This window comes from Rana temporaria, chromosome 10, assembly GCF_905171775.1.
Source record: "Rana temporaria chromosome 10, aRanTem1.1, whole genome shotgun sequence".
In the NCBI taxonomy this organism is placed as follows: Eukaryota; Metazoa; Chordata; class Amphibia; order Anura; family Ranidae; genus Rana; species Rana temporaria.
The window spans coordinates 126,295,049-126,432,129 of NC_053498.1; the positions used below are offsets into that span (position 1 = coordinate 126,295,049).

Below are 137,081 nucleotides of genomic sequence, written 5' to 3' on the forward strand. Positions count from 1 at the left end.
CCTTAAAACACCTGTACGTTTTCCACCGGACAAGTTAAAGATTTGTTCACATAGGAGATGGCTGCGTCCACCGCCGGGGGCGCCCATCTCGTCAAGTCTATCCAATTCCCCTAGGGAAAGGATTTCTGTGTCTGAGGGTTCTTGCTCGGGTGACGGAGACCTAGTCCGCTTTCTACCCGATATAGCTTTAGCTATCCTTTTTGCCATTCTTTTCTCTAGTTCACCTAAAGAAACAGCAAGAACTCTCTCAGTGACAAAGCCGGGGTTGGACTGACCTGGATCAGCCCCAGCACCAGATCCCCCAGGTCCCATCAAGGCGTGCCCTGATATGTCCTGTGGGGAGAGCAGCGGCATAGCCGTGTCTGAGCCCTCGGATTTTGCGGGGGAATCCCCACCCCTTGTACCCTCTGACCCAGAAGGCATGGTACAATACTGAGGTACACCTGCTATCACCCAGCCACAGACGTAGCTAAGGGGATCTGTCGGTTTGGGAGCGATAGAGACTAACGCCCAAACTGAGAAGGGAGATCAGCAGTTCTTTCCCTTCTTCTTTTTCTTTTTTTTTTTTTTTGAAGAGGAAAAGAAACCACTCTGTCTCCCACTAAGTATTGCCAATAGCCATCTGCTGAAAAAAGGAAAAGAAAACCTATCTGTAGGTTTGACAGTCCTTAGAAAAAACTGCAATTCTTCCTTTCGCCACCGGGTGTCCTCGGCGTGCTCCGCTCTGTGTCCTCCTCTCCTCTAGCTCAGGATGACACTGAGCTCTTGGCAGCTAATGGAAGGACCTCCCCTTCCTTTATTTGTGATTCGCTGCCCACCGGGACGCGCCCCCACCACGGAAACGGCGCGAAAATCGTTTATATCTCGGGCACGCGCGCGCCCGTCGGCGGGGGGCCATCACACATGGAGGAGGACGGAGCAGCGCAGGCACCCAGGCAGGTAAGCCCTTTAGGTAGGTCACAGACCTCCTTTTAGCATGGGAAAAAGACTCCCCTCTTACAGAGATCCCACACCTAGCGCCAGCAGCCCAGCTAAACAACACTTACCAGGGAGGTCACATATTACTGGGGAAAAAAGATTGAATCATCCTGTCTCTGTCATAGACATAGTGATTCCTTGCCAATGCAGAGCATACCCAGGCCTGTCCCCCTGTGCACCCCCTGTAGGGAACCTGCTAAGAACCAAGTTCTGCAAGCTCCCCCAATACTTACCTGCTCCATGCCGCAGGACTTTTGCACAGCAAGAGGTCCAATCTTCCCCCATCTCCGTGGGTGGCGTCTAGACCTTCAGGCGTTGGGTTCCTATGAAGGAGCCACTGTCCTGGGCCCATATAGCACCCTGGCAACAGAAACATTAGGCCCCCAAAGGTTTCTAAGTTCTGGGCCCAGGGTCCAGCTCTCTGAACAGAAAGCATTATGGGCTACACCCCAATGGTTTGGGGTCCGGTTGCTGACCACTTTAGCACTGAGGCCTTTGGACAGAACCGGTTAGCCCACCTTAATCCCAAGGATGTGGAGGTAAGCTAAACCATGACCAACACCTAAGACACTGGCGAAAAAACTGAGGTACTCCTCCTATGGGAGGGGGTTATATAGGGAGGGGCACTTCCTGTTTGAGATTGCCAGTGTCCATCACCTGAAGGTACTCCATATAACCACATAGTAATGAATATGCCGCTCTGTGTCCCGTGATGTACGAGAAAGAAAAGCAGTCAATAAGTGGGGGAATTGCTTTTCAGACAAGCTAGCGCACACACAGAACACTACTTCAGTATGTTACATTTATTTGTAAAATATTGATTTTATAGCAATAATAATGTCAAATATTGTTTAATATAAAAAAATTTTTAAATAAATGTTTAAATAAAGTAGACCAAACCACTCTCTAGTTCAAATAGTTTTTTAATTATTTTTAATTTAAAAGAAAAATATTTTTGCCTCATTGTGTACTGTAATAGACCTGATGATCAAGCTTTCATCTTGTAGATAAATCACGAGTCATAGCCCTCCCTGCTGTACCAGCCATCTAAGAGTAACTCTGGTCCCATCACTGTGCAAGGATTTAAGAGACTTAAGAACTGCTTAATGCAGGATGCATTAGTTTCAATACTCGATTAAGTTTTCTTTTTCCACTGTAGCAAACATTGCTGACAGATCAAACGCGAATAACAAGGAAGTGGGACATTTACAACAAAAATGGTCTCTCTCTGGAAGGGGCAGCATTGATGGAGCTGTCACAGAAATGGGTTACACATATCAAGGATTTATAGGGAGGGTTTAACATTTATAGCCACCTCTCTTTTTCTTAGCAAATAAGTGATATTTTAAGTCATTTTACCCCTCTATTTGATATCTTTTGATTAGGTTTTCCAAAGTTGTTTGCTAATTCAATCTTTCACCAAGGATGTATTCCCTGCCTACAGCTGACCATGACCCAGCTGCTGTTATTCAAACATTATGTATTTAGTACTGGTACATCTAAAATAGTTTTTAGCACACAGATTGCATTTTCCAATACTAGGCAAAACACTAAAATGTGTAAAGCAATTGGTTAAGTAATTGGCACAACATATACTGGGCAAGAAAAATATCATCTTACTCTGTGGAGAAAAGCAACTATAATTAAGCAACCAGAGACTTGCCAACATACAGGAAAAACTCATAGGTTTACAATCACACCTGATGTTCACAACTGCTCATTATAGTTAACCTCTAAGTGATCTGACTGTTGCAAACTGAGTAAACCAAGCAAACATTTAAATAGGGTTAAAAACTGTACACTGCAGTAACTAGAACCCCCTTCAAAGCTCCAGCTTAGTCTCTGTGCCTTCCCCTTCAATTTGCTTTTCTAAATATACTCAAACCACACGCCTGACTTGTCCATTTACACCTTTGTGTTGTTCACTTTCCATTTGTCCTTTTCCCACTTAACAATTTAACACAGAGTGAGCGACAATATGAAAAGGCATTGCGTGCCCCTGGGCCGAGCATAGTTATGATGTACCCCCTCCGCACTTCATTCTTCTGCATCAGGAGTTCAACAGCTGTTTAGTAATTCTCCTGAGTCACACAAATTGTTCCTGAAACAATACGTCAAAACACCATTAGTGCATTCATCTCCACTCAGCCAACCTCATAAGACATCACCTTCCATCCATCCAAACTTTTCTCAACACAAATGAATACACTGAAGAAATACAGAGGACATCAAGTAATTTGAAGACCCACAAATTAAAACAAAATACTTCATATAACTGTATAAATTAACAGGATCTGCACAACTGTGGGTTAAAATTCTCTGCACTGAAAAGGACGTGTTCGAAATGTATGCACCAATGCGGTTTAGTCTACTGTTACATGCTAGGTCTACTTTGGGCTGAAGACAGATTGCAGTTAGTTATGGGTTTTCTGGACATGAAGCCAACTGCATAAAAAATCATTTGGCATAATACCACATTGATTTTAAATATCTAAAATTCTGACAAAATAGACACCTTGAGAAAGACCTGCACAATCCAAAGATTTTTTTAACCTTGGTCTCGCTACATTCACTCGGATTTGCTCACTGACCAACTTTGCGTAACAGTGACCAACTATAGGCATCCCACATGGTACAATACAGAAAAACTGGAGGGTACACTAGGACAAAAGCCCTCAAAAAGGTTGCTTATGCTTATGGTGATTGAAAAACTACTCAGCTCTCTGCCTGGCAAGATATTCAGCACTCCATCAGTTTATCTGTCCAACCCAATTCATTAGGGAGGAAATACACTGCAGAGTGGAAGTGGAATTCCAGGCTAGAACCCTCTACTCTTAAATTTAACACCACTCCCCTTCTAACACCTATTCTAACTACCCTGTAAAAGGAAGTTGCTTATACTTATCGATTCTCAGGACGCTCCAGTCTGGTCATGTGATCTCCCCAGTGGCCATCTTCAGGGGAGAGAAGAGAGCACAGACAATGGATGGAATGCATGGACGGTGATGTCACACATAGCCTTACTATGAGTCATATGGTGCCAGCTGTCCATCCCCTTCCCTGAAGCCACCACTGGGAGCTGATCACATGATGGGAATTCCCTGAGAATTAAGGGGTTTTAAAGTCATAAGGATAAAAAGCCTTCTGTGTGCAGCAGCCCCCTAATACTTTCCGGAGCCCCATCTCTGTCCACAAGTGTCTCAGCCGTCTGGGATACTCACAGCAGTGGCACCATTGGCTCCTGCTGCTTTCAAAGTCAGTTAGCTAATCAGGAGAGAAAGGGGGCGGGGCAGAACCACAGCTCCATGTCTGAATGGACACGCAGAGCTACAGCTCAGCTTGGGTGCCCCCATAGCAAGCTGCTTGCTGTGGGAGCGCTCAACAGGAGGGAGGGGCCAGAAGCACAGAAGAGGGACCCAAGAAGGAGGAGGACTTAGGCTGTTCTGTGCAAATACAGTGCAACAGGGCAGGTACTTATGACATGTTTGTCAGTTTTTATAGAAAAATAAAAATGGGACTTTACAATCACCACAAGTGTAAGCATATTCCTTCTACAGGGTAGTTAGTATAGGTGTTAGAAGGTTACTGTACTGTTGTAATCTTTTGAACTATGTATTTTTCCACTATGGCCGGGTACACACGGACAAACATGTATGGTGAAAGCGGTCCGTCGGACCGTTTCCACCATACATGTCTGCCAGAGGGCTTCTGTACGATGGTTGTACACACCATCGTACAGAAGTCCGCGCGTAAACAATACGCGGGGCGTGTCCGCGGTGTCGCCGCGTCGATGACGCGGTGTCGCCGCGACAATGACGCGGCGACGTGGGCGGCCCGCCTTTAAAATGCTTCCACGCATGCGTCGAAGTCATTCGACGCATGCGAGGGACGGCGGGCGCCTGGACATGTACGGTAGGTCTGTACTGACGACCGTACATGTCCGAGCGGGCTGAATTCCAGCGGACTGTTTTAAAACAAGTCCAGGAATATTTGTCTGCTGGGAAAAGGCCCGGCGGGCAAATGTTTGCTGGAATTCGGCCCGCTCGCGCCCACACACGACCAAACATGTCTGCTGAAACTGGCCTGCGGGCCAGTTTCAGCAGACATGTTTGCTCGTGAGTATGGGGCCTAAGACTCATCTGTCTTGGACTCTATCATTTCTATACTGCTCCTACTAAGATGGCTAGTATTGACAAACAGATGTACTGGGCATCCTAATAAGGTTATGGCATCCTCTTATTCTTTTCTGTCTCTGTATTTTTTAGTAAATACTGACATGTCCCCCTGCTATTTAGAACTATACTCTACACCAGTGGTCTCCAAACTGCGGTCCTATTCTTTCCTTTATGCGGCCTTCGGGGGGGGGGGGGCACTATTCCTTACACCGACGACAGCAACAAGGGGGTACCATTCCTTTTACCAACAGCAACTTTGGGAACCATTCTTCTCACGGACACCAACAATGGGGCATTTTTCCTTCCACTGACACCAGTGATGGGACATAATTCCTACCACTATAACCAATGACAGGGCAATATTCCTCCCACCAATGCTGGGGCATTTTCTACTTCCACTGGCCATTCTGGTCCCCCTAAAGTATGAAAGACAATAAACCGGCCTTTTGTTTAGAAAGTTTGGAGACTCCGGCTTTACACGATTTACTGGCTGTGCCTAATATCATGTATGCTTTCACACCTACAAGTACTGTTACAAAATGATAACTTATGTTAGATGAAAAACGTAATACAAAAAAAAAAATCTTCAAATTAAATAAACTTCTGCACAAATAATACATTAGCTCAATTTATACATAATAAAACATAACACACAACTATTGGAATATGCAAGAACAGTTTGGGGAAAAAAAAGACTTCCAGAATATAGACTCTGTGAAAAGATTTACCACAACTCTTCCTAAATCAGCGGGACAATAAACGTCAGGGTAGGATTTACTGCCATTTTCAATTCTCTTAAAGTGCAAATGTTAACTATCCACACCTTTTTTCATTTTTTTTTTCTTCAAATCTGAACTTTAGAAGCTGTGCCCAAAAAAAGGGACAAAGTACTAGTCACTAGTATTGTATGCACTGGTCTGCTTGTCGCTGATCCCTTCCACATTACTGACTTACCACGCCTTGTTCTGCTTTGTAAAAAACAGCATAGCACATGAGAACATTCTACTCCAATCTGGAGGGGTAGAGCCTTATACAGAAACAGACAAACTGCTGTTTTATTCAATTGTTGCCATCATAATCAACATGGTTTTGGGGTTTTAATTTATCCCCTTCATCAGGGCTGTGTAGTCCCATCACGATTCCTGTCCCAGGGTGATAACACTGTTCCTCCATAGATACAGTACAGTAAGGCCGCGTATCGGTCCATCCTATGAGAACGGTCTGATGGATTTTTCCATCGGTTAACTGATAAAGCTGACTGATGGTCAGTCGTGCCTACACACCATCGGTTAAAAAAACGATCGTGTCAGAACACGGACACGTAAACCACGTACGACGGCACTATAAAGGGGAAGTTCAAAACCAATGGCGCCACCCTTGGGGCTGCTTTAGCTGATTTCCTGTTAGTAAAAGACGTTTCACGCTTTTCTGTCTGTTACAGCGTGATGAATGTGCCATCTCCATAACGAACGCTAGTTTTACCAGAACGAGCGCTCCCGTCCCCTAATTTAGTCTGAGCGTGCATGGATTTTTAACCGATGGTAGTGCCTACTAACGATCGTTTTTTTCTATCGGTTAGGAATAACCGATGGCGCCCACACACGAACGGTTTGGACCGATGAAAACGGTCCATCAGACTGTTCTTATCGGTTTAACCGATCAAGTGTACGTGGCCTTAGTGATCGTTGCCATCCTACTAGGACAGGACGTGTGTTACTGACATGATCACCAGGTAAAAATGATGAGAAAAGAGCCTGAAAAAAGAAAACCAATACAGACACCACATCACCACATTGAGGGACCAGTAATGATCAATATACTGCATTTTTGTTCGTAGATGAAGATATGCTTTTCAAATTTTCAAATAACAAAATTTATTATGTTCTGTAAACAATTTGCTATTGCTTGATGTGACATAAAAGATAGAAAAGTGATGGCAGATAAAGACAGAGTACTCCACCGAGTCTGCCCATTATTTTTTTTGTTAACTTTATTGTCTGACTAAAGATCTATGTAGGAGTACCCCTTGAACCTGCTAGAAGTGCCCCCAGGGGTAACAATACCACATGTTGACAACCTCTGCTCTGCACCAGTAGTAAACTGAATAACACTAATTTCACGCATGACATTACTGATAAAACAAAAATGAAAAACAAAATAATGCCAAGTGGCACGACAGAGCAAACTTTTCATCAGGAAGGTTTCTGCTAATCTCTGTTATAAAAATAGAGGACTTAACAATGCTGACAACTGTGTCACGTATTTTAGAAACTGTTTTATAGACCTCAATGTAATCCAAGTTGCCCAGGACAAGACTGAGAAGCACTCTGAAACAGAAGCAGACAATGTGCTTTTGTTATTTCAGTTAATTAGTAAGACTTTATGGCCCACATAAGGTGTTCCCCAGAGAGGAGAAAAAGCCGTAACCACAGCCTAAACACTGTATTATGAGATGACTAACTAGAAATTGATACAATTATTTATTTCTCGCCATACTTCTAATTGTACTTTAGAATATTGATGCAATATTGATGTGATGTTGTTACACAAAGGGCTTGGAGCTTGTGAGTAAAATATATTGTATTATTTAGGAGTGAAGAAAAGGTTATCCTCATTAAAAGGAAAAAAACACAGGCATATTCACTGCAAATTTAAATATAAAACGGACTTGGTTGGTAGGCCTTCAGGTCTTCAGGACCCTCTCCTTGTAAAACAACCCATTGAGCTTAAAATAGAAAAGAAAGGCAAAACATTTGCGAATAGATATAATATATATGAGGGGTCTTCAAAAAGTTTCCACACTTATATACATACAGCTAGGTCCATAAACTGTATATTTAGACACAGGCAACATATTATTTTTTTTTGTTGGTATTTACTAAAACATATTCAAGCTATAGTTTTATAATGGATATGGGCTGAAAGTGCACACTCTCATGTTTGAGGGTATGTACATCCAAGTCGGGGGAAATGGTTTAGGAATTACAGCTCTTAAGAATAGCCACCCCCCCTTTTCAAGGAACCAAAAGTAATTGGACAATTGAATCAAAAGCGGTTTCATGGCCAGGTGTGGGCCACGCCTTCGTTATTTCTTTATTAATTAGGCAGGTAAAAGGTCTGGAGTTGATTCGAAGGTTCGTAAGCCTGAATAGAAAAGCCAGATTAGACTTTGCCAAAAAACATCTAAATAAGCCAGACTAGTTCTGAAAAAGCATTCTTTGACAGATGAAACTAAGATGAATCTGTATCAGAATGATGGGGAAAAAAAGTGTGAAGAAGGTTTGGAGGAGCTCATGATCCAAAGCACACAATGTCCCCTGTAAAACATGGAGACAGTGTGATGGCATGGGCATGCATGGCTTCCAGTGGCACTGGGTCATTGGTGTTTCTTGATGATGCGACAGAAGCAGCCGGATGAATTCTGAAGTGTTTAGAGATATACTGTCAGCCCAGATTCAACCAAATGCAGCCAAGTTGATTGGACAGTCGATTCACACTGCAGATGGACAATGATCCAAGAAACAAACAGCAAAAGCAACCCAGGATCTTTTGAAGGAAAAGAAGTGCAATATTCCATGGTCGAGTCAATCACCTGATCTCAACCCAATTAAGCATGCATTTCACTTCCTGAAGGCAAAACTAAAAAGGCAAAAAGTCCCACAAAGGGTCTGAAGACAGCTGCAGTTAGAGCCTGGCAAAGCATCAGAAAGGAGCAAACCCAGTGGTTGGTAATGTCCATGGGTTCCAGACTTCAGGCAGTCATTGCCAGTAAAGGATTATCAACAAAATATAAAAAAAATTACATTTTATTTATGCATTTGTTGCAGTTCCTAAAATTGGTACTTGATATTTATGTTTAAACCCTTGAATTAAAGCTGAAAGTCTGCACTTCAAATTCATTTGAATTGTTTAGTTTTAATTTTATATAGGGACCTAACTGTGTAATACATACCATATTTATCGGCGTATACCGCGCACTTTTTTGCCCTGAAAATCAGGGCAAAATCGTGGGTGCGCGATATACGTCGATACCCGCTTCCCGTGCCGTGTTAGAATGCCTGCGCCGACATATACCGAGCGCAGTACGCTCGGGTAAATTCGGCCAGGCTCGGCTTCGCTCGTAGTCACGCTCTGTGACGTTTATGCGTGAGAAGCCGAGCCCAATATACCCGAGTGTACTGCGCTCGGTATACTTCGTCGGAGGCTTCAAACTGAGCGCGGGAACCGGGGATTCGACATGAAGACAGCGCGGGAGAAGCCAGGAGGACACCACCGAGGCCGCAGACGGACGCCGGACCGGACGAGGCCGCCGGGCAAGACACCAAAACTGTAAGTAGTAAAAATGTAATAAAATGTTTTTTTTACAGGATTTTAGGGTCAAAAATAGGGGTGCGCGCTATACGCCGGAGCGCGCAATACCCCGATAAATACGGTATATATATATATATAAAAATACAGTATATATATATATATATATATATACACACACACAGTATATACACACACATACACATATACATATATATATATATATATATATATATATACATATACATATACATATACATATACATATATATACATATACACACACACACACACACATTATACAGTCAAAAGTTTAAGACCACTTGAAAAATGGCAAAAAATCATATTTTACATTGTTGGATCTTAACAAGGTTCCAAGTAGAGCTTCAACATGCAACAAGAAGAAATGAGAGTGAGACAAAACATTATTTGATCATTCAATTTAATGAAAACAAGGACCACACCTCCAAAAAAAACTAAACCCCCCCAAAACAGAAATCCAACTTCCAAACATGAACTCAGTAATGAGTAGCTCCGCCGTTATTGTTGATCACTTCAAACATTCGTTATGGCATGCTTGATGCAAGCGTTTCCATGAGGTGAGTGGGAACATTTCTCCAAGTGGTGAAGACAGACGCACAAAGGCCATCTACTGTCTGGAACTGTTGTCCATTTTTGTAAACTTCCATTTCTATCCATCCCCAAAGGTTCTCAATTGGATTTAGATCAGGGGAACACCCAGGATGGGCCAAAAGAGTGATGTTCTTCTCCTGGAAGGCATTGTGTACTGTAGCGTTATCCTGTTGAAAAACCCAGTCGTTACCACACAGACGAGGGCCCTCAGTCATGAGGAATGCTCTCTGCAACATCTGGACATAGCCAGCGGCTGTTTGACACCCCTGCACTTTCTGATATTATATAACCCTTTCCCGCCGAGCGTACGCATATATGCGTCCTCGGCTTTCGGGGGCTATACAGGGATGATGCCCGCAGCTGCAGGCATCATCCCGGTACCGTTGTTTAGAGCCGGTGATTGTCTATCCAGGCATAACAACTGATGCAGCTAAAAGCCGCTCGGTTGTTATGCCGGAGGAGCGGGAGGGGACATCGCCGCTCTGACCCGGCCTCCCGTCACACCGGGAGACCCGATCCTCGATCCGGCACCTCCAGTGTCCAGGCGCAGAATGAAACAAAGCCGTAGACGCCGGATTTAAAAAAATACACAGAATCGCCGTTTTCGGTGATCTGAATACTTTGAAGTGCAAAGGAGGGATCGGGGGTCTTTTAGACCCCCGATTCCTCCATAAAGAGTACCTGTCACCACCTATTACTGTCACAAGGGATGTTTACATTCCTTGTGACAGCAATAAAAGTGATCAAAAAAGTGATAAAAAAACACACAATTTTAATATTATAAAAATAAATAAAATAATTAAGATTTTTTTTTTTAAGCACTTACCTCCCCGTGAGCTCGCGCAACAAAGAAAACGCATACAGAAGTGGCGCCCGCATATGAAAACGGTGTTCAAATGACACATGCGAGGTATCACCGCGATCGTCAGAGCGAGAGCAATAATTCTAGCACTAGACCTCCTCTCTAACTCTAACCTGGTAACTGTAAAAAAAGTTTAAAGTGTCGTCTATGAAGATTTTTAGGTACCATAGTTTGTCTCCATTCCACAAGCGCGTGCAGTTATAAAGCGTGACATGTTTGGTATCTATTTACTCGGTGTAACATTATCTTTCACATTACATAAAAAAATTGGGCTAACTTTACTTTTTCATTTTTTTTTTTTTTAATTCATGAAAGTAAATTTTTCCCAAAAAGTTGCGTTTAAAACACCGCCGCACAAATACCGTCCGACATAAAATATTGCAACAATCGCCATTTTATTCTCTAGATTCTCTGCTAAAAATATATATATATATATAATGTTTGGGGTTCCAAGTAATTTTCTAGCAAAAAATATGTATTTTAACTTGTAAAACACCAAAATGTCAGAAATAGGCTTAAGCACCGTACACACGGCCGAGGAACTCGACGTGCCAAACACATCGAGTTCCTCGGCGTGTTCAGTCCTGGAGCCGGCGAGGAGCTCAGCGGGCCGAGTTCTCCCATAGAACAACGAGGAAATAGAGAACATGTTCTCTATTTCCTCGCCGAGGTCCTCGTCGGCTTCCTCGGCCGAAAGTGTACACACGGCCGGGTTTCTCGGCAGAATTCAGCTCTGAACCGAGTTTCTGGCTGAATTCTGCCGAGAAACTCGGTCGTGTGTACGGGGCCTCAGGCATGAAAGGGATAAATGTCGTTTGGGTAGTGTTGCATGATCTAGCAATTGCCAGTCAAAGTAGCACAGTGTGAATAGCAAAGAAGGTGGGCCATGAGGGTGGCCTTCCATAAGGTCAAGCAGTTACACAATTACTAAAATACATCAAGGACAAAGACATGATTTCAACTTATGTCTTTGTGTTCAATGTCTTTTAGCATACTTTATTTTTCGAAAAAACAACGCATTTATTCACACATTTGTGTTATCAAAACTGTTATATGAAAATGTTATGTATTACAGTATGTTATAGCCCTGATAATGAGGGATGCGACTCCTGATAGACCCTTTTATTGAGGATCTGAATCAATCCCCTAGGCCGGCCATACACTGAGCGAATTTCTTTTCTGCAACCCAAAGTAACTTGCTTGATTCCAATGTCAACACAGATAGTGTTGATGCAGAAATCCCTCCTGCCGAGCCATTGCTTTCTCCAGGAAGGGGGGTGGGGGGGGGGTAGAAGACAGTGATTATTGCTAGCGACTATAGCAGCCGCTAGCGATAATGGCAGATAAAATCCAGCATGATGGATGTACTAAAGTTGATCGATCAGTCAAATTGGTACATTCAGCCTGCCCATACACAGTTCAAATCTCAGCCGGTTCAGATTTGTAGGGCCTGCCTTAAGCTTGGCGTTCCCAAACTTTTATGCTATATAAGTTGTGTCAGGGTCTGTCATTCATGGGTCTGTCATTCGGTTTCCAAAAGCAAGCAAAGTTCTTTCTTGTATAAAGAGAGGTATGGACTCCAGAGAGAGAGAGAGAGAGAGAGAGAGAGAGAGAGAGAGAGAGAGAGAGAGAGAGAGAATTTTACCCCTCTACAAATCATTAGTAAGACCTCATCTGGAATATGCAGTTCAGTTTTGGGCTCCAGTTCTCAAAAAATATATCTTGGAACTGGAGGAAGTGCAGAGAAGGGCAACAAAACTGATAAAAGGCATGGAGGAGCTCAGCTAAGAGGAAAGATTAGAGGAACTGAGTTTATTCACTCTTGAGAAGAGATTAAGAGGGGATATGATCAACATGTACAAATATATAAGGGGTCCATATAGTGAACTTGGTGTTGAGTTATTCACTTTACGGTCAACACAGAGGACAATAGGGCACTCTTTACATCTAGAGGAAAAGAGATTTCATCTCCAAATATGGAAAGGTCTCTTCTCAGTAAGAGCTGTGAAAATGTGGAATAGACTCCCTCCAGAGGTGGTTCTTGCCAGCTCAGTAGATTGCTTTAAGAAAGGCCTGGATACTTTCCTAAATGTACATAACGTTTATACGTAAAGTTGATCCAGGGAAAATCTGATTGCCTCTCGGGGGATCAGGAGGGATTTTTTTCCCCTGCTGTAGCAAATTGGATCAGAGGGCTTTCACACTGGAGTGGTGATCTGGCAGGACATTAAAAAATGTCCTGCAAGCAGCATCTTTGGAACGGTGAAGGAGCGTTGTGTATATCGCTCCTCCACAGCTCCTGCCCATTGAAAAGAATGGGCACCACGGCCATACCGTCGGAAAAACACCACTGCAGTGGTGCTTTGCAGGTGGTTTTAACCTTTTTTTTTGGCCGCTAGCAGGGGTGAATAGCGCCCCGCTAGCAGCCGAATACCACGACGGTAAAGTGCCGCTAAAAATAGCAGCGCTTTACCACCACCGCCGCCCGCGCCCCAGTGTTAAAGGGGCCTTAATAGAACTCCCCCTTTAATCTAACGTTTTAAAGATTACTGTAACAGCAGAGCATAGTTAACTTTGATCAGGGTATACTGCATGAAACAGGATTTTGAATATGTAGAAGAGAGGGATATGAGTGTCCTTTTAAGCATAGCTCACTTTTTTTTATAAAAATGAACTACCTATAATCATTTTAGCCTTACCTTCTGCTTAACATGGAAGCTTACATTAACCCATTCCTTCCTACAGTCTGCAAATAAAAGTTCACATGCCCAATACCACTTGCTGAGTATACATTTATAAATGTCCAAGAAAATGTAAAAAAAAGTCCTCACTTATCAGCCTAAAGATGTTCTTAAAAATATATTAGAGATATTATGGTATGCAAATAATTCATATGTGATGCTCAAATTAACTAATGCATTTTGTTGCTAAATTTGGCTTGGGTATTTGTTCACGTAAGGTTGCTCTTTTGCAATTAAAGGGTCACTAAAGGATTTTTTTTTTTAGCTAAATAGCTTTCTTTACCTTACTGCAGTCCTGGTTTCATGTCCTCATTGTTTGCTTTTGCTCTAATCCTTCTCTGTTCTGAACACTTCCTGGTTGTCTGTTTCCTGATGAAAAAAGTCATGGGAGCTTTCTCTCTGTGGTCACTAATCAAGGAGGTGTGATTACTGTGCGTCTAAAACTCCTCAACACCAATCAGTTTCATTTTACAAACCATCACTGCCCTGTATTAGCTCTGTACAGCAGAGGCAGGAAACATGCAAAAACGAAACTGAAACGGTAGGTAGATTATATGATTGATTTTTATCTATTTTTAATAATTTTTAAAATAAAATCAGTTAACTATTATGTCTCTATGCCCTGTAAACAGTCATTTCAGCAAAAAAAAAAAGAATTCCTTTACAACTCCTTAAGGTTTGGTAGTTCTTTAAAAACAGTGGGGGGGGGGGGGGGGTTTACTTGAAACTGGAGCAACCTACCATTTCTAACTTTAGCTTTTTCAGTTAAACTTTGAAAATTAAACCTTGAAGTTCATTGGCTGCTATGCACAGCTGCTCCAGATTTTTACTGCTCCAGTAAATTCCCCTCACTGAGCAGTGATTTAAGGCAACCAATCTCATAACTATTCAGCAGTTTGTGTGTGCTTGACTAAGGGTCTCTAGAAGAGCGCACATTGCCATTCTTAAAATGAACAGTTCTCCATTTTGAAGTATGCATTTTGCAAGAATGCATTTAATTACATCACTCAGCTTCAATATTACCCTCAACAGTCCCAAATGTGAAATACAATGGCTGTAGCATTTACAGAAGTACACAGCTTGACAACTGGAATTGGCAGGTGGACTCAAATGCAACTTTCATAGTTCACTCAATAGCATAGAAGAGTTGTTAAGACAAATGAGCTTAGGTGGGATTATAAGGAGCACGGCCTTCGAGAAAATCAGTTTAAAGTGATGATCGGCCAAGCAGGACAGTCCTGCTGAGAAAAATTGTGACCACATTGCAGGTGAGAATAGACAAACAAGGCTTCTGTCATCACAACCACAGAAAAAGGTCACTGGACCATGGAGGTAAAACAGGAGAATGGCACATAGCACATCCACACATAGTCCTAATAGCAATCAGAAGATTATGTTCATCGTGTCTACTAAGTGTGGAAAATCAGAGGTCAAAGACAATGGAGCAAACAAGACAGCTGTGACAACCCTAGAATATGCGTTATACACTTTTGATATAGCTAGACTAAAGCCATAGTATGGATACTCTAGCCAATCCAACGACTTCTGCTGTTCTATTTCAGAGTCACATACTGGAAGATAAACAGCTGCTTATGAACAGAGCAGACATCATAATCTTACAGAAAGGTGATCAGGTCCCAAGGATGCGGTTTCATGTTTAGAAGCACCAAATTTACAAACAATGGAAAAATACATGTCTTATTGCCTACATAATCTGATCAGTTGAAAGGTAATATACTTCGAATGCCACTTCAGTTTTAACTACTCGACCTTGGAAGGTTTTACCAGAACATGTTTTACTATTCAGCACTGTGCTACTTAAAGCAGTAGTAAACTGCAGTTGATGAAAAATAAAATCCCCTGCAAGCCAATGTCACGATGTGCTAGTATGCATAGCATACTAGCACATGTTGAGAGACTTGCCTCAAAACAAAGCCCTCCAGTGCAGCCCTGTCACCACTGAGAGGGCTTCTATCCTCCCCTGGTATTCCCTCCAGGCTACACGAGTGGTCGAGGGCATGATGACATCACTCCTGTGCATGCACGTGGGAGCCGCTGTTTATGGCACAGACTCTGAAGGCTTGGCACTGTATGCCGGACCTTCAGAGCGCATGCACCGGTGACAAAACCGGCTTTGCGCACTCTGAATGTCTCCTAAACATTGAAAGTTTAGGAGATATTCACAGTACCTACAGGTAAGCCTTATTATAGGCTTACTTGTAGGTACAAGTTGTAAAACAGAGTTTACTACCACTTTAAACTAAGAACAATGCCGCTGCTCTCAGGCAAAGCGCTGGATCGAGATCGGGCTCAGGTAAGTATTTGGGTGGGGTTGGGGGTAGCAACAGTTGAAAGTTTTTTTGCCATACTGAAGAGAATCAATTAAGGTCAAATAAAAAAACTTTGGCCTTTAGAACCACTTTAAGATAAACTTGTCCCTGTGTATCACTTAAAAGGATGCTTTACAAGACAAAGCTGTTATCTTGGCTCACAGAGGTTATGGCAATAAGGAGTGCTAGGAGAATAGTAAAGGAAAATACTCAGGAAATTACCGGCAAACAGTCTTTTGGGGAAAAGAATCACGAGAGCCAAGATCTGACCTTTGATGGTAATCAAGGCCGATTGACCCCACACTACCTGGCACTGAAATTCATTGCATCACACCATGCAAAGTATGCCTTCAAGGTACAATGGTAGACCTTCCTGGGAGGTACATTTCCAAGCTTTTAGGAGCATAGGAAAAATTTAATCAGATAGGTTTCTCTCTTTGCCTATCCTAGCCACGCTATTAAATCCAGAAACTGTGAAGCAGGATGATTAACCGGTCCATCAGATAGAAGATCAGGGTGATGTGGGAAAGCCCACAGAGTGCGCCAGGAGTATAATGCAAGGTCCAAGCACCACATTTCCATTTGTAGTAGAGGTCTTGAAGTCTAGATGTTGATGACTAAGGAAGTCACTCTGGCAATTTTCCCCACCTGGAATTTGCACAGTGGACAAGGCCTGTTTGTGAAGCTCCACCCAAGCCAGAACCAGGTCAGTCTCTCTTTGAGTAACAAAACTTCTGGTTCCTTCCTGATGGTTGAAGTATGACACTACCGTAGCATTCTTAAAGGAACACTAAAGGTTCGTTTTTTATTAGATCAATTGATTGCTGTAAGCTAGAGCATTTAAATATCACTTACCTAGTTTTTCATTTTGACCTCCAAAATACAGTAATCCAGATTTGAAAATGCCATTTCCTGTCACTCCTCTTCTTGCTTTCCACCAGCATCTGAGCTGTTTTGCATGGTGGAAAGCAGAATGTGCTCACCCCCTCCCTATGACTACAGCCCTGTCTGAAGATTCTCTCTTATCCCTCACAGGCATGGAGGCTAAGCCTAATGGGAACTGTAGTTCCCATTAGGCCGAGATGTAGCAAGAATGAATGCGCATCGCAAACCAGGAAGTCAGTGAGAATAATGATTCAGGAGTGACGGAGGTGAATAAAACAGCTCGATTTCAACAGGTATCAAACCAGTTATAATGCAAAACATTACTTTTTACTTTATCAGCTACTGTCAGACTTTAATTTAAGAGGAAAATATTTTGGCATTACAACCCCTTTAAATAGGACCTGGATCAAATGACCTGAAAGTTGAGGGGTTCTGTGTAGGGATAACTGAATCCTCTTCCAGCATCTGCAACTCTGTTCCCTGCACTAAAAAGGTGTCCAGAGCTCTTCTCCAGTCTGTCAAGCTGGCATTCATGATGAAAATCCTCCAGGCCACGGAAGATAGATTATCCAACTCCAGCACTGGATTCTTGAGCCATTAGGCCAGAGTTAACAATTGTCCATTGACTAGGCCTTCTTGCATCCAGAATGTTGAACTGCAATGATCTGGAATTGTGTGTTTTATAATAGATTTTTTAAAGGTCCAGGACACAACTGAACCTCTACTGAATCTGAAAAATTTGGTGGACATTGGCAGACAAGGTCACTTAGATATCTCACTATGTGATTGCCCTGTAAAGGAACCAGAGCTAGTACAAGAGGTAGCACCTTGGTGAAGCCTTGATAGACTGAAGGGAAGGGCAATGATAGCGCTTGTTCCCTCCACAAAACACAGGGGTGAACAGCGGCGCTAGATTTGGTGATAACATAAAATTATATAGCAACTGGAATATAGGTATACATAAAATGTGTGTGTAATAATATTAAAACATTTGTTTAAAACATAATGTCCATAAATGATCCGAGATCTTGTATGATTAGCACCTGGAGGCAGCTCCCTTAGAGTGAAGCGATGGGCTCTGTGTAGAAATGGGAACAGAAGGGAACCAGACTGCACAATAAATCATATATTTAATAAAAACAAGTAACTCACAGGTTAAATTAGATGAGTTCAGTATGTGGTGTAAATCGCCAGTCCTGGAGTCTCATAAACGTCCTATATAGGGTCCTGTTTTCCCTTTGCAGGGTCATGGATATGCACTTTAGTTTCTGGCAGCTTACCTGATCTCCATGTGTTCATTAGAGGCCTGACCCTCCTTCTGACTGTCTTTTATCACCTTCCTCCCTGTGTTCCTCCACCCTAGGCCATCCCAGGAAGCCTATATTAACCACTGCACTGCTAGTATGCTTTGCTGTTTAACTGTGTTGTTAGCTTTAGTTCCTGTCTGCAGTGTGCTACGATTATCTTCCTGTGTACCGACCTTGGCTCGTCCCTGACTTCTCCTGTTTGCCTGTGATCCTAACCTTTTGCCTGTCCCTCGGTTACCCTTGTCTGCCTGTTGCCCTGACCTCAGCTTACCCATCACTACTGCTTGTCCTGCTTCCCCTCTCTCCCTGCGGAGCGTGACCTAGGGGATCCCAGGGGTCGCGACCTGGATCCAGCTGCGGCGAAGGCCATCCTCACCACTAGAGGCTCTGGTGAACACAAAGCTGGGTCTTAGACTCCGCTCCCTGGGCAATCTTGGGTTCACACTTCCTCTCTAATCGCAGCAGTCGGCCATAGGGTTCACTACCCTGTGGTGCATCCCTGACCCCAACGGGGTGCACTTGTCACCTGGCCACAGGTGACCTGACATGCAGCCTGGGGTACTGGTGTGATCTTACAGGGATCCAGAGAAGGCTGAAAACCAGGAAGCAGGAAACAAGAAGCAGCTGGTCGTGACTTTACAGGAACAGGAAATGTGATTGTTCACAGTGGCAAGGAATGGTAATGCATTTCGAAGCTACAGCATCTTCATCAGACCATCTCCACAAAACACAGGTAATGCTGTCTCAAAACATTGAGTCTTTATGTCCAGAATAGGGCGACTGCTCTCTTTGATTAGGAGCGGAGAACAGGTTTGAGTAGAAACCATAAAAACTTTCTTTAGTTGCATCAAAGAGTTCCACTTTAAAGCCCAGGTCTAGGAAACTTAAAAACGATCCCTTGCAGTGAATTTAAGTCTAGGGCACTTGTTAAAGTAGATTTACTTAATTCATCTTCCGCTCTGCTAGACCGGTCCCTATAACATCTGTTCCCTTATGCAGTCTAAGTTCCAGAGATCATTTAGACCAGGGGTGTCAAACTCAAATTCATCGGGGGCCGCATCAGCAGTTTGGTTGCCCTCAAAGGGCCGGTTGTATCTGCGCTCACACCAGTGGCGTAGCGTGGGTTGTCAGCGCTCGGGGTAATTTGCTCCCCCGACTCGCAGACTTACCTATTTTTAGCTAGCTCCAGTCTGGTTACATGATCCCCTGTGTGAGCCAGCGGTGGCTGCAGGGGAGAGGAGAGCGTGCTCGTCAATAACTGGTAAAGCCTGGAGTGGTGACATCAAATACAGATTCCTATGTCCCATCTGTTGTTGGTGCTCCCTCCTCTCCCCTGCATACACCACTGGCTTTCACAGGGAATAACATGACATGGACAGCCTGAAAATAGGTGTTTACATCTTTTCTACACAGGTTAGCCATCATAGATAGGCATTGGGAGTGGGATTTTATAATATGTAAGTTAATGGAAGCTACACATGTCATGTTCACACTATAATACTTGTTGCAGCACCGTGCAATTGGGAGCAATACCCAGTAGGGTTTTGTATTTAACCTTTTTGAAAATGATTATATATATATATATATATATATATATATATATATATATATATTGGTATATCTATATATAAACCAAAATATATATAGAAAAAAATCAAAAAGGTTAAAAAAATAAACCCTAATGGGTATTGATCCCAAGTGCACAGTGCTGCAACAAGTATTATAGTGTGAACATGACATGTGTAGCTTCCATTAACTTAGATATTATAAAAATAACCCTACTGGGTAGTGAGTCCCAATCACTGGTGCTGCAAGAAACCTCAAACTCATTGTGCAAAAAAAAGTACAGAAAATTTAATTAAAACAATTCAACAAATACAATAATTCTAAGATCGCCCTACTGGGTAGTGAATCCAAATCACCAGTGCTGCAAGAACACAAATTGTGCAGATATACAAGTAAACAAACTAATTTCATATAACAATCAATAAAAACCATCAAAAAACATGGCTATGAATGAACATTTTATTATTATATAAAACTAGTTTATTTATTTATATATTTGTACAATTGTGTTTTTTTGCAGCACTGGAGATTTGAATTCACTGAGATATTGGGATCACAGAGACAGTGGAGCTGAAGGAAAGGGGGAGGAGGCTGAGAGATGACGAGAGAGACTGCTAGCCCTACCTTTCATGCCTGTGTGTTTCCTTTGATCCTTCCAGCAGCTCCCTGGCAGCGTGCCCGTCCTCTGGGTCCCCAGTCAGCCTGTTCCCCGGGCCTCATTTTACTGAAGAGGAAGTTAGAGCAATCCCTGCTCTAGAGGCACAGGAGATGCTGCGCCCGCCGCTTCTCACCTCTTGGGGGGGGCGGGGTCAGGGGGGGAGAGGTCAAGGAGGAGGCGGCCGTGGTTGAACTATTTTCCCGACTTCCGGGCTCTCAGGCCTATCTGTCCTCGGCTCGGCCCCTCGCTGATTACTGCCAGGAGAGAGATCCCCCTGCTGATGGGGGCCGCTGCGTGGGCCACATGCAGGCCATGACAAGGCCTGGCGGGCCTTGTGTTTGCCACCTCTGATTTAGACCAATGCAGGACTGTAGCCCTGCATTGGATGTGATGACACAGAAGAAGAGTCCCCTGCCAGAGCATAAGGGAGCGCCATCTGCCGGGGTAACCAGACTAATTAGACCAAACCAGCAGTTAACCCCCAATGCATGGAATCATTTTCAAAGTTCTCAGAGTTTGGATTTACAGTATGATTTGACTTCTTTGACAAATTTAATTTCTGTAAAGGAGACCGGTGAAACACTAAACTCTGTGCATATCATCTGAAACCTGATGTGCTTCTTAAAAGTACTGTATGTAGAGGCTTTTCAAGTATTCATTGAGCCCTACTGGAAATGTGCAAAATTTGCATGACGCCATAGGGCTCATTTCACAAGTCTACAAAATTAACTGTGGAATGTTCATTTAGACACAGTATTACATTGTTTATACACTCCCTGATGGCAACAAGCACAATTTGAACATTCTTAACTACTGGGAAATTTAATATTTTGTACAAGCTTACCTGGAAATAAAACAGGGAGGAACATCATTTATGGTTCATAATTTCATTACCCTGGCCCAAAATATTAACTTGTTATATATAATTTACCTTTTTAACATTTACTATTTTAATATAAGTTTTCAAGCCCGCCTGTGTCATATTTTATGGAGCTCAAGTATGCATCGCCAATGTTTTCAAGGTTTGTTAAATCACCATTGCCACCTAGAGCTCAAAGTGCAGAACTACATTTTTTGAAAAAATGGCCAAAAAAGTGAAGCGTGAATATTGATGCAATAATTTTTCAAAACTTCATTGCAAAAATTACTCTTTAGCCATTTATTTATATATAGTATAGTATATATTTCTGCTTTACTATATAATCTTCTATACTGCTGTATGATTACATGATGAGGTCATAAAACTCAAAAATGTCTAAAGAGCAATGATTAAAAAAAAAAAAAAAAAACTATAGTGTGCTACTTTTTTCTGGATACACCAAAGCACTATACTGTACAGACTGCCAGTGTTTTCAATAATGTTTTAAATGCAGCAAAAGTACTTGGGGGGAAAAGGAATAATATGAAAAAGCTAAGATTCTACAGCTTCCAAAACGATTTTACTCCCACAGTGCAATTGTTGAGACATTTTAGACTTCTCTTTCTTTAGATAAAAAATGCAATTGTTATTATTTGTCTCTTGTAAAGCCTAGAATGGAGGTTCATCTATCAGGATTATTAATTATAGGCAAAGTTGATCCAGGAAAAATCTGATTGCCTTTTTTCCCCTGCTGTAGCAAATTGGATCATGCTCTGCTGGTTTTTTTTTGCCTTCCTCTGGATTAACTGTGGGTATAGAATTGGGTATATGGGATTGTGGGATATTTTTTTTTATTTTTGTGGTTGAACTAGATGGACTTGTGTCTTTTTTCAAGCTGACTATGTAACTATGTAAGGATAACGCAAAAAGCACTATAATTTGCAAATGCAATTTTTCAAAAGGAACCAATAGTTCTCAGTTTAATGGTCATATAATGGAAAGACGATTACTGTAGCATATAAGTTACTGACTTCTACCAATTGCTTCCTGCCTTAGCCAATGAGCTTGTTTCTGGACATATTTACATCTTGAAGTTCACCTTCAGTGTTTCAAAGAATGAGGAGGCCATTACACATTGCAATGTGCGGCACACTAAATGGCAGAGTGGCACAATCATTCATCAGGGGGATTAAGTCTCCTTGAACTGTCATGCATCAGAAGTCACCATGCAAAACCATTGACTGTACTGAGCACTAATTACAGAGCTTTACGAATCTGGCCCATCCACAGACTACCCTTCCAATGAATTCACATCCATGTTCTTTGTCAAACTTACATTTAATTATGCAACTATGATTAAATATTACCCAAATTATGATGGCTAGACATATATTGAATTTACTCAGGATATCCTAATCTAGAACATAAATTTGGAGGTTATGCTTAAACTTTTGACTGGAGAAAAAATAAATATTTCTGCAAAAAAAAAAAAAAAAATGCAAATATACTTGAAATACTGTACATAACAAGGACACAAAAAATGGTAGAAACAAAACAAAAACAAAATGTTTTTTTTTGGCTAAATCACTTATATTATTTTGTACAGGTGCAAGGTAATTTGACTGTATTGTATTTATTGTGTAACCATTTGCACATAAAGGTCAATTCATTATTCAATGAACATAACAATTTATGAGAGAGAGTGTGTGTGTGTGTGTGTGTGTGTGTGTGTGTGTGTGTGTGTGTGTGTGTGTGTGTGTGTGTGTGTGTGAGAGAGAGAGAGAGAGAGAGAGAGAATATCTGATATTTGAATTACTATTCCTTATTTTTTCACAATTTTTATTGTTTTAATACAATAAATATTTTATTTACACCCCATTAGGATTAGGAATGATTGGTTTGTATGTAAATGCCACTTTAAAAAGATTATCATCAGTTCACTCCTCAAAATCCTGTGGTTGTCAATAAATTATAAGATTGCATGATGTGTCTTTAAGGGCCCTTTCACACAGGCATTCAATCTGGATCGATCACACAGATCCAGACTGAATCACGTGTGATGACATCCATTTATGTCCATTCCACTTCCTGTTCCAGACATGAAACATGTTTTTATACTTTTGTCAACTAGTGGATTTGTTTCCCTTAAAAAAAAAAAAAAAACTCCCCCCAAAAAAAAAAACACTCCCAAAAAATCAGGTATATGAAAAAGGATACATACCGATGTAAACTGAACTGAAGACAGATGCACAAACTAATGTAAAATTATGTAAAAGGATTTGGTTTTCAGATATTTGTTTTCTCACTTTTAGTGACAGAATTGATGACACTTATGTGAAGGGACCCTCTGTGAAAGCAGGGGGAAAAACAGCCATTTTTGGAGGAGATAAAATAACACTTCTCAAGAAAGAATATCAATTTATGGAAAATAAAATCTTTTTATGGTAAGCAATCATCTCATGGAAAAAATAAAGTTCCCATAGCCCATGCAGAGAACAGACATGTGAGGATCCCAGCAGGGCCACTCAATACAGTCTGCCTGCAGAAAACTACAGGAGGGGGTGGAGACAAGACCAGTCACCCTGCACAAGGAGAGAGAGCAGAAGTGACTGGTCTTCATTGCAGAATGTTCCTGGCAAATGGCAATGTTTCACACTGGATTACTGCACAGATCTGGAAGAAAAGCAGAAAGCACATCAAGATTCAACTTGGAATACACATGCCTCTTGTGTTTAAACATTTTTTACATATCTTGGAGTTCAGCTTTAATAAGAAAGTTATTTAATAAAATAAGGAATGCAGCTACAATAATTAACTGCTAGTTAATTAACCATATAGTCGGTGAAAGGTTTGGTGCTAGTAAGTTTACTTTAACCCCAATTAAACACCTATAATGTTTTTCTAGTGTTTGGTCAGCAGTCAGTAAGCATGTATTAGCAAGGCAGGGTCCACCTTTGAGATTTCCCAAATGCTGGCAAAACACAGAGGTAATAATGCTGAAATATCCACTTGGTAACTACATCAGCTATTTTTAATGGGGTGGTTAAAGTACCGTAAATACCAGCAAACAGCCCTGGAACTTTACCGAGATGTCAAAGTGTCCACCTAAAACTGAGTCTCTAATCAACTGCTTACTGTACTCTCACATCTGCTTGCAACTCATGTAGATGGTTATAGTCAGGATATTGGGCCATATCCACAAAAGAGATACTCCGGCGTAAGCCGTCGTATCTCTGGTTCTAACTTTGGAACTGATCCTCAGAAGCAGTTTTCCTAAGTTAGGCAGAAGATCCGACATCTGTAAGGGACTTACACTGCCGGATCTTAGGATGCAGTACCGCATCCGCCACTGGGGGCATTTCGAGTCGAAATGCCTCTGCTAGTATGCAAATTAGCACTTAGGGCGATCCTCAAAGCTTTTGTGCCTAGTTTTTTCGCCGTAAGTGTTAGTTTGCCTGGTGTAAAACTAGGGCTGCTTTTACAAAGTGTAAAGTTAGTCACACCTTGTAAAGGCCCATTCAAGCGACGGCATTTGGTATGCATTCCCGAGGGAGAACTCCACGGCAATTTGTAAATTCCAAACCGGCATGGGTTCCCCCCCAGGAGCATACCAGGCCCTTAGGTCTGTTATGGGTTGTAAGGAGACCCCCCCTCCGCCGAAAAATCGACGTAGGGGGTCCCCCTACAATCCATACCAGACCCGTATCCAAAGCACGCTACCTGGCCGGTCAGGAATGGGAGTGGGGACGAGCGAGCGTCCCCCCCCCTCCTGAGCCGTGCCAGGCCGCATGCCCTCAACATGGGGGGGTTGGGTGCTCTGGGGCAGGGGGGCGCACTGCGGGCCCCCCCCACCCCAGAGCACCCTGTCCCCATGTTGATGAGGACAGGACCTCTTCCCGACAACCCTTGCCGTTGGTTGTCGGGGTATGCGGGCGGGGGCTTATCGGAATCTGGGAGTCCCCTTTAATAAGGGGGCCCCCAGATACCGGCCCCCCACCCTAAGTGAATGGATATGGGGTACATCGTACCCCTATCCATTCACCTGTAGGCAAAAAGTAAAAGTTAATAAACACACAACACAAGGCTTTTTAAAATAATTTATTATTCTGCTCCGGATGCCCCCCCTGTCTTCGTTATTAGCTCAATTAGCAGGGGGGGCTTCTTCTTCCACTCTCCGGGGGTCTTCTTCCACTCTCCGGGGGTCTTCTCCGCTCTCCGGGGGGGGTTTCTTCTTCCGCTCTCTGGGGGGGGGCTTCTCCGGACTCCGGGGGTCTTCTTCCATCTTCTCCCCTCTTCCGCTGTTGACTCGGCGAACCCCGGTTCTTCTGCAGCTCTCCGGTGCCTTCTTCTTCAGCGCTGGCTGCCTGCTATGTTTGTGTGTTAGCTCGATTTCAAACAGGCAGCCAGCGCGGTCTTCTGTGGCGTCAGGGTCTTCTCTTCCTTTCTTCCGATGTTGCCTCGTCGCCTGTTGTCGCTGTAATGATGGAAGCGCGCCTTGCATCACATTTATATAGGCATCACCGTCCCATCATGCTCCGGCAGGTACCCACGTGGTGGGTGCCTACCCACGTGCACCCACCACGTGGGTACCTACCGGAGCATGATGGGACGGTGATGCCTATATAAATGTGATGCAAGGCGCGCTTCCATCATTACAGCGACAACAGGCGACGAGGCAACATCGGAAGAAAGGAAGAGAAGACCCTGACGCCACAGAAGACCGCGCTGGCTGCCTGTTTGAAATCGAGCTAACACACAAACATAGCAGGCAGCCAGCGCTGAAGAAGAAGGCACCGGAGAGCTGCAGAAGAACCGGGGTTCGCCGAGTCAACAGCGGAAGAGGGGAGAAGATGGAAGAAGACCCCCGGAGTCCGGAGAAGCCCCCCCCCCGGAGAGCGGAAGAAGAAACCCCCCCCGGAGAGTGGAGAAGACCCCCGGAGAGTGGAAGAAGACCCCCGGAGAGTGGAAGAAGAAGCCCCCCCTGCTAATTGAGCTAATAACGAAGACAGGGGGGGCATCCGGAGCAGAATAATAAATTATTTTAAAAAGCCTTGTGTTGTGTGTTTACTACATTTTACTTTTTGCCTCCAGGTGAATGGGTAGGGGTACGATGTACCCCATATCCATTCACTTAGGGTGGGGGGCCGGTATCTGGGGGCCCCCTTATTAAAGGGGACTCCCAGATTCCGATAAGCCCCCGCCCGCATACCCCGACAACCAACGGCAAGGGTTGTCGGGAAGAGGTCCTGTCCTCATCAACATGGGGACAGGGTGCTCTGGGGTGGGGGGGCCCGCAGTGCGCCCCCCTGCCCCAGAGCACCCAACCCCCCCATGTTGAGGGCATGCGGCCTGGCACGGCTCAGGAGGGGGGGGGACGCTCGCTCGTCCCCACTCCCATTCCTGACCGGCCGGGTAGCGTGCTTTGGATACGGGTCTGGTATGGATTGTAGGGGGACCCCCTACGTCGATTTTTCGGCGGAGGGGGGTCTCCTTACAACCCATAACAGACCTAATGGCCTGGTATGCTCCTGGGGGGGGGGGAACCCATGCCGGTTTTTTCGTGGAAAATTGGCATGGAGTTCTCCCTCTCAGGAATGCATGCTGAGCGACGCTGTCATTTTTTTTTTTAATTATTTGTTTTCCCGGCGCGTCTTTTTTTCACCCGTCGCAACTTTAGTGTCCCGTCGCAATCCACAAAGCCGCCCGGCGTCAATTACGTTCGCGCGATGCACGTCGGGAAAATGACGTCACACGCATGCGCAGTACGGCCGGCGCGGGAGCGCGCCTCATTTAAATTGTAAACGCCCCCCGGAGAGGAGGAACGCCTTACGACGGCGGCACTTAACTTACACGGCTTGAAATTTTTACGTAAGTGCTTTGTGGATCAGGCACTTAGGTAAAAACTTTAAGTCAGTGTAACTTAACTGCTGAAAGTTAAGTTACGCCGCCTGGCTGAGGATTTGGCCCATTGAGTGGTACCAAACCATCCGGAGTACCCAGTCAATGGGGTTCAGGAGATATAAAGGGTTCAGGAGATAAAAACAATTACAAATGAAGCAGCTGAACTTAGAAGTAATTGAAGACGGTAACACATTGTAGGTGGTGGATGGGAACGATTAGACAATTCCACAGCTATTTTTGACTTTTTTTTCCATGTACATAAACAGTCTGTTCTGTCTGATTGGATTATGTTCTTTTAGCACTTTATTTTCCTGGTGCTGAATTTGGGGGGTCGATGAGCGCCATGCAGTTAAAGTGGGTAGGACGGAAGAATTTCCAGTGTAGGAAGATTTGCTTCCTTGCATAGAAAGAAGTATAAAAAACAAACAGCTTAACATATGTATCCATTTCCATGCCATCACACACACCCAATAGAAGCAGTTTGCTATTTAAAGGTTCACTCTACCCTAAATGTGTATTTAAATTCTGCCCAATGGGCTGCAAACATTCCAAAGCAAAATAATATCAGCCCCTCCCGCCAATGGATTTCCATAATGTGACATAAAAGGATATGGAGTCCAAATACAAAACATACTCTGTTGCATTTTAACATGTGTCCAGCTTCCCCATAGCAAAACTTGTGTCTGCTCCTATCTCTGCACTACAATGCAGTGCATATAGAAAAATACATGTCTGTTTTTTCCTGGGTTATAGCGCCTTGTAAGGCCCATGGAAGTCTACAGCAACGCATTAATTTACATATAATAAGCATTTTGATGCATTGGAAACGTGTAATAGAAGGGTTTGGTCAATGGCTGTTAACTCTTTCCACTTTAAATTCTACTTTCAAAAACGCATTAGAAGCATGCATCAATAACGCTCCAAAAAACACCTGTCCATGTAAAGATCGACTGTAAACTGGCCCTAATACATTCTGTATGGTCTTGTGAGGTGTGGGACAAACTACATTGAAATTTCGGTTGCCCCTGGCAGTGTGTCTTTTCTCAAACCATTGAAATAATTTTGACATCTTAGGTCCCGGGACCTCTGCTAATAATAATGATAAAGACTTCTTCATTTCTGTGAGCATCATATTGTGCTTGGTACTTATGTATCCAAATTCTTGTATTACGCTCACAGGGTTGTATACATTTTTGTTATATGCTTTTTAATACTCTAATAAAAGATTAAACATAAACAAATATAAAAGGACGATGGGATCACCAAGCTATTGAAAGTTTTAAATAAAGGAATAAAGAACATGGCATGGCTAGAATATTTAACACCCAGAGATTACAATACTCCCTTGCTCTACATGTCATAAATATTCATGTAAATAAATTAATAATTAAAAAAACAAACTGTAATGTCCCTTTACACTAGTTATCAATGGAAAAGTGTATGGTTATGTTAGTGGCCAGTAGAAAAATAACCTCTTACATTGGCGGCCAGTGGAGAAATACCCCCCTACACTGGTGGTATTTGGAGAAATGCCCCCATATTGGTGGTTAGTAGAGAAATTATATGTAAAACAGGGGTATTCCTGCGCTATTATGGGTAAATGGATTTGCTCAAGGGTGCCGCAAACACCATAAGAGTCAAACACTACCCACAAAAGAATCACACAAAAAATCAAATAGTGGTGTTGCGCACCCTTTATGAAATAACATATAAACCTAGATATATGAATGCAGAGAGAATAAATTATATAAAATTATATAAATAAATATATAAAGTGCTGCAAACAATTTTTGAATATGTATTATCATTGCACTTGTTTGCAGCACAGCAGCACTTTATATATTTATTTATATAATTTATTCTCTCTGCATTTATATATCTAGGTTTATATGTTATTTCATGAGGGAGCGCAACACCACTATTTGATTTTTTTTTAGTGGACAAATTAACTAAATTATAGAACAAGAAATGGGACTTTCACAGTGTTCCACATCTCAGAAATAGACACAGACAACTTATGAATGTAAAATATAAATTTCTCTTCTGTACAGAAGGTTAACAGAAAATTCAAATTGCAATATCCACAATATAGTGATTCAAATATACCAGACACTACCAGCTCAAAGCCCATTATGAACAGCCATACAATGGAGCATGCAGCAGGGACGTGCGGTGAGGTCAGTGACTGTTGAGGCACTGGCTAGTATCAGAGCCAGATACACATAGGTTACATACTCGTTAGAGTGAGAGCAATAATTCTAGCACTAGACCTCCTCTGTAACTCTAAACATGTAAAAATATTTACAGCGTCGCCATTCCACAGGTGTGTGCAATTTTAAAGCATGACAGGTTTGGTATCTATTTCCTCTAAATAACATCATCTTTCATATTATACAAAAAAATAAAACTTTTCTGTTTTTTTTTACCTTTTTATTTATGAAACAGTTTCTTTCCCCAAAAATTAAGTGTTTGAAAAATTGTTGTGCAAATACCGTGTGACATAAAAAGTTGCGGCCACCATTTTATTCTCTAGGGTGTTTGCTAAATACGCAATATTCTAGCAAAAAAATTATGATTTTTACATGTAGCAGAGAAGTGTCAGAATTGGCCTGGGTGACAAAGGGTTAATACCAATAATATAAAAATAATTATTATATATTTTCAATTATAATTTGTTATATAATTTCAAAAACTGTACTCAAGCAGGTGGTTAAACAGACAAATTACTGAAGTTTGAAGTTATACAACCAGTAATTGCACAGTAAATAGATAAATAATAAATTATTATGTTATAACATATAGCATATAAAATATATGAACTAGTTTGATTAAAACAGTACAGTTTTCAACAGCAACAGATTATTATTCTCCCTCTTAACTGTGTGAGAAAAATCTTTATTAATATTTAATATATTATTTATAAAAAAAAAAATCTTGTAAATCTTATACCCATAAACCCATGTTTTAGACACATGCTCCCTTCTATGACACTGCAGTGAGAGGCATGCCACCACTGCAGCATTTTTATTGGACAGCTGGGGCTAATGGTATGTTACCATTGGTCCAAGACTCCAAGCTGTCCATTGATCTCAGTGCCTCTGACAAGCAGTGGGAGGCACTGTGAGCTCATCCTCCCAGTCTGATGCAAACAGAGTGTGCCAGCTTGGATTTAAACTGGCCGCTGTGTATGTAGCTTCCGACAGGCTGCACAATGAGTCCCTTATCTCCGGAAACCATAGGTCGTAGGAGCCCCATTTTGACCAGCGGCAGGTGGTCCCCCAGGTCGCCGAGCTGCGACCCTCAATAGTTTTTTTTATGTTCATGACAGGCTCTGCCTCCCCTGACATCCCTGGTTTGCAGTAATCTTATCCTCAGCAATTAATATTATTGCAGAAAAAGTGGCTGCTGAAATACCCCCATATTGGGTCAATGGAGAAATGCTCCTTTACACTGGTGGTTAACCACTTCCATGCAGGGCATTTTCACCCCCTTCCTGCCCAGACCAATTTTTAGTTTTCAGCGCTGTTGAACTTTGAATGACAATTGCGCGGTCATGCGACGTGGCTCCCAAACAAAATTGACGACCTTTTTTTCCCACAAATAGAGCTTTCTTTTGGTGGAATTTGATCACTTCCGCAGTTTTTATGTTTTGCGTTTATATGTATGTTTATACAAAAGAAGAGCGTCAATTTTGAAAAAAACACAATGGCCCAGATTCACAAAGGACTTACGACAGCGTATTTCCAGATACGCCGTCGTAAGTCTGAATGTGAGGCGTTGTATCTCGGCGCCTGATTCAAATAATCAGATACGCCAGAATTTGTCTAAGATACGACTGACGTAAGTCTCTTACGCCGTCGTATCTTAGGTGCATATTTACGCTGGCCGCTAGGTGGCGCTTCCATTGATTTCCGCGTCAAATATGCAAATGAGCTAGATACGCCAATTCACGAACGTACATGCGCGTAACTTTACCCCTCATAAAAGCAGGGGTAAGTCATGTTAGGTATGGACGTCGGAAACGTCGGAACAGCGTCGTATTTTACGTCGTTTGCGTAAGTCGTCCGTGAATGGGGATGGGCGTAGGTTACGTTCATGTCGACTAAACATTGAGCCGGCTTAATTTACGTAGAAAATTCAACGAGATACTGAGCATGCACGCGCATGCGCCGTTCGTTAGGTGCGTCATTTACGTGGGGCCACGATTCATTACCATACAACACGCCCCCTACCAGCCTAGTTTGAATTAGGCGGGCTTACGCCGGCCCATTTACGCTACGCTGCCGTAACTTAGGGCGCAAGTTATTTGTGAATACAGTACTCGCCTCTCTAAGTTACGGCGACCTAGCGTATCTAGGATACGCTACACCCGTACAAAGATACGCCCTCCTACGTGAATCTGGCCCAATATCTTTTACTTTTTGATTTAAGAAATATCATAATTTTTTTTTAGACCGATATGTATTCTTCTACATATTTTTGGTAAAAAAAAAAAAATCGCAATAAGCGTATTTGATCGGTTTGCGCAAAAGTTCTAGCGTCTACAAAATAGGGAATAGAATTTTTATTTATTTAATTTTTTTTACTAGTAATGGCGGGGATCTGCGATTTTTATTGTGACCTTGCGGCGGACATTTTTGACACATTTTTGCGACCATTCACATTTACACAGCGATTAGTGCTATAAAACTGCACTGATTACTGTGTAAATGTGACTGGCAGGGAAGGGGTTAACACTAAGGGGCGCTGAAGGGGTTGAATATGTTCCCTAAAGTGTGTTCTAACTGTAGGGGGAGGGGGACTCACAAGGGGAGGAGATCGATGTGTGTTCCTCTGTACTGGGAACACACATCAGTCTCCCCACCGCTGACAGGACATGGATCTGTGTGTTTACGCACACAGATCCATGGTCCTGCCATGATTGCGGGCAATCGCGGGTGCCTGGCGGACATCGCGGCCGCCGGGCACGCACACTGGGTCCCGAGCAATGCGGCGGGGGGCGCGCGTGTGCCCCCTAGCGGCCGGGAATGCAAGGACGTCATATGACGTCCACTCTGAAAGACGAAAGGTTCCCGCCGACGACATTTTACTATGACTCGGTAGGGATGTGGTTAATGAAAAAAATGCCCCCTGCACTGGTGATCAGTGTTGAAATGACCGTTACATTGGTAGTCAGCAGGGGCGGACTGACCATTGAGTCACTCGGGCACTGCCCGAGGGCCCCATGCCACTAGGGGGCCCCATCAGGGTTGCCAGGCTCAGTAAAACTAGGGACAGTATGTAAAAATCTATGTTTTTTTTAGATCTGTCCCTGATATGTCCGAAACCGACATGCTTTTGATGTGAAAATCCAGAGATTTTAGCTGCCCCGCCTCTGCACTGCCTCCTGGCGTGGTGGCCATCTGTAAGCCCAGGGGCCCCATAATCTTCTATTGCCCGGGGGCCCCATGAGTTGTCAGTCCGCCCCTGGTAGTCAGCATAAGTGGATGACTGATCTGTAATTTCTTATTGCTCAAGCAGCTCCAGCAACCTCTAGACTAGAGGAACCCTAATTGAGAAAGCCTGGTCTGACAGATACAAGATGATGGTGAATTATTTACACTACCAATGTCTACTCAAAGCTGAAATATTAGTTTGTGTGGCGTTGGCTTTTAAAAATGCAACATTATTTTGCTAACAAAATTCCACAAAAAAATCTTACATATTTCACATCATACGCAAACCTTGAGAAGATGAGTGGTTTACTTACCAACTGGCTCTTCGCCTTTGTATCCTAAACATCTTCTTTTTAGTCTTGAGTTGCCCTCACATTGACGAAAACCTCCCCGTGGTGTAACCTTGGAATTAAAGAACAATAACATTGACACACTTAGCATGCCTATTAATAAAATGAAACCCTCTTTTCAAATTTAGTCGAATTGAACTTTTAACTGTCTTCACGCTCCACACAATGTCGTTTAAAAGTGATATTAAAGTATTGTTTTTTTTTTTTGTTTAAAAATAACAAACATGTCATACTTACCTGTTCTGTGAAATGGTTTTGCAATGGTTTTGCTGGCACTCCTGGCCCCTCCCTCCTGCCAAGTGCCCAAACAGCAAGAAGTTTACTTCGGGAAGCACCCAAGCCGAGCCCCTGCTCTGTGTCCATTGAGACATTGAGCCTTGTCTCAGCTCCGCCCTCTCTTTCTCCTCATTGGCTCACTGACTTTGACAGTAGCGGGAGTCAATGGCACCCCACTGCTGTCTCAGCAGGGAGCGTCCCAGACAGCTGAGACTCTTGTGCAACATCGCTGGATCAAGATGGGGGGTAAAGTAAAAAAAATGCATTAAGATAAAAAGAAACCTTCTGACTTTAGAACCACTTAACATTATTTCTAGTATTTATTTTTTTGTAAAGTGTAACAAACAATTTAAAATGTATTGTAAGTACTCGAGGCTGTAGTTATATTTAGGGCCGAAACAACTAATCGATTAATCGACAACTAATCGATTATGAAATTAATCGATTACAATTTTCATAATCGATTAATCGGCCAGTAACATAATGGGGATAAAAAAACTAAAATTTGCCCTTTATAGTACAAAAAAGCAAATCGCTACTGTAAATATTACTTTCACTGTCCCACAGTAAAAAAAATTAACCTCTTACAGTAGCGATTATTTGCTCTTTTTGTACTTTTTTTCATTTTGTAACCCCCATTATGTTACTAAACATCTCAGGCCTGGGTTCACACCTCTGTCTTTTGGTGCTTTTTGCAGAAACACACTACAGTTCATTTACATGATTTCCTATGGGACACGTTCACATGCATGATTTTTTTTTCAGCTGCTGCGAATTTGGAAAGGGCAAGGACTTTTTAACGCAAAACGGTGCTATTTTGTTTTCTTTTGGTTCAATATACTTCAATGGAGAAGCTGCAGAAAAGCATGTAATGTGTTTTTGCGGCAATTTGTGTTTTGTAATCTGCCCAACAACAAATTGGCCCAAAAATTGTTTTAAATGCAATTTTTTTATTTTTTTAAGGCTATTATCCGATTAATCGAAACAATAAATCGGCCAACTAATCGATTATGAAAATAATCGTTCGTTGCAGCCCTAGTTATATTTTAGTCCTCAAAATACTCTGACAATATTTTAAACCATGTAAATTCCCACTTTATTTAGACTCAAAATATAAATAGCAACTTTGGCTAATGATTTTCTCTCTTTTTAAAATTTTTTATTTAGCTACTGCCCCATATCAAACGGTTATAGGGTAAATAGGTTAATTACAGTGCCTTGAAAAAGTATTCATACCCTGTGAAATTTTCCACATTTTGTCATGTTACAACAAAAAACATAAATGTATTTTCTTGGGATTTTATGTGATAGACCAACACAAAGTGGCACATAATTGTGAAGTGGAAGGAAAATGATAAATGGTTTTCACAATCTTTTACAAATAAATATCCAAAAAAATGTGACGTGTATTTGTATTCAGCCCCCCTGAGTCAATACTTTGTAGAACCTCTTTTTGCTACAATTACAACTGCAAGTCATTTTGGGGATGTCCCTACCAGCTTGGCACATCTAGGAGACTGACATTTTTGCCCATTCTTCTTTGCAAAATGGCTCAAGCTCTGTCAGATTGGATGGAGAGCGTCCGTGAACAACATTTTTCAAGTCTTGCCACAGATTCTCAACTGGATTTAGGTCTGGATTTTGACCGGACCATAACACATGAATATGTTTTGATCAAATCCATTCCATTGTAGCTCTGGCAGTATGTTTAGGGTTGTTGTCCCACTAGAAGGTCAACTTCTGCCCCAGTCTAAAGTCTTTTGCAGACTCCAACAGGTTTTCTTCTAAAGATTGCCCTGTATTTGGCTCCATCCAACTTCCCTGTCCCTGCTGTAGAAAAGCATCCCCACAACATGGATGGTGCCACTGCCATGTTTCACGGTGGGTATCGTGTGTTCAAGGTGATGTGCAGTGTTAGTTTTCTGCCACACATAGCGTTTTGCTTTTAGGCCAAAAAGTTTAATTATGGTCTCATCTGACCAGAGCACCTTTTGCTGTGCCGAACTTTCCGACGATGGATTGTAACAGTGCACCTTGAGGTGTTCAAAGCTTGGGATATTTTTTTATAACCTAACCCTGATTTAAACTTCTCCACGACTTTATCCCTGGCCTGTCTGGTGTTTCTTGGCCTCCATAATGCGGTTTGTTCACCAAGGTTCTCTAACAAACCTCTGAGGGCTTCACAGAACAGCTGTATTAATACTGAGATTAAATTACACAAAGGTGGACTCTATTTACTGATTAGGTGACTTCTGAAAGCAATTGGTTCCACTAGATTTTAGTTAGAGGTATCAGAGTAAAGGGTGCTGAATACAAATGCATACCACACTTTTCAGATATTTGTAAAACAGGGGTTGACAAATTTGCTTGGAATCTAGGAGCCAGCTAAAAAAGTTAGGAGCCAGAAAATGCGCCCCGTCCTGACGAGCTTGCGCGCAGAAGCGAACACATACGTGAGCAGCGACCGCATATGTAAACAGTGTTCAAACCACACATGTGAGGTATCACCGCAATTGGTAGAGCGAGAGCAATAATTCTAGCCCTAGACCTCCTCTGTAACTCAAAACATGCAACCTGTAGAATTTTTTAAACGTCACCTATGGAGATTTTAAAGGGTAAAAGTTTGTCGCCATTCCACGAGCGGACGTAATTTTGAAGCATGACATGTTGGGTATCAATTTACTCGGCGTAACATTATCTTTTATACTATTAAAAAAATGGGGATAACTTTACTGTTGTCTTATTTTTTAAAATAAAAAAAGTGTAATTTTTTCCCAAAAAAGTTCGCTTGTAAGACCGCTGCGCAAATACGGCGTGACAGAAAGTATTGCAACGATCGCCATTTTATTCTCTAGGGTGTTAGGATAAAAAATATATATAATGTTTGGGGGTTCTAATTAGAGGGAAGAAGATGGCAGTGAAAATAGTGAAACATTACATTAGAATTGCTGTTTAACTTGTAATGCTTAACTTGTAATACCAACTGCCACCACCAGATGGCGTCAGCTTACACATCTGGTGGTAATAACTTGTAATACCAACGGCTCACCCCCCCTTCCAAGCCAAGTCGCCAGGACCCTATTTCTAGTCGCCATGGCGACCTGGCGACCGGGATTTGTCGAGCCCTGGTAAAAAAAAAAAAAAAAAACATTTATCATTTTCCTTCCACTTCACAATTATGTGCCACTTTGTGTTGGCTTATCACATGAAATCCTAATAAAATAAATTCAGGTTTTTTGTTGCAACATGACAAAATGTAGAACATTTCAAGGGGTGTGAATACTTTTTCAAGGCACTGTATGTGGAATTACTGTTTCAAACATTTTCACATGAGTACTTGAGGTTGTTTTTGTGACCTCATGACCAAAGGTGGTCTACTTGACTTGTACTTGTATTTGTGAAGTGATTCCCTTATTTTTCACACTCTGACAACATTCCATCAACACAACAGGGAATAGGAAAAATGTGTTACCTCTCTAATAATCTCCCATCTAGCTGACTGGCAACAAACATGCTCCTGCTAGCTTCCTTTAAGCTTCAGTTTCTGATCTATGGCTTTGTTTGTATATTTTAGAAAACATTATTGCATTTACAGTGAATGATGCAATAAAGACAAAGAAAAAGTATAATGTTTTGCGTGTTCCCCATTATTGCCCGGGACAACCACGTTTACAGTACTTCTTTGACTTTGTCCTTCTCAGGGTTGCCAACCTCCCGCAGTATTTTTTACTGACAAAACATGGAAAATTTACTGGCGAAACATTTTTTGCTGACAACCTGAGAAATTAAAGAACTCCTATTAAAAACTAACACAGTGAATATTTGAACAGTATAAACACGATATGGAAACACTGACAATAACTATAACAAAGTAATTTGCTTAATTTACACTTAAAAAGTCAACACAGCATGAAATTATCAGCCCCTAATATTTACTAGCAGTTGTAAAAAAATTTTTTTTACAAAATGTCCGAAAATTTACTAGCGGTTAACAATCCTGGGTCCTTCTTTGCTAGACCTGACTGACTCTGAGCATATTTTAGCACCCTATTGGCGATACCCACATTGTGTTATTTGTATTTGTTAATTATGTGCTTTCCAGTGGGCCAAGATATGCTCGATGTGTCTGTTTTGTAAACCTCTTTACAAAAAAAAAAAAGCACAAGTGCGTATATATTATATATAAAAATATATTAATTACTTGTAAAATGTCCACAAAGATAGAATTCATTCAGAAAGGGGTAATTTACTAAGGACTCATTTACATATTGATCAATGTGGGCGCAATGCAAGGAAACTAAGAAAATTATTGTTTTCTAGGTCTTCTGTTCACAACATACAGCACGTATGCCTTTTTATGCAACGTAATGCACAATGACGTGCATAGAGCTGAATCGTGATCTTTTTTAACTTGAAATAAGGTGAAAAAAAAAAGAAAGAAAAACTGTAAATGCTATGGGCCAGATTCTTGTAGAATCTGCGGCGGCGTAGCGTAAGCCATTTACACTACGCCGCCGCAACTTACTGGAGCAAGTGCCGTATTCTCCAAGCACTTGCTCTGTAATTTGCGTCGGCGTAGTGTAATTGTCCCGGCGTAAGGTCGTGTAATTCAAAGGGGGCGGCTTGTATTTAAATTAAGCGCACCCCCGCGCCGATCGAACTGCGCATGTGCCGGGCTTAAAATAGCCCAGTGCGCATGCTCCAGTTCTCGACGGAAAACGCCAATGACGCCGACGTGGGCGTCATTGACGTAAAGTCGTATTCGCGGACGACTTAGGAAAACGACGTAACCGACGGAACAAGCCAATGCTGACCCGACGCCATACTTAACATGGCATACGACGGACCTACGTAAACTTGCCCCTCATATTAGCAGGGGCAAGTTTACGCTTACGTAAACGTCGTAAATTCTCTGCGTCGTTCGTGCGTACGTTCGGGAATCGGCGTAAATTGCTAATTTACATAAGCGACGGGGAAAACGACGTCGGCGACACCTAGCGGCGGAAAAAAAAAATGCATTTAAGATCTGACAGCGTAAGAGCCTTACGCTTGTCAGATCTAAGGGATATCTATGCGTAACTGATTCTAAGAATCAGTCGCATAGATAGGCCGGGCCAGATTAGGACTTACGACGGCGCAAATGGCTTTGCGCCGTCGTAACGCCTTTGAGAATCTGGCCCTATGTGTTTTTGAGAGTGCATGTCACACAATAATGCACGCATGCTCCCACTGGTGTAGAAAAATGTGAAGCTGTGTTCACTTCAATCAACTGGTTACAGGCATGCAAAAAAATGCTTGATTGGGTATTTAAATGAACACTATACCCTATTCATTAACTCATACACAGTAAATACAAACATTACTACATGAACAGTTTCTATTTATTTATCAATTCACACCAAAACATTTTTTTTTATTTTTTTTTATATAGATGGTGAAAAATTAAATTCATTTGCAAAAATTGTAGCACTTTTAAAAGCACAGAAAATGATATATATATATATATATATATATATATATATATATATATATATATACACATACACACACACACACACACATATACACACACACATATACACATACACACACACACACAGTCAGAGGGGATTAGTAAAAATGCTTTCACAATTTGCAGTTTTGCTTATACATTATGGTTTATGTCAGCACTTCTGCTCTTTATTGAGCACTTAAAGCTCTTAGGCTGCACACACAGAACGCTGTCTCCATCAACATTGCAGCACGTATTAGAAAAACACATTGAACACATAGGGCTCTTTTGCCAGGAATAATAGTAAAATAATGATTGTGCTCATATAACAGAAGACAGACAAAGAGAAGCAGGTGCTTTTTTCAGATGAGATAGGCCCACTGGAAGGCAACGCTTGACGGCAGAGAGAATTCAGCTCAGCTGGAAAATGAGGGCTTGTTGTGACTATTGCGCTATAATATTGGACATACCACGGCTTTTCTGATGAGTGTTTAATATAAAATGAATCTCTATGCTACTGTCTAGTGTGTGAACTGCAGCCAAAACATGACAGCACCTGCTGACTGGCACGTAGAAGGATTGAGTATAGTTTGCTCCTCTTTCTAAAAGGCAGGGAAGGGCAAATCCGCTGTGAAGCGAATGACACACATTCATGCCAAATATAATAATGCAACAAAATTGACTTTGTGAGACTGACTGCCACTTACTAAACTTTTCGCTGGTCTGGTCCTGAGCCCAGTTTATCGTTATTAAAGCTCCATGACTAAATTTCAATATAATTGCACGGTATAGGAACATTTCTAAATAATGTTGCATATATGTGACCGTTTTCATGCAGTCCTTTTTATTTTCTTTGTTTGCTGTGAGATACCTGGTTTCCACACATAACCCCAAATAAAGAAAGTGAGTACTCACAAAAAGTATATAAAAATACAAACATTTATTCACAACACAATTCAAATTCAAATTGTTATAAAAACTTCAAACACCAAGTTGTCATAAGTGTAACCTGCATTCCCAAATTAGATCAGGGTTTCGCTTGTCTAGTTAAGACCTAGCCCATATACATACATAAATGAGAATGGCAAACTTCCTTAAATGTATTGGGCCAGATCAAATGAAAAATATTGAGGCGCTGGTCTTGATCTCTACGTGTTTTGCCAATAAATGTCTTCTTCAGGAGCACTCGATACTACCGGATCTCCAATTGACCAAAGTATTATGGGCCTGTAGCCACGGTAGACCCAAAAATGACAGGAAACAGAGGTGAAGAGATTGCTGACCTTTCCCACCTGCGTTCTCGCAGACGATCGATCTGAATCGATAATGTAATTGTGTCCTCCAGGGAGCTTGGTGCTCCCACACAAGCTAACTCGTCTTTCAAGTCTTCCGATAAACCCAGGTGCAATTGATGTCACAGAGCTGCGTTATTCCAGTCGGTGTCTGCACTCCAGCACCTGAAGTCCATAACATAGTTCTCGACCGCTAGGTGCAAGGAGAGAGGACTCAGCAGTAGTGGTTAGTTTAAAGTCCTCGTATAACTTGGACATTGCCTGGAAGAAGGAGGACATAGCATTCGGTTGCACATCCTTCTTTTCTAGCAGAAGATGAGCCCAGGTTTGGGCTCACCTTGAAGCAAGGATATGATGAACCCCACCCTTTGTTGTAATCTCTGCTGAGAAAGTCCCTGGCTGGAGTAAAAAATAGAGCTGGCAGGCATTGCGGAATGCTCTGAACTTAGTCCGGTCTCCAGAGAATCTGTCAGGGCTAGGCACTTGTGGCTCAAGGGATGTCATCATTGCAGCAGGAACAGCAGAAGAAAGCTGGACTTGCACATGCTCCTCGAGTTGCACGTATTTCTCCTGCAGGGACTTGACCACTTGAGTAAGGCCTGCGAGACACTGGCAGACTTCATGTAAGAGAGAGGTTCCTCCTGCAGGCTTAGTCATGGCTGCTTGGTACTGTCACGTACCTGGTGGGTGAGCCTGACGTGTAGAGGAAGGCCTCCTGTACAGCTCCAGCTCAAGGGCCGCTGATGGTGAGACAGCGGTCGGTGGAGCATGGTGGGGTAAGAGTGCCTAGGATCAGTCCTGAAGTCTGTGCAGGTAGTAGTCAGGAACTCACAGTCAGGAAGCCGGATTTGGCTGGTAGCTGGCGAGTGAGGTGGCACACAGGCTGGCAGATGGCAGGCTGAGATGCACAACAGGAAGCAGAGTCAGACGAGCTGGGTAGACAGACAGGCGGACAAGGTATAAAACAGCAGGCAGGAGCGTAGTCGGGTCACAAACAGGTTTTGGCAACAGACAGGCAGATCAGGTACAAACAGTAGGCAGGAGTGTAGTCAGGGAGTAAGCCGGAAAGGTATCAGAAGTCAACACAGGTATCAAGATTTCAGGTAAAGCTGCGTTTAAATAGGCCACCTGGCACCAGTTCTGATGACAGGTGCACGCATGCGCGTTCACGGATGAGCCTGTGGCTGTTCTGTGTATTTTTTATTGGCGCCTGCGCACAGGTGTGCACCTGAGAACGGCAGCTGTACCCCGCAGACGGCCTCCCTGACACATATTTTTGTCACATGATATTTGAGCAGCACTTTTTTGGGGGAGAAAATACACTTAAATTTTAACACACAAAAACACAATATAATATCAAATTTTGGGGAAAAATATAAAAGATGATGTTACGCTAAATAAATAGATACCCAACATGTCACAAGGGTACGGACATTTTTTTAATTACCGTATTAATCAGTGTATAACACACACTTTTGCCCCCTGAGGATAGGGGGCAAATCGCGGGTGCATGTTATACACCAATAGTGTACCTTGGAAAGAAAGGAGGGGGGCGAACTCAGCCGGAATTTACGAGCCGTCATCTCCTGTTTGGCTCTCACGTCACACACACACACAGTCCCGCCTCCACCACTGGCATTGGACCAGTGATCTGTCTATCACAGGAGCTGGTCCAATGCCAATGGCGGAGGCGGTACTGTGTATATAACTGCCGAGTGAGAGCCGAACAGGAGATGGTGATTTCCTGACATGTCCAGGCTGCATTGATGGTGAGGTTGCAGATGAACATTGAGGCTAAAGAGGCATTGATCAGGCTGCATTGTTAAGGCTGCATTGATGAGATGGGCATTGATCTGGCTGCTTTGATAAGATAGGCATTGATCAGGCTGCATTAGTTAGATGCAGAAGGGCACTAAACAGGCTGCATTGATGGGCACTGACCCTTATTTAAATTCTAAATTGTTTATTAAAAAAATATTTTTTTTCCCCCTGAAACTCCCCTCTTAAAATGTAGGTGCATGTTATATGCCGATATATATGGTATTATTATTATTATTATTATTCATTTTATTAAAAAAAAAAAAAAAAACTTTTTTTTTTTTATCAACTTTATTGGCATGACAAAGGAGGAGAAACATCCATTGTGCTAGCATGGACTGTGGTAGGTCCTCCTTATGGAGAGATCTGGGTTCTATTAGACCTCAGATCTCTCTACTGGCCTCCAATGTAGCTGATAGGACACTGATCAGTCTGATCGGCTGCTTCACTGGCCAGTAACAACCAGAAGTGACTAAATATTTGTTTCTTTTGATTTCTGAAATCACACAGAGGGAGGAACATCATCAGTGCCTCTCAAAATGTGTCCCAGGAACCGGATGCCGCTGGTCCCAACCTTACCGGTGGTGGGAGGATGGAGGGGGGTCCACAGCTGCTATGATTACTGTTACTTTGAAGGGAATCACCAGCTGAGAAAAAATTATATCTTGGTAATTTCTGTACCTGCAGGTGGGTGGATTTTCCCCTCAGGTAGGCAGCGATCAGGGCCGCCATCAGGAACTATGGGGCCCCTTACACAGCTTCAGGCATGGGCCCCCTGGGGCAGAGAACCGGGGGGGGGGGGGGATGCTGCCGCGAATTTGAGAAGCGGGGTGGGGCTGCCGCGAATTGAGAAGCAAAATATATAAAAAAGGGGGGTAGCCATCCGGGGCCCTGGGGACCTCTGGGCCCATTAATAAAAATAAATAAAAATATATATATATAAAAATATATATATATATATATATATATATATATTTTTTTTTAAAGGGGGGTTGCCATCTGGGGCCCTTTAATATTTTTTTATGAAAAGAAATTACAAAAAAAAGTTGGGTTGCCATCCGGGACCTCTGGGCCCTTTAATAAAAAAAATATATATAAATAAATAAATATATATATATATATATATATATATATATATATATATATATATATATATATATTCCTATATATATGTCCTGGGGCCCTTTACTACAATCCCACATTGGGCCCTTTTACATGTTCTGCAGTGAGCTTTCTTCCTACTATGCTGGGCCCCCCAGGGTGGCAGAAAACAAGAGATATATGTCACCAGCACACCAAGAAAATATAAGGGTCCAAAGCAGTGAGAGAACGTTGTCTTGCCACCGGGCCCTGGTGTTCTGCCACTGTGGGGTTTCCCAGCTGTCCTGTCCCTGCTATTGACAGCGCTGGTCTGGCATCTGTCTCCTTGGCAGCGGTGGCAGTCTATTGGGACCTAGTGCTGGTGACATTATTTTCTAATAGAGGATGAACTGGAAAGGAACGTGCAGCCTGTGGGGACTTTAATGAACCCAAGGAGGAGACATGCGATTCAGTTAATGGTGAAGAAGGAAACTTAAATGTTGAACACATAACATTGCACATGCAGTTTAAGAACCTGAGAGGCCGAAAAAGGTTCCTCTGAAACCCCTGATCCATCCGACTGCTCCTCATCCCTATCCCCTGATGGAGATAAATCCTTATCCGATCTTTCAGAAGGAGGTTCTAAAACAACAGACGGGGACCTGCTTTGCTTTTTATCCCCCTGAGAGGATGCTGCTATAAAAGAAGCGATTCTCCCTTCTAAGTTGTTTAAAGCTGCTGCTAAAGTGTCTTCAGTGACATATGCAGGAGCTGGCAAAACCGGAGAGGCTGCTATGCCAGACAACGGCAATGGCTCATCCTGTGCAGGTGCTTCCGGTCTTACAGGGGAGGCTGGGACTGGGCAGGAATGTCTAGAACCACCCGATTCAGGTGGTGATGCTTTCGGGCCCTTTTTTATCCCTGAATTCCTCCTATGGGAAGACATAGTCCTGTGCTACAGCAGAGGTACTAAAAAACTTGCATACAGTACTGTACTAGTTTAGCAATAACAGCAACTAATCGCACAGCCTGATGCTGAGTAGGCGTCCAGGGTGCCTGTATCCAACACACAGAGAGCTTATGCTAAGTTAAGGAATAAACCAATTATCTCCAGGCAGAGAGCACACAATTATCCCAAAAGTTGGAACACCCCTTCCCACACAAGGTATCCCTACAATTACATATCTCCCGATAGCCTGGGGGACCAACATATCTGAATTTCACCCAGATCGGTCCAGGGGTTCTTTAAAAAAAACAAAAAAAACGAACCTATGAGAAAATACTGAATAAAGTCTATTTTCTTCACAATATCTTTCCCTACATTAATATGTGTATCCAACCTTGTGCTACTATCTGTATTCGCCCCACATTAGAATGTGTATCAGCCCCATGTCTGATGTGCATTGCCATTCTAATATGTCATCCTCACACTAATGTATTTCTGCCCCCACACTAAAATGTGTATTTACCCCTTCACCGATGTGTATCCACCCTCATGCTAATGCTAAAAGATCCCTCCGGGGTTCAAAGAGCTGCGCAAATGGATTCATCCAAAAACCCTCATCTTTATACGCCTAAAATGGATGGTACCTGGGCCTCGCAGAAGACTGAGGTTTTGCCTGTAATGTCTCCTCTCCAGCAATGCCTCATTTCCACTATCCTAGCATGAATTCTCTCCCCCCAGCACAAATCCTCCCCCCCTCCCAACTCAAATATATCTTTCCCATCACAAATCCCCCCCCCCCCAGGCAAAAATGTTCTTCCCTTCTCAAATCCCTCCTCCTTGCACAGATCTCCTCCAGTGTCTATGTAGCCGAATGTCTCCTCTCTAGCAATGCCTCAGTCCACAGCCACTCACAGTCACAAGTAATCATAGCCAAATGAGGAAAGAGAAAGGCCAACATAGCTTAATGCAGTTAAGACGTTTTAATAAAAGAAAGGGTTAAAATGCACTTACAGTGTGAAGATAAAAATTTGCGTATGAAATAGTATAGCCGGCCGGCAAACACAGCCCGGACCTTCGTTGTGTAGTGGTGACGTCAGCACGCCGCTCCTCCCTACGTCCAGGTGCCCCTGGACGAAGTCAGGTTTGACGAAACGACATAGGGTGGAGCAGCGTGCTGACGTCACCACTATACAACGAAGGAACGGCTGCGTTAGCCAGCCGGCTATACTATTTCATACGCAAATTTCTATCTTCACACTGTAAGTGCATTTTAACCCATTCTTTTATTAAAACGTCTTAACTGGATTACGCTATGTTGGCCTTTCTCTTTCCTCATTTGGCTATGATCACTTGTGACTGTTTGTGAGTGGCTGTGGACTGAGGCATTGCTGGAGAGGAGACATTCAACTACATACATAGACACTGGAGGGGATATGTGCAAGGAGGAGGGATTTGAGAAGGGAAGAAAATTTTGGCGGGGGCGGGGGGTGATTTGTGATGGGAAAGATATATTTGAGCTAGGAGGGGGAGTTGGGAGGGGGGGAGAATTTGTCCTGGGGGGAGAGAATTCATGCTAGGATGGATGCAAGGAGGGGGAGAATTTATTTTGGGGGGCGTATCTGCTAGCAGGGGAGGATTTCAGAGGGGGAAGGATTTGTGCTAGGAAGGGGGATTTAGATGGGGGGGGGAGTTGGGATGGAGGAGGATTTGGCTAGGAGGGGGAATTCGGATGGGGGGGGGGAATTGTGGGTACAGGATTTACAGTCTATAGACCACTAAACTCTGCCTCACAAACTACATTTTAGTGCTTGTTAACACCAGCTGCAGTGCAGTAACGTGTACGAAAGCACGTGTTTTTCCACACCGCACAAAAATGCACTGCCTTAATGGCACCCCCACACATCTAGCAAATGTTCATGCATTCACACCTGCTAAAATGCAAGGTACCGCAATTTAAAAATCATACCATAACTTTTTTTGCACGTTTTATGAACATAGAACAACCCATTTAAAAACACGGAAAAAATGCAAAAGTGCGCGCTCAGATGCACCTCCTGGTGTGAATGAGCCCTCAGACTGTTGTGCTCCTAGATTGTGTACATTTCTAAAGGGTGCCTTGACTGAAAAAAGGTTGAGAATCACTGCTTTAAAGGGTACAGTCAATTAATAATATGTAACATTACTGAGAAGAACAGCAGGTGGCGCTTTAATCATAGCTTATAAATAAAACCTGTACTGGGGCTGTATGCAATCTTCCATAGCTGACTGCTCCTTAGGAAAACACGAGTTTCCTTGCAGTCATGCTAATTGAACAACTTCATTATATCCCCACCCAACTTGGAACACATATGCAGATTATGACTTCACCCTGACTATTCTTACCTGCATGCTTCTTTAAGGTGTGCGTTTCAGGATCTCAACCACTTCCATACCGGGCACTTATACACCTTCCCGCCCAGACCAATTTTTAGCTTTCAGTGCTGTTGCACTTTAATTTACAATTGCGCGGTCATGCTACACTGTACCCAAACTAAATTTTTATCATTTTGTACCCACAAATAGAGCTTTCTTTTGGTGGTATTTGATCACCTCTGGGATTTTTATTTTCTGTAAAAAAAAATAAAAAAATGACTGAAAATTTAGAAAAAAATAAATAAAATTTTTTGTTTCCGTTATAAAACATTGTAAATAAGTACGTTTTCTCCTTCACTAATGGGCACTGATTGTACTGCACTGACTGGCACTGATGGGCACTGATGTGGTGGCATTGATGATGGGCACCAATATGCGGCACTGATGGGCGGCATGGATGGGCACTGATGGGCGGCACGGATGGGCAGGGATAGGCGGCACGGATGGGCAGGAATAGGTGGCACGGATGGGCAGGAATAGGTGGCACGCATGGGCAGGAATAGGTAGCACGGATGGGCAGGGATAGGCGGCACGGATGGGCAGGGATAGGCGGCACGGATGGGCAGGGATAGGTGGCATGGATGGGCAGAGATAGGTGGCATGGATGGGCAGAGATAGGCGGCATGGATGGGCATAGATGGGCACTAATGTGTTGTACTAATGGATGCCAATCAGTGCCAAACAATGCCTGCAATGCCTCAGTGCCAAACAATTGGCATCCATTGTGGCACTGATTGGCATCCATTATGTGTCATCCCTGGTGGTCTAGGGTGGCATACCTTTGATTTAAATCCCTGGTGATCTAGTGGAATCCCTGGTGGTCCAGTGGGCATCCCTGGTGGTCCAGTGGGCATCCTCAGGGGGGGCTGTGCTGATAATCGATCAGCACAAACCGCCCCTGTCAGAGGAGCAGCCGATCGTCTCTCCTCTACTCGTGTCTGACAGACGCGAGTGAGGAAAAGCCGATTACCGGCTTTTACTGTTTACATCGTGATCAGCCGTGATTGGACACGGCTGATCACGTGGTAAAGTGTCTCCGTGAGAGACACTTTACCTAGATCGGTGTTGCGGGGTGTCAGATTGACACCCTGCAACAACGATCGCCCCGGGGGCGCGCAGCGGCTCAGAATCATGAGGACGTCATATGACGTCCAGTCAGGATTCTACAACCACTTTGCCGCCGTCAATCTGTCATTGGCGGGCGGCAAGTGGTTAAAGTCAAATTACCATGGAAGGTCCACTTTAAGTGTGTCATGGGACGCTATTATTTTAAGCTGAACTATACTCCCCTCCCTCACTGCCACCTACAACTCTGCCCTGCATGATCTCCCACCATCTTGACAGGCAGCACTGGAATAACATAACCCATAGGAGCGCATTCATCCCAGTAGGTGCCGAAAACCCACACAAGCTACTCATGCACAGCTGAGCATACACTGTAAAAGGAGACTGCAAGTCAGACCATTGGAGGTTTTTCTGGCTAATGAAAGTTACAACGGGTACTTTGTGGTGCATGCCATTAGGGAGTACTTTAACCACTTGCTGACTAGCTCACGTACATATACTGCGGCAGGCCGGCTCTCCTGCGCGAACCGACGCATGTCCACCAGCGACCCGCGATAGTGGTGAGGAGAGGCAGAACGGGGAACTGCCTATGACATGTCAAAGAGCTACTGTTCCCAGTGATCAGGAACGGTGATCGCTGTCATGTCCCAGTGAGCCCATCCCCCCTACAGTTAGAACACACTTAACCTTTTGATCGCCCCCTAGTGTTAACCCCTTCCATGCCAGTAAAATTTTTATATTAATCAGTGCATTTTTATAGCGGTCACTGGTCCCCAAATAGTGTAATTTGGGGTCAGATTTGTCCGCCGCAATGTCGCATAGTTAGTCAGGTTGAAAAAAGACACAAGTCCATCCAGTTCAACCACAAAAAAATTAAAAAAATAAACAAACACAATAAAAAACACAATGCAATCCCATACACCCAACTCCATACCCACAGTTGATCCAGAGGAAGGCAAAAAACCCCAGCAGAGCATGATCCAATTTGCTACAGCAGGGGAAAAAATTCCTTCCTGATCCCCCGAGAGGCAATTGGATTTACCCTGGATCAACTATACCTATAAATGTTAGTACTCAGTTATTGTCATGGTCTTACCTCTTTGCAGGCTCTTCATCACTGACATGTGCTGGCAGCCATCTTGCTTCATGGGGTTCTTGTAACCTGCCACACCCTGCGGGTCCTCCTTTCCACTGGGAGGAGCTGGCTGCTCAACATATATATAGGACGGCAGCTGCAGCATTTCCTTGCTTGGGCCTCTTCGTCTGACACTCTTCTGTGATCGTGCTGTCTGCTCCTGGTTACCGACCCGGCTACGGACGTTCCCTCTGGTTCCTGATTCCGGCTTGTTCTCCCCGTCTGGCTACAGACCCCGGCTCGGCTCACTCTCATTCCTGGCTATCGACCCTGGCATCGTTGGACGACTCTTCTGGCTGTTTCAATCATCAGTGTGGACTTTGACCTTGCTGTTTGGTTTCCAATAAAGATCCTCTTATTCATTTATCTGTTTTGTACATCTGATTCATGCTTCCATGACAGTTATATTCTGTACATTTAGGAAAGAATCCAGGCCTTTCTTAAAGCAATCTACTGAGCTGGCCAGAACCACGTGTGGAGGGAGTCTGTTCCACATTTTCACAGCTCTTACTGTTAAGAAACCTTTCCGTATTTGGAGATGAAATCTCTTTTCCTCTAGACGTAGAGAGTGCCCCCTTGTCCTCAGGGTTGACTGTAAAGTGAATAACTCAACACCAAGTTCACTATATGGACCCATTATATATTTGTACATGTTGATCATATCCCCCCTTATTCTCCTCTTTTCAAGAGTGAATAAATTTAGTTCTTCTAATCTTTTCTCATAGCTGAGCTCCTCCATTCCTCCTTTAACGCAGTCCCGTTAAAATTCGCAGATTGCCGCCATCACAATAAAATAAGCGATCGGGTGCTGCTTCCTAGTGAGTGAGGATGCGAGTGAGGGCAAGATGGCCCCCACCCGTCTTCATAGCATTGCTGGGCGGAAGTGATGTCAAAACGTCAGTCCCGCCCAGCGTCTTAAAGAGACAATTTTTTTGTTGTCATTTTTTTAAATTTAAATTTCCAAAAAAGTGCGCTTGTAAGACCGCTGCGCAAATACGGTGTGACAAAAAGTATTGCAATTTTATTCTCTAGGGTGTTAGAAAAAAAATATATATAAATGTTTGGGGGTTTTAAGTAATTTTCTTGCAAAATAAACTGTTTTAGTCTTGTAAACGCCGAATCTGAAAAACAGGCTCGGGGGTTAAGCATCATTAAAATCACTGCTCCAGAAAAAAACGAAGGTTCTGGTGCGAACTGAACGGGGGGGGGGGGGGGTTGTTCGGCACATCCCTAGTCTACAGATACGTGTGGCAGCATTCAATATAAATGCTAGGCATTCTAATCAAGCATTGCTCCAATAGATCCCTTTATTGCCTCCCACTGACCCAACATTATGAAGGGATGTATCACCAGGTGATGGGAAATTGGGAGGGGGGCAGGCAGAAAGCCTGTATTATTGTTACCTGTTTTTTTTTTGTCATGTTAATATGACAGTCATCATCATAAGTACTAGGGTGTGATCCAAGCTTGTAATGGTTTGTAAACCTTTTATGTGTGTAAATAATCAGCATGAAGTGTTTTGTAGTCACCACATAGGTAAACAAGACTCGAAAAGTATAACATTTGTGAGAGCTTATTTACAATTGCAGCATTGTAACCTTAGGACTGCTTTGCAGAGGGCGGTAGAACAGCAGCTGAATGCCCTCTCCCCCCCCTGTACAGGGATTTTCTATGTAAATATCGGAGTGCAAGCCAAGTATTTCAGTTGATATGGTCGCATTTGTCTGTGGTACTGCCTACTAAATGAGACATGGGGCCGTAGAGCCAAATCAAAGCATTGGGGTTGTGGCGTGAGTAAGACCCTGAGTAGCTGCATTATATATTTTACGTAAGTGGAAGGGGGGGGGGGGGCTCTAAATACACAGCTCAATCATCTGTTTTTACCATTCTCCTGCCCACTTCTGTGAACGAGGCCTAAAGCCTCGCACATTCAATCAGATTTTCAGCGGACAAAGCGTAGGACGTTGGCCTGGAATTTGACTTGCATACAAAACGGCAAAGAATTGTCGGCCAACAAACACAAAACTATGTGATATTTCAGCTCTTGAGCGCCACCATTTGGGCACCTTCTGCTAATGTTGTGTTTGGTGAGGCGAAAATTTTTAAAGCATGCTATTTAACATTTGTCCACGGATTTTCCGCCAACAGCCTATCATCACACAATTTCCGTCGGAAAATCCGATCCTGTGTACAAGGCTTTAGATATGCAATTTATGATCTCTCTCTTTCTAAATAATGTCACACAGATCCTTTGGCTTCACTACTCTCAGTCACTGATCCACTACAAGTATGAAAAACAGATGTGGTCTGTGCCGAATCGCAAAAAGGGGCCAGGTCCTTTACCTGCATAATGGTCTGGGTCTTAAGTGGTTAAAAGTGGTTGTAACAGGTTTTTTTTCTAAATAGGTTCCTTTAAGCTAGTGCATTGTTGGTTCACTTACCTTTTCCTTCGATTTCCCTTCTAAATGTTTTTTTTTTCCTTTGTCTGAATTTCTCACTTCCTGTTTCTCCTCAGTAAGGTTTCCCCCATCATCAGAGCTGTTCTGGCTGGTGGTTAGTCAGCCAGAACAGCTTACTGAGGAGGAACAGGAAGTGAGAAATTTAGACAAGGAAAAAAACATTTAGAAGGGAAATCGAAGGAAAAGTGAACCAACAATGCATTAGCTTAAATTAAAGGAACCTTTACAACCCCTTTAACACAGGGATGGAGATACACATATTAACACAGGGGCAGACAGACACATATTAGTATGGGGATGACTATACAGTATTAGAGGTGAATTTGTGCAGATACACTATTGTTTCTATGTGTCATTGCAGTTAGCCCTGGTTCAAATGGCTGCACTTTGACATGCGATTTGACATGTCAAATCGGCGGAATTTGCCGGCAATGACGCCGTCCTAATCGGAGCGACGCTGCATCTTTGACGCTGCACCAATTTCAAAAAGTAGTTTCTGTACTACTTTTTGCGATTTCGGGCCGCGATATACATTGACATCTGTGCAGAAACCTGAAATCGCGGCCAAAATCGGCACCGACAAGCGGGAGTGAAATCATGCGAGATCAGCTGAACTTGCATGGCTTCATTCCCGGAGCCCAGTGTGAACCTGGGCTGAATCGCATTTATTAACGAGGAAAAGAGCAGGGAACTGCACATAGTATGAACAGGCCCTTACAGAGCTTGTGTATGTTTTTCCATGGATGCAAGCTGTTCTCTGAATTGATGAGGTGGAGAGGCAGGGTGGTAGTGTGATAAATTCCACCTCATCCAATCAGAGAACGCTTTGCATTAATTGAGAAAAACGCAAAGCGTTATGTGAATGGCAGCCATGCTGAGTGAGCATCCTCCTCTGTCCACTGTGCAGAAGGGCAGCTGCTTAGCACTTGACCTGGAAGCAGCAACAATTACAATGATTCTCTGCTACCACAGCAGTCTCACAGGTATATCATATGTATATTGGTCCAAGCTGGTCCAGTATAACTGCGCAATAAAATCCATATCTTGTGTTAAGTTTAAAGCAAATATGGCGTACTTGCCAGCTCTGTGCAATGGTTTTGCACAGAGCAGATCTGATCCTCCTCTTCTTGGGTCCTCGCCGATGCTCCTGGCTCCTCTCCCTGCTGAGTGCTCCCATAGCAAGCCGCGTGCTATGGGACACTCATGCAGGCTCACTACAGAGCCACACTCTAAGGCCCCGTACACACGGACGGATAATCCGCTGAAAACGGTCCGCCGGACCGTTTTCAGCGGACATTTCTGTCTGATGGTTGTACACACCATCAGACAGAAATCTGCGCGTAAACAATACGCGGGGCGTGGCCGCGACGATGACGCAGCGACGTGCGCGGCCCTGGAAGTTCAATGCTTCCACGCATGCGTCGAATCAGTACGACGCATGCGAGGGATGGCGGTCGGTCGGACGTGTCCGGTGAGTCTGTACAGACGACCGAACACATCCAACGGACAGGTTTCCAGCGGACAGATTTCTTAGCATGCTAAGAAATTTTTATCCGCTGGAAACTGTCCGATCCACCGGACAATTGTCCGCTCGGGCCTACACACAACCGAATCTGTCCGGCGGACCAGTTTCAGCGGATCGATCCGGTCGTGTGTACGGGGCCTAAGTGTCCATAGACCTTTCTGGGGCTGTAGTGGTTACAGGAAATGTGTTCCTACAATTTGTCATAGTCCCTCTCTTCCTGTCTTCGCTGTATTCTTAGGGCTTGTACCGCGTGTCACCGCCATGTATCACCTCACAGACCGCCCATGAGGTGACTATTTTATATAAGAAATGTCTACACATGCAGCTGGCCAGTGACAGGTTCTCCTCATAATGATTATACATAAAACGTTCTTCATGTCACTTCACATAAATAAAGACTATGGGAGGGAGGGGAACATTTTTTTTACCTCAGCTTCTGCACTCTGCTCTTATCCTTACTGAAATACAAGTCAGAAAAGGACACAGCAGGAGGGTCCTTCGGTCCACCGGGAGCCCTGATATCAGTGAACACCGCCTCAGTTCCGAGCTCCGCTGAGGTCTCCCTCCTCCAAGTTCCCGCCTATTTTCCTGCACAGGTTACCTCACTTACAGGCGCTCCCCGCACACTCCTCCTTCTGTACGTGACACGGCGCAGGCGCAGACGTCCAAGCAGGCAATGTGGTGCCAGTTTGCTGTACACTGTAATTGAAGAGGGCACTGCACATTTCACGTGACCCTCAGTGGCCATAGATAGTCTGGGGGCGTAGTTAGTCCTCTACCTCCAATCCAATGACACCAAATCCGAGAGGGGTGGGTCTGTCTGTACTCTGTGATATGGGATGTACCAGGGGGCAGTTTACAATGATTGTTCTTATATCATCTGAAAAACATTGGCTTTTACTGCATTCTATACTCATGTATTGGAGAGCAATTGTTCTCATTGCCCCTGTCAGGGGGCACATTCATTGTCATTGAAGGGGGGGGGATTATAATTTCTGCCCCCAGTTATTATATCTGTCAGGGGATACATTGTCCTTACTGGATTTGTACTAGTTCTGCCAGGGGGTACATTGTCCGTACTGCCCCTGGTACTAGATCTCTCAGGGGGTACATTGTCCTTATTGCCCCTGATACTAGATTTTTCAGGGGTATTGTTCTTACTGCCCCTACTCCTAGGTCTTTCAGGGGTACATTATACTTACTGCCCCTGGTACTAGATCTTTCAGGGGGTACATTGTTCTTACTACACATGCTACTAGATCTTTCAGGGGGTACATTGTCCCCACTGTCCTAATACTAGATCTGTCAGGGGGTACAATGTTCCTACTGTCCTAATACTAGATCTTTCAGGGGGTGCATTGTCCTTACTACCCTTCTACTAGATCTGTCAGGGGGTACATTGTCCTTACTGCCATCTGGTACTAGATCTTTCAGCGGGTACATTGTCCCTACTGCCCTTGTTACTAGATTTTTCATGGGGGAACATTGTTCTTACTACCCCTGCTACTAGATCTGCCAGGGGTACATTGTCCCTACTGCCCTTGTTACTTACAGGGGCAATAAGGACAATGTACCCCCTGAAAGATCTAGTATTAGGGCAGTAGGGACAATGTACCCCCTGAGAGATCTAGTATCAGGGAAGTAGGGACAATGTACCCCCTGAGAGATCTAGTACCAAGGGCAGTAAGGACAATATCCCTACTGCCCTAATACTAGATCTTTCAGAGGGTACATTGTCCTTATTGCCCCTGTTACTAGATGTTTCAGTGGGTACATTGTCCTTACTGCCTCCTAGTACTAGATCTGTCAGGGGGTATTTTGTCCTTACTGCCTCCTAGTACTAGATCTGTTAGGGGGGTACAGCCCCCAATATCATATCTGTCATGGTGTCCATCCTGCCCCTTGTAACATATCTAGCAGGACAATAGTCCTTTCTACCCCCGTTTTATCTACCATCCACCCCTTACGGGAAATGTCAGACATTTTGTATTTTTTGCTCATGTTTGAAATTAATTACATAGTTATCAGTCGCACATTTTAGTTTTGTTGTTTTATGTTGTATGTTCAGCAGATAGAACTGTACTTTCTACATTATAAGGCCATTAAATGCATCGATATTGTATGTTTTGGCTGGTGTTTGGCTTTAAACAGAACTCTTCCTGCATCCTTTACACACTGCATATTATTAAAGGTGTTATTCAAAGTATCAGATAACATCTGTTCTACTCTTCATCTAGCAGGGTTTTTATTGGATTATCTCTGGCTGGGTCGAAAGTTCAAGTTTCATACCTGGGTGTGTTCCTGCCTTATTGATTGGGGTGTTAAAAAGGAGCCCACAATAAAAAATAAAAAAAACTATCAAAAGTTCAGTTTGGAGGAAGTGCCATGATTTGCCAAGTTATTAAAATTCAGACTTCAGGTCATACCTACTGGCTTTCTAAAATTGCATACCGTCTTTCTTAAAGCGTAACTTCGGTAATTTTTTCATCTTTTCATCTATTAAATCTTCTGCCCTTGTTGTTTTAACTTTGGATAGTATTTTTTTTTTCAGCCAGTAAATACCTTATACAGCTCATTTCCCGTTTCTTGTCTGGTAAAAAAAAGCCTAGGCTTGTGACATCAAGCACAGCTCTCTCTATCTCACTCTCATGAGAGTTTGCCAGGAAGAGAGGAGGGGATGAGTCATAAGAGGGCCAATGAGAGCTGCAGAGCTGGAGGTGTGTGTCTGTGTAAATCCGGGAAGTGAACAGGCAGCAGCTTCAGATGCCCACAGTTAAAATGGCTGCAGGCAGACTCAGTGGAGGGAGATTTCTGCAGCATATTTGGCAAATATAGCGCCCCCTTACTTTTAGTATGGGCGTTACGCTAAAAATTAGTGGGGAATGGGAGGATTAGTTTACTCCTATTCATAATTTGTGGAAATTTGGGTTATTGCCAATTTCAGAATCTGTCCTGTAGGTCAGTCTGCGCTCCGGGGGTGCGTTATCACCCCCCGGCGGCAGGTGGTGCTAGAGGGATTCTGACAGACCCACCTTCCCCAGCAGCCAATCAGAGGAGTTCTGTACTCGTTGGGCATGCTGGGGGGGGGGATATCTGTGGCAACCGCCATTGTTCTCTGTTCTGTGCGGGGCCCCAGTTCCAGTTGCGGTATCCCCCTTCAGGGTACGCGCATCCGTGGGCCCTGCCACCGTGGCCTGCCTCACTGAGGTTACGCACCATGTGGAGCCTCGCCCTAATATTAAGAGGGGCCCCAGCGACTTGCTGGGTCCCAACCTTCTGCTGTAAGGATCCTAAGCTGGGAGCTGTGCGATGGGGGATTGGCTCAGGGAGAACCTAGAACTAGAGGTTGTCCAGGAGGCCTAGACGAACCATCAGGGATCCGGTCACCACGCCGCATTGACAGGTATGCTTAAGCTGTCAGTTTGGTGACACAAAAATCTGAATTGACTGGAAGGATTCACTCATCCTGATCTCACATACTTCAAATTGATAAAGCCTGTATCAGAGGCTCTGAGTCAGGCTGGTGCTACAGGCCTGTTCCTCCCAGTGATCTTTAAAGTAGAGGTTCACCCAAAAATGTAATTTTTAACATTAGATTGAGGCTCATTTTGTCAAGGGGAATCGGGTGTTTTTTTTTTTAAATCGAAGCAGTACTTACCGTTTTAGAGATAGATCTTCTCCGCCGCTTCCGGGTATGGGCTGCGGGACTGGGCGTTCCTATTTGATTGACAGGCTTCCAACAGGCTTCCGACGGTCGCATACATCGTGTCACGATTTTCCGAAAGTAGCCAAACGTCGGTGCACAGGCGCCATATAGAGCCTCCAGGTACCATGACACTGCCTCCTGTGGGTCCATAGCTCCTGCAAAATGTCTTGATAAACTTGGGAATTCATTTTTTTTCGATGATCGCAATCCGTTCAGGCCCTGATGCAGCAAAGTAGCCCCAAACCATGATGCCCCCACCACCATACTTCACAGTTGGGATGAGGTTTTGATGTTGGTGTGCTGTGCCTCTTTTTATCCACACATAGGCCCAGATTCACATATAATTACGTTGCTCCTGGGCAGCGTAACGTATGTGATTTATGTTACACCGCCGCAGGTTTACAGCATTAGTGCCTGATTCTCAGAACACTTACCTGTAAACTTGCGGCGGTGTATCGTAAAAGCGCTCGGCGCAAGCCCGCCCAATTCAAATGGGGCGGGCACAATTTAAATTAGGCGCGTTCCCGCGCCGAGGGTACTGCGCATGCTCCGTCGGGTAAATTACCCGACGTGCATTGCGCTAAATGACGTCACACCAACGTCATTTGCTTTGACGTTAATGTAAATGGCGTCCAGCGCCATTCACGGACGTCTTACGCAAACGACGTAGATTTTTTAAATTTCGACGCTGGAACGACGGCCCTACTTAACATTGGCTGCGCCTCATAGACCCCAGGGGCAACTTTACGCGTCGCAAAGGCTACGGAAACGTCGTAAATTCTCTGCGTCGAGCGCGCGTACGTTCGGGAATCGATGTAATTTGCTAATTTACATAAGCGACGGGGAAAACGATGTCGGCAAAACATAGCGGCGGGAAAAAAAATTGCATTTAAGATCTGACAACGTAAGAGCCTTACGCCTGTCAGATCTAATGGGTATCTATGCGTAACTGATTCTAAGAATCAGTCGCATAGATATCCGGGGCCAGATTAGGACTTACGCCTTTGAGAATCTGGGCCATAGTGTTGTGTGTTTCTTCCAAACAACTCAACTTTGGTTTCATCTGTCCACGGAATATTTTGCCAGTACTGCTGTGGAACATCCAGGTGCTCTTGTGCAAACTGTAAAACATGCAGCAATGTTTTTTTTGGACAGCAGTGGCTTCCTCTGTGGTATCCTCTCATGAAATGTATTCTTGTTTAGTGTTTTACGTATCGTAGATTCGCTAACAGGGACACTGCCAGAGCCAGAGACTTTTGTAAGTCTTTAGCTGACACTCTAGGACTCTTCTTCACCTCATCGAGCAGTCTGCGCTGTGCTCTTGCAGTCATCTTTACAGGACGGCCACTCCTAGGGAGAGTAGCAGCAGTGCTGAACTTTCTCCATATAATTTTATAACCCTTTCCAGCTTTATGCAAGTCAACAATTCTTAATTGTAGGTCTTCTGAGAGCTCTTTTGTGCGAGGCATCATTCACATCAGGCAATGCTTCTTGTGAAAAGCAAACCCAGAACTGGTGTGTGTTTTTTATAGGGCAGGGCAGCTGTAACCAACACCTTCAATCTCATCTCATCGATTGGACTCCAGTTGGCTGAAACCTCAATCCAATTAGCTCTTGGAGATGTCATTAGTTTAGGAGTTCACATACTTTTTCCACCTGCTTCGTGAATGTTTACATGGTGTGTTCAATAAAAACATGGTAACATGTAATTCTTTGTGTGTTATTAGTTTAAGCAGACTGTGATTTGTGCAGAAATCCATACCATTCCAAAAGGGTTCAGATACTTTTTATTGCAACCGTATGTAGGGAGATTTGTTTGATCTCTGTGTATCATCTGAGGCTGATCACTTCATTGGGTATATGTGAGGGTTTACATCCACCTTAAGTAATGAAACTGAAGCGAAATCTCTGTAAAGTTGTAAATGAGAAATGTGAGAAATACAGAAGGGTTATATTGTAGGTACTGAAGCTTAGACAATGGGAAATGACAAAAGTGAGTCTTTGAATGTTTAACAAGAAAAACATTTTTTCCTGCAACTCTGTGTGTCTTTCCAAATGCCTCACCCCTCCCTTCACATGTCGGTGTGTTTCTCTGTAAGGGAGGAGAGAGGTCAAGAGACATCCCTCCCTTCACATGCCTGTACCTTGTGTGTTTGTGTAAGAGGGTAACAGGTGGTTTGCAGACCCCCCCCCTTTTTTTAACCCCCCTTTAGATTGTGCCTGTCTGAAGCAGGAGAGTTCTGAATAGCCAAGAAATTAGTAATATACTGGTAAATGTGATGTTCAAATCTGGGTCATGGTTTTGTAGGCAAAGGAAATGTTTAATTATATTGTTGTTGCAGAAATAAAATCCTAATTGAAATTGTTAGTTTTTGCTATGTAACTCTAGGATTCATTTTAAACAAAGAAAGAGAAAATTGAGTACTGTCCGTGATACTTTTTTTTTGTTTTGTTTTTTAACATTCTGCTAAAAGTTTTGTGAATCGGTACTGCTTGGACCTTGAAGAAGGGGTCATACCCGAAAGCTCGTCCTGAAAAATTATATGTTAGTGCAAATAAAAAAAGGACCACAGACAGTACTCAATTTTCTCTGTCACAATTGCACTAATACGGCTACAATCACCTTAAACAAAGAAAAGACTGATTGCAGCCAACATCCTTTAAATTCCTAAAAAGGTAGCCATGATTATTATTATTATTTAAATGTTTAGTTCTCCATTCCAGCCTACTGGGCATGGAAAGGGAGAAGGCACCACCCACTGATAAAAATCTGGTTATACCCTTGTTGCGCCAGTCATTTGAACACGATGGCTGATTAGACTAGACAAGTTCTGAATAACATGTTAAATGTGTGACCAAGCTAATTGAAGGCCTCTTGAGCCCCTTAGGGAAAGAGAGCCTTGACTGATAGGGGCATGGTCAGGTACTGAACAAGGTGGTGGTCACTTAAGGATTGGTTGTTTTTGGGGGATGATATGGGCCTGAGCTCGGGTAAAAGGGCCGCGCAGGGAATTCTGGGTCTTTTCGGAAACGTGCTTGGAAGAGCTGTTCCGCCCCCGCTCCCACAGCTCGTGGGGGGATGGCGGCTGGCGGTGTTCCACGCCGTTCCTCCTGGGTATCCTCTGCCAAGTCCTGCTCGAGTGGAGGCCGCCATGGAGTCTCTCCTATGTCCCCTCCGGGTGCCCGCTCCCATCTCCCTGCTGGCGGTTCCGCGACTCGTCCAGCAGCCGCGCTGCTGCTCCCAGTGGCTCCTTCTCTCCCTGCACCCTGCAGGACGAGAGTTTTGAATGTGTCCCTGTCCTCTGCTCTGCCTGTGCTGTCCGTCCAGGATCCGTCCGGCTGGGTGGGAGATCAGTAAACGTAAACTTCCACAGTTGCCCACCCTGCAATTGGATCTCCTGACTGCCATGATCTCCCTGCGCCTGGATGGGCGGGAGACAGCCACTTCACACAGGCCACCCACCCCTTCCAGCTGCCTACAGTGCACCAGCGTCTCCCTGCGCCCGGCAGGGCAGGAGACCACCACTCCACATCTGCCACCCACCCCTTACATTAAATTTGACTGTCGCCAAATCTGGATTGTTCTGTGGGTCAGACTGCGTTCTAGGGATGTGGTACCATCCCTGGGCGGCAGGTGGCACCAGAGAGGTCCAGCCAATCAGAGGAGCTTTCCCTCGCGGGGCATGCTGGGGAAGAGTATTTCTGTAGCAGAAACCGTTGTTCTTGGTTCTGCGCGGGTTCCTGGTTCCAGGTGCGGCACCCACCTTTAGGGTGTGCGGACATTGCGGGCCCCACTACTATGGCCTACCTGGCCTGGGGTCGCGCGCAACGTGGAGTTCCGGACTCTGGGTCCTCCTGGCCTGAAATAACTGATGCCACAAAGGGGCCCCAGTGACTGACTGGGTCCCCCTTCTACTGATCCCAGGCTGTATGCCGTTCGGTGGGGGATCGGCTTGAGGAGAACCCGGAGGCAGTTTGTCCAAAAGGGCTTGAACGAACCATCGGGGATCTGGTGACCGGCACATTGACAGGTACACTTCCACTGTCAACCATTGACCCTAGCGCAAATTTATTGGGAGGATGAGCTCAACTATTTAGCTCATCCAAGTTCTAGGCCTGTGGCAGAGGCCTCATCAGAGCCAGGTCTGTGACAGAGACCTGCTCCTCCCAGCATCCTTAAAGTGGCACTTTGGCTGCCAGGCCTGTGGCAGGGGTCTGTCCGAGGGCACTTCACCCACTCTGGCTGGAGTGGCGACGAACTGTACTACTATTACTGAAAGCAGGATTGCTTTCTTCTTCATCAAAGCCTGATACCGCAAAGTTCTCTACTTCATCAACCTTTCCTGTCGTACCTTATGTTGATGTTGGTCGTGTTGGGCCGAGAAATAAAGCATTCAGAAAACCTATTTCGCTGATTGGACATTCGTTTACTGCTCTACTCACTACTATCACCCCTAGACAACGATTAGAGGTAACTTAATACGCCGATCCCAAATCAACCAGCGGCTCCTGAGGGGGTAGCGCTACAGTAATATTACGTGATCTTGCGCAGCCGAGCCGACCTGCCGCCGTAAAACTGTGGCGGCTGGTCGGCAAGCGGTTAAGGGAAAAATCTGGCAAATTTCTTGATTTCCTCTGGCTCATCCCTCCTGACAGGGAAACAATCGACAAATCGCGTCGTGTTGATGTCACGGTGCAGGGCGAAAAATCTAAACAGCTTCCTCGAATGTTCGGGAACTGGCTCCAGGGGTTCTGCGCTTACGCCGGAGTGCTTTGCCAGCGGTTTCCACAGTTGGCCGCATCCCTCTTTTGCAATTTAGACCTTATCTGAGGTGCCTACAAGGTCTATGGCGGCACGTAAGGAGTTTTGTTTTGATTGTCAGGATGGTAGCCTGTGGTTGTTACTTATGTGCCCCCACAGGCCTTCGTCCTTTCGTTTCCCGGCTAGCGCTCCCTCTGGAGCGTCGGCTGCCCCCAAAAAAAGGTGTCTGCTGGCTGTTCAATGAGAGCCACTGCAAGTGGTACGCCGCGTGCCATTTTAAGTACGAGTGCTCCAGTTGCGGCAGTGCTCACCCCGCCAGCTGGTGCTTCCGGAAGGGAAAGCAACCCCTTGCCTTGGTTTTTGGATACCCTTCACTCGGATGTGCCTACCATGGCGCCTAATTTAAAATCTGCGATTGAATTTTAGTCCGTTGTGGTCGAGAAGCTTCGGAAGGAGCTGGAGTTGGGGCGTATGGTGGACCCATTTGATTTTCCCCCTTTTCACAACCTGAGGGTTGAAGCTTGTGCACACCTGTTCTAAACAAGTCTCTGTCCCTTTATGGATTATATTCAACTATCACTTATTGTGATTAGTAAGCACTTGCCTCCACGACAGGTGACAGACTTACCCTCACGCATCCACCCAACCAATACCCTCATTTCAGGAGTCATTCTTCTCAACAATAGCACATATAGCCCACAGGAACTCCCTTTGTCTACAGAACTGTACAATATACTCAAGTTCTTGAGTTGTTCCTTCTGAGCTGTGCTCTATTAACAGTGTGCCTGAATCTGGTGTATACGGTGACTGGGATATGTATGTGTGATGCGCAGCTGCGATTCCCATGATTTTAATTGACAACGTTGTCTTTTTAATTGTGATACCACTCTGTTTATCTGCCACTTTTTTCTATGTTTTTTTGCTGCATATTTTTCTACCCAATAAAATTCATAGTTTTTTCCAGAGTGTTCTGATATTGGTCTTCTTTGAGGAAAATGTATTCTCTCGTTTTGTTGTTATATGCGCTTGACCTTTAGAACTGCACCCCTTGTGGATGAAACTGGAATATCCCCATTGAATTATTCATAGGTATAATACTATTACCCCCCCCCTTTCTTTGTTTGGTTGATCCAGGCTAAAAAACAATTTTTTTTTATTTCTGTATCTTGACCTCTTTTACAATACACGTGTTAAAAAAAATAAAAAAAAAGTACAAAGTACAAAAAAAGTACCTGCAGCACTACTAGGCAGAAAAGATAACATCATAGCTGTAACACATACAGTTCTCCACCCATCTTTATTTCTCATTCCCAGTGATTCACCTGAATTAACTCCCTGAAAATTATGTACACTCTGGTACTGCAAGTTTCAAGGAAAGAAAGATGAGTTAAGTACACAAGTTGCAGATCCAGTTGAGCAACTCCTTTATTTTGAATCATGGGCATACATTCCTGTGGTCTCTCCTGTTTGATCTGTCTTGTAGTTATTGTGCCGGCCTTAATAAGCTGAACCTCCGCTTTAGGCAGTAATTTTGAACTTATGGTTCCAGAGCCTTATGCTGTGTACACACGATCATTTTTCGGCATGAAAAAAAAAGAAGTTTTTCCAACTTCATCATTAAAACGACGTTGCCCACACACCATCGTTTAAAAAAAAAGTTCTAGAAAAGCGCGGTGACGTACAACACCACTATAAAGGGGAAGTTCCATGCGGATGACGCCACCCTTGGGGCTGCTTTAGCTGATTCCGTGTTAGTAAAAGACGATTCACGCTTTTCTGTCTGTTACAGTGTAATGGTAGTTTTACCAGAACGAGCGCTCCCGTCTCATAACTTGCTTCTGAGCATGCTCGGGTTTTTAACGTTGTTTTAGCCCCCACACGATCATTTTTTACAACCCAAAAAACGACATTGTTTAAAACGTCGTTAAAAAATGCAGCATGTTCGGAAAAAAAAATTGTCGTTTTTCAGAACCCAAAAAATGATGTGAAGCCCACACACGATCATTTTAAATTAGATTTTTTTTTAAAAACAACATGTTTTTCATGCCGAAAAATTATCGCGTGTACGCGGGCATGAGGTATACAGGAGTCGGTAGGGCCAACCATATCCCCCTGACTCCTCAGAATCTTCAATTCAGTCAATGGGGCCTGCAGGGGCTTCTGGACTGTCCGTAGACACTGTACTGGGGCTTTCTTCTTTCATATCAGTAGAGACTGGAGGATCCAGCACAAGAAGAGACAGGTACCATTCATCGGGAACCTCTTGTACTGGCTGGAAATCCATGGGGGTCGTGTGCCTCTCTTTTTCCGGTAGGTTTGGAAGACCAGTTGCCACTTAGAACACAGGTTGCGGTGGAGCTCTCTTGATGGGGTTGCGGTGGAGCTCTCTTGATGGGGTTGCGGTGGAGCTCTCTTGATGGGGTTGGGCCCCTCCGAGATCATATTGTATACTGGCATTTAAGGAAAGGACTGCTTTGCAACCTGATAAGGGGTGTGCTCCCACTTAGTATCTGATTTGGCAGTACATCAGGATTAATACATTTTCATATAAATATATATATATATATTATCTATATATACACACACACACACACACACACAAACATAACTTGTGGACTCTATAGCTTTCCAACAGACTAAATAATAAATACTGATTTGGGTTATTTTCACCAAGAAAATGTATGCATGAAGGTAAAAAAAAACTTCAGTATGCAATTTCCCCTTCAGCCCCCCAGGTTTCACCTAAGCCTCGTCTTGACCCAGCGATGTGCACAAGGGGAGCGGCTCCTCATTGGCTGAGATGCAGCAGCAGAAGCCATTGTCTCCCGCTGCTGTCAATTACAGCAAGTAAGGAGGGGGTGGGGCTGAGCGGCTTGGCAGAGGGCGGCTTGGGAGGGAGCGAGCATGCATGAGTGCCCCCATAGTAAGAGGCTTCCAATGAGGGCACTCGGTCGGGAGGGGCCTAGACCACCGGTGGAGGACACAAGAAGAAGGGAATTGAGACTGCTCTGTTCAAAACCATTGCACAGTAGGTAAGTATAACATGTTTGTTAAAAAAAAAAAAAAATGCATGAGCCTTTACAACTTTACAAACACCTTTAAGAGGAAGTAAACCCTTGATAAAAATAGTTTCTTCTCCCTTCCCCACAAAGTAAAGACATAATGCGCTAGTATGCATCGCATACTAGCGCATTATGCGACACTTACCTGCAAACGAAGCCCGTGCCGCCCCCGCTTCAGGCCGCATCCATCTTCACCATTCTTCCTTTACGGGGCCGTGTACTCCGACTCTGTGGCTGTCTGAAACCATGTGACGTTACTCCCATGCATGCGAGCGGGAGCTGCCGGTCACAGCACTCACTACACTCACTACTGTAGAAGCGCATTCAGAGCGCATGCGCCAATGACGTCATCGGCACAGTATACTGTAAATATCTCTTAAATGGTGCACGTTTAGGAGATATTTACAGTACCTAGAGGTAAACCTTATTATAGTCTTACCTATAGGTAAAAAGTTTAAGGGCTGCATCACACTGCTGCGATGCGGGAACCCTGCGAATCCACTGCGGTTTCCCGCATTGCATGTTTTCCAGTGGCAGTTCACACTGCCCCATGCAAACTGATGGGAGTGTCAGTGAAAAGTTAATGACACCCCCAAATCAGTTTGCATATCGCAGTGAGATCTGATCGCAATATGTGTGAACACCCATGCGATCTAATTTTGCTGCAGACAAAAAAAAGGGTCCTGTGCGAATTTGATGCAAATTCAGCCATTCGATCTTTATAGCTGAAATCGCATTGCAGAGAGATTGCATGTGATTTTCACTGCGGTGCAAGTCACATCCGATCTCTGACATCACAGCAGTGTGAACCGGCCCTAACAGGAGGTTTACAACCTCTAAGTTTGTTCAGATTTATTTTTCTTTACAGCAAACAAAGCTAATAATATTGTGAATTGTTTGTACGGAAGAAGATTTGCCTCAACTCCTGGATGGTTCCAGACAAATATGTATGGAAATCCCTTCTCTACTATGCAAATGTAATACGGTGTAACAAATGGTATTCCTTTTACAAAAGCATTCGTTTGTTAACAGTATGTAGGCAATACATAACAAAGTAAACCTCAGATGTAGCTAATCCTTTTGTTGTTGTTGTCGTTATTTTTGCTTGATTGTTTTAAAGAAATGTACTGTTGTTTTACACTTTGTTTTTTTTTTCTTTATTTATTTACTATGAGCAGGAGTAAAAAGTTAAACTTAAAATCTATTTTTCTTGCACCCCTAAGCCCTGTACACATGATACGAAAATTTGAAATAAAATTTCATCCAAGAACGATCTGCCGATTTTCGGATCGCTAGAACGGCGCTTTTGACAGCCAATTCCGGACAGACAGACAAAAGCTGGATGTACAGACTATAAAATGTGAACTCAATGTCGGATTTTCATTTAATTAGTATGGTTTTGTACGAAAAAAAGCGTAAGAGCTCTATTTATTTGACGTCTTCAACGACAAAACACGCAGGGCGAAGTTACTTAGCATCTTTGCGCCACTTCAGGTCAGGGCTGTGGATCGTCCCTGCGTTCTTATATTTTTAAACTTGCTTGTCATATTCAGATCGAATATGGAGTCTATCTCCACTGTTTTAGGACATAATAACGTTTTTTGAAAGCAGTATTATGCTATGGGCACTTTCTCTTTCTACATATGAGAGACATAGAAGAACATATTGGAAATAAGCATACCGAGGATCCATAGAGTGCTGCACAGTGGCCAATACTGTGAATGCGCAATACCCATGTGTGGGGTAAGAAAATTCGGTGAGTGCATTTCCACTAGGGGCACTATAAAGAGCACCAGCACTACAAATGGAAGAACACATGAAAAGTCACTTTTTTTTCTGAAGAGCACCAGTCACTTTGAAGAGAACCTGTCACTTTATTTACTTTTTGGAATATATATTATATATTGTTTTTTTCAAGGAAGTTTTTCTAACTTACGGCGACGTAGCATAAATAGGGTCGGCATAAGCGCGCCTAATTCAAATTAGGATGAGGGGGCGTGTTTTATGTTAATGGGGTGTGACCTGACATGATTGACGTTCTTTTACGAACGGCGCATGCGCCATCCGTGTACATATCCCAGTGTGCATTGCGCCAAAGTACATCGCAAGGACGTATTGGTTTAGACGTGAACGTAAATTACGTCCAGCCCTATTCACGGACGACTTGCGCAAATGACGTAAAATTTTCAAATTTCGACACAGGAACGACGGCCATACTTAACATTGACTAGTCCAGCTATTTGATGGAATAACTTTACGCCTGAAAACGCCTTACGTAAACGGCGTATCTTTACTGCGACGGGCGCACGTACGTTCGTGAATAGGCGTATCTAGTCATTTACATATTCTACGCCAAACACAACGGAAGCGCCACCTAGCAGCCAGCCTAAATATTGCACCCTAAGATACGACGGCGCAGGCTGTCGTATCTTAGCTAGGTTTAAGTGTATCTCAGTTTGAGAATACACTTAAACTTAGGACGGCGCAGATTCCGAGTTAGGTCGGCGTATCTACTGAAGATACGCCGGCCTAACTCTCTCTGAATCCACCTAATTATGTCAATTGTCAGCACTTGTCACTTTAATTCACACCAATCCTTATAAATTATCCAATTTTTCAACCACACTCCCACTTTTTGGCTCTATATGAACAGCGACACACCTACACCTCTCCTAATTCATTCTTGTTCTTCACCTAGGTGTACCTGTAGGGGCAGCAATTTTTGTTTCTCAAATCCATTGCGTGGAACCACATACAACAACTTCAACTTGGTTCAAACCAATGCCTGCAGTTTGCAGTCTGACTATGTAGTGAAACTTTGGTCCACTTCAATGGAACTTTACTCACAGAAGTCTCACCAGCATTAGATAAGAAGCATTCCGGATAGCTAAGAAAACACTGTACCTACCCCTCTCGGGAGGTGGCCTGTCGCTCCCAAACTTTCAGCTGTACTACTGGGCGGCGGTTTTGGTTACGGTCAGGTGGTGGTTCGCCCAGCCCAAGCAGAACCCGGCGGTCACGCTGGAGGCTGCTGTTCTGGGCTTGTACGCCGCCCTGAGCAACCTAGCATTCCGGGGTTGCCGGGCGGCCCCTTCGGTCACGGTTCCCATGCAAACCACCATCAGAGCCTGGAAGGACGCTAGGGGAATATACGCAAAGCCCTCCCATGTCTCCCCTCATATCCCTCTCTGGGGTAATCCCCTCCTGCCCCACTTCCACTCTCTTCCCGACCCCTCGGTGTGGGCTAGTAAGGGGATAACAACTCTTAAACATATTGTATCCGACGGCACTCTCATGACTTTTCAGGAGCTAAGAAACCGGTACTCGATTCCGCCGCAGTGGACATTCCGGTACTGGCAGCTTAGGCACGCATACGGAGCCCAATTCCCGGACAGACTCACACTCCAATCGGACTCGATCGAGCGACTCTTGACTTCACGTACTATGGGGCGCCCGTTATCTACCCTTTATCTTTATCTGACGGTAGCGTATGACACTGGGTCGACCCGCACACTTGAAAAATGGAAGGCTGATATACCTGACCTGGATGACGAAAAGTGGGAGGAATGTGTCTCCGTGTTCATCCCGTCACTTATAGCAGCTAGAGACAGGTTCATCCAGATCAAATTTCTACACAGGGCCTACTACACCCCTCAAAGGCTGGCTCGTATCTTCCCCCAGCGGGACCCCCTCTGCCCGCGCTGTGGGATCCACGAGGGCTCATTTTGGCACATGGTGTGGTCCTGCCCCAGGATCCAGCCCTACTGGAGCCGGGTGGCCGAGGTCCTGAGCGCGGTGTCTGGGCTGCAGATCCCGGTGGAGCCCCTACTTCTCCTCCTGAGCCATTTGGAGGAGGTGCAGGGGGACAGGTACTCCAAGCTATTTTTTACTTTCTCCCTCTTCTATGCCAGGAGGGAAATCCTCCTCAAGTGGAAGGCGGCAGATCCGTCTACGGTGGACTCTTGGACCCTGTCTATCAATAAAGTGCTCCCGCTGTACAGGATCACGTATGAGAGTAGACAGTGCCCGGCGAAGTTTGACAAGGTGTGGTCCGCGTGGATTGATGCCAGGGGCTAGAGGTGGTTCCAGGTTCGGCTGCTGAACTATTCATGTATAATAAAAGCTGCTCCTTATTGCCTTCTCCCCCCTCACCCTCCCCCCCCAGCCCCCCCCTCTCTGCGCTCTCTGGTCTATTGCTCCCCCTTCCTGTATGATCCTCAGAGGGGGGCGGGCATTGTTGAGGACCCCGGTACGTTTCCTATGGTACAGGTGGGGGTTTGGACATCCTGTTTTTCACCCTGACATTGTGTAGTGGCTAGGGACTTGGACTCGCTATGAGCCCTACAAGCTCCCCCTGATATTTGTATTGTACTGTGCTTTTGTATACATGTGACAATGTAACCCTGCTTTTTTTGGCTCAATAAAACATCACTGTTAAAAAAGATAAGAAGCATTCCTATGAGACTTTGGATAAGATGAGTGTTTTCTTTTAACCCTTACCTCTCTACCCAGGTCATCCTTGCTGCCTAAAAACTCTCCTCCTCCTCTGATTTTAATGCGACTTGAAGCAATGCATATGTATTCTTGAGGTCTATGGACCTCAAGTCGCATCAAAGTGGGACCAAAGTATTGCAGGGACTACTTTGAAGTTGCACAGATATGAATGGTACTCATTGGAAATCATGGGTTACGACTTGTAATGCGACTTTGCAGTCCCATATCGCATGACAAGTCATACTAGTGGAAACCGAGCCTTACCGGTCCAGGCAGCCTGCAATGTAGGTACCCCAGCCAATCTTCAAATCAACTCCTGGGTGCTGCCGCCACCATTCCTGGTAAGGGAACCCTGCAGTGAAGCCTTTTGGCATCACAGTTGGTTCCCTACCTCAAAAGCGCAAAGCGTGCTGCGTTTTCTAATTGGCCCAGCTGCGGGGGAAGGAGGAGGGGGGGCGAACTTCCGGGAGATCGGGCTGTGGCCCCATCTCTGGAAGTGGGGAAGGGGACCTGTCAAAAACAGGTCCCTGTTCACCCCTTCCCCCTGGCACTGGAGGGGGGGGGGGGGGAAGAACTGTATAACAGTAAGTTCCACTTTTGGGTGGAACTCTGCTTTAATTGATGCTTTTTTTTTCAATGCACATTTTGGCGAATTTGTAGTGCATTTTGTCATGCAACAAATGCGCTGAAAATCACACATCTGTGAACAAAGATTGGGGTGTCATTAACAATTAGACTGCATCACATCTGCACTTTTTTGAACACAGCAACCAGCACATAAACCGCAAGATTTGCTGCGTGTTTTGAAAACTCGCTGCAAACATGCATTGCGCTTGCGTCACCATAATGGCATGCTAACCACGATTAGGGTGTCATTAACAGTTAGGCTGCCCTCACATCTGCTTGTTTACCAATACGCAATAATCCGCTCATTTTGCTGCATACTGGATGACACTCCATGACTAAAAAGGTTCTTGAACTACTTTGGGGAATTTGTCTTGTGTAGGGCAGCCCATTCAAATGAATAGGCTGCCCTGAACCGTGACATCCGAAACTCCAAACCCGGGCAGAAGGACAAACAAGTTCCCCCACCCGGAGAGCCCTATAAAAAGCCAAAACAAAAGCAGTCCTAAAAAGGACAGTTTTAAAAGAATTTAAGCAAACTATAAGGAAATGATCCAAAGGTACTCCCAGCATAGCGAGGGAAACGGGACCGTGGAAATCCGACACCCCTGCCTACCTTTCCTGTAACCCTACAAAGCTTTTTTTAACCAAAAAATACTTTGTGACATCCGCAAAACCTGAGAGTCAAAACACAAACGCCAAGCCCGCCACCTTGCCATTCAGCAAGGAGATAGAGATCCCGTAGAGAAACCTCTAAAGGGCTTGGGAAGACCGATCCCCTAGCTTCGCCCCCAGTCGCCTGCATGCTCACAGGCACCTTGACGGGGAGTACCGGTGGAGATTGTATATTTCCTGCGAAGGGTGTCCCGCGTTACCCCGCAGTCATTCAGGCAGGTACAGGCAAATCCATCAGAGAGGAGGATACCCCAGCAACAGATCTCTACACCCCACTAGCCAGGTCTGAAGCACCTGCGCAACTAACCCAACCAGTCTCGCAGTAGACGCAATCGGCGAGCCTGGCCCAGGAACCGCCTTTCCCAACAAGCCACCAAGGCATTGGGCAGCACAGAGGACTGAACAAAACGGACATTAGTAGGAAGAACAGGCAATGGCACAGATACACACAGACTTGCCAGACTGTCCCGGTGATTGCAGCCGCACAGTCGTGTCTCCAGATCCCAGCTGATATTCCGTTCCATCTGTGGAGCCATACTCCCCCTGGGACCCTTTTCCTGCATCTGAAGTAGTGAGTTCGCCCTCTGATCTGTCTCCTTCCTCACCCTCCGTGGCTCCCAGTGAAGGGTTAACATCGTCGTGCACCCGCTGATGACGTCATTGGCCGCCGCACCACGGCCCACGCGTTTCCTTGACTCATTCCTGCACTCTGTCACCCTCTGGTCCGGAACTGGGGATGGTAATGACGACACCGGACACCTGGAACCTCGCCTTCTTCTCCCAGCCACACCCAGGGCAGGGAGGAGCCCGGCCGAGCAGCCCGCATGGTCCTGGGCACTGGTAGAAGGGGAGCGGGAAAAGGTGGTAGCTTGAGATCTCTCAACCCGGGTCCTGTCTGTGCGGAGGATACCTTCCAGTCCTGCCATCATGAGGAGGAGGCTGCCTCTTAGCTTTTGGGGCTGAAGGGTCCCTAATGGGGCTCCTAGTGCAGTGGCCACCCCTAGGGGTCACTTCGGGACTTAAAGGAGTTTTAAAGGAAAAAATACTTTTTGCTGAAATGACTGTTTACAGGGTATAGAGACACAATAGTTAACTGATTCCTTTTAAAAGTGATTAAAAATAGATAAAAATCAATCATATAATGTCCCTACAGTTTCAGTTTCGTTTTTGCATGCTGTTTCCTGCTCTGTGATGTACAGAGACACAGAGCCAATACAGGGCAGTGATGGTTTGTAAAACGAAACTGATTGGTGTTGAGGGGTTTTAGACACACAGTAATCACACCTCTTTGATTAGTGACTACAGAGAGAAAGCTCCCATGACTTTTTTCATCAGGAAACAGACAACCAGGAAGTGTTCAGAACAGAGAAGGATTAGAGCAAAAACTAACAATGAGGACATGAAACCGGGACTGCAGTAAGGTAAAGGAAGCTATTTAGCTAAAAAAAAAATTCCTTTAGTGACCATTTAAGCGCACAGGAGGGTGAGACCTCCTAGCCCATGATAAAATGGGGGGCAGGTGAAGCAGAAGCCTACCCCGACCCCTGTAGCACGTCCAACAACTGGGACTCAAGCCACTGAGGGCCATTAGCCACTGCTGCCGCCCATGCTCTCTCGTCTGCCCAGCTCCAACTGACCCTCAGTCAACGCCCCCTTCTGCCTAGACCCCCATTGTCCACACCCTGCCCCACATTGCCACACTCTACCTTGCCCTGCCCAGTTCCAATTGGGTATGCCTATTATACTTTGAAAAAAAACCTTACTAATCTGCCCAACTACAGCCTATGCTGCACATTCAGTCATGTAGGCCCTCCTCTTAATGCTGGTCATACCGTTCCAGGCCTGTTCTTTTTCTCTCCTCTGGTGATCAGAGTTCAACATTGTAACTTTGTAGAAAGTCACATGGTGACAAGCTGCTGCAAGGGCTGATCGATGTCGGGCATTTGTAAACACAGCCAAGAATTGCACAGGCAAAAGGATTTATATTATTGTGTTCTCTCTGAGCTGACATCTCAGTCCAGGAATAGTTGGTGACCCTGGGTGATGCCTGAACAATTATGATCCAAACTACTTGAGCAGTGGCAGCTGGTGTTCAATATTTTTTTTTGGGGGGGGGGGGGGAGCAAACCAATGCCATTGCCAACCCCCAACCTCCCCATGGGAGACGGATGGGAATTCAGCAGTCCCCCCTGCAGGAGATGGCCGGAAATGTGGTGAATATTCATTCGCTATTGTCCCTATACGGATGGGCCACCGCTGTTCTGGAGGGTAAATTAAAGCATTATTGGGTGGAGTCCTGTGATCTCTGAGGTCCGTACACACGACCGAACATGTCTGCTGAAACTGGTCCCCGGACCAGTTTCAGCAGACATGTTCGGTCGTGTGTACGGCCGACCGGACAGGTTTCCGGCGGACATTTGTCCAGCCGACCGTTTTCCAGCGGACAAAAGTTTCTTAGCATTTTAAGAAACATGTCCGCTGGAAGCCTGTCCGTCGGACATGTTCGGTCGTCTGTACAGACTCACCGTACATGTCCGATCGGCCGCCATCCCTCGAAGTGATTCGACACATGCGTGGAAGCATTGACCTTCCAGGGCCGCGCACGTCGCCGCGTCATCGGCGCGGCGACAGCGCGGCCACGTCACCGCGTATCGTGTACGCGCGGATTTCTGTCTGATGGTGTGTACAACCATCAGACAGAAATCTCCGGGCGGACATGTCCGCTGAAAACGGTCCGGCGGACCGATTTCAGCGGACAGTACGTCCGTGTGTACGAGGCCTGAGAGTGGTAATAAATAAATGAAAGTGTTTCACTCATGCATTACCTAAAAATTTAAAAGCATATCAGATGTTAAACACTTAACCACACTGAAATTTAAATTGCTCGCTACTGTGGGATTTCTTTTTGACATCACATTTGCATTATATTGAAATTATGTCATTTAAACTGTCCATGTTAAAAGGACAAGCTAAGACACGTGACAGTTTATGAGACTGTTTTGCATTGTTTAAGCGGAGATGATCAGATTACCTGTACATGAGCTCAATTTCAATCCAGGTGCTGCCAACAATAAAGAAAACAATCCAGAAATAATGTACAGCACATTTATGAAGTACATTCCACGGTGTTCCTGTTATACTCACATAACACCATAACCAGGGCTTTTTTTCAGCGTGAACGCGGGGGAACGCAGTTCCGGCACCTACTGGACTGACTGTATGTAATGTCAAGGGGTGCTGGGTGTGCTGCAGGGTATTGATGCTCACTGCTGGTGGATCTATTCTAGCTGGAGAGCAAAATTTTTTGCAGGGGGTCTATTGTTGCTGAGGAGGTCTAGTGTTGCTGGTGGGGGACCTATTGTTGCTGGGGGGTCAGTTGAAGGAGATCTACAGTTAGGAGAGGGGTCTATTGTTGATGGCTGCCAGAGAGTCTATTAAAAAAAAAGCCCTGACCATAACCAACCCTGCCTTTCTGGAACCCTTTTCATGTGTTGCAGTAATGTGTAATAAAATGTATGCTGGCCAGGCCTGGAACAAAAATTTGGCCCTGGACTTCGTCCAGACCAGCCCACTTTCATTTTGCAAACATGCACAAAAACAAGTGAAGCGGGAGGGCTAACGACATTCAGAAACATTGCTACAGCCTCATTGGCCTATGATTTCAAGTGATCCTGAGCTATCCGTCTCACGAGAGGAAGCTACTTAATGGAGAGAACCAGGGGAGGACCTGCTCAGGATGGTACTAAGCGGAAGGCTGATATCTCGGGATAGGCCTGGTGGCTCTATTAAGGGATGATCTACAATCCATGTTAGCCTACAGTTTCGCCGGGTTGACGTAAAGGCTCTTAAACTGTATGGCTGGAAGTTCGGGTACCAAATCCTGTGGCAGAGGATTCCGGAATGTTCACTTTTGCTTGCAACCAGTCTGTGGCAGAGACCGTTACTAATCATTGTTGGTGCATCATTCCTGCTGCTAGGCCAGGTGAGAGGGGCCTATCCGGGTGAGCAATACCCACTTGAGAGGAAGTGGTGAGTGACTTTTCTTTGGGACTTTGACATTTTCCCCAGTGATCTGTACTACGCACCTGAACCTTCTCCTGCTCCTTCCAGCTTCTACTTTCTTGCAAGTTATGAGAAAAATAAAACAGCTAAAGGTTTTACAACCTGTGTGGACATTGTAAAGAACTCCAGACATTCTTCCCCTAGACAACGAATGTTGAGGTAATGTGCAAGGCCCAAATCTAATCCAGCAGCTTCTACGGGGTAGTGCTACATGTACTTGCTTCCTTTAATTTGCACCTGGATAAGGAATTTTTTAGGAAATTGCTTTACTAGGTGTCTATGGTGCCTCTTATGCCCCTTAAAGGAGTTCTCTGACCTAAAACGTTTAACCCCCGCTGTGCCCGGGCTGTAAAACTATACAAAATAAACTTTCACTTACCTGCCTACGATCCCCCGTTGTTCCGATATCGCCGTCCCGTTCTCCGGTCCCGGTCTCTTCCTCTTCCTGCGTGTCGGTGACTCACAGTGCGCTCAGCCTATCAGCGGCCGCAGCAATGTCCCGTCGCGGCCGCTGATAGGCTGAGCGCACTGTGAGTCACCGACCCGCAGGAAGCGGAAGAGACCGGGACCGGAGAACGGGACGGCGATATCGGAACAACGGGGGATCGTAGGCAGGTAAGTGAAAGTTTATTTTGTATAGTTTTACAGCCCGGGCACAGCGGGGGTTAAAAGTTTTAGGTCAGAGAACTCCTTTAATGTTTGACTTCTGCCGGGTTAGCCCCCCCATATAAAAAGATTTGACTTTTTTTTATACAGTGTAGATCACACACAGAAGAAGCAATATTAACAGTTTTTTGCTGGGGGGGCTAACCCGTCATCAGCCCCCCCCCCGTATCAAATTTTCTGGTCAAAAATCATTCAGGCTAATAGATATTCGTTAGATCCGGTAAGATCAAGTGGTTTTAACGTTAGATCTCACATAATTAGAGACTTATTAATGAGAGCCCCCCTCATTAATCACTTAATAAGTCTCTAATTATGTGTGATCTAACGTTAAAACCACTTGATCTTACCGGATCTAACGAATATCTATTAGCCTGAATGATTTTTGGCCCAAAAAATTGATAAGGGGGGCCAGCCCCCCTCATTAATCACTTAATAAGTCTCTAATTATGTGAGATCTAACGTTAAAACCAGTTGATCTTACCGGATCGAACGAATATCTATTAGCCTGAATGATTTTTGGCCAGAAAATTTGATAAGGGGGGGCTGATGACGGGTTAGCCCCCCCAGCAAATAACTGTTAATATTGCTTCTTCTGTGTGTGATCTAACGTAAACAATGATTGATCTAACCTGATCTAACAAACTGCATAAAAAAAAGTCAAATTTTTTTATATGGGGGGAGGGGGGGGGGGGCTAACCCGGCAGAGGTAATGTTTGTGCTGCTGTGTCACAAGTACAAGAAGTAAATGGAGATCTTCAAATTTGAGATCACCAAAAAAGTTTTGGTATTAGTTCTAGTTGGTTTTCAATAAAACTCTATCAATATGCAATGAAGAGACCCCCTAGGATCTGTGTAAGGTGTTCCGGTCCTTAGGAATGTCTAGAACTCTTTTTCATAGCCTGTACATAAAAACACATGGTCAGAATTTCCGACAACAAATGTCCGATGTGAGCTTTTCATCGGATATTCCGACCGTGTGTACACTCCATAGGAAATTCCGACAGGAAATGTCCGACAAAAATTTGCACCTGGATAAGGAATTTTTTAGGAAATTGCTTACAGGTGGTTAAACTGGGTACATTGGTCTCTTCCAAGCGAGAATTAAGTACTGGAACACCGCAGGGTTTTCGTGTTGAGTCCCTTTCTTTATGCACTATATACCTATGATTATATCCCCTTTATGAGACGAATAGTATTATCAAATTAGCAGACGATACTACCATAATTGGTTGTATCACTAGGGATGACGAGGAGCCGTACAGAAAGGAGGTGGATGAGATAGTGGAATGGTATACAGAGAAAAATCTGACCCTAAATATAGGAATATCAAAGGAATTGATTATAGATTTTAGGAGGAGCAACCCTGAACCAGCACCGCTTTTTATTAAAGTCGTGTGTATGGAACGCGTCCCAACTTTTACGTTTTTGGGAACTTACATTTCTAAAGACTTATCATACCATGGAAAATTAATGTCAAAGCCTTTATAAAAGAAAATCACAACAGCGTTTATATTTCCTGAGACTCCTAAGGAAGGGGCTTGGAAAAGAAGGTACTAGAGACCTTCTACCATTCCGCCATTGAGAATATACTAACCTATTGTATTTTAGTTTGGTATCCTAGTTGTACGCAGGCAGATAAAAATGCTTAAAGAGAGTGGTTCGAACAGCACAGAAAATTCTAGGGTGTGAACTTGTTTCTCTTAATGAAATCTTTAATATTCGCTGTCTTTGTAGGTCAGAATAAATAATGAAAGATCACACCCATCCTGGCTGTAATTTTTTTTAGTTCTTGCCATCCAGGAGATGTTTTAGGGTGATAAAAGCCACAACAAATAGAGTTAAAAGGGGTGCATCCTATGCATTAAGGTGAAAAAACACCTGGCAGTGACCATTGATTGTTAGAGATCTATTGATTTTTCCCTAAGTTTAACCTTGTTGCACCTTTCTTTTCTACCACTAGGTGGCTGGGTACTTGGTAGTACTAGATACGAGAAGGGCAAAGCTAGGTCAGGTTATGGGTATAAGGGGCATCTCAGCCAACGGGCAGGGTTTTTTTTAAATCCCTTGGCCTGCTGCAAGAGCATATATATTCGGGTGGAGTCAGGTGATCTGTGTTCTGTGCCACCCGGACGCCAGTCTGGGTGCATGTGTGTCGTATTCTCCAGGCTGCTAGGCTGGAGATTAAGGCCTATCCTGGGCACATCTGGCTGCTAGGCTGTCTGAGAACCTATCCAGAAGCAAGAGAGCAGCATAGAGTTGGGACTGCGGCTTGCAGTCCAACCAGAAGTGATGGTTCTGCCCGCCAGAGATCCTGCCGTGGTCGGAGGTAGAAGGGAAGCTGTCGCCACTAAAGGAACAAACACCCTATAAGCAGGAACCAGTGAGTAAGTACAAGAGCAGTATTCTCACCAACCGTGGACAGTGGAGAATCTGGAAACTCCAGTGGGTATCAAGCCAGGGACCCAGCCAGCGGAGGTGACGCTTGCAGAGCAGCCTTGTTTGTCAAGCCAGTGATTTAACGGGCCAGTGGGGTGAAGCTTGAGAGTTATCTTGAGTGCCAAGCTAAGGACCCAGCAGAGAAGCGGGGGGTGGCGCTTGATGACGATACTACCGTGAAGATTGGAAGAGCTCAAGGGATTTAGTGGCAGTGAATCAGCGGGTCTAGTGAGAGACTGGGAGCTCAGGGGGCTGAAGAACTACAAGGAGTGATTGTAGTGGAAATGAAAGAAACTGTTAAGCTTTGTGTTAGGAACTGTTAAAGACTGTTGTCATAGGAGACAGCATTCCTGCACATGCAGATGTGGTGTCTTGGTAGATGCTTTTCCCTGCATGGCTGTCCTCCTATTGAAGTCTCGGAGTCTGCCAATTGAACTTGCAACCTAAGGGTGTCCTGGCCCTAACCCTATCCCAAAAGTTTGTTTAGAGAAAAAAAATATTTTTTGCATTCAAGAAGTCTCTGGCGCCCAATGACTTTAATCACCATTGCACCCACTATGCCTCACAACCCACTACATACATAAGGATGTCAGCTATCTCTAGCCCTGGAGGTTCTTATTAGACCAAAGGAGGCCCAAGACCTTGCTACATATCTATGGGAACATCTGGGTACAAAGTGTTACAACATCTTAGGTTTTTATTGTCTGTCCCCATTTGGGATATTTCAACTCCCTTCCTGATATGGTGACAATGTTCCAGAGAGACAAAAAGTAACATGACATCTCTCCAAAAAGTAAAAAGCAACAAAAACACATTTTCCAGTAAAGGAATGTTAGCCTTACTATGGGAAGGCAAAGCTTTACTAGGTGTCTATGGTGTCTCTTATGCCCCTTAATGTTTGTGCTGCTGTGTCACAAGTACAAGAAGTAAATGGAGATCTCCAAATTTGAGATCACCAAAAAAGTTTTAGTTCTATCAATATGCAATGAAGAGACCCCCTAGGATCTGTGTAAGGTGTTCAGGTCCTGAGGAATGTCTATAACTCTTTTTCATAGCCTGTACATATAAAACTCAGACTCTTATGCCGCGTACACACGGTCAGAATTTCCGACAACAAATGTTCGATGTGAGCATTTCATTGGATATTCAGACCGTGTGCACACTCCATCGGACATTTCCTGTCCTACCACAAAAATTTGAGAGCTGGTTCTCAATTTTTCCGACCAAAAAAGTTCTCATCGGAAATTCTGGTCGATGCAATTCCGACGCACAAAAACCCTACGCATGCTCGGAATCAAGTCGATGCATTCTTGGAAGCATTGAACTTAATTTTTTGTTGTACGTCGCCGCGTTCTTGACGTCCACAATTTCAGACAACATTTGTGTGACCGTGTGTATGCAAGCCAAGTTTGATAGAAATTCCGTCGCAAAAAAATCTGCGGTTTTGTTGTCGGAAAGTTCCGATCGTGTGTACGCGGCTTGAGGCTACATTCACACTTCAGCATTTTGAATCATGAGCATATTTGCCACGAATATGCTCGCGATTTGAAAGCGCTGATGTGTGAATCGCAAATTGCAAGACTTGCATTTGAGAGGCCACTCATTTGAATGACACCTCAAATCGCGGCACGGGTCTGCATCGATTGTTACGTGATAAATCGCGCTGCAATCGTGGCAACACGCATAGTGGGAAGCATGTCACCCAAAAGTAGCTCCTGAACTTTTTATGGGAGACAGGCTTCCCGCAATTCACGTTCCAGACCTGCACCACGATTTGAAAGGATTGGAGCCTAATTTTGTTTTTTGTGTCTACAAGCCTTTATGGCAGCTTGATGTTCAGCCTTTATTTCTAAAAACAGAGAAAACAAACTAGTCATTCAAGTTATGCAATGAACATTGTCTGGGGAATGCTGTCGAATAAGAAGAAACTGGTCAGGTGGTGATAATGGCTACAACACTGTCAGAACTGGTTCTATCGCACCTATGTCATTATGTGCAAAGGTCGCGCAGCGCAGGAACACACACCTCCCAGCCTGAGATGAGGTGTGTGTAGAGCGTGTACACCTGTTCCACATCTCCATGTTCACAGCCCAGAAGACAGCAGACAGGTGAGAGCTGAAACCTTATCACTTTAATTATGGGGGCTTCTTCCAGCTATCTGCCTGGGGACACCACACATCTACATTTATCACGCCAACAAAATGTACTAAAAGTTTACATTTACTTGTAAAAATTGATAAAATCACTACAGTGCAGAGAAAGCATAAGGAATTTGAAAGTTGTAGTATGTATGAATTGCTGCAAAAAGCTGGGAGTTGTAGTTCACAGCTTGCAGTTTTTGGATTAGAATTTATAATAGGCACTATGCCTCCTCCCTACCCTCCAAAATGACATTATTTTATTTAGGTGGAAAAATTGTATTTACAGCCACGTGAACATACCACGATCTGTTTGATGTGTGTGCACTTTTTTTTTGTCGTCCCCCCCCCCGTGCTCTTTTCTCTCTGTCTTCTCTCTCTATTCTCTCTCTTAGCTTTCATGCTATTTGTCACTCTTGGGTTGTGTTTTTTTTGTTTTGTTTGTTTTCTTTCTTCATCTCTCCCTCTCTCCTCCTCTCTTGCTCTCTCCTTTTTCCCTTATCTCTCCCTCATTTTTCTACCTTCTCTTTCCACTCTTCTTTCTTCTCTCTCTTCCTTTCTCCTCTTTCTGCTGTTCCTCTCTTCTTTCACCTCCTCTCTTCAACTCTTCTGGGAAGGCTGTGGACAAGGTTTAGGAGTGTGTCTATGGGAATGTTTGACTAAGTATTTCAGAAGCGCATATGCGAGGTCAGGCACTGATGTTGGAAGAGAAGGCCTGGCTTGCAGTCTCCACTCCAAGTCATCCCAAAGGTGTTCTATCAGGTTGAGGACTGGACTCTGTACAGGCCAGTCATTTTCCTCCACCCCAAACTCGCTCATCCATGTGTTTATGGACTGTGTTTTGTGCACTGGTACACTTACCTGTCCTGGAGTCCAGCGCCATCCGCAGCAGCCCCCCCGCCATCCTCAGTGAGGGAACCAGGAAGTGAAGCGCTCCGGCTTCACTGCCCGGTTCCCTACGGCACATGCGACGTAGACTGTGTGGCCGGAAGTGGGTGCAAATACCTGTCTTTAGACAGGTATCTGCACCCCCCTCCTCCCTGAAAGGTGTCAAATGTGACACCGGAGGGGGGGGAGGGTTCCGATCAGCGGGAGTTCCACTTTAGGGTGGAGCTCCGCTTTAATATGAACTGTTTGTATTAGACCCATAGCCACCAATCAAGTTCAACCTTTCATTGTCGTTCCTGTGCAGTTTTTATTCGTATCTGTTTATTTTCAGCAAAAGCGATGGGTCATTTTGTAGAACACAATGGAAAAGAGTTTGATTGCCTTGTAGTGCTGCACCTTGGATTGAATGCCCACCAGCAACTGTGGGCACTGGAATCTTTAAACCAGAATCCTCATCCAGTGTGTGAAACTGTGTGATGACTCCATTCTGCCCAACACTAGTAGTCAGTTTTGGGTGAGGCGATGTCATTGCATGCAGCGGCTGGGAGTGAGGCTTGCATTGTTAATGACAATAGGCTAGGAGTACCCAAACCACAAGATGAGAGCTCAGAAGGATGTGCAATCAGGTAGCTTGAAATTGGAAGCGGTTTTGTTGCATTGTATCTGATGCTGTGTTTGTGTATAGTAATCGAAAACATGTTTGTGTCACTGTCAGTTGGCGACAGCCTCAGCAGTCTGAGATTAAAAGGCTTGATAAAAACCAGATTGTGCTATGGAAATATAGAAGTATGTCAGACCTGATACATTTTCTGTAATGCGTGCTCTTGATTTACATCTGTCACTTTCAGGCAGTGTAGAAGATAATCAGATCTTATGAGCCCATTCACACTTAAAGCAATTTGCTGCGGTGTGCTAATGCATGTTACTGCACCTTTTAGAACAACTTATCAATGCACCACAACGAAAGGAAAAAATAAATAAAGATGAATGGGCTACCTTAATCCAAGGCTTGGCAAAGCATATAAAGGAAAGCTAGGATTTACTGTATGTGTCAGAGTCTAAGGAATGGCACCTCTTTAATTGTCCTATTTTACCTATTATTATCCAGTTATTTACTTTAGTGTTTATTCTACACAAATGTTTTCTTTTTTGGGACCCATTTAGACTTTGGCATCCTAGTGCACTAACAGGCATATTTTGCACATCACATGCAATGCATTATGGCAGCTCAAATAAATGGGTTGGTAGTGTATCAAAAAAAAAAAAAAAAAGAAGGACATGCACCATTTTTGGCAACACAGCGCACTGCGAATCATAGTAATACATTCCTGTGAGTTGTGTGCTGCAATGCATCAGTATTGAAGCTGCATTGTCTTATGCCCCTTACACAGGATCGGAAATTCCGACAAGAAAAAGGCAATGTGAGCTTTTGGTCGGAAATTCTGACCGTGTGTATGCTCCATCTGACTTTTTGCAGTGGGAATTTCCGTCAACAAAAGATTGAAAGCAGGTTTTCTATTTTTCCAACGGAAAAAGTTACTATCAGAAAATCCGCTCTGTACGCAATTCCGCCGCAGAAAAAAAACGCATGCTCAGAATCAAGCAGAAGAGCTGAACTGCCTATTGAACTTCATTGATTTCGGCTCGTCGTACGTCTTCTAAGGATGAGCTCCGGCGTGTTCGCATAGCACATGTGCAGAGCCCGCCAGGAAGTCTGCACGGCGCTGCGCTAATCACAGCCAGGGAGACATTTCCCGATCTCTGCAGCTGAGCATCGGGACAATGTCTCCCTGGCTGTGATTAGCGCAGGGCCGTGCAGACTTCCTGGCAGGCTCTGCATATGTACTATGCGAACAAGCTGGAGCTCATCCTTAGGGCCCTTTCACACGTACGGACCGTATGTCCGCATTTTCATCCGTCCGTTGCGGATGAAAACGGGACATACATGGGTCCCTATGTGATTACGGGTGTCAGTGGATGAACATCCGCTGACACCCGTAATTGTCCGCCTCTGCAAAGATCCGCATTTGCGGACGGAAGAAAATTCTATTTTTCTTCCGTCTGCCAGATCGGATCGGGTGAACACGGACATACGGTCCGTGTTCATCCGATCCCCCATAGGGGAGAGCGGAGGAAAGACAGGGCGGTCCCTGCACAGTGTGCGGGGACCGCCCTGTCAGCTGCCAGCTCAGCGGGGATTTTACGGATGATCCCCGCAGAGCTTTTATAGGGCACACAGAGCGGATCATTACTGATCCGCCCGTGTGAAAGGGCCCTTAACGTCTTCTCTGTCCCTGTCAATTTTCGACAAGATTTGTGTGACCGTGTGTATGCAACACAAGTTTGAGCCAACATTTCGTCAGAAAAAAATCCAAGTTTTTCTTGTTGGAACTTCCGATCGTGTGTATGCTGCATTAGGATGCTAAAATAGCACTGCAATGCACTAACTCTTATGAAATGAGTTTACATGCATTACTGCGTTGCAGCAAAAGGTATTGGGTTTCCTCCTGATGGTAACAAACTGCTATGTGCTTAAAAATGATAAATGTATGTAGCTAAAAGTCTTTTTAATAAAAACACAATTTTATTTCTGTTTGCTGCACACTGGGAAAGGTATTTGTACACTTTGAATTGCCCCCTCTATGTCAGATATGAGCTAACTGAGCTGCTTAGTCAGGGTTAGTGCTATGTACACAAACATACAAATCACATCCCGTAACAATTATGCTCTTAAAGACAGTTGAGAACGTACCAGGCACACACAGGTACTGTTGTCACTGCAGAGCTTCACACGCCATGGGAACCTGGAGACTGCAGGGACAGCTAATCCTCCCCACTGCATTGATGTAATCAATTAGACATCACACCTACAGGTGTCTTTATCTACGCAATTACCTGACTGATTCGTTTCTAGCTCATCCACAACTAACATCACCCACTGACACCCAATTAAATTAAATAATTGTATGCGCAGCAGCTTTAAAAGGAGATGTAAACCCAACTGGAAGACATTAGGTTTGCTCTGTGAGGTTTATTTATTAGAACTGGAGAGTGCAAAATCTGGTGCATCTCTGCATTGAGGCTGGGTTTACACTGAGGGACAGAGTGGCTCCCAGCAGGGGGTCCGGTGCGTCCCCATTCACCATTTTAGGTCTGATTTCAGCACAACATTTGGGCTGAAATGGACCAGAAGACACACAGGAGTGCTCCTGTGCAATACGCACCAGAGCCGCTCTGGTAGAGTTGCCAACTCATCCCTCTAAAACAGAACACATATTAATTACACAGGTTCTGTGGCTGATTAAGGAGGTAATTAAACTCACTTGGTGCCTTATTTGCATTAAATTAGCCTCAGAACCTGTGTAATTCATATGTGTTCTGTTTTAAAGGAATGAGGTGGCAACTCTACGCTCCGGAGATGTATGAACAGGCACAATCTCCTGACATGCAAATTGAATACAGGGAAACCCAAACCCAATTCGCACTATTGTGAGCCCAGCCTGAAGCGAATTAGCCTCTATGTTTTTTTTGTCAAAGCTTAGGCCCCATGCATACGGGACGCCGGTGCAAACTCTGCTAAACACATGTTTTTAAAGGCTAAAACCGGCATTTAAAAATGCCCGTTTTGCCACGAATTTCGCGGCGTTTTACCGCGTTTGCGTTTATAAGCGTTTAGTTAAGAAACATCATAAGACCCTCCCAAAAACAGTATTATTTAACCATTTCAGCCATTTTGTGAGACCAGAGTGAGTAGCAGCTGAGAGAGCAGAAGTGTACTTGTATTTTGCGTGTCACTTGCCACATCACCTGCCACAAGCTGCGGATTGTCCACTTGCCACGTCACCTGCCACAAGTTGTGAATTGTCCACTTGTCACGTCACCTGCCACAAGTTGTGGGTTGTCCACAATGCAATGCAAGCAATAAAAAAATTTTTTAATGGTTTTTCATCATTTGCCATCATTTTTGAGATTTCTAATGTAAAAAATAGGTCACCTTTAAAAAAGCCTATAAACGAAATCGCGGCAAAACGCTGGTACCGTGTTTTGCCGTGTTTAGCAGCGTTTTGCGTCTGAAACGTGGAACACTTTTGGTGTGAACCCATTTTTTGGCTTCTGGAAAAACGAGGATAAACACAACTGCCGAAAAACGTGACTGTGTGCATGGACACATAGGATAACATTGAATGTGTTCAGGGGCAGTTAAAAAAGCTGTCCAACTGCCTCTGAACACGCGTTTACCAGCGTCTCGTGTGCATGGGGCCTTAATTGAACAAGTTGAAGTTGGAAGCTGATTGGCTATCATGCACAGCTGCACCACATTTTTCACTCTTCAGTGTTAGTAAATCAACCAATCATGTTTCAGGCCTCGTGCACACTGGACATTAAAATAACGCTTTATATACCATATATATATATAAAATAACATTATAAAAACTCCAGTAGCTCTGCAGTGAGTTTTTCAACCTTTTTCATCATTTTTCAATGTTTTTGCAATAGCATTTTTTTTAGCGCCTATTAGCGTTTTGTTTTTTATTTCTTCAATGTTCACACACTCCACGTTTAGAGCCCGCCAGGAAGTCTGCATGGTGCTGCGCTAACCACAGGCAGGGAGACATTTCCTGATCTCTGCAGCCGAGCATCGGGACAATGTCTCCCTGCCTGTGATTAGCGCAGCTCCGTGCAGCCTTACTGGCGGGCTCTGCACGTGGAGTGTGCGAACACGCTGGAGCTCATCCCTACTCCTCACCAACCTCATTCCACCTTTTTTACCTTAGTGCTGCTGATCTCCTGTAGCCTCTTTGCAGACACTTGTCCACCTGCGTTCCAGTATTGGCTGCATGGCTTTTCTTATGGTGAGTTTCATGATGGTGACCACTATGGATGTGCTGAGGAATGTTAAAATCTTAAAATCCAAGCCCACCATTACATTGTCATTGTACTGGGCCAATCATAATGGTCTGGGCATTCCCACAGCCATATGTATACAAGGGGCAGGGGTGGACTGACAACTCATGGGGCCCCCGGGCAATAGAAGATTATGGGACCCCCCGGGCTTACAGATGGCCACCATGCCAGGAGGCATTGCATAGGCAGGGCAGCTAAAATCTCAGGATTTTCACATCAAAAGCATGTCGGTTTTGGACATATCAGGGACAGATGTAAAAAAAAAAACAGATTTTGACATACTGTCCCTGGTTTTATTGAGCCTGGCAACCCTGATGGGGCCCCCTAGTGGCATGGGGCCCTCGGGCAGTGTCCGACAGTCCCAATGGTCAGTCCGCCCCTGACAAGGGGTGTGTATGCATGCGGTTGTGGAGTGGGGAATGCCTCGGCCACATGATGATTGATCCAGTATAGTGACAGCTTCATGGTGGATTTGGACTAGGATTCAAACACGCCTTAGCTCATCCCTAATGACAACAGTGGACAATGCCTGCATATTGTGTGTTGATATTGGCACCTGTAGTCTCCATCTGAGGCACACCCGTGACAGGGCGACAGTGACAACACAGGGGAACAGTTGGGAGACCAGGACAGTGTTGTCACCCTATAGCAGGAAATGCCTGAACAAGGACCTTACTGGCAGGATCAACAGATATTATTGAGATGAAAGATCCTGGTTTAAAAAGGCTGAAAATTGTTTTTGACATAGAATTACGTTAAAAATTATATGAGATTTCAGAGACTAGATTTCCAGTAAAAAAAAAAAATCCTCTCTGACTGCAGGGATTTTCTAAGACCCCTTTCACACTGAGGAGTTTTTCAGGCGGTACAGCGCTAACAATAGCGCTGCTATACCACCTGCTATACAACCTGCCCAGCAAGCCGGAGGGCTTTCACACTGAGGCGATGGGCTGGCTGGGGAGAAAAAAATCTTCTGCAAGCAGCATCTTTGGAGCGGTGAGAGGAGCGGTATGTATACCGCTCCTTCACCGCTCTTTACATTTTAAACAATGGGAAACCGCGGTAATACAGCCCGCAATGCGCCTCTGCAGAGGCACATTGCGGGCGATATTAACCCTTTATCAGCCGCTAGCGGTAGTTAATACTGCACCGCTAGCGGCCGAATCCCGCTGCAATTCCAACGGTATAGTGCCGCTATTTTTAGCGGTGCTATACCGCCACCGCGCCTAGTGTGAAAGGGGCCTAATTTTCTTTATGCAACCAGGACATCAGAATTTTTGGACAGGATATCCCCAAGTCCTGTATTTGGTTCAATTGCCCAGAGGACTTGGATGTCACATTTTAGGCATCCATGGCAATGTTCTATAATACTGCCCTATAAGATTATTTAATAGAGTAAGCTTAGGGCCCTTTCACCTGGCAAGTTTGTTGTGACCACTGGATTCCATCAGAAAGAACCTGCAGGTTCTTGCTGCTGGAATGACTGGGTTATTTGATCAGCAGCTGACTGCTTCCAGGCTCGGACATCTGTCCCAAACCACAGCTAATCGATCTGTGTGAGACTACATGTGATCAGCGGCATCTGTCAGCCCTCCATTTGTTTAAATGGGCTGCTGCTGATTGCATAACGGAAAATTGTATACTCACCTTTCCGTAATTTTCCTTTCCTGACGCATCTTCATGGCAGCACACACACTGGGTTGTGACTCCGCCTCCACAACCTGACAGGATTGGTTAGCTATAAATTTGAAGGGGAGACGCCCTGCACCATTCTCTGTATATATCATCACTAAACAAAACAGTTGGGTGGGCATCTGTGTGCTGCCATGAAGATGCGTCAGGAAAGGAAAATTACGGAAAGGTGAGTATACAATTTTCCGTTTTCCTGACGCATTCATGGCAGCACACACACTGGGAAATAACTCGCCAGTCGGGAGGGTGCAAGAAAACAGTAATATTTATTCTTTATAGCGCTGAGAAATTGGTTCCAACAACAGATCTGCCGAAGTCGGCAGTATCCAGGTGAGCAGAATTCACTCTGTAGTGAGAAATGAAGGTGTGTCGGGAAGACCAAGTTGTTGCTCTGCATATGGTCTCTGGTGAAATCCGCAATATGCTGCCCATGAAGTGGCCACTGCCTCTATCGAATGAGCCCTAATGCCCTCCGGAGCCGTAAGTTTCTGGATGGAATAGGTCTCCCTGATAGCTTTAACTAAGCCAGAGGAAATGGTATGGGAGGTAGCTGCCTGACCTAGTCTGTTCCCGTGTGGGATAATCAGGAGAGAATCCTTCCTCCTCAGGTGAGATGTAGCTGTGAGGTAGCTGGAGATGGTAGACTTGACATTCAAGGCATGGGTCTCACCCCTCCCATTAGAAAAAGATGGAAGAACGATGTCCTGGATATGATGAAAGGAGGAAGCTACCTCTGGACTAAATTGGTCTGAAGGCTTCAGTACCACTCTGCCAGGAAGAACATTAAATAGGGATCCGTAGCCGAAGGGTTTGATTCTCCGACACCCCTCTAGCTGAGGTAAGGAAAGCCATCTTCAGAGTCGGGTTCCACAGTGAGATTAAGTTGAACGGAAAAGGGTGCATTGGACAGGGCCTCGAGTACCTCTGGTAGGTCCCATGTTGGAAAGACTGTCCTCTCAGGTGCCTGATCTTTACGTAGGCTCTGAGGAATTGAGTGACCAGAGGATGAAGAACCCAACTAGCACCCGTTTTGGCTGAACGGGCGGATAATTGCACCCTCAGGGTACCCGAGCTCAGCCCTTGTTAAGTCCTGACTGGAGAAATTCAAGAATTTGAGATGGTTCTGTGAGATAGGATTCCAATCTCTTCCTGCGACATCGACACGAACCTCTCCCCGATCCTAGTGTAGGTGACATTAGTGGAGTTCTCTTGAGCTTGCATTAGGGCCGATCTTATTCCCCGAGAGCATCCTTGCCCCCTTAACCTATCCTCCTCAACTTCCAGGCTGCCAGATGCAGCTTCTCTGGACTAGATGGAGGAATTGCCCTTGATATAGGAGATCCCTGGTTACTGGAAGATGAATTGGCGGCTGCGTACTGAGTTGTAGCAGGGTCGTAACCCATGGCCTCCTTGGCCGGAACGGAATTACTGCAAAACCATTGCTGAGGACCTCCGAAGTCGGGACAGGGGTCTCGTGATTAGAGGAGCTGGAGGGAAAATGTACCCCAGCTCGAAGTTCCATGGGTGGACTAGGCATTCTGCTCCTTCCACTAGTGGAAAGTGGGCTCTGGACCGGAACCCCCGGAACTTGAAGTCTTCCGGCGTGGCCGCTAGGTCGATTTCTGGTACTCCCCAACTTTCGTAATGATGGAGAGTACCTGTTGGTTCAGGGACCACTCAATGCTTAAAGTGTCTCTCAGCTTAGGTAGTCGGCCAACAAATTCTGTGCTGCCGAGACATACACTGCCCTCAGATCTAGCAGGTGCACTTGTGCCCACTACAACATGGGGCGAACTTCCTCCAGAAGCGTCCGACTCCTGGTGCCTCCCTGTCTCTAGATATATGGCACCGTCACCTAGTTGTCCATCCTGATAAGGACACTCCTCTCCTCTTAGAAGAGTCGCAAAGGTCCTGAGGACTTGAGAGGCTGCCCTGAGCTTTAAAATATTTGACCCTATGCCCTGGGTTCGAAAGTGCCACTGGCCTTGAGCTACCTGGTCCGGATAATGTGCTCTCCATTCCTGCTGGCTGGCATCCGATGCTGCTGCTTCTGGACTTGGGGGAACTATCGGTCTGAACATTCCGAGGTTGGACGGATGCGTCCGCTGCCACACTGATTGCTTTACCCAACTGGGAATGTAAATGGTCTGGAGCATTGACGTTTCACTCCACTGCCTTAAAAAGGAGTCTTGTAAGACCCGCCTGCCAATGGGACCACTGTACTACGGGTATGGTCACAGACATGGACCCCAAAATACTGAGGAAGGTTCTGGCCTGTAGGCGTCTGGATGATAGCAGATTCTGCATCTTCTGTCCTAAGGGCTTCAGCCTCTCTTGAGGGAATTGTACCTGGTTCAGCCTGGTAGTCAATTCTGCTCCTAGAAAACCATGGTTTACGCTGGGCTGGGGACTGCCCCCCTTTTCTTTCCAAGTTGACTAGCCAACCGAAGTCCTGCAGGACCGTGAGCAATATCTTCCAATGATGACTTAGTCAGTGTCCCTTGATTTTCCGCCAGGAGCAGGATGTCATCCAAATAATGATGCACCCGCAACCCCTTCTCCCTGAGAAGTGCAATCAGGGGTAAGAGAACTTTGGGGAATGTTCTGAGTGCCAAGGAGATGCCGAATGGGAGGCACCGAAAATGGAAATGAGACTGATTAATAGAGAACCAAAGGAACTCCTGGAAGGCGGGATGAATCGGGATGTGAAGGCTTTCCACCTTCCATTTTGATCTTCTTGTTGAGCCTACCTAGGTCCAGGACTGGACGCAGGTCCCCTGTTTCCTTTTCTTTTTTTTTTTGAAATAAGGAGGAATAAAACTCCCTCCCCTTTGGTGCGGGGGTACTTCTATTATTGCCCCCTTTGTGACAGTTCTGTTACATATTGTAGAGGTAACCTTCTTTTGTCTGGGGAAGACGGTACTCTGGTAGGCTGGAATGTGTTCTCCGGCAATGTGCCCCTGAACCTCCGTCTGTGACCGGTCTTGGTAGTGGACAGTGTCCATGGATCTATTATATGACTTGATCATATTTGAATGAATCCCTTGAGCCTGGCGCCCACCTGATTAGGTGGGCGGGCGAACCCTCAAAGGGACTTCTGCTGTTCCCCAGATGTGATGGCCTTGGCTTTCTGTACCCTCGAGAAGGAGGGTCGAGTATTCCTCTGGTCCCTCTAGAGCTTTCTGTCGGGACGGTAGGATCCTACATCCCTGTACTTGTCAGGAAGATTACACCTGTAAATGGGGCCCCTCTGGGGCTTCGGTCTCCTATCGGAGGGAATTAGCCCAGATGTTCCTCCGGTACTTGGAGATGGCTGAGCCCAGCTTTGCGCCAAACATCTGAGCCGACATATGGAATTTGCACCAGTTCGATCCTGATGCTGCGTCCCGACTGAGGCTCCTGTCAACTGCCAACTTTATTTTCTGCAGGGAAAAAATTACTTTCTCCTGGTCGGCCCCTTCTGGAATGGACTTCTCAACGTTAGCCGCCCCTGTAGTGATGGCTTTAGCTACTACAGCCGTGGTGATAGCCGGCCTACAAACACCTCCTGCTGTGGAGTAAGCTTCCCTCAGCTCTAGATCGATTTTACGACCGAGTACGTCCCGGAAGGTAACTGCGTCCTCAATCGTTAGGATAACGTGCCTAGCGAGTTGCAAAAAATGAATCAGCCGTAGGCGCGTTGTGACAGAAGCGGGAGCTGGACGCGGGCTGGCGCCCCTCTATCTCCGAGAGGGTCTCTGAAGCCTGAGCGTAACGGCCGGTGAAGCCCCTCTGGCATCCCATTCCTTCTCCTTGGTTGCTTTGTTGAAGCAAAGGCGGTAAGCCGATTATCTGGCAAGACTGGAGCCCCGCATACTCAGCAAGCGTTTGCCATGGGGCGGGTATAATAGCTCCGTTCATGGTGGGATGAAGGTGATCGTCTGCGGTGAAACCGACTATGACGGGAGCGGCTGTGACGCAAACGGCTATGCTATGAGTGATGATAGCGAGAGGCGACCTTGAGCGACTTCTGCGTGACCTGCCGGAGGCATGGCTTGATCTCCGTCTGCCGTGAACTTGCGTCTTGTGACCCGATGGGGCTACCAAAAAGTAGCGTTGGTGGTCAGGCTCTCTTTTGTCTCTTCTCTACTTACCACCTACTGGACGGCCTCTATACCTAGTAGTTAATGGTGGTCTGCGAGGGCAGTGACCCCCATGAGAAGATAGAAGAGAGACAGCCCAGAAAAAATAGGGAGAGGAGAGAAAGGGCGTTAAATATGCCCCCCCCCCCCCCCCCAATGAATTTTACTTATTTATTAAGTATTAGAAAGTTATATTATTATTCTTTTTTTTTTTTTTTTTTTTTAATAATTAATTATATATATTTTTTCCCCTTCATACATATAAACTTCCCTTTATTTATTTAGGCTGTAAAATACATTGGGCCAGCTGGGCTGGGACATCAGTGTACCAACCTTTACTATTCTTCACTCTGGCAAGGCAGAGCAGCAAAACGACAGCTTCCAGTCACCGCCGTAGGACTAAGTTTTTTTTTTTTTTTTTTTTTTTTTAATTCGCCGCTGCCGTCGCGGCACGGATGACGCGTTTGCGCATGCGCGGAAGCGTCCCGCTCGTCCGGCGCCATCTTGGAAGAGGGCAGAGGGGACAGGCGGCGTCATCGTTGTGCTGCGCGCATGCGCAGACCGGCGTGGAGGACGCGGTGGTGATGACACAATATGGGGGTGCCAGAGGAACCACAAGACTCAGCGAGAGCTGATGCAAAAAGGTACCGGATATGAACAAACACTGTATGGCAGAAGTAACATAAGTGGTGGTGACCCAGACAGTATGGGGGTGCCACAGCACACCGCCGAGAGAGTTGATCCAACACAAAGATACCAATATAAATAACCTTGATGGTAAATGCTTTAGAAAACAATACATTCATGACAGTACATAATGGAGAGGAAGAGGAGGAAAGTGGGGGTCACTGCGAGAATTGAAGCTTCTTTAAAGCTTGCTACAAATGTGCCAGATATTTCCATGAGCCCCTGAGACCACCAGAGCGGGGTTCCCACCATAAAGCTCATTTAGAGACTGTACAGGAGGGACTTCCAAACAGGAGAGGCATGAACCTGCTGGGGCGATTGTGGTAAGAGGCATTACTTGCGTGTCCGTCCAATCCGTCAGGTGAGGATAAAAAAGAGAATGGTGCAGGGCGTCTCCCCTTCAAATTTATAGCTAACCAATCCTGTCAGGTTGTGGAGGCGGAGTCACAACCCAGTGTGTGTGCTGCCATGAATGCGTCAGGAAAACCTGTTATGTCCAGCAGCAAGAATCCGCAGATTCATGGTGCAGGAATTTGGTGGCTGCAACAAACCGGCCATGTAAAAGGGGCCTTAGGCTGGCCATACATGGTCGAATTTCAAAAGAATTTTCTTTTGAAAATCAGAAAATTTGGGTGTTTTGTGATCTTATGGTGCCACCATTGATTTCGAAAATTCGACCAACCAAACCTTCAATTTCACCTCATGTTGCTACAGAATTTTTTTTTTGTGTCTACGGGAATTTTCTTTTTCTGCACGTGCGCATTTATTTTTTGTTTACAATTCTCGCACGATTCTCCCATCATTGATTAGAAAATCGTTTGTTTTTCAAAAAATGTCCAACATGTCCGATTATTAAAATTCAATGGCTGCACGAAAATCGGCTGTTGCTGCAGCCCAATAATGGTGTGAAATACGAACAAAAATTCTTAGATAAGATTTTCGAAAGAAAATTATTTTGAAATTTGACCCAAGAGCCAAAAACTTCTCCCACAGTGGACCAATAACCAATGTTGATAGAAACCAATATGGAGAAGAAAAAGGCTACATAGTGTGAACCCATATAACAATTTATTAAAAAGATTAAAATCACACTTACAAGAATGTAGATAAAATTCGCAGTGAAATTTTAGCCGGTCGGCTAGCACAACCCGTTCACTCCGGGACACAGTATGCGGTTTCTTATCGGTCCACTGTGGGAGAAGTTTTTGGCTCTTGGATATCCTGCCACGTAACCCCCTGGCTGGAGAGTAAGCCGTCTGCTGTCAGAAGATCTCTAGTTGGGATCTTCCCTTCTGGTAAGGTACAGTGTGATTGAGAGGTGGAGGTGTCCTGTCTATCCATGCACTTTTCTGAGGTTCATGCAATTTTGATGTCACTATCTGTTTGAATGGGAAAAGGAATTTTCTACTATCAAATTACCATCAGATGCACATTTTTTGTTTGAACAATAGACTTTCATATGTTTAATTTTTCTCACCATCAATGTAATATTTCATGCATGGGCGAAAGATTTGTTTTATTTTATTTTACTTTGTACTAACACTACTTTAGTATTCACATTGGTTGCGCAGCTATTTTTCTATTGTACTATTTTGTTTGTGGGTATCTCACACTTTAAGCTGCTTGCATTTATATATTCATTATCCATTTAGATAGCGCGGTATCTTCACATTTTTTCACCAGGACTCTGTGCATGCCAGTCATGTTCCTCCACCCCAAACTTGCTCATCCATGTCTTTATGGACCTTGCTTTGTGCACTGGTCCAAATCATTTGGTGGAGGGGGGATTATAGTGTAGGGTTGTTTTTTAGGTGCTGGGCCTGGACCCTCAGTTCCAATGAAGGAAATCCTTAAGGCATCAGCATACCAAGATATTTTGGACAATTTCATGCTCCCAACTTTGTGAGAGCATTTTGGGGATGGCTCCTTCCTGTTCCATCATGACTACGCACCAGTGCACAAAGCAAGGTCCATAAAGACATGGGTGCATGAGTTTGGGGTAGAGAAACTTGACTGGCCTACACAGAGTCCTGACCTCAACCGGATAGAACACCTTTGCAATGACTTAGAGCCCAGACTGCGAGCCAGGCGTTCTTGTCCAACATCAGTGCCTGACCTCACAAATGCGCTTCTGGAAGAATGGTCAAACATTCCCATAGACACTCCTAAACGTTGTGGATGGCCTTCCCAGAAGAGTTGAAGCTGTTATAGCTGCAAACGTTGGGCCAACTCAATTTTAAACCCTATGGACAAAGACTGGGATGACATTAAATGTCATTTGCGAGTAAAGGCGTCCCAATACTTTTGCCAAAATAGTGTACTTTCATTTATCACAAATGACCTGGAGCACTTAGTGGGCAAATTCAAATTTTCCCTTCCTGCCTTAAGCCATACACAGTTCAAATTTCGAAAGACCCACCGTTAGTGGGCTGCAGCAACAGCTGATTTTCGTGCGGTAATCAAGTTTGAGGAATCGGACATGTTGGAAATTTTTTGAAAAACAAACGATTTTCTAATCAATAATGGTAGAATCGTGCGAGAAATGTAATAGAAAAAAAATGCGCATGTGCAAGAAAAGAAAATTCCCAGAGAGAAAAGAATATTCCCGGCCACGAAAATTATTTTCTGTAGCAACATGAAGGCTTGGTTGGCCAAATTTCAAAAATCAATGGTGGCATCATCAGATCACAAAAAAAACGAACTTTCTGATTTTGAAAATAAAATTTGTTTGAAATTCGAACGTGTATGGCTTGCTTTACCTGTTGTTTTTCAGGTGATGATTCTACCATTAACACACTTAAGTGTGACCACTTTCACTCAATGAACTGAATCTATGGGGGAGCAGTGTTTTCACCTTAGGCCGCTTTCCTGATTTGGACTGCAAATACCCCCCCCCCCCCAATTACTTTGCGAGGAGGTGTTTTGTAGTGCAGCAGATAGCTGAAAAAGCTTATACCACTGTTTGAGATTTAAGATTGGTCCAATGGGAAGTTACAGTCTCTTTGTATTTCTGGCAGATTAATCTTTTTTTTTCTGTACTTTGTCTGAAAAGTGAAAACAAATGCAGCCATCTCATTTAAGTGCCCAGTACACTGGGATCTCCTTTAATCAACACGTATCATCTTTAGCAAAAATTTCAGTTTTCAGTTAGATTCCTGTTCAAAAGCAATTTGGTTTCCATGCGTGACTGAATGAAACTATTGATCTGACTCTAATCTTCCTCTCAGAGCCGTTAATTGTGTTGGTGCGATAATGTAAATATCGTATTACTCTGTCAGGATGATGAGCTTAACACACCCTGTGCCCAGTCATTGGGTGGCACCTCCATTCGTCTATGATTTCTAACTAGGCAATCGGTCCATTAAGGTTTTCTTAATTTCTCTTCCAGGGACATAAATGGCAAACTTCAAGGGCCACGCCCTGCCGGGCAGCTTCTTCCTGGTCTTCGGCCTGTGGTGGTCTGTGAAATACCCACTCAAGTACCTCGGCAACAGAGGAAAGGAGAACCGCCCCAGCAAGTGTTACCAGCGCCTGGAACTCATTGAGGGCATAGCGAAGGCTGTGTTTTCTATCATAGGTAAGACCTGGAGGTGGGTGGCAGAGCAGGCTGGGTACAGTAAATTCTTTATCACACCGTTGTTTGAGATATTTCATTAATCCCTGCTTGTTTTATATATTATCCAAACAGAAGAAAACTACTATTCTTATTTTGTAATATATAGGGCGAATCAAATAAACTGTTGCTTGTTATAGCAGAAGTTTAATCCACTTTTGCCAAAAACAACAACATACTAATGACCCCTTTTTTTTTTTTTTTTTCAGTAGAACCTTTTTATTTTTATTACATGCCTTATTTGATGTCATCTTCGGGTGCATGTGCTTTTCTATGCAAGCAATACAAGCAGATCATGGTGGATGGGAGAGGCCAGCAGGGTGCTGTACCTAGTTTTCTGAAAACATTAGGCCCCGTACTCACGACCAAACATGTCTGCTGAAACTGGTCCGCGGACCATTTTCAGCAGACATGTTTGGCCATGTGTAGGCCCGAGCGGACCATTTTGGGACGGATCGGACAGGTTTCCAGCGGACAACTGTTTCCTGGACTTGCTTTAAAACAGTCCGCTGGAAACCTGTCCGCCTGGACATGTACGGTCGTCCGCCATCCCTCGCATGCGTCGAATGACTTTGACGCATGCGCGGAAGCATTTTAAAGGCAGGCCGCCCACGTCGCCGCGTCATTGTCGCGGCGACACCGCGTCATCGACGCGGCGACACCGCGGACACGCCTCGCGTATTGTTTACGCGCGGACCTCTGTGTGTACAGCCATCGAACAGAAGTCCCCGGGCAGTCCCCGGGCAGACATGTCCGATGAAAACAGTCCGCGGACCGGTTTCAACGGACATGTCTGCTCGTGAGTACTCGGCCTCACAGCTCCCTGCTTCAGTACTCCTTTCAAGAGATCGTAGTCCTCATGCAAGCAGTGGGTTGGTTCCTGGGATAAATTCTGCAAATATCACAATGCCTTTCTGACTGATTATGTGTTGGTCTGTAGCCGTTGGTGTTCCTAGGTACAGTGGCGTATCTAGGGTATGGCAGCCATGGCAAGTGCCATGGGCGCCATATGAAGGGGGCGCTGTTGAGTGGCTGGGCAGCAAGGCACTTACCAGGGTCTGAGGGTCTCTTTTTCCCTCCTCCCGAGCATAGGCAGGATCTCCTTTTTAGCACCTTTGCTAATAGACAATGGTAGCGCTATCCCTGCTGCGTTCAACTACAGCCCTCCCCTGTTCGCCCAGGCTCTCCCATTCCATCTGGTCAGATTGGCAGCGCACAAAGAAGGAGGAACATTAGTTTCTCCCTCTCCTCTGTGAAATCTGAAGCCTTAAGTGATGAAGATTTTATCACTTCCAGTATTGGTTCTGCATTTACCTGGCCTTGGAGGGCAGAGGAGGGATCAGGGGTCTAATAAACCCCACATTTCTCCATAAAGAGGATATGTCACTAGGTATCACAAGGGATGATAAATATCACTAGTTTTGTTAGCTGTTTTTTTGTTAAGGTTATCTGAAAGATGGGTTTCAAATGTTTCGACAGGGGCGCAGTTTCAGTGCTTGCCATAGGCGCTATTTTCACTAGATACGCCTCTGCCTAGGTAGGCTGTTTTTGCATGCAGACTGCCCTATGTAATGCCCACATTTGATGCTGAGATTCTATGGTTGAAAGAACTGAAATCCAATGAATGAAAGGGGTGGGCCAGGGGCAGTTAGGCCGAGAAGGAAAGTTCTAGAACAGGGGTGCCCAACCTTTTGAAGAGCGAGGGCCACTTAAGCGACTTGGTACACAATGAGCGCAGCGGGCGGATTGCAGGTCAATGTCTGCTCTGTATATGCAGTGCGAACACGGACACTGCCAACTATACTTTTTTTTTAGCATCTCCGCGCAGGGATGTAGTCCCAAGGGAGGGGGCGAGCACGCTGACTAACCCCCAGCCAGAATGGCTCGAATGATGGGGGCAAGCTTACCGAGAAGAAACAGGAAGTGAGAAATTCAGACAAAGAAAAAAAAACATTTAGAAGGGAAATCGAATGAAAAGGTAAGTGAACCAACAATGCACTAGCTTAAAGGAACCGATTTAGAAAATAAAAAAACAAACCTTTACAGCCCCTTTAATAACAGTGAGAGATGATACCGCTGATCCCTTGGCTTTGCTTCCGTCTCCACTAAACCAAAAGGGTGCTGGCTATGCACAGGTACATTGGACATTGTTCATCACATGATGTGAAACATGTCAGCCACCTTTTTCCTGTTGTTCACTTCATTTTGACTGCATCTCTTTGGTTGTTTTTGGGATTTTATTTGTACAATACAGACATCATTTTAAAGAGTGTGGCAGTCCAGGATCTTCTTCTACCCTTTAATAACAGTATTCTATTCTATTCCATCCCAGAGCAGGAGGTCGCGGGCCACATCAGAGGGCTCCGCGGGCCACATGTGGCCCCCGGGCCACTGGTTGGGCACCCCTGTTCTAGAAGATGCTGGACATTCTCTAGCCAGGAAATGAGGCAGGCTCTGTCTGACTTGCTGCAGCTTCTAATGCATTGTGAGAAGATCACAGTGTGCAGTGAAGTAAGCTATTTCAGCAGGGGCGGCCCATCCATTAGGGGTGCCCGGATGCCACCCACTATCTCCACACCACCCCCTATATGCAGTGAATAGATTCATGCATAGGAAATGAAAATTCGCTGTTGCAACACTAATCCCCATCCCGGCCAATCAGGTAGCAGGTATAAAACCTGTTTCCCGATTGGCCAAAACGATCCTATTGGAGGAGCTGGGAGGTTAACCGCGCGTTGCCTACCCTCAACGCAGTTAACCTTATATTGAATTGTCTGTGCTCCTGAGGAAGCGCTATCTATAAGCGCGTAACGTGTAGAGCGAGCCCTCCTGTTCCTCTGGACTACCACTTGGTTACACACTACACAGTCAACTTTACAATTATGCTCTATATTTGAGCCTCCTATGGTAGAACTGTATCATAATTGTGATAACCTATGTGGACCAGTTATTTACTTGATTTCTTTTGATTTTATGTTTGTAACAGTTTTTAGGACATTCTTACAAAATACATTTATTTCGTTTTCTTACCATATGTACTGTGTGTGCCTTTAAAGTCCACAATCACTAGCCCTTAGCTACTTCTTAGCAGGAACTACAGCCTTCAAATAAAGTCCCACCCCTAGGGGAAAAAATATCATTTATACTGAAGGGATGTTGGCCTATACAAGTAGATAACAACCACCTCCAGTCTTTTGATAACCTTTTTGGCACTGGCTTTGTGCCAGCCAATTTTTCACATCACAACCCCCTTTACATCACAGGCCCCCCTTTAAAGCGGTCCCTCAGTGTCTGCAGTTCCCCTTCACATTACAGCCCTCCTTTATATCAGTGCCCCTTTACTGTAAATGGGAACTGAGATCTAAAGGGGGCTGCACTGTTAAAGGGCACTGTAGTGATTACAGTGCCCCTAGAAATCACAGCGCCACCCCCCTTTTTTCCTCTCTAACATCACTGCCCCCTTTGAATCTCTGCCTCCCCGGCACTATCCTACCTTTGGCAGGGCAGAGGCAGTTATCAGCCCGTGTGTCCTTTCCTGGGTCTCCCACCCAGCCGACGATACCATCCTATCAGCGGGACAGGGGGTGGGAGCAGTTGCTGATTTGGACAGGAGGCAGGATCTACCCAACTTATCATGTTAACAAGAGGGTGATTACCCGCTTTTTAATATAAAAAGACTCCCACTGCCTGCCCAGATCTCCAGCTCCCAGCATGCACCGCCTGTTCTTGCGCATGCGCAGTAAGAGCACATAGCGGGACAGGAAATTTCAAAGATTGGCATCACAACGGCGGAAGTGCCCACCCCGTTTCAATGGTAACAAAAATAAGCCGCCCTTTCCCGCATCACTTCCGGTTTTGAAATACTGTGTTTCTAGCCCTCGGCGCTGCCCACTGACTCCTGGAAAATTATTACACACATCTCCCAGGAGCACTAGCGAGCACAAGCGCCGAGGGAAATTATGTTAGGCACCGCAGAGAGGAAGGGGCAGATTACAAGGGACCACATAGCAACAGGCATGAAAAAGTAAGTAAATAAAATATATAGTTTTCGGAATTTCATTGGTTATGTTTATTGCTGCTGAATAATGTAAAGTTCATTTTACGGGTGGAACTCCGTTAGGCTTTATAACAGACAGTTACATAGTTGGTAAGGTTGAATAGAGACACCGGTCCATCCAGTTCAACCAGTGTGGGCGTGTGTGTCTGTGCATTTACAGTATGTTTTTACCACCTCCCATATCCCTGAGTTTGCTAACCTGCCAATCTAAAAAAAATCCACATCCTTGCCATTCGAACGGTAAAAAAAACAAAAAACATCCCTACACAGTTTAATGCCCGGTACACACGATCCGATTATCGGTCGAATGATCGTCCGTTTTTTTTTTGTATGCTAATCTCACGTCGAATCTGATGAGTTTACTAAAGTCACGAAAATTCTCGTACGGCAGAATAAAAAATCGGAAGTGATGTCATGTGTTGTAATGCATTTGTATTGCATTTTCGAACGACAGCTGTACTGATTAAACAAAAATCGTACAATCTGGCATCGTACGAAAAGAATTTCCGTGCACGTCCGATAGAATAAAATCGGATGAACTGTCCTGATCGGCTCTCGGAAGCTCTGTACTAACGATCCGATTATCGTACGATCGTTTCGAAAGCGGCATTTTTCGTACGATTTTCGGATCGTGTGTACAGGGCATTGGGCTAAACCTCTTCTCGTCTAACATCATTGAGTGGCAATGTGTCTTCCTAAGTGACTTGAGACAATAGTTTTTTCCCTATGCTAGAATCACTGTTTAGATATTTGTATATTGCGATCATGTGTTCTCTTAACCACTTAAGCCCTGGACCATATTGCTGCCTAAAGACCCAAGGGGTTTTTACAGTTCGGGACTGCGTCGCTTTAACAGACAATTGCGCGGTCGTGCGACGTGGCTCCCAAACAAAATTGGCGTCCTTTTTTCCCCACAAATAGAGCTTTCTTTTGGTGGTATTTGATCACCTCTGCGGTTTTTATTTTTTGCGCTATAAACAAAAATAGAGCGACAATTTTGAAAAAAATGCAATATTTTTTACTTTTTGCTGTAATAAATATCCACCAAAAACATATATAAACAAAATTTTTTTCCTCAGTTTAGGCCGATACGTATTCTTCTACCTATTTTTGTTAAAAAAAATCGCAATAATCGTTTATCGGTTGGTTTGCGCAAAATTTATAGCGTTTACAAAATAGGGGATAGTTTTTTTGCATTTTTATTTTTTTTATTTTTTTTTACTACTAATGGCGGCGATCAGCGATTTTTTTTGTGACTGCGACATTATGACGGACACTTCGGACAATTTTGACACATTTTTGGGACAATTGTCATTTTCACAGCAAAAAATGCATTTAAATTGCATTGTTTATTGTGAAAATGACAGTTGCAGTTTGGGAGTTAACCACAGGGGGCGTTGTAGGAGTTAGGGTTTACTTTGTGTGTGTTTACTAGTGTAGGGGGGTGTGGCTGTAGGAATGACGTCATCGATCGTGTCTTCCCTATAAAGGGAATGACGCGATCGATGCGCCGACACAGTGAAGCACGGGGAAGCCGTGTTTACACACGGCTCTCCCCGTTCTTCAGCTCCGGGGAGCGATCGCGACGGAGCGGCTATAAACAAATAGCCACGCCGTCGTCCCGGATCGCTCCCCGAGCGGACCCGACCTCCGCATGTACCGGGGGGGGTCCCGATCGGACCCCCCACCCACGTCTAGCAGAGGACGTACAGGTACGTGATTGTGCCTGTCCGTGCCATTCTGCCGACGTAAATGTACATGAGGAGGTCGGGAAGTGGTTAAGAGTCTCTTCTCCAAATAAGTTTATCTCTGGAGTAAATACACTTTTTTTTAATGCATGCTACTAGTACTTGCTTGCTGCAGCTTGGCATTGCATGCTATTTCTGAGTCTGTCATCTATTAGGACCCAGAGGTCCTTTTTTATCCTTGATTCCCCCAGAGGTTCTCCATCTAACGTATAGTTTGCCCCCAAGTGCATTGCTTTACATCTTTTTACATTGAACCTCATTTGCCATGAAGTTGCCGACCCCCTCCTTTTTTATTGAGGACTTCTTGTAAAGTTGATATATGCTGTTGCGGGGTTACTCTGTTTAGCTTTGCATCGTCAACAAATATGGAGATTGGATACCAACTGCTATGTCATTTATGAAAAAGCTGAAGTTGATCCTGAGACAGAGCCCTGGAGTTCCCTACTTACAACTCCAGGCCATTCAGAAGATACACCATTATTCACCACCCTTTAGACATGCTCCTGTAACCAGTTTGCAATCCGGGTACATACCCTATCGTCAATGCCAACAGACCTCAATTTGTAAATCAAGCCTTTATTGGGTACCGTCTCAAATGCTTTGGCGAGATTTAGCTAAACTACATCCACAAGCCTTCCTTTATCAAGATTACAGCTTACTTCCTCATGGAATGTAACAGGTTGGTCTGGCAAAAATTATCCATCATACATCCATGCTGGTTGCCACTACAGAGGGGCTGAATGCCCCTCTGTTCAGTTTGCAGCGGAACTCACAAACAGGGGAACATTTCCAATTCCGAACGGCAAACCCCATTGAAGTCTATGGAAGCCCAACAGGAAAAATCAAAAGTGCCCATTTTGAAGGCTTATATGCAAGTAATTGACCATACAAGTGGTATGGGGTCTGGGTATTGCCCTGGGGGACATGTATCAATGCAAATATTTTTTCAAAAACGATTTTTTTTTTTCAGGAGCAATGATTTTAATGATACTTAAAGTGCAACAATAAAAATGAAAATTTCCTTTAAATATAGTACCTGGGGGTCCCCCTTAAGTCTGCCTAAAGTGACACATCTGTATTATGTATATAACATGCTGCAGAAAAAAAATGAAATTTCTAATGAAAAAAAAAGTCAAATCACATTTAAATTGACTCGCAGTTGCGATTCCTGGCACTCAACTATTAAAGAAAGAAACTGAGTGGGGTCCCAGTCCATACCAGATTAAAAAAATACCCTTACCCGGGCATGCAACCTGGCAGGTCAGGAAAGGGAGGGGACAAGTGAGTGCCCCCCTGAACCCTACCAGGCAACATGCCCACAATATAGCGGGGTTGCTTTGTGGCTCTGCCCCCACCACCCCAAAGCACCTTGTCCCTATGTTGTTGGGGACAAGGGTCACTTTCCGACAACCATGGGCTACAGTTGTCGTGGTCTGTGGGCGGAGGGGTTATCAGAATCTGTAAGCCCCCAGATCCCGCCCCCCCCTATGTGAATGGGTGTGGGGTACATAGTACCCCTACCTATTCACCAAAAAAGTATACAAAATAAAAAAAAGGAGTTTTTGAAAAATCCTTAATTAAAGAATAAAAAAGTGTGTCTCGCTGTAAATCCATCAATCACACCACCTGCCGCACGCCACCTGGCATTTTTCTCGTCATGAAAAACGGTCGTGTGTACGTGGCATTTCAGTAAGTGGGGAACATTCAGCAATTCCGGCTGGAGTACACAGATCACAGCAGGTTGCTAGCTTGACGCCTCATCATTTGAGAAAATATTTTGTATTCTTTTCACACTGCATTCTGCGAGTCATTGAGGGGAGATTATGATGCACCTCCTCCATCCACAGAAGGTCTTGCATTTGTGAAAAGAATGCAGCAGCATACACAAATGGCACACACTTCATTGATAGTATTTTATTTTTTGTTTTTTACAGTGCAAAAATAGTTAGGCCTAGATTCACGTACGGCCGTTTTACGTTGCGCGGGCGTAGCGTATCTTATTTACGCTACGCCACCGCAACTTAGAGAGGCAAGTGCTGTATTCACAAAGCACTTGCGTCCTAAGTTACGGCGGCGTAGCGTAAATGGGCCGGCGTAAGCGCGCGTAATTCAAAGTAGGCTGGTAGAGGGCGTGTTGTATTTAAATGAGGCTTGACCCCATGTAGATGCATGGCCAAACGAACGGTGCATGCGCGCGCATGCTCAGTATTACGTCGTATTTACGCCCAAAGATACGTCGGCTCAATGCCTGTGACGTGAACGTAACTTACGCATAGCCCTATTCGCGTACGACTTACGCAAACGACGTAAAAAGATACGCTTGTTCCGACATCCATACTTTGCATGGGCTGCGCCACCTAGAGACCAGCTTTATCTTTACGCCGGCGTATGTCTTACGTAAACGGCGTAACTAATTGTGGCGGGCGTACGTACGTTCGTGAATCGCCGTATCTTGCTCATTTACTTATTCAACGCGGAAATCAAGGAAGCGCCACCTAGCGGCCAGCGTAATTATTGCAACCCAAGATACGATGGTGTAGGAGATATACGCCGCTCGTATCTTGGCCAAATCTATGCGTAACTGATTCTATGAATCAGGCGCATAGATACGACGGCGGCCATTCGGACTTACGACGGCGTATCTGGAGATACGCCGTCGTAAGTCTTTGTGAATCTGGGCCTTATTTTCCAGAGTAATGCCCCGTACACACCATCACTTTATGTGATGAAAAAAAACGACATTTTCTGTGAAGTAAAAAATGACGTTTTTGAAGCTTCAATTTTCAAAGACGAAGTTGCCTACACACCAACGTTTTTCTCACAATGTTCTAGCAAAGCGAGGTTACGTTCTCACCACTTTTTCCATTGAAGCTCGCTTCTGGGCATGCGCAGGTGTAAAAACGTCTTTTTAAACTACGTTTTTTGCTACACACGGTCAATTTCTGTGAAGTGAAAAACAACACATAAAATTGAAGCATGCTTCAATTTTTTTTGGTCATTTTTTACAAGACATAAAACAACGTTTTCCCCCACACACGGTCAATTAAAGTGACGTTTTTAAAAACGTCGTTTTTTTTCATCACATAAAGTGATGGTGTGTACGGGGCATTAGGCTTTATTATAATTAGATACTATAGTTGGTAATGGTCCATATACATACATTGTATTCCCTGTGTAAATCCTGTTTTGGAGCTGCCATATACGTTTGGGCTCAGAATACAATGAGAGAGGTTATACCCTGGTTTCAGGTCACCGTTGTACCCTCTGAATACTTTGGATGTCAAATGAAAGGAGCTTTGTGTAACAAGGGTTGGGAAGGAGGGAGGATGGCAGAACATGTTATATGATCAGCATATGGGAAGTCTGTGATATTTTATCAGTTCAGCATTGAGACATGCCAACTGCCAAACTGCATTCAGCAAACTTTAATGAGTGTGGCAGGACACTTCATACCTTTAATGACTTTGTGTTGCAGCAGTTCCAAGATTGTGTTATTTGTGGTAAAGCATTAGTAGCCAAATATCAATGACATTTTATTATCAATAATTTATTGTTTAGGTATACTGGCAGAGCAGTTTGTACCGGATGGCCCTCATATGCACCTAATTAATGGCGAGGAGCACAGCTGGGTGAAGCTGATGAATTGGCAACATTCTACCATGTACCTGTTCTTTGGCCTCTCTGGAGTGGTGGACATTCTTGCCTATTTTCCTCTTAACGTTCCACAGGGGCTGGACCGTCTCTCAATGGCACTGGCTGTTTTTATTGAAGGTAACAAGGCTAATTTATTTTTATTGTATTGTATTTTTATTTTATTAGGTCTTCACTTAACCACTTTAGCCCTGGACCATTTCGCTGGTCAAAGACCAGGCCACTTTTTGCGATTCGGCAATGCGTCGCTTTAACTGACAATTGCGCGGTCATTCGACGTGGCTCCCAAACAAAATTAACGTCCTTTTTTCCCCACAAATAGAGCTTTCTTTTGGTGGTATTTGATCACCTCGACGTTTTTTTATTTTTTGCGCTATAAACAAAAATAGAGCAACAATTTTGAAAAAAAAATCTATATTTTTTACTTTTCGCTATAATAAATATCCCCAAAATATATATATATAAAACATATTTTTTCCTCAGTTTAGGCCGATACGTATTTTTCTACATATTTTTGGTAAAAAAAAAATCACAATAAGCGTTTATTGATTGGTTTGCACAAAAGTTATAACGTCTACAAAATAGGGGATAGTTTTTATGGCATTTTTATTACCGTATTTATCGGCATATACCGCTCAATTTTTTCCCCTTAAAATAAGGAAAATCGAAAATGAGTTTGAACTGCGCCGCAGACATGTACCAAGCGCAGTACACTCGGGTACATTCGGCAAGGCTCGGCTTCGCTCGTGGTCACGCTCTAGCCTTTATGCGTGAGAAGCCGAGCATGGACGAGCGTGCCCGAGTGTACTGCGCTCGGTATATGTCGGCGGCGCAGTTCAAACTTAGCGCGGTAAGCGGGGATTCGACTGAGAGCGCGGGAGGACACCACCGAGGCCGCAGACGGACGCCGGACCCGCCGATGGACGCCGGACCCGCCGATGGACGCCGGACCCGCCGATGGACGCCGGGCAAGACACCGACGAGGGGCATTCAAACTGTAAGTATTTTTCATTTTTTTTCTGAAATTTCCTTTCCAGGTTGGGGGTGCGCGCGATACGCGGGAGCGCGCAATACCCCGATAAATACGGTAATCATTTTTTTTTACTAGTAATGGCGGCGATCAGCGATTTTTATTGCGACTGCGGACACATTGGACACATTTTTGGGACCATTGTCATTTTTACAGTGATCACGTGTCCGCGGGACCCGCGGTCAGACTCACGGAGAAGGCGGCAGGGTCGCGAACGCGACGGCGCGCACGCGACCACACGGCGCCATCTTAAAGGGAACGTACCTGTAAGCCCTTATGCCTGTCCGTGCCGTTCTGCCGACGTAAAAAGTCATGAGATGGTCCTTAAGCGGTTAAAGTGTATCTGTAGGCTAAATATTTATGTTATTTGTTTTTATTCTGCATTTATAGACAAATGGTTAATCATGTTCAATGTTATTATTTTTATTATTTTGTTGCTGAAGGAAAATCCCATCATGGTCATTCGTCACCAGAACTGGTGTCCCCATTGTTGATTTATTTTTTGTTGCCAAGGATAGCTGCACAGTTATACGTTATGTACAGTGAACCGTGTTTATTCATTAGTCTGAAAATATTATTTTTGTTTCTTTAGAGCAATCATTCTGATTTATGTCTTTCTTATTCCCAAGCAGTATATAAGAGAATTTAGGAAAACTTCTCAATGGTTCTTAAGGGCACACACATTGTTGAGTTAAATAAAGTCCATTTGATTTAATAAGTTATTTTATCTTTTTTATGCCTGTTAGTCCTTATTCCCACTTTGGCATGTGAACACATAGGGATTGATTTACTAGTCTTAGCTTCAAACACCTGTAATCAGATGTGGTAGCCATAAAAGTGAAAATACTATGAAGTTGATATACTAAAATTGGAGAGTACAAAATCTGGTGCAGCTCTACATAGAAACCAATCAGCATTTATTTATTTTTTCTTTGTCAAAGCTTAACTGAAAAAGCTGAAATAAAAAATGATCGGCCACCATGAACAGCTGAATCAGATTTTGCACTCTCCATTTTTAGTAAATCAACGCCATATTGTTTTGACTTTTTATGGTTCCCTCATCTGATTACAAATGTTTTAAGCTAAGACTCTAGCTAAGGGGTGCCCAACCTTTTGAGGAGCGAGGGCCACTTTATCGACATGGTAACCAGTCGCGGGCCACAATGAGCGTCAGTGGCATAGCGTGGGTTGTCAGCACATGGGGCAAGGCAAAAGTCCCTAACCTGTGGACTTTTAGCACTCCCTGAGTCCCTTCCCTTCCTACAATAGTACTGACCAGCCTGATTCCCATACTGACCACTACACTAACCTACCTACCTGATTCCTACACTGACCTACCTGACCACTGCACTAACCTACCCTGACCACTGCATTAACCGACCTGATTTCTACACTGACCTACCTGACCCCTACACTGACCTACCTGATACCTACACTGACCACTACACTAACCTACCTGCATCCTATACTTGCCACTACACTGACCTACCTGTCCACTATCCTGACCACTACACTACCCGATTCCTACACTGTCCACTACACTACCCACTACACTGCACTGACCACTACACTGCACTGACCACTACACTACACTGACCACTACACTGCACTGACCACCACACTGCACTGACAATTACACTGACTAATGCACTGACTACTACACTACACTTACACCAGATGTTTTTTTAATTTATATTGACTCTAACTCTGGCTGGCTGTTCCCTCTCTCCCCAGACCGTATCCACCCCCTCACCTGCAGCTTGCAGCTTTCATCAGTTTGGAGGAGAGGGGGAGCCTGGAGGAGGTGAAGGCAGCGGTGTTCACAATGCGGTGGAGGTGGAGGCGGGACTTCAGGCTGGCCACAATCATGGATAGGCCAGCCCTGCCGTGATCACGGATAGGCCAGCCCCGCCGTGATCACTGATAGGCCAGCCCCGCCGTGATCACTGATAGGCCAGCCCCGCCGTGATCACTGATAGGCCAGCCCCGCCGTGATCACTGATAGGCCAGCCCCGCCGCGGCCACTGCACATGACCCGATTCTTTGCACTAATGCTCAGAGATGGCGGGTCGGGAATCCGCGATCTGGGCTTGCCGACCCGCCATCTCAGAGCAAGACATGGTGGGCCACATCAAAGGACACTGGCCCGCGGGCCAGTGGTTCGGCACCCCTGCTCTAGCTATTGCTTAAAATTTTTAAAGTAGTCTTTGATGGGTCCCTTTTGCTGGGCAGTCAGTGTAGAATCCTGAATTAGCTACTATTTATTACCTTCTATTATTCCTTATAACCTTGTCGCTCTTCTCTTGGCAGGTCTCCTGTTCTATTTCCATGTCCACAATCGGCCCCCTCTGGATCAGCACATCCATTCCCTGCTGCTCATTGCGGTCTTTGGTGGCTCTATATCTATTCTGATTGAAGTGTTTCTGAGAGACAACATTATCCTGGAATTATTCCGCTCTAGTTTAGCCATCCTCCAGGGAACTTGGTTCTGGCAGGTAGGTGCCCACCCAAGAAGGCATCAGGCAACGAAAAAAAAATTTGAATTAAGTCAATTGACGAAAACTATGCAAAAAATCAATTCCAATTTTCATCAGCGAACGAAAACGGGACGAAAATATGAGGGAGTGATGTTTACCCACTTCAACTTCAGTTCTCTGCCTGTCTGTTAAAGCCCCAGACCCCTGACTCTATTGGCAAGCTGTTTTGGCTGAGAGACGCAGTCTCCCATCAATCCTTTCCCTTTCCTATGCAGTTTCACACATTACACTCATTCATATTGTCTCTTTGACGCCCTCTGCTGGCCTTTTCTAAATCCGCAATACAATTCCATCCCCAGCCTATAAGGTGCTCTCATAGGACGTCACCCCAGTCTCCCCACACTTGCGTGCAGAGTGGCGATTGCAGGTGCGCTGTTTCCCTGGGACAGGGCACAACCCCAATCATGGTAAAAAGCCGATGATGTGGTTACAGCTGATTACATGTAAACAAAGAAATGCTGGTTATCGGCTCTCTTCGCCTCACACTGACAGAGGAGAGCTGATCAGAGTCATTTCCTCACAGGGGAGACCTGTACAGATAATCAGGGCACTGATTTACAAAAAGCTAAGAAAAACATAATTTTTTTTTCTAAATGTTCTGCCTTTTAAAAAAAAAAAAAAAAATGAAAAACTCAGTGGTAATTAAATACCATCAAAAGAAAGCTCTAGTTGTGTGAAAAAAATGATAACAATTTCATTTGGGTACAGCATTTTACGCACAATTGTCATTCAATGTGTGACAGTGCTGAAAGCTGAAAATCGGCCTCGGCAGGAAGGGGGTTAAAAGTGGCTGTTGAAGTGATTAAACATGTATTGCACTACCCCATAGGAATAAGTAGGGGACATCTACTAAGCTGCTGAAAGAAAAGCTCTGCTGATTTCTATCATCCAATTGTGCAAAAGTGCTTTTTTATTTTATTTTCCTTGCATGTTCTCCTCAGATCTAGAGCAACTGCACTTGCAGTGCACAGCCTATTTGCCTTTAGTAAATCAACCCCATTGTATCTTTAAACCCAAAACATTTTTTTTCTTTGAGACAGAGTAAGGAATGCCACACAACTTGCACCTACAGGTAAGCCTAGATTAAGGCTTACCTGTAGGTGCAAGAAATATCTCCTTAACCTACACGGTTAAGGAGATATTTGCAGAAAACACTGCACCTATGTCTACGGCGCATGCACGCCGCAGACAACAGCGCAGTCGCACTAAGCGTGCCGGTTTTCTGAATGGGAAAATGCCGGGACCCGCGCGCATGCGTGTGACGTCAATGCTGCTCCGGCCAATCACAGCGATGGAGCGACGATACCCAGAAGGCACTCAGAGGAGAGTGGCGGAGGGGAATGGGGAGCGCTTCGGGGGCTTCGATCTCAGGTAAGTGCCACATAATGAGCAAGTATACATACTAGCTCAGTATGCCTTTTTCTTGCAGGGTTTTTTTTTTTACAGGAACATTTTTTGGGGCTTACTTCCTCTTTAAGATCCCTGTGGGCTCTTCTTTTCTTTTTTTCCTTTTTTTGCTAGATTTCCCTTCTTTTCCTGTTCCAGAGACATAACAGGAAGAGAAGAAATATCTCCAAATTGAGGGGAAGTCTCCTGTTGGACAACTGACACCAGAAAAGTTGCTCCAATTTGACTTTACCTCACCTCCTGTTCTGTAACAACCAAACAATTTTGGAATTTCCATCACATTTACAGTGGGTATAACAAAATTGGGGGAATCTCTCCCGCGGGTAACATAAACCGCAGTAAAAACCTAGAAGAAATTAGGTGCATATGGGTGCTGGCTATAATGGATATCAAGTAAATACCAGGCCACTTGCTTGACAATAGTATCACACGTGTAGGTGATGAGGTGAAACAAAAACATGTGAGCACTCAACTTGATCAGAAGGGGCTGTGCTGATGTAGCACCCTGAGTTTTAGGCAGGGTTTCTCCAAAAATTTACCTGCCAGGTGTGTCTTTTGCCGCTAGGTGGCCGGGTACCTGGTGACATTAGATAAGACAAGGGCAAAGCAAGGACAGATTAGGAGTATATGGGTTATCTCAGCCAATGGGCAGGGGTTTTCTTAAATCCCTTGACCTGCTGAGAGAACATATATATATATTTGGGTGAAGTCAGATGATCAGGGTTCTGTGCCAACCGGAGCGGCTGTCTGGGTGTACGTGGGTTGTACTACCCGGGCTGCTAGGCTAGAGTTTGGGCACATCTTGCTGCTAGGCTTTCTGAGGACCTATCTAGAAGCAAGAGAGCAGCGCAGGGTTGGGATTGCGGCTTGCAGTCCAACCAGAAGTGACGGGTCTGTCGGCAGGAGAACCTGTCATGGTCGGAGTTAGAGGGGAAGCTGTCGCCACCATCCACCACCGTCCACCTTTAGGGTGACCACGTGTCCCGGATTGCCCGGGATTACACGACCGGTTCAAAAACGCATGGATAATAGGGTATATGGTTTCCAATGGTATAGTTCACACCTTGCAGTCAGTTCCAATGCTTTCCAGGTCCAGAAAAAAAAGTAAGAATATGCTGCATTTTTCCCACACTGGACTGTACTGGAATACGGTAAAAAGCATAAAAAATGCACTGGAAAGCACCTAAAGGCACCAAAAACGCACTGGAATGCACATGTCCTTATTAAAGTGTTAAGAAAAAAGTGTAGGAAAAACTGCACTGGACTGTATTTAAAAACGCAGCAAAAATGTGCATGCAGAAAAGCATCTGGAACGCATTCGGACTGCGCTTCTATGGTGTGAACTGGCCCTTGAAGTCCCTGACTTTGAACAAGCATCCTGTAAGTAAAATCACAGATCCTACCCTATATATTTGAGGACAGTAACTCAGGCATTTATACCAAGGGTTCAACATGCCAGGAAGGTGATATTTTCAGAGGGAAGTCATCAGTGGTAGCCCTGTATTTATCTCACATTGGTTGTCTTTATATAAGCTCGGTTATAAACATCACCCAAAGTCCTCTAAATCTGAAGGTCTCAGTCATGTTTTATACTCTTGCAGATTGCGTTTGTGCTGTATCCGCCAGGAGGAAGTGCTGAGTGGGACCAGAAGGATCACGAAAATATTATGTTCATTACCATGTGCTTCTGTTGGCATTATGCTGTGGCCTTGCTGATCATGAGCGCCAACTATTTCCTAGTCTACTGGTAAGTAACGGAAAAGAAAATGGTATCCAAGTGGGATTAGGGCTTTGTGTGTGCCAACACTGTGGGCAGTGGCGGCTGGTGCTCCAAATTTTTTTTTTTGGGGGGGGGGCGCAAACAAAGGAGAAAAAAAAATATCAATTGCAGCCTCACTGTACCCATCAATTGCCGCCACTGTGCCCATCAAACGCAGCCACTGTGCCATAAAATTGTCACCACTGTGCCATGCCATCAAACGCAGCCACTGTGCCATGCCATCAAACGCAGCCACTGTGCCCATCAATTGTCGCCACTGTGCCATGCCTTTAAACGCATAATAAAGGCAATAAAAAAGGTTAATTAAATCCACAAGGGCTTTATTTTTGCCACTACTATTGCTTTATATTGGCTTTTAAAATTTGCAAATGCAGCAATTTAGAATTTGGATGAAAGGTTTAGCACTGGGAACCACTTTTTGAAAGATATATAGTGCGTTTATGTACAACTATATAGATCAGCCCAAAATGAGGGACAAATGAGAGAGAAAGAGGGACAGAGGGACATTGCTCGAAATCAGGGACAGTTGGAAGCTATGGATAAAGCTGCTCAGCATCATGGCTGACAATCTTTCCTATAACCCCGGTCCTGCCTGCAATCAGTATGTAAACCTTCCTCAGTATGGTGCCCCATGCTAAGGATATGTTAATAAATATATCCCCCTTTAACCGTCACCAGCCAACACTTTGCACAACTTCTACCTGTTAAACCTTTCTGTAATTGCTAGTTTGGGTGTCCTCACTAATGACTGGAACCAATCATGCGATCATGTGAACACTGTCAGGTCTGACATATTGATCACAAGCAAACTGAAGGCTTCATTCGCAAACTTTTCAGCTTGCAGGGGCCTGTCGTTGTCAGTGTGCCTCTGTTTAATACTGTAAATAATAAAACTCAAATGTATTTACATATTTTTAATTTTTCTACTTGTTAGACGATAACATAAAACGTCTTTTTTTTTTTTTTTTTTTAACTAAAGCAGTGTACTGAAATTCTTTAAAAACAATATTTTCAAGCTGCAGTTAAATCTGCTTATATTTTGCCTTCTCCAGTTCCTCCCTATCCTCTATCTTATCATGCTAATTAAATTTTGTAACAAAATCTTCCTGTTTTTCATTACATACCTCATCGTTACTAGGTCTCTGTGCTCCTATATGCCAGTGTTTCTCAATCTTTTTTCAGTCAAGGCACCATTTAAAAATGACAGACTTAGGCCCCTTTCAGACTGGGGCGGGAGCCGCGGTGGCGGTATAACGGCGCTAAAAATAGCGGCGCTATACCGCCGGGATTGCCGCGGGAATCAGCCGCTAGTGGTGCGGTATTAACCCCCGCTAGCGGCCGATAAAGGGTTAATACCGCCCGCAATGTGCCTCTATAGAGGCGCATTGCGGGCGGTATTGCCGCGGTTTCCCATTGTTTTCAATGGGAAGGAGCGGTGAAGGAGTGGTATACATGCGGCTCCTCTCACCGCTCCAAAGATGCTGCTGACAGGAGATTTTTTCGTCTCCCGCCAGCGCATCGCCTCAGTGTGAAAGCCCTCGGGCTTTCACATTGAGTCTGCAGTGAAGGAGTTTTTCAGGCGGGATAGCAGCGCTTTTTTTAGCGCTGTACCGCCTGAAAAACTCCTCAATGTGAAAGGGGCCTAACACAAGTGTATAAGCTTAACTTTGTACCATTATTAGCGAAAGTGCGGCTCCTCCTGAATGGATGGCAGAAAGGGTTTCATTCGTGGTTTGGGAGGGCTAATATCATTAAAATGAATATCTTACCGAAAATTCTGTACCTCTTTCAGACACTCCCTATTGCAATACCAAAACCTTTTTTCAAGCAGACACAATCCTTGCTCAGCAGGTTTATATGGGCAAATAAACGCCCAAGAATTAAGGGACAGATTCTATAATTAGCCAAACGAGATGGAGGAGTGGCAGCTCCAGATATCTATAAATATTATCAGGCGGCTACATTAAGCCGACTGATTGACTGGAACAGTCACACTGGAGAGAAAATATGGCCGGGTTTAGAGCAAGTTCAATGTAGCAGTATGCTCCAGCGAGCCGCATGGTGTTACAGGGAGCTGCCGACAGATATGAAAAGACATCCACTGATAGCAACAAAATGGTCCGGGGCTTAAGTGGTTAATAAGGGAACTGAAATCAAATGAATGAAAAGGGTGGGTCAAGTTGGGGAGGAAGAGCTATATGATACCGGACATCCTCCAGCCAGGAAATGAAGTGGGCTCTATATGACTTGCTGCGACTTCTAATGCACAATTTGAGAAGGTTGCAGCTTGCAGTGAAATCAGAGTACGCAATTTCAGTACAGGAGAGAAGCCTGTACAAGTGTGCAAGACTGAAGGGAAATCTGGAGTTCAGCTTTAACTGATGCATACTGCCACTGATACATTTGGCCTGGGTATCAGTGTCCAGTGACCTCAGGGCATGTCCCCTGTGAGTGGAAAATTATGCTGTTTTATCATACGTATTACTAAAGATAAATTAAAATGAAAAACAGACTTTTGAACATTAGTAAGCAATATGTGTATAGCGTGTGTGACGAGTTTGGGAGTGAAAATGAGTCCACACACCAATAATAAAAGAAATGTGTTTTTTCCAAGGTTAGTGAGAATGTATTTGAGATGGTATTCAGAATTTCTTATAAATAAGATTCCTCCATCCTAATGCCGCGTACAGACGGACGTTTTTTGTGATGAAAAAAAACGACGTTTTTGAAAACGTCATTTAAAATGATCGTGTGTGGGGGGAAAACGTAGTTTTATGTCTTCTGAAAAACGACAAAAAAAAATTCGAACATGCTCGAATTTTTTGTGTCGTTTTTCAAAACGTCGTTTTTTGTTTCACAGAAATTGACCGCGTGTAGCAAAAAACGACGTTTAAAACGAAGTTTTTAAACCCGCGCATGCCCAGAAGCTAGTTTCAATGGAAAAAAGTGGTGAAACGTAACCTCGCTTTGCTAGAGCATTGTGAAAAAACGATGGTGTGTAGGCAACGTCGTTTTTGAAAATGATGTTTCAAAAACGTCGTTTTATTTCATGATTTAAAACGTCGGGTTTTTTTTCATCACAAAAAACGACCGTCTGTACGCGGCATAACATCCGGTGGGTTGTTTTGGTGGAATTGGCACATATTATTTATCTTACAAACAGATAGATCACAATAATAATATCATTTATATTTCATTATATCTTTTTTTTTCCCCTTTCCAGCTGCTTGAAAAAGAGTAAAAAGATTTCTAGTAACGGCAGTATCAGCATTCGGAAGTTAAGTACAAACAACACGGAGGCACAGGCAGCCTTACTTGCTGCATCGGATGAGGAATAAATTCTGAAACACCAAGTCCAGGGAAAGACTATCCACCAAACTTCTGTGTATACAAACATGATTACCATACCTGCCAACATTTTGAGATGGGAACGAGGGACACCTACTTGCAAACGTATGTAGGCATAGGACACGCCCCCTGACACACCCACTTAAAGGAGAATTAACCAAGAAAAGGTTAATTAAATCCACAAGGACTTTTTTTTTTTACCACTACTATGCCTTTATATTGGCTTTTAACATTTAGAAATGCAACCATTTAGATTTTGGATGAAAGGTTTAACACTGGGAAACACTTTTTGAAAGATAAAAAGTGCATTTTATATACAAATATACAGATCAGACCAAAATGAAGGACAAATGACGGGCAAAGAGGGACAGAGGGACATTACTCCAAATCAGGGACAGTTGGGAGATATGGATTACTAATGATGGAATTACCAGCACAATCTGCACTGCACAGCTCTGTATCTCACTGCATCTCACTCCAGGATATGAAGTTTGTGTTGGAATGTTAATAATGGAAAATGAACAAGGAATTGTTCCCTATTCCTCCCCGACTGTATCATAGTTCAGACAATGGACACCAGGAACCAATCAACACTCTGCACTCAGGACTATCATTTCTGTACAAGTTCATTTCTGTACACTATATTACCAAACGTTTTGGGACGCCTGCCTTTACACGCACATGAACTTTAATGGCATCCCAGTCTTAGTCTGTAGGGTTCAATATTGACTTGATCCACCATTTGCATTTATAACAGCTTCAACTCTTCTGGGAAGGCCGTCCACAAGGTTTAGGAGTGTGTCTATGGGAATGTTTGACTATTCTTCCAAAAGCGCATTTGTGAGGCCAGGCACTGATGTTGGATGAGAAGGCCTGGCTCGCAGTCTCTAATTCATCCCTGAGGTGTTCTTGTTTAAAGGCAGGTGTTTGTCCCAATACTTTTGGTAATATATTGTGTGTGTGTGTGTGATATATATAATTTTATTTTTGAAGAAGAAGAAAAATATGAAGAGAAAAATTATTCTGATGGCTCTTAATATTAAATATCAGCCTTATTACGCTATACTGTATTCAGCAGTAAAGCAAATGGAGAAAAATGTGTGCTTAGCTTAGTATAGTACTAAGATTCTCCACAAGAGGGCAGTGCAACATCAGCTCAGCCAGCTACTACTCGTAATGCAGTACAGTAGACAACCTGGTGCCCAACCTCAGTCCAAAGGGCTGCATGTGGCCCTCTGACCCCTGTTGACAATAGTCTGTTTTTTTCATTACCTGTATTCTTGGGGCAGTTAAAGAAAATACTTTTTTTTAACTGGCTTCTGGCAATTCATTGATTTATCTCTTTCTTACTCTCTTACTTTCTCTGTGATGTTCATACCTATCTTTTTTTTCTTTATGAGAGAAATATTAAATGTGGCCCAATAAATTTTTTAAAAGGACTGTTGGGCAACACAGATGTTAAAGCACAGTAAAGGGGGCGGGGGGGGGGGGGTGTAACAGTCACGAACAATGAGCCACCGGTCTCCCAAAAACATGTCGGCAGACTTGCACCAGCTGTTATGCCGCGTACACACCATCGCTTTATGTGATGGAAAAAAACGTAATTTTCTGTGAAGTAAAAAAACGAAGTTTTTGTAAACTTCAATTTTCAAAAACGACGTAGCCTACACACCATAGTTTTTTCACAATGCTCTAGCAAAGCGAGGTTACGTTCACCACTTTTTTCCATTGAAGCTCGCTTCATAACTACCTTCTGGGCATGCGCAGGTTTAAAAACGTTGTTTTAAACATCGTTTTTGCTACACACAGTGATTTTTTGTAAAAAAAAAACCGACGTTTTGAAAAACGACACAAAAAACTGAAGCATGCTCACAAGACATAAAACAACATTTTCCCCCACACACGGTCATTTAAATTGACGTCTTTAAAAACGTTGTTTTTTTTCATCACATAAAGTGATGGTGTGTACAGGGCATTATTCTATTTCAGTATTATTACTTTCAATGAATATTACGTGTAGTCCCTAGGTGAAGTCAGGGACCACACTTGAAGTCCTCTGTATAGAGAATTTGGCTAGCATTTGAGTTATTTATTCAGCAACAACAAATTCTGGAAGATCGATGCACAGTTTGGTGGAATAACCAAGGATTTCTTTGCTTATGTCTTCGCTCTTTTTATATTGTATGCTCATTTTTGCAGCTCAGGACATTTAAAGCAATCATGACTTGTATGATACAAATATCTAATTTCTGGAATCTCTTGCACTGCTATGTTTTTAAATGACACGTGTGGTTTAGGATTGTTATCCAGTAGCGTATAACTACTTCCTGGAGCCACCTTACAGGGACCTACATCTACGGCTACTGGGCTCTAAGATGGATATTTAAAAAATAAAATAAGTCTGTATTAATAAAATCCTTACATGCTTATATCATTGAAAGGGAAAAGCAAAAAACTGCGCTACTACACAGATGATCTAGAGGCAGCAGCTAGCGTTCGATATACACAATATACACAATAGACAATAAGAAACAAGCGCGGCTTTTTTGTTTCTTAATGCTTATATCATTAAAAACAAAAAAAATCACACTGAGGCCAGGTTTACACTTCCACGGTGCAGAAAACACTGCAATCTGAGCACATTTTCCGCACCAAAATCAATTCAAATTGCACGGCCCTTGCAATCTGCAGTGATTGTCAGTGCAATTCTAAAAACACTGTAAATGCAGTGAATTTGCTGGCACCGGCTCGCTTGGTACAAATGGACCATGTGATCAGGTTGCAGTGCGGTTCCAAACTTGCTGCATGCACGACTTTGGTGCTATTTCAGCCCATTCAAACTGAATGGGATCAAATGTGTGATTCACATGTGGTTCATAGTGTGAATCGAGCATTAGAGATGAATTCTAACTATGAATATTTTTACATTGTTATATTGGGCCAATGTAGCTATGCATATACCATACCTGTGGGATTCCTGTAGACAGAAGATGGACATCAGGCGTTATGCATCGCCACTACAGTGAACTCCACTAGTTGCAAGGTCCTATACTGAGCAGCTGTCATGCTGCCCATTGAACTCAGGAGGTTGCCCATTCAGCACAGGTGGCATTCAGAGATCGTTCTGCATTTTGTCAATGGATGCAAACAGTTCTCTGATTGGACGAGGTGGAGATTGTGAAATCACGCCTTTCGACCGTGTCCAATCAGAGAATTCTTTGCATTCATTGAGAAAATGCAGAACGATCTCTGAATGCCACCTGTGCTGAATGAGTTCAATGGGCAGCATGACAGCTGCTCAGTATAGGACCTTGCAACTAGTGGAGTTCACTGTAGTGGCGATGCATAACGCCTGATGTCCATCTTCTGTCTACAGGAATCCCACAGGTATGGTATATGCATAGCTACATTGGCCCAATATAACAATGTAAAAATATTCATAGTTAGAATTCATCTCTAATGCTCGATTCACACTATGAACCACATGTGAATCACACATTTGATCCCATTCAGTTTGAATGGGCTGAAATAGCACCAAAGTGTAGCACAAAGAGTGTTCACAGTGCAGCAGGACAACTGCTCAGCACAGGACACAGAATCTAGTGGAGACCACTGTAGTAGTGTGGTGCCTACTATGGTGATTTACAGCTTCCACAAGTATTTGTATGTGCATAGTTACAGACAGTACATTGGTCTAAGCTTGGTCAATGTACAGTAATTATATAAAAATATCCATACCTAGAACTACTTCCATAATCTCCTCATATAAAAATACACAGCAATTCTGAATGAAAATGTATTAAATGTGCTTCAGTCATGTTTTAAAGGTATATTGCAGTCAAAAATGAAATATGTTTACAGGTCAGCATATCGACGGAGTAATTTAGTTTTTATTTTACATATTGCTGTCCTGCGCTAGTTCCAATGGTGCCCAAGAAGTGAAGTTTTGCTCAACAGAACTCCTAAATGTGGAAGTTCAGCCTAAAAATAAATGTACTTGCAGCCACATTTTAAGACCACTCTACCTAGCCCTGTAAAGCAAAAATCGCTATACATACCTTTTCTGAAGCTGATCCGGTCCGATCTCCAGAGGCGGAAGCTGTGTGGAGGAGACAGCCGACAATGGCTGAGAAATGCCTGGGAAGTGACATAATTTTACTATGGGGCTTCCATTTTCAGCTGCCTCTCCTGCACACACAGTAGCCGGTGCTGCTGTGTGTCGGTTTTAAAAAAAAATACAGTATTTAGAATCGCCGTTTTTGGTGACCTGAATACTTTAAAGGGCATTGGAGGGATTTGGGGTATTTTAGACCCCCGATCTCTCCATAAAGAGTACCCTGTCACCACCTATTACTGTCACAAGGTATGTTTACATTCCTTGTGACAGCAATAAAAATGATCAACATTTTTTTTATTTTTTTAAACACAATGTAAAAAAATTTAATAAAATAAATAATATATTTTTTTTAAAACGTCTCCATCCCGAGAGCTCGCGCAGCAAAAAAAACGCACACATAAGTTGCGCCTGCATATGAAAACTTTCAAATCACACATGTGCGGTATCGCCACGATCATCAGAGAGAAAGCAATAATTATAGCACTAGACCTCCTCTGAAACCCTAACCTGGTAACCGTTACATTTTTTTTTAAAGCATCGCCTATGGAGATTTTTACATACTGTAGTTTTTCGCCATTCAAAGTGTGACATGTTTGGTATCTATCTACTCAGCGTAACATCATCTTTCACATTATACAAAAAATTGGCTAACTTTACTGTAGTTTTAATTCATGAAAGTGTCTTTTTTCCCCAAAAAAAATACATTTAAAAGACCGTTGCACAAATACTGTGTGAAATAAAATTTCTCTGCTAAAAAAAATATATGTAATGTTTGGGGGTTCTAAGTAATTTTATAGCAAAAAAATACAGATTTTAACTTGTAAACAACAAATGTCAGAAATAGGCTTAGTCATAAAAGGGATAAATATAAAAAACACAGCAGGGTTCATAATATCATAATAAAAGAAAAAGGACAACAATTAATTATGTGTGAGCCATTAATTGTCAGGAACCATTAATCACACTGAGACAGAAGTGGAGTTCGGTAACCAGAGCGGGCAGGGCCGGACTTACCATTGGCCTTGACTGGGCTCAAGCCCAGGGGCCCCACCCAATAGGGGGCCCCCTTTAAAAAAAAAAAAAAAAAAATTTTTTTTTTTTTTTTTTTTTTAGGGGTCCTGAGGTCCCCAGGGGCCCCGAGGCCCCCAGGGCCCCGGACGGCAACCCCCCTTTTTTTTATTTATTTTTTGTAAAAAAATATTTTTTTTTATATATTTTTATATATATAATATTATATATATTTTATTATTATTATTAAAGGGCCCAGGGGTCTCCAGGGCCCCCGGATGGCAACCCACCTTTTTTATAAAAAAAAATTAAATTTTTTTATATATATATATATATATATATATATATATATATATATATATATATATATATATTTTTTTTTTTTTATTAAAGGGCTCAGAGGTCCCCAGGGCCCCATGTGGCAACCCCCCCTTTTTTATTTTTTTTATAAATGTTTATTTTTTTATTTTTGTTTATTTTTTTATTTTTTATTAAAAGGCCCAGAGGTTCCCAGGGGCCCAGAGGTCCCCAGGGCCCCCGGGTTTGGCAACCTCCCTTTTTTTATGTATTTTTTATAAATGTTTTTTTTTTTTATTATTAAAAGGCCCAGAGGTCCCCAGGCCCCCGGATGGCTACATATATTTATATATATTTGTTTTCTTCTTTATTTCTTCTTTTTTTTGTAAAGGCCCCCCCGCTTCTCAATTTGCGGCAGCCCCCACGCTTCTCAATTTCAGGCGGCAGCACCCCCACCCCCCCTAGGTTCTCTGCTTCAGGGGGCCCATGCCTTAAGCTGTGCAAGGGGCCCCAAAATTCCTGATGGCGGCCCTGCGCATACCTCCCAACACGCACGGATTCTGTGGGACTTTCCCGCACAGACAGCTTCTTCCCGTAGTCCGGCAAAAGGGTTAATTTTCCCGCACTGCAAGAGGAGGCAGCACGGAAGCAGGAGGAACCGGAGTGGTGTGTGGAGGACTGTGTCTGCTGAAGGGAAGAAAGCCGAGAGCCGGGCTAATGACAGTCTGTGGCCCCGGCTGTTGGCACAGGTGAGAGGCACCCCCCCCCCTCAACAACTGCAAAATCCCCCCCCCCCGCTCAACAACTTTAATGCGCTCCCCCCCGCTCAACAACTTCAATTCGCCCCCCCCCCCCCGCACAACAACTTCGATCCCCCCCAATTCTCGGCTTCAGGGGGCCCCTTCAACACTCAAGCCCAGGGGCCCCCACCACCCTAAGTCCTGCCCTGAGAGCGGGTAGTCGGAACAAGCCAGTCAAACAGGGATCTTTAAAACACAGAAAATAAATTCTCCTGCGCACGAGAGGATAATCCAAAAGTCAATTGCCCATAGAGATGATACCAACAACCTGATGTGAGCTCAATGACACGGTGCAGCAGCTGCCGACTCACACACATATAGAAGCATTCATGGCGTTCCTCTGCACCTACCCCTGCCTTCTCACATCCCTGCCAGTCAGCCAGTCATCCAGATGCTCGGGCCCCTTACAAGTGTAAGGGCTGTACCCCCCTGGCGGCGGCCCTGGTGCCAGTCACATGACTAAAAATGTCATTATACATATCAAATACCTGTTTTACAGCTCCCCATAAATCCTAATTGAATATAAAAATTTTATTTTTGTGCATTAACCACTTACCCCCCGGACCATATTGCTGCCCAAAGACCAGAGTACTTTTTGCGATTCGGGACTGCGTCGCTTTAACAGACAATTGCGCGGTCGTGCGACGTGGCTCCCAAACAAAATTGGCGTCCTTTTTTTCCCACAAATAGAGCTTTCTTTTGGTGGTATTTGATCACCTCTGCGTTTTTTATTTTTTGCGCTATAAACAAAAATAGAACGACAATTTTGAAAAAAATGAATATTTTTTACTTTTTGCTGTAATAAATATCCCCCAAAAATATATAGAAAAACATTTTTTTTCCTCAGTTTAGGCCGATACGTATTCTTCTACATATTTTTCGTAAAAAAAAATCGCAATAAGCGTTTATTGATTGGTTTGCGCAAAAGTTATAGCGTTTACAAAATAGGGGGTATTTTTATGGCATTTTTATTAATATTTTTTTTACTAGTAATGGCGGCGATCAGCGATTTTTTTTTCGGTATTGCGACATTATGGCGGACACTTCGGACATTTTTGACACATTTTTGGGACCATTGGCATTTTTATAGCGATCAGTGCTATAAAAATGCATTAGATTACTATAAAAATGCCACTGGCAGTGAAGGGGTTAACACTAGGGGGCGGGGAAGGGGTTAAGTATGCCTGGGTGTGTTCTTACTGTGGGGGGGGGGGTGGCCTCACTAGGGGAAACACTGATTTTCTGTTCATACATTGTATGAACAGAAAATCAGCATTTCCCCTGCTGACAGGAACGAGAGCTGTGTGTTTACACACACAGCTCCCGTTCCCCGCTCTGTACCGAGCGATCGCGTGTGCCCGGCGGCGATCGCGCCCGCCGGGCACACGCACGGGAGTCGGGGGCGAGCGGGGGGCGCGCGCGCGCGCCTCCGGCGGCGCGCGTGCGCCCCTAGTGGCGGCTAATAGGCAGGACGTCCATTTACGTGGTCTCGCCTAGGAGAGCCACCTTGTGGACGTATTTCGGCGGTGCAGCGACGGCAAGTGGTTAATATAGTGTGGAGTTAAAGATGATTGGTGCCAGTTTTCATTTTGTTCAGATGGCATCTACGTCCAAGGCTCCTTTTTTACCTTACAGGTATTAGCAATTACATTTGAAATATTTAATACAGATTTTTATTAAAACTAAGCTTTTTGTGAGTTTCTTAGTGAATGTAATCAATCAACATATCGTATTTTCCAGGGTATAAGGCGACTGGGCGTATAAGATGACCCCCTAATTTTCCAGCTAAAAGGATGGTTTTGGGATATACTTGCCGTATAAGACGACCCCCTTCCGACTAGTCTATCTAGAAGCTAAGGGGTAGCCGGAAAAACAGGAACAGGCTTAATTCAGCTTTTTTTCAAATTTCACTGTGCCCATTGCATGCGTCACCTCACTGTGCCCATTGCATGCCTCACCTCACTGTGTCCACTCCATGCCTCACCTCACTGTGCCCATTGCATGCCTCACCTCACTGTACCCATTGCATGCCTCACCTCACTGTGCCCATTGCATGCCTCACTTTCTCCATACTTGATTATCCGTGACATGCAGAGTCAGACTGCGGGCGTCCAGTGTAAAAAAAGCCGCGCCTCCTCCTCGTCCTGTTCTGTGATAGGCAGAACACTCAGTTTCCCTGCAGATTGTGTTCAGTGTTCCGCCTATCACGGACGTCCTCTCGTCCGAGGCCGAGGACTTCTGTGATAGGCGGAACACTGAACACAGTCTCTTGCCATGATCCCTTATGACAGAGGATCACTAAAAGCATGTAATCGAAATTCTCACTCCAACCACGCATCTCAAATAAATCCGATCTTTAAGCAGTAAATCTCATCCAATGATGGTCATAAATCATCAGTCCGCCGCCAACAAGGGATCATGGCTAGTTGGTAAGGAGCAATTTCTACTGATTGGTGGAGGAAACAAAAACATGGGAAATCTTCCTATTTAACTCTCTAAAGATGACACTGTTACTTGTGCTGCTGGTGATCAGCATTGAGAGGTCTCCCTTTCCTCTTTAAGTCGCCTGGGGTGTGAGAGGAGAAAGAGAGCCCACTGGAAAACACAGCCATTGCTTTCATATTTGTGATGGTCACATGCTTCCGAAACAATTTCTATGACACCATACCTTATTTTTGTGATCCGCAGTGTCCAATAAGGAGCATGCAAGGACACCGTAAAAAAGGACATTTAAAAATGGCCTCCTGTGATGAGTGCATCATTTGTCCTCAACACAGACAGACAATGGAACAAGAAAACCCGCCGCACCAGGTGAGACCAGGAAGCCTAATAATCCAGTGGGTGGTCGCCTCGGGTCGCCTTCACACACAATGAGAATAGTAAATCACTGTAAATCAAAATCCTTTTTATTTGGACATCCCAATAACTACAAGTACCAAAATACTGGGTGGACGCGTTTCACATGCTTCCAATGCGCTTAGTCGTTGCGCACGTGAAATGTGTGAAACACAGACGGACAGCAAAAGGTTAATTCCCTTCATGTGTTGGACCCTTTTGTTACATTGTTCCCATCTCTGTTTGAGGAGTACAGAACCCCTCACTTTTATGTTATAGAGAAGAGGAGAGTGAGAAGTGTTCTGTAGACCTCTACTAGGGTGACAACACTGCTCCCCCATAAATATAGTGCAGTGAGTGAGCATTATCACTCTAGGGCAGTGATCTCCATACTGTGGCCTAGGGGCCAGAAGTGATCCTTTGCTTGTTTTTATCCGGCCCTTGGGTCATTACCCCCCCACTGTCAGCAACAGCGGGGCATAGATCTTGCCGATACCAACAATGGGGCACTATTCCTCCTATTGATACCAAAGATGGGGCACAATTCCTCCCAATAAAACCAATGGTGGGGCACTATTCTTTGCACTGACGCCAATGATGGGGCACTATTCATCCCACTGACGCCAACGAAGGGGCACTATGAGGGCATTGTTTACCCCCCACTGATGCCAGGAAATTTTCTTCTCCCACTGGCCACAGTTCAGCCCCTCTAAAGTCTGAAGGACAGTAAACTGGCCCTTTGTTTAGAAAGTTTGGAGACCCCTACTTTAGGACATGACGTGTGTTACCAGTAGGACCATAGAGTAAAAATAAAAAAAGCCTGAAAAAAGAAATCACATCAGCACATCTAAGGAATGGTAAAGGACACTATATTACATTTTGTTCTTGTTTGGATAAACTTCAAATGAAAAAGAATAAAAAAAAAAAAAGAGGAGGCAGGTTTGTAGTTGTATTACAGATAAATGACAGGCCTCAGTAATGTGTGAGGCTGGTATTATAACACAGATATTTTAGTGTCCGTCTGCCCTGCACTGGCTGGCACCGCTCTGGGTGGTCCCATAGGTTCTGTGAAGGTTCACTCAGTGATGTGTCACTAGTCTGGGGATTGTGAGCAGTGCTCTCTACACAAATCAGATTCTATACAACTGATAACATATCTGTGAAGAGTTGCAGAAGTTTGTTTTGCAGTCTGTGAAAATATTTAAAGAACTACAAAAAAGATTGTATTCTAATAATTGTATGCAGAAGATCCAATTAAAATATTCAATATATAAATGTCTTTTGTTTTATGTGCCTTTAGACTCATTCACTTTACCAACTTCTCTGTATCTGCCACCCATCTCTTCCAATCCCTCCACTGGCTTCTGATTGCTCAACAAATAAAATTCATAGCAATAACGATGCTATATGAAGTCATTCCACAACTCTGTCCTGAGCTACACCACCAACCAGTGGTGTCGGGAGGGGTTGGGGGGGGGGGCTGACCGGGGGTATAGCCCTGACTGGGCCCCTAAAAAAAGCCCCAGGTCTTGGCATTCATAATGAGAATTATTAGCCCAGAGGGTTTACACAGAGAGCAGGGATTAATCTTAAGGCCCCATACACACAATAGGATTTATCCGCGGATACGGTCCGCCGGACCGTATCCGCGGATAAATCCTCTGCGGATTTTAATTTGATGGAGTGTACACACCATCGGATTGAAATCCGCGCCGAATTCCCATTGCGGTGACGTGTCGCGCCGTCGCCGCGATGATGACGCGGCGACGTGCGCGACGCTGTCATATAAGGATATCCACGCATGCGTCGAATCATTACGACGCATGCAAGGGATGGGTTCGGACGGATCGATCCGGTGAGTCTGTACAGACCACCGGATCGATCCGATGGTGCCGATTCCAGCGGATAGATTTGTAGACATGTCTACAAATTTTTATCTGCTCGAATTAGGAAATATCCGCGGATAAATATCCGCTGGAACGTACACACCAGGGGATCTATCCGCTGAAACCGATCCGCTGAGATTTTTCAGCGGATGGATCCTCTCGTGTGTATGGGGCCTCAGCCTCGTACACACGTCCGAGGAAGTCGACGGGCGAAACACATCGTTTTGCTCGTCGAGTTCCTTGTGAAGCCGCCGAGGATCTCGGCAAGCCAAATTTTCCCATTCCCGTCAAGGAAATAGAGAACATGTTCTCTTTTTGGCCCGACGAGATCCTCGACGGTTTCCTCGTCGAAAAGTGTACACACGACCAGTTTCCTCGGCAAAAAAAAAAAAAAACAGCAAGCTTCTTGCTGGTTTTTGCCGAGAAAATCGGTCGTGTGTACAAGGCTTTAGGCTTACCCGGCGTAGCCAAGTGACATACAAAGTCCTGTCTCCTGAACCTGGCTCCTATGATGAACATCACACTGGTCCAATGCTGGGATGTGTGATGTTCATCATATTAGCAGGCAACATAGTGTTCTATCAGAACACCGGGTCCAGGAGGCGTGAGTGACACTGTGGCCGCGACAGGGGGGAGATCCCCGTTCTCGCTCTGTGTAAACCGGCAGGCAGCTCTCCTATTCTGGCTGCCGTCTGATCATGCATGGGCGCACAGCATCGCCCCAGCACACACACCTGTAAGCGTGCCTTCTACAGCTGAGATCTCCCTTTATCAATGTAGCTGACATTCACACATCAGAGACAGCTTCTTCTTTGTTTTTACTGTACTAAAACTTTGTAGTTTGTACACGAGTTTTCAACACATTATTGATGCCTTTTTGGGGGGCAAAAATGTTTTGTTAGGTCAATTCATTCACTGCATTTTTTTTTAGGTTTTTGTTACACCCTCCCCCACAAACATTATATATTTTTAAAGTCACACAATATTTGTGCAACGGCTTGTCAAGTGCAAATATACACTAAAGTTAATTTTAGTGCACAGAAACGCTATTTACAGTGCCCTAAAAAAGTATTCATACCGCTTCAAATTTTCCACATTTTGTTATGTCACAACCAAAAACGTAAATGTATTAAATTGGGATTTTGTGTGATAGACCAACACAAAGTGGCACATAATTGTGAAGCGGAAGGAAAATGATAAATGGTTTTAAAATTTTTTTTTACAAATAAGGCTGGGTTCACACTAATGCGACCGTGGGTCATAGCAGGGGTCCGGTGCATCTCTGTTCACCAATTCAGGTGTGAATCAAGTCCGAATGACATAGCTTCCAACTGTCCCTGATTTTGAGGGACTGTCCCTCTGTCCCTCTTTCCCCCTGATTTGTCCCTCATTTTGGTCTGATCTATATATAATTGTATATAAAATTCACTTTTTATCTTTCAAAAAGTGTTTCCCAGTGCTAAACCTTTCATCCAATTTCGAAATGGCTGCACTTGTACATTTTAAAAGGCAATTTATTGTAGTAGTGGTACAAAAAAAGTCAGCCAGAACAGCTTACTGAGGAGGAACAGGAAGTGAGAATTTCAGACAAAAAAAAAAAGGGAAATGGAAGGAAAAGGTAAGTGAACCAACAATGCACTAGCTTAAAGGAACTTATTTAGAAAATAAAAAATGAACCTTTACAATCCCTTTAATTAACCTCTTTTTTGTAAATTATCCTTTAAGGGGGTGTGGCAGGGGACATGTTCTATGCCTACATACATTTGTTAGTAGGTGTCCCTCATTCCCATCTCAAAATGTTGGGAGGTATGCAAATGATTGTCTGAATTGGCGCCTGAAACGGAGCCAGAGATGCACAGGACCCTTTTCCAATGCGGACCGCTCCCAAGGGTTATCAAATTTACCTTCAGGGCTGAAGCCCCTGGTCTTTTTCCCTCCTAGCAACACCCCTGCCACCAACTGCATTTAACTTTCTTGAACACCTCAGCCCCCTACAGTTATTGCCTTTTGCATCACTTTCTCTAATCTTTCACAAGCAGGGCCCTCCTAACCCTCTTGTCTTGCGTTGTAATGTAACTGTACTCTCTTACTCTATTCTGTAAAGTGCTGTGCAAACTGCTGGCGCTATATAAATAGTGTTTAATAATAAAAAATAACAATGATCTGTTTTTCTGCCAGTGGAGGGCACTGCTGCTCTCTCTATAGAGCAATTTCAGCTTTTCTCAGGCAGAGTTGGCTATCACAACCAAAGTGACCAGGCTGGAGCATCGGTTGTGTCAGAAGGGGCTGGTAATCAGACAACAATACAAATTTGTACTATAAATTTGTACTTTAAAGAAATTGTTTAGTATATAGGGAATGTTACATTAATTAAAGCGGGAGTTCACCCAATTAAGTTTTTTTTCCTCTTTTCCCCTTAGATGGAAGCTCGTTTTGTCTAGGGGAATCGGCTAGTTGTTTTAAAATATGAGCCGTACTTACCGTTTTCGAGATGCATCTTCTCCGTCGCTTCCGGGTATGGGTCTTCGGGAGCGGGCGTTCCTTCTTGATTGACAGTCTTTCGAGAGGCTTCCGACGGTCGCATCCATCGCGTCACTAGTAGCCGAAAGAAGCCGAACGTCTGTGCGGCTCTATACTGCGCCTGCGCACCTGACGTTCGGCTTCTTTCGGAAAATCGTGACGCGATGGATGCGACCGTCGGAAGCCTCTCGGAAGACTGTCAATCAAAATAGGAACGCCCAGTCCCGCAGCCCATACCCGGAAGCGGCGGAGAAGATGCATCTCGTAAACGGTAAGTACGGCTCATATTTTAAAACAACTAGCCGATTCCCCTAGAGAAAACGAGCATCCATCTAAGGGGAAAAATAGTTATGTATGGGTGAACCTCCGCTTTAAGCATAACAAAGGGACCTACATGTAGGGAAATAAGCTGCTGCATAGTGATTAGCCTGTACTAAGCCTCCAAGTCAAAAATAAAAGCAAAACGATCCACCTTTTCACACCAATAATGGGCTATTGTGGCTGCAGGCTAAACTAAAAAAAATCTAACCAAAGATACAAAACGGATAGACAAATTTCTCGCTGTGGCTATTGTAGTTTGAAAACTGGCCAGCCAGCCAATTCCTGGACATTGCCTTCATCTGATTTGATGCAGGCACTTTTCAGGCAACAATTTTCTGCGTGATACCTGTGATTTTTCAATCAAGGGATATTGGGTGGAAAGGGGCTAAAACGGCCAACCACTAACAGAATTTTGTTCCTCAGTCCATCTTTAGAATAGGGTCCATGTACCATGGGAAGCACAGTAGCTACGTGATTAGCACTTTCACCTACCAGTGCTAGAATTGTTAGTTTAAATCCTAACCACGGCACAACCTGCCTGGAGTTCGCATGTTCTTCCTGTGTCTGCATGGGTTTCCTCTGGGTACTACAGTTTCCTCCCACATGCTCCTGTCTAAATTAGCCTAAGTATGTATGAATTTCAGTTAGGGACCTTAACTTGTAAGCTCCTTGAGGGCAGGGATTGATGTGAATGTACATTATATGTAAAACACTGTGTAAACTGACGGCGCTAGTAACGAGTTCCGGCCACAATTTCACTTTTTAAATATAAATACCCCTGTAATACACAAGCTTAATGTATTCTAGTAAAGTTAGTCTGTAAACTAAGGTCCGTTTTGTTAGGTTGTTACAGCATTTAGACACTTTATAAAATAGAAATTGACTGGGGCCATCTTAAGTGTGGGCATCATGAAGCCAGACTGTATGACTTCCTGGATTTCAGCTTTGAAGATCTCGCACATGCTCAGTGCTGCACAAGCAGTGTAATAGGTTTCAGATCAGGTTTCAGCACCTGTACTGTCCAAGTCACATGATTCTCCTGGAAAGTTACACCCACTACATTCCCAGGAGTCTGTGCGGTGTAGGTTAGGAAGCTTAAGCACCTAGGTGCAGGAAGTGGGAAGATTAACTATTCTGTCTAGCAACAACACTTTGAAGGCATCTTAAAAAAAAAAAAATTCTTAAAGGACTAATGACATTTTTTTAAAACTACTGATGTAATGTTATATTTATGGGTGGAACTCCACTTTAAATAAATGTAATTTAATTTAATAAAAACACTTTTTGTTATATAGTGTTTGCGTTATTGTACTGTACTTTTTGACTTTTGACTCTTTGAAAGCCTTTCAAAGGCTCTTTCGGCCATCCCACCATACTCCCTGATTGCCTAGGCGAAATACGTCAGTGCCCATGATGCCTTCAGGCATATGTGACATGCATATATGCACATTATTCCATTTATTAAAGGGGGGTGGGCCTAGAAGTGCGTCATTCCCAGAAAAGTCGGTAGCCTCCCAATGATGTCAAAGGATGTCACAGAGGCTGCAGAGGAGAAAATCTCAGCCGGACAACACTGGATCTACCGGGTGGGTGAGTCTCTGAACTGAGGACAACCCCGCTTTAGGTAAGCAGGAAAAAATAATAATGGGGTGGAGGGTGTGAAGTTCCTTTTTTAACAGTCAGGTTGGAGTTATACAGAGTTCCCTCATGCTGGGCACAGATTGCCCTTTCTGTTCAGTTGCAGTTTTCTATTACTGGCACTTCTTCTGTTCTTGTGATATGGGCACATCGTTCCTTTTCCATATTTTTTTCTGTAGTGATTATTGAAAAAAAATTACTGAACACCCCAAGCAAAAAACTAGAAAAATTTCCTCATATGTGGCAATCAATAATTGACAAGAATTTATTTTAGAAAAAATACAAGTACCGGTACATGAAATCTAACAACTGTATTTTAATGAGTGTGAGCATAATATTCAGTCTCATGTCTTGTGAGTCTCTTGGTCCAGGTGACACTTTATTGTAAACATTGGGTGAAAGTGACCTGCGGGTGATAGTCCAGGGAATACAAAAATGCTTTTACACAGCAGTAATTATATACATGTTTATATTACGCAACCACTGATAAAATGTAATTACTTCTTATCCTTGTAATGGATGTGAGAGCAGGCCCTCTTATCATATCATCTGGGATCTGGCAGTGCCAAATCACTAGGTGCGGAGTAACACTTTACACACTGGAAAACATGGAACATGGAATAAACTATACTAAGTCTCTCGTGCTACCATGCAAATTGTAAACCAAATTCAATAAATAATATTAATGATTGCTGCAGCTGTTGTCATGTGTTCCCACACCAAAAAATGCAATATAAATAACTAAAACTCACAATAAACCAAAACTAAACCATATACACAGCATATAAATAATAATACATCCATGTGACTGAAAAAAAATTCAATCCCAAAATATAGTGCCAGTCCAAAATTAAGTGTAACATCCACTTATATGCAAATTTAGAGAGGGATCAGAGTGTTAACTGACTCTGATCCAATTATTATGTTCAAAACTGGGTCTCTGTCTCAGCTTGGCTGTGCTGTGGGCTGTTTATTGTTGCTGGGGTGTAGTTCCTACCCCAGGGCGATGGGTGGCAGCAGTGGAGTCGAGGTTTGGGTGCTCTTCCCCAGCAGCCTATCAGGAGGGTTCAGCCTCGCTGTGCATGCTGGGGGAGGGTATTTATGGGACAGACGCCATTAGTCTGGGTTCTTCTTCGGAGTGCGGCACCCACCTTCAGGGTGACTGCATCACGTCGCCCCGGCGTAACGGCCTTCCAGGCCGGGGTGCACGTGCCACACAGTGTTCCTGGTTCCGGGACCATGTTGGTCCAGGACAACTGAGCTGTGGCGGGGAGCCCAGTGGTGGACTGGGTTCCCAATCCTGAAGATCCCAAGCGAGATAGCTGTTCGGTGGGGAGTCCATCTGAGGAGAGCCAATGAGAGGCTGGCGATCCAATAGGGTCTCGACAAACCACCGGGGATCAAGGTAGCCGGACACTGAGAGGCTGGTGATCTGTCAGTCGGTACCTGAAAACTATCTGAAGAAGATCCAGGCGCAATTCTATCAAGGAGGATCATCTCCGTAATTATAATCACAGGGAGGGCCTGTGGCAGAGGCTTTTCCCTGAGTCCATTTAAGGAGGGTCTGTGGCAGAGACATTTCCTTTAAGTTGGAGCAATACTCTGGCTGCCAGGTCAGTGAGAGGGGCATGTCCAGGTATGCTATACCCACTCTGGCTATAGTGGCGAAGAATACAAAGTGCAGGACTGTTTCCCTGTTGTTACGCCTGAGTCTGCTATGTCACCTTCTACTTCACCTCTACTCTTCATCACAAGTTTTAATTTTTTTACCCGGCTGGGTAATAAAGAGCACAGAAAAAGACACCTGTCGTGGACATTCCGCTACTGCTTTATTCACTATACACCCCTAGGACGGCGGAGGAGCCACGAGGTAACGTGCCACCCAAAACAAACCAGCAGCTCCTTCGGGGGTAGTGCTACATATATATATATATATATATATATACACAGTTGTACTCATAAGTTTACATACCCTGGCAGAATGTATAATTTCTTGGCCATTTTTCAGAGAAAATTAATAAAACAAAAACTTTGAAGCTAAAGCCATTTATTGTCAATCAACTGTGTTTACTCTTTTTAGATCATAATGGCAACAGAAACTACCCAAATGACCCTGATCAAAGGTTTATATACCCCATTTCTTAATACGGTGTATTGCCCCTTTTACCATCAATGACAGCTTGAAGTCTTTTGTGGTATTTGTGGATGAGGCTCTTTATCTTCTCAGATGGTAAAGCTGCCCATTCCTCTTGGCAAAAAAGCCTCCAGTTCTTGTGAATTCTTGGGCTGTCTTGCATGAACTGCACGGTTGAGATCTCCCCAGAGTGGCTTAATGATATTGAGGTCAGGAGACTGGGATGGCAACTCCAGAACCTTCACTTTATTCTGCTGTAGCCAATGACAGGTTGACTTGGCCTTGTGTTTTGGATCATTGTCATGTTGGAATGTCCAAGTACGTCCCATGCATAGCTTCCTGGCTGATGAATGCAAATGTTCCTCCAGTATTTTTTCATAACATACTGCATTCATCTTGCCAACAATTTTGACCAAATTTCCTGTGTTTTGTAGCTCACACATCCCCAAAACATCAGCAATCCACCTCCGTACCTTTGATCATAGGCCTTGTTGACTCCTCTCCAAATGCTTAATTTCACTCATCACTCCGAATGACTTTCTACCAGAAGGTTTGAGGCTTGTCTCTGTGCTGTTTGGTGTATTATAAGCGGGATACTTTGTGGCATTTGAATAGTAATTGATTTCTTCGGCGACTCAACCATGCAGCCCCTCTTTCTTTAAAGTTCCTCCTTATTGTGCATTTTGAAGCCACACCACGTTTTCAGAGAGTCCTGTATTTCACCTGAAGTTATGTGTGGGTTTTTCTTTGCATCCTGAACAATTAATTGTTCTTGCAGTTGTGGCTGAAATTTTAGTTGGTCTACCTGACCGTGGTTTGGTTTCAACAGAACCCCTCATTTTCCACTTCTTAATTAGAGTTTGAACACTGCTGATTGGCATTCTCAACTCCTTATTTTTATATCCCTTTCCTGTTTTATACAGTTCAACTACCTTTTCTCGCAGATACTTTGACAATTCTTTTGCTTGCCCCATGACTCAGAATCCAAAAAAGTCAGTGCAGCACTGGATGAAAGATGCAAGGGTCTCTCAGGAGTCCAGAAACGCATTGACCTTGTATACACACACACACACTAATTGCAAGCAAACAGATCACAGGTAAGAATGGGTACCTTTAATAGCCATTCAAATCAGTTTGTGTCAACTTGTGTGCATGTTATCAAGCCAAAATCACCAGGGAATGTAAACTTTTGATCAGGGTCATTTGGGTAGTTTCTGTAGACAGTTGATTGATAATAAATAGCTTCAGCCAAACACTAACCGCGAGTGAAAGAAATGTTTTTGTGTTATTCATATTCTCTGAAAAATGGCCAAGAAATCATAAATTCCGGCATAGTATGTAAACGTATGAGCACAACTGTATGTATTTTAATAGTCCATCTCCTTTTTATTCCACCTCGATTTGAGTCCATCAAAACTGAAACGTGCATTAGTGAATATTCCTAATGAATCACCACCACATAGTGCTTTTTCCACCTTCCAAACAAAGTCAGATTTTCATCCATTGAGAATTAGGTCAATATGCACCATGCCCTTTAAAGGGCTTTGTCTCCATTTTGCATAGGTATCCAAGTCTAACCCTAAGGGTTGTTTTAAGAGGCAATCGTTTCTATGTTCACTGAATGAAGTGCATTCATTTTGTAAGTATGTTTTAATAAATTGATCTGGTAAGCTGATATAATGCACAATGAGGTTTTTTTTGTTCCTTTTACCTACTTTCGGAGGAAAGGTGTTCATATGTGGGGAAAGACACTGATAAAAGTATGCATGGAGACAAAGCCCTTTTAAAGGGCAAAATGTATATTGGGTACAATTCAACAAAGGATATTGCATGCGTTATATTAGTCATGTGACCACTTAGGGCATACAGTACGATATTGAAAATGTCAATTCACTTTTGCTCGTATGTCAGATCTCAAAATTTCCACTCGCCTACTAGCATTTGGCGAGTGGATTTAAGCTGGGGGCGAGTGATGACAGGGCTGCATGACCAATCTCCCTCCAATCTGTGCCTACACTTAGAGTCCCGATGAGATTGGCGGCCGAAGAGGAAAGGTGCATGCTCGGGAATAGTAGTCTGGTGAGCCGCGCACAGGCAGAGCAGTACACCGGTGCTCTACTTACAATTCTCAATAAGCCATGGGACCCAACAGTATGACCTCTCTGAGCCTGCCCCCCTCCCCCGACCAATGTAGCTGGAGAGCAGAAAGTAATGAGTGAGGTGGAGGATTGCCAAAATTACCACTCCGGTGCAGCGCTCACTGAAAGTTTCCCTGACATGCGGCAGCCTTCTAGTTTGTGCAGTTTTCTTCTCCTTGTGCTCTATGTAAGTGTCCAACAGTTTAGCCTGAGCACTGTGAACAGACTGGTCTCAATGTGTGCTGTGCGCTGTCAGTGTGTGCTGTGCTATGGTGTCAATGGCTGTGCAGTTGTGTGGATCTCAGCGCTGGATTGTACTCACTCCCGCTGTGCTGCAGCTCCTCTCTGCCAGCCTGAATAAAAGGGGGAAGTGGGGACATGCAAGCGTGGAGCCGCACACACAGGCTCCTGATGAATGGGAGAGAGAGAGAGGATGGATGGGAGTTGCAGAGGAGACAGCAAGAGAATGGGGAAGAGACCCAGTTCTAGTGCCCTGTCCCTCTGGTCTGCCCCCAGTGCCCTGTCCCTCTGGTCTGCCCCCAGTGCCCTGTCCCATTTTGTTAAAGTTGTTGTTGGTAATATTTAATTTTGTAACTTGATTCTGCATAAAACATTGTCATTCCATGAGATAATCTACGAGGGTGTATTTACGGGTGCAATTAGGCGCAGGGCAGTGTATGAATTAGGTGGGGCAACTGGTGGCGAGTAACTCTTGAGGCCTGGCTAGTAGCTCAGGACTTGAAATTTTGAGCCCTGTCGTATGTGATATTTAGCGCAAACACTTAAAACTCTCGATAAATGCTGCATAAAATGGCATTAAGTTAAATTCACAGAAGGAAATACATAAATAAATGCATGCAGTAATTACTGTATTTATTGGTGTGTAACACTTACTTTTTTTCACCCTGCAAATTGGTTGCAAATAGTGTGTTATACGCCAATACTGCAATTTGTCTCGGAGAGAACAGGGAAGGGGGCGGGACGAGCCCTGTCAGATTACATATGGCGAAAATCTCCTGACAACGCCCTCTGTAATAGGAAGTCCCGTCTCCTGGGTCGGCATTGGACCAATGTTCTGTCTATCATAGAAGCCGGTCCAGGAGGTGGGACTTTGTATTAAAGAGGCCGACGAGTAAACAGGAGATTCTCGCTGTATGTAATCTGATGGCGCTCATCCCGCCCCCCTCCCTAAGATGGGCATGGATCAGGCTGCGTTCATGGAAATGGGGAGGCTGCAGATGGGCATTAATCAAGCTGCATTAATGGGCAATTGTGAAGCTGCACAAGGGCATTGATCAAGCTGCATTGATTGGCAATTTTGAGGCTGCAGATGGGCATTGATCAGGCTGCCCTGAAATTTCCCTCTTAAAATGAAGGTACGTGTTATACGCCTGTGCATGTTATATACTGATAAATACAGTATTTAAAGAGAAGTATGTGAAGAGAATTTATTTTCCCCATACTTATCTAGGTGGATGCAGCATTGGTCCAATGCTGCATCTGTCCTCTGGCACCTCTACACTGAAAACCAAGTGATCAAACACCGCTGATCGCTCGATTTTCACAGCTCCGAGAGCAGAGATCTGCAGACTGTCAGACACAACACTTTGCTCTTCTCCCTCCTCGCTCATTGGAGTGCTGGGCTGTGGAGGGGGCAGAGCAGATGTCTCAGGCTCTCAGTGCCTCGCTGAGAGGCTGAGACAGGTGTAAATCTATCCCCTATTTTGTAGACGCTATAACTTTTGCGCAAACCAATCAATATACACTTATTGTGATTTTTATTACCAAAAATATGTGGAAGAATACATATCATCCTAAACTGAGAAAAAAAATTGCTTAAAAAAATTAAATAAAATTGGGAATATTTAATATAGCAAAAAGTACAAAATATTGTGTTTTTTTAAAAATGGACGCTCTTTTTTTGTTTATAACGCAAAAGATGATCAAATACCACCAAAAGAAAGTTCTATTTGTGGGAAAAAAAGGACGTAAATCTTGCTTGGGTGCAGCGTCGCAAGACCGCACAATTGTCATTTAAAGTGACGCAGTGCCGAATCGCAAAAAAATGGGCCGGTCATTGAGCAGCCAGTTCCTTCCGGGGCTGAAGTTGTTAAAGGAAATTACATGATAAATTCACAGATGCCGATACCCTGAAGAAGTTCCACTTATCCAAGGCACTAATGATGGAGCTGTATGCCCAACTCATAGGGTACCTTGAACCCAAAGTTAGCCCTCAACCCAAAGTAGCCATTAATACCAGCCATGATTAAATTTACACAAATTTACATTTACACAAGTGAGATGCTTGCTATAACTTACCGCACCGATTCATGCGGTATTTGAGGCATAATTCTGAAATATAACGCATGCAAGACGTTAAAGAGAGTGGGCTAGATTCAGTAACAAGGTACAGCAGCGTATCTTCAGATACGCCGCCGTAATTTCAAATCTGTGCCGTCGTATCTTTACGCCGATTCTCAAAGGCACATACATTGAAAAAATAGGCTTCCTCCGCTGACGTAACTTGAATACGGCGGCGTATAATTGTGTGCATTCTTACGCTGGCCGCTAGGGGCGTCGAAAGCAATGACGATTTGCAGCGGAATTTTGAGCATGCGCACTGGGATTCTTTCACGAACTGCGCATGCGCCGTTCGTAAAAAACGTGAAATACGCGGGGTCACCATTAATTTTAATAAAACACGCCCCCCTCATCATCATTTGAATTAGGCGCGCTTACGCCGGCCCCATTTACGCTACGCCGCAAGTTAGGAGGCAAGTGCTTTGTGAATACAGCACTTGCCTCTCTAAC

General features: G+C 44.3%; 1 protein-coding gene and 1 long non-coding RNA gene across 2 annotated transcripts; one reads left to right on the forward strand and one right to left on the reverse strand.

Annotated features, from left to right (window-relative positions):
- Positions 1-23,720: 23,720 nt before the first annotated feature.
- On the reverse strand, positions 23,721-83,028 carry LOC120915590. Its single transcript, XR_005743895.1, has 3 exons — positions 82,753-83,028; positions 32,953-33,040; positions 23,721-23,975 (listed from the first exon to the last, which is right to left on the reverse strand). It is a non-coding gene; the product is annotated as an uncharacterized LOC120915590 (long non-coding RNA).
- On the forward strand, positions 78,981-114,718 carry TMEM45B (transmembrane protein 45B). The gene is made up of 6 exons (XM_040326224.1): positions 78,981-79,082; positions 94,794-94,982; positions 104,382-104,594; positions 107,815-107,999; positions 111,050-111,195; positions 114,452-114,718. Exons 2-6 carry the CDS (start codon positions 94,802-94,804, stop codon positions 114,564-114,566), a joined length of 840 nt encoding a protein of 279 aa, XP_040182158.1. The 5' UTR covers positions 78,981-79,082; positions 94,794-94,801; the 3' UTR covers positions 114,567-114,718.
- The last annotated feature ends 22,363 nt before the right edge of the window (positions 114,719-137,081 follow it).

What these genes read in the sequence shown, in the direction of transcription:
- TMEM45B (XM_040326224.1), top strand. Translation starts at nt 94,802, where the DNA reads ATGGCAAACTTCAAGGGCCACGCCCTGCCGGGCAGCTTCTTCCTGGTC. An exon ending in GGCTGTGTTTTCTATCATAG is followed by an intron (nt 94,983 to 104,381) that starts GTAAGACCTGGA and finishes TTTATTGTTTAG; the next exon opens with GTATACTGGCAGAGCAGTTT. An exon ending in ACTGGCTGTTTTTATTGAAG is followed by an intron (nt 104,595 to 107,814) that starts GTAACAAGGCTA and finishes TTCTCTTGGCAG; the next exon opens with GTCTCCTGTTCTATTTCCAT.